The sequence below is a fragment of the Euprymna scolopes genome, chromosome 13, assembly GCF_053919585.1.
Source record: "Euprymna scolopes isolate OS-2025 chromosome 13, ASM5391958v1, whole genome shotgun sequence".
NCBI lineage: Eukaryota > Metazoa > Mollusca > Cephalopoda > Sepiida > Sepiolidae > Euprymna > Euprymna scolopes.
This window is the reverse complement of record NC_136494.1, coordinates 18,116,491-18,260,669: the sequence shown is the minus strand read 5'-3', so window position 1 is coordinate 18,260,669 and position 144,179 is coordinate 18,116,491. Positions and strand designations below refer to the sequence as shown.

Genomic DNA, 144,179 nt, shown 5'->3' with positions numbered 1-144,179 from the left:
AGATAAAGAGTGTGGAAATTATTGATAGTGGTTGCAAATAGACGAATGTTTTTCATGAAAGTCAGGTCAGGAGGGGACCATAGATTGGAGCTCAGACGAGCTTTTACTTATGTTGGGGAGGGGAATATGCTCTGATGAACTCAGCAGAGCATTTTTTATTATTATAGCAGTAATGAGATCAGGTCCACATTCTTTGGACTACTCATATCTAGTTTTTTTTTTTTTTTTATGATATACTGGACTTAGGAAAGGGTTACGATAAGGTGTGGCTTCTGTCCATAGTAGAATATGAGTTAGGGAGTAGTTTGTGGAGTCCAAAGCAGAATTTAAGATGAATCACTGGATAAGCAGTTCAGTCTTATCGATTGACGTGCAAGCAGAATCATGGTTGTTGGATAGGGGAATAATTTGGATTGCCCATTATTCCAAATACTATTAAAAATTTTCTATTCACAATACCAATATAGATTTTTTCAGAAGTCGCAAGTTTTTTTGTTTTTTTTTTACTTGGAAGGTCACTACTTATCAAGGCCTAGAGACCACTCAAGGATAAGGTTGAAGTGTTAGGCAGATGGTGAGACAAGATCAGTCACGGTGGAATATGAGTAGGGCTAGATTATATAAATGGACGACTCAATAGGAATTTATTCACATTAGACTTGAACACGACCATGTTATAGCAGAGAAACAGTATTGCATTCTATAGACGGGCAGCTCTAGGAAAGAAACTCTGCTCATGGAATTTTCATTTAGTTTTGGGCAGGAGTGAGGAAAGTTGTTACTAGTTGTTTTAGCTAGTTGAGGGTTTCTAATTTCTATGCCTCAGTGCATTTTGTGATCATTTCAGGTTGAAGTGAATCATTGGGGAAATTGACCATCCCAGGGAGCGATTGGGCTCACCATGGGGGGGGGGTCAAGATTCCAGAAATGCTGGAGAACCCAGACAGATATGATTTCCTTATTCTTTAATTATCGTTGGTGTGCCCAGGCAATGGCAACAGACTTTGATTGGATCGTGATTTTCATTGTTCTGAAAATTGTTGACAATATCATTTTTTTTTTGTAAATTGTACTCCAAAAATGGAATGACTCGATATTGAGACTAAGGATGTTTATAGTTTGAGTACAATGCCCATGACCCAGAGATTGCCAGTGACCTTTTCAGGGCATAAGAGCGCTTGCTGATGCAGGTGCAACTAGAGAAGATGGAGTCTCCCCTACAAGTGACATAACTAGTTGCAATTGGTCCAGGAATCGACCCGCTCCCACCCTTCACCTGACTATATTAACAGGTCCCAGCATCGAAACTGTGAGAATCGAGCTGAGTCTTGGAGCAGAGTTAAGCATAGTCGAAGAGTCGCTACAACCACCCTCTCTTCTCGCATCATTCCATCACTATACCGAGAGAGAAATTAATCTATTTGGGACTCAGCAGATTCTGTCAAGATCAACATTGAACTACGAACAATTGTATATAACTATATATATTGTATATCTTATTGTGAATTTAATCCGTAGAATAGAGAATTGAGTTTTTCTTTCTTTTGTGTGAATGAGATTGATTCTCTTCCAGCACAACAGATCGACGAAGCAGCAACATATCAACCAGATTGTGAAATTAAAACCAACCAAATCGATTGATGGGTGCTGCCACACTGAGATACCTTGCTAAGGACGAAGCACGGGTCACATTTGGTCCATGGCTGAGGATTGACTCTTATGTGACAAAGGGATCCCCTAGAAAGGGATCACTTCATGGCGTCAGACACTATAGAATTTCCACAGAAGGACATATCCGTCTATGACTCTTTTTGTTACTCTATTAAAACAGTGTTCAGCAAAGAGAGAAAAGGTGTCTTTAATTTGATTTCTGATGGATTCCATGTCAGCCTATTAGTAGAGTAAATCCATATGAGTAATCTCCCTTGAAAATTCTCCAAGCTGGTGAGGCAGCTTATGTCTAGAAGTTGCACAGCCACCATTACTATATATATATATGTACTAGCAAAAGTACCCGTCTTTGACTGGGTTCAAAAACAGCCTACAGAAAATGGACTCTGATTTATTAAAGTATGATAGGTTATGAAAAGGAAGGGTTGTAAAGAGATAGCTTCGAATTTGGGGGTATCAAAACCAAAGCAAAATATGATGAATGTAAAAATAAAATAGATAAACCCCATAATTTATTATTCCATACCTGTTCACACTGAAACATTTATCACAATATTCTGTGGATCTATGTTAAAAAACCTTGTGAAACTTTGTGACATATTTCCATTATATGGAGGTCAAGCGCAAACGAACACCCCAGACTTTTATTATACCATATTTCTTCAAACTGAAACATAATTATCAAAGTATACTTACGCAGATAGATATGAAAAGTCTTTATTAAAGTTTGTGCCTATTTCCATTCTATGTAGGCCAGGCACGAACACAGACCCCACAATTTTATTATACCATCCTTATTTAAGTTAAAACATATTTATCAAAGTATTCTTATGTACATCTATATCAAAAACACTTGTGAACGTTTTTTTTTTAATTCTTAAATTTTTTATTTCCATACTTTGTGGACCAGGCGCAAATGCAAACCCCACAATTTTAATGAACCACCGTTCTGCTAGATCAAACATACACATTCCTGTGTCTCGATATATCTTCTATCATTATATGTAATCAGTTTTTTAAAATAGTCAACCATATAGGAGCCTATTCGTGACCACACACACACACACACACACACACACACACACACACACACACACACATTCAGCTTTATATTATACTAGCGGGGGTACCCAGCGTGTTTGTAGGTGTGTCTGGTGTTATATATATATGTAATTTTAATGAACCACCATTCTGCCAGATCAAACATACCCATTCCTGTGTTTCGATACATCTTCTATCATTATATGTAATCAGTTTTTTAAAATAGTCAACCATATAAGAGCCTATTTGTGACCAGACACACACACACACACACACACACACAGACATTCAGCTTTATATTATACTAGCGGGGGTACTCGGCGTTGCCTGGGTGTTTGTAGGTGCGTGTGGTGTTATATATATATGTAACTAGTGGGAGCCCAAATAAAATATATTCTCTCTGTATCTGTTATTAAAGTCCATAATTTACACGTTTATATTCTTCTTTATATTTAACAGTCCTTTATTTTTCATTTAACAAGATTAACGCATTGTTTTGAGTAACAGTGCTTTGGTTTGGGGTTGGAAGTTTAGGGTGATATCAACCACTATCAGAAGGTGATCAGCATTTCCGAGTTGGCTATACATATCCATCGGCACAAGCTTTGGGCAAAAAGTAAGTCTTGTTGGTTTTCACAATTTCGAGACATCTCAGTAAGTTACAGTTTTTCAATTAATAAATTTAAGACTTTATTTCATAGACTAACATCAGTATGCACATAATTTTCTATTTTAATTGTCATAATATACTCTGTTTGAAAGGATATTGAGTCCTTTGTGTGTCCTTACATCTTGAATCAGATTTGTTGTGATTTCAAGAAGTTGCTTTTTCATTATATTGATATGTAGTAGTAATATCAAGTATGAGGTTTCTGTTTATAGCTGACTTGCTATAAGTATTTTTTTAGTATTATTATTAGTTTTGGGTCAATCAGTCGAAATCAAAAAAATGGGTGTATTTTTTTTCGATGCCAAAAAAGATTCTTTTAATTGCTTTCTTTTTTTTTATTCAAAACTTTTCTATAGCTGATACTAATGATAAATATTTATTGATTGCAAACTAAAAATCAGATCATTTCCCACACAGATAAATATTTGTTGATTTATTTTTAACATCTACTAAAAATAAAATCTATAGACCAACACAGATCATAAGTGCATAAAAGAAGGAAAGATGGCCCTTCATAATGGTGTTTCTGTCTTTCCTATTTCTCCCAAATGGTTGGAAATCATTGTATATGTTATGTCTAATTGAGAAGCAAGTTCTCAACCAGTTGTGTATCGATTGGCTTCAAGGAGGGTCCTTAATTGATTGTTGTCAACATCCAATGACCGACCACTAAACTCATCATCTTGAAGACTCTTGTCGCCGTCACAAAATTTTGTAAACCACCATTATGCTGTACATTCAGTAGCGGTTCTGGGCCAAACGCTTCATTGATATCACGAGCTGTTTCATCAGCTTTTCGGCCTAGCTTGAATTGAAATAAGAAAATTGTGCAAATTTGCTTTTTGTCCATTTTGTAGTCAACGTTTTGAAAAGAAGAAATTGTTTTAAAACGATTGTAATTTAAACGATTAGATAGAGCGAAAAATGCCCTTTAAAATAATATATAAAGTAAAGGTATTATTATAAAAACTTATTTGAAAATTTGAAAGCAAAATCAAAAATTCTGCAAGAACTTTCCTTGCAACCTAATATATGGGAGGGATGTCAAAGTCTATGTGAGAGTGGAAGGTATTTTGATTCGTAAAAAATCATTAGAGGAAATTGAGGGGTGTAGATTAGTTTTGCTTAGTGCTAGGATATGTGAGTAGTTTACAAGGAGGAAAGATTCTACATCATTTAGGTTACAACTAGGCCCTTGGATATTTGTGAAAGAGAGCCTTAAGATTGAATTAGTAGAGGCATTTGGTTTAGTCAGTTTTACTTTTGTTGTCATATTTATATTGTTAATGTATAGAGTGGATTAGACAAGTAGACTATTAGTCAAATTTTTATGTATGGGTTTGTGGCCTGGCAAAAAGCCCACTGGAAATGATGCAGGGTCCCTTTTCAAATGTGACATGGTATTACAGTTATCCCTAGTACGATATGGCACTGCAGTTATTCTGATATTATATAACTGTTGATAGAGCAATCGGTTTTAGTGCTGCCTAAGAGTTAGGGCCCCTGTACTACCAGTCGGAAACAGCAGCCAGATAAGTTTTCAAACCTGTACCTTCAACCTGTCAGAGTAGTTGTATCAAACTGTGACAAGCAACAAGTGTCCCCAGGTTGTTCAGGTAGAGAGAAAGAGTTTTTGGATGATTTCATCCAAACATTTTTTTGATAATAACATCCAGATAAATTTGTCTTTTGTCAGAAGAGAATAAATCATGCTTAATTGAAGGAAGTTTTATTCTGGAGTGTCCCTTTTTTTGAAGAGTTCGATATCCTCTCCCTGCACACACACACACACACACACACACACACACACACACACACACACACACACACACACACACACACACTAAACCCAAAATGTGTCATTTTCAACTCTTGTAAGATGGCAGTAAAGAAAAAGGGAAAGAGAGAGAGAGAGAGAGAGAGTAACAGATAGACAGATTTAAGATATACAACAAATACTGACTCAACAGGTCACAAGTGGCCCAATTTATTTTAAAATTCACAGAAGTTGTCACTTTATTTACTTAAGTTAAAATAGTATTAACAAAGACAAAAAGGAAACACTGGCGGTTTTACGATTTAGGCAACTACTCCTACAACTTCTCTAACCATAACCCTAACTCCTACAACTTCTCTAACCCTAACCCTAACTCCTACAACTTCTCTAACCCTAACCCTAACTCCTACAACTTCTCTAACTCTAACCCTAACTCCTACAACTTCTCTAACCCTAACCCTAACTCCTACAACTTCTCTAACCATAACCCTAACTCCTACAACTTCTCTAACCCTAACCATAACTCCTACAACTTCTCTAACCCTAACCCTAACTCCTACAACTTCTCTAACCCTAACCCTAACTCCTAAACCTTCTCTAGGCATGGCTTTCAATCAACCTATGATGACGGACAATCGCTGATGTGTTTTATTTTCATCAAAAATCCAAGTATATTTTAACAGAAAAATAAATAACATCACGCCAGTCTGTCTAAATTAAAATCGATTTTATTTGATGCAGATTGCATTAAAAAAATTATTTGATGTAAATTGCATTAAAAAAATTTATTTGATGTAGATTGCGTTAAAAAAATTATTTGATGTAGATTGCATTAAAAACATTATTCGATGTAGATTGCGTTAAAAAAATTATTTGATGTAGATTGCATTAAAAAATTATTCGATGTAGATTGCATTAAATAAATTATTTGATGTAGATTGCATTAAAAAATTTATTTGATGTAGATTGCGTTAAAAAAATTATTTGATGTAGATTGCATTAAAAAAATTATTTGATGTAGATTGCATTAAATAAATTATTTGATGTAGATTGCATTAAAAAAATTATTTGATGTAGATTGCATTAAAAAAATTATTTGATGTCGATTGCATTAAAAAATTATTCGATGTAGATTGCATTAAATAAATTATTTGATGTAGATTGCATTAAAAAAATTATTTGATGCAGATTGCGTTTAAAAAATTATTTGATGTAGATTGCATTAAATAAATTATTTGATGTAGATTGCATTAAATAAATTATTTGATGTAGATTGCATTAAAAAATTTATTTGATGTAGATTGCATAAAAAAATTATTTGATGCAGATTGCGTTAAAAAAATTATTTGATGTAGATTGTGTTTAAAAAATTATTTGATGTAGATTGTGTTTAAAAAATTATTTGATGTAGATATCGTTTAAAAAATTATTTGATGTAGATTGCATGTAAAAAATTATTTAATGCAGATTGCGTTTAAAAAAATTAATTTTATCCTAGGCTTTTTTTTAAAAAAACAAAAAAACGAGAGTTTATTTTCTGGCAAATATCTTTTAAGGTTTTAATATTCTCTTTTATATCTGAAAAAAATTCTTTAATATTTCCTCTAAGCTTGAAAAGAAAAAGCGAAAAAAAAATTGCTTATTTTTTCGCAAAGAGTTTAAAAAAAAAAAAAATATGAAAAGAAGAAGAACATTATGCCGTCCGTCTAAATTAAAATCGATTATTTAATTTTATTTTCAGACTTAAAAATAATTTAGAGTTTATTTTTGACAAATATTTTTGGGGGTTTTTAGAATCAATTATTGTTCATCCTCACAGAGATATGTAACAGAGCGTGTGAAAATATCAGCAGCAGCCAAAGAATAGATGGCTAGCAAATGTATTAGCAGCAGTTCAATCCTCTGCATTCACATCCTTATTTGCATCGACACCAGTGATAATGTTGCGAAGAGACACTTCATCAGAGAAAGATGAAAAAGTCTTGAGTTTATTTGCAATTTTCTCCACAATCTTTTCTTGTCCTTAATGCTCCTGCTTCTTTGTCCACTGGTGGCAAAGCTCTGGCAAGTGAAATCCTGCATTGCATCACTGTAGGAAGAGGACAATAACACAGGCAGAGTCCACAAGGCTCTCTGATATTCGGACATTCCACTTCCTCTGGTGAGTCCTCTTGCAGTGTTTAAGGAGTGCATCAGAGCTTGCTTGAGGACTTTGTTGGAATCCAGGCCTGCCCAGTGCTGATCTGTATGTCTTACAACATGCAAGATATGTGAATGTCGATGACCTGTTTATGATTGGCAAAGAAATAGTGACAAGAATGGAGGGTCAATCACTGTTTTCCGTTTCGTAGAAGCGGTCTATGAAAGCCAAGACCCTGGAATCTAGTGTGGCAGTTGAATAGACCCCAACCTTTTGTTCCAAAGATTTCTTGTGATATCTCAACTCTTGATAAGGTTATGGCCTATGAACTTTTACCATACCCTACATCTCTCTTTGAGGCAAAACTGTTACACAAACCAAACAAAGCACAACTGATGGTTGCTATAAAAAGAACAGAGTTCAGATGATGCAGTACTCAAGAATGTATCAAAAGTAGAACATAATGTAACAGAAGGAAAGGCATATTGTTCAATCACTGACGACTATGCATCTTTCACAGCAGAATGCTATGGTAATGCTACAATAGTATTTGATGGTTACATTGGAGGATCAAACACTAAGGACATTACTCACCAGAGATGCTGCGAAAATCAAACAAGTAATAAAGTAAACATTGTTGAAGGAATGAAATTTATCTGAAAAAATGTGGAAAACAAACAGCTTCTATCAATTTTATTTCACAACACATGAAGGACAGAGGTTGCCATGTAATTCAATCAAAAGGGGATGCAGATGTGGAGATTGTTAAGGCAGCAGTGTTAATATTAGCCAACAAAAGTCGTATTAGTGTCATTAGCGAAGATTCAGATCTAGTGGTGTTGTTGCTTTATCACGCATTAATCAACAATAACAACAAGCTTAATTTCTACTCGGATAAAAGGAGTCCTGCAACAATATGCAGCATTAAGGTTATGAAGAAGTTGTTCGGATACGACGTCTGCAGCAGTCTTCTGTTTCTGCATGCATTCACGGGATGTGATACTACTTCCGCGTTTTTTTGGAATTGAAAATATCCACTCTACACAAGGTTTTGGTACTTGTGCATTTAACGAACCAGACGTAACTCAGCATTTGCTCGGCTTTGTCCGACGCATGATGTCAACAGCTCGGGTTTTGCTGCTGTCTGACGAAAAATGGTCATCAGCCAATCAAAACGCTGCGCACTTAGTTTCAACTCGATGCACGTGCACGCGCGTCGAGCAGCAGACGAGAATTCCGATATGGGCGTTCGAGATGGCAGTGATTAGGAATCTCCAGTGCGAATGTGGGTTGCGGTCACGCAACACAATTGTGGACTGAAAGAATTTCCTGCGAGATATAATATGCCGGGATTACTTTCTCAGGAATCTCCGGCAGATAAGAGGCCCAGCAGGCCATACGGTCGAAATCGACGAGTCTGTCTTATTCAACTGCCGAAAACACAACATCGGCAGACGTCTAACACCGGTCTGAGTCCTCGGTGGATATGCCAACCCCGCCGAAAAGGAGATTTTTTTTTGGTTAATGTAGCAAATAGGAAGGCCGAAACCCTCCTTCCACTAATAAGAAAATACATTCTGCCGGGGACCATGCACGGTCGTATCAGACTGTTGGAGCAAAGTGGGAGGAGAGGGGTATCACTATTTAACGGTGAACCACCACAACCTTAATTTTGTAGATCCCGTAAAAAAAACAAACGTTTTGTTCCTTTCCTTTTTCTTACGATTTTTCTTTTTTTGTATGCAAATAGTTGAAAAAAACAAAACAAAAAACGTTTCATAAAAAACAATTACTCACTATTATTTGTTAAAAAAAAAATTGATCCTACAAATATCATTTTTGTTGGTCCTTTTACGTAAATAGTTGAAAAAAAAAACAAAAAAAAACGTTTCATTAACAAAAAATAATTACTATCATTTGTTTACAAAAAATGTTTTATATGTATTTATTTTGCAAATAGAAAACAATTTTAAACAATAATACTAATAATAAAAAAAAACATAAATGAACTGTAGGTTTTTGCTTTTTACTTATTTTTTTTTGGATGTTTCTGCATTTTACAATTTTATTTTATTGGCAATGTTCGGTTTTATCCGGCTGTTGACGTCATGCGTTGGACAAAGCCGAGCAAATGCTGAGTTACATCTGGTTCGTTAAATGCACAAGTACCAAGGTTTTAAAGGGAGACTCTGTCTTAAAGAGCTGTGCTAAGGTGTTTTTGACACCTAAGAAAAACAGTTGAAATTGAAAACATTGGGTGGGTGTAAAGCGATGGTGGCATTGTTTTGGAGAAAATTTGTCTAGTCTCTGCCAAAAAGTTGGTTTAGCCAAAACCTTTGTTACACCTGAACAACTGCCACCGACCTCCTTTGCAATGAAGTATCATGCCCTTTGGAGTTACTGCCAAGCGATGTCTTGGTGGATGGATAATAGTGAAGCCATGGACACTACTGAATGGGGATAGAAATTGTAGGACAATAAGTGATGATGAATACTTCACCTGCACCAGAAACACTTCTGAAAATAATTCACTGCAACTATTCTGGTCGTTGTAGTACACCTCTATGCACTTGCAAAAGACTTATCTGTTCATGGGTATGCGGATCATGTCAAGAAAGGCATTATGTGACAATATGAGTGAGGAAGCAGTGTGTGATGATGAAAATAGTAACTATTGAACTGACACGGTTATTCAGTGATGATATGTCTTAGAATGCAATGCGTATTCTAAAATCTTTAGAAATGTACATGTATGTTATGATACCATTGATGACGTCATGACCGTGCCCGTCCATGCAGTTAGTATAAAATTTTGTATAAAAATTGCTATATCAAAATATATAGTATAAAAAAATGCAAACTCTTCGGTAAGCAACAGATTGGACATATGGAAATATTGGTTATTTTTATTGTGATGTCATAGTTTTATGATGTCATAGTTAGGATCTTTATGGTGATCAGATTTTGGTAAACTTTTAGGATGTTATTCCCCACATATGTTAGTAATACAAAAAAAATCATAAAACGCTTTTTTGGAATTGTTTTTTTTTTTTTTTTTTTTTTTTTTACACAGTGATCACCACTTATCAAGGCCTGGAAGCCACTCAAGGATAAGGGTTATTGCAAGTACATTACGTTAGTGTGGAGATTTGATGAAGTGTTTACTTAAGGGGGCGGTTCATTAGGAATTTGTTAACATTGGTCTTGAAGACATCCAAGTTGTAGTCCAGTGGGAAGCAGGCAGACGGAACAGAGTTCCACATGCGTGCAGTTCTAAGAAAGAAGCTTTGTTCATGGAATCCGCGTTTTGATTTAGGCACAGATATAGAGTGGGGGAAATTTTTCACAGTGGATTCAGCTAGACGGGTGTTTTTTGTGAAAGATTGGCGAGGGGGGACCAGAGATTGGAGTTCAGACGAGCACCTGCCATGGAAATAACGATAAAACAAGGATAGGCTTGCAACGTCTCTTCTGTGGGAGAGAGGTTGCAGGGTAGAGAAAAGGGCATCCCCCACTAAGCCACGAAGTCTATTTTGTACTCTGTCAAGGCAGGATAGGCTGTTTTTAGCAGCTCCTGCCCAGATATGGCAACAGTATTCCATCCTTGGACGTACCTGGCTTTTATATAGATAGAGAATTGCATCAGTAGTGAGATATCTTCTGGAGCGGTAAAAGGATCCCACCATCTTTCCAGCGACCTTGGCAACAGACTTGATGTACGTGTTCCATTTCAGATCAGGAGTAAAGGTCAAACCCAGAAGCTTGTCAAAACATGGGACCTCACCCAGACAAGAGCCATCCATCACAATTGATGGCAGATGGGGATTAGAGCGTTGATGATGTAAGGATAGGAGTTTGGTTTTGGATGCATTAAAGGTAACCAGCAACATCTTCCCCCACTGAACGACGCGCTCGAGATCAGAGGAGAGAGAATCAGAGAGAACTTTGTCATTTACAGCCTTTGATGTGTTGCCGTAGATGGTCGTGTCATCAGCATAGATGTCAACGAATGATTTAAGTATGTGTTTAGGGAGGCCATTGATGTAGATCAGTTGTTTCAGGGTCAAACCGTATTTTGACTAGGCTATTCCATTTAAACATTAATTTCTGATGGCAGAGTGGAAGAATGCTATGGTTGACTTTGTTGACTGGGTTGGAGTCCCGCACCTAACCGTAATTATCATTTCCTACACTGATGATTACATAAGCATGAAAACGAAACGCTTGTGTCTGTATAAGAATTTATTAATATTTATTTGGAAAAATATTATATTTATATATATATTTGTAGTCACCGATATACAGTACTGTTTTGTTGTATCACAACTCATCAGTGCTGCTAGACTAGCACCTCTCCCAAACCGAGGATTGAACCTAGGACCATCGCGTTGACAGTCGGCAGTTGTACCCATCGACCCACGTGAGCGGCGTGCACAAATAACCTCCACAAATGTCTATTTTAAACAAACATTCGTCCACTACTTTTACAGTGCTCAAACCGCTTGTTTATAAACAAACAGCGAGCCTCGCATTTTTCAGCCAATTAAGTAACGGGTGAGATTATTTACGACAGTGCTCTACCCAATAAATAAATAATCGTAAGCTCTACTATCATCAGTAAATGTATTGAGCTTTTTCGTTTGGTTGGGATTACTATATGAATAACAATATTTTTTTTTTTTTACAAAGGAATCACTATTTATTAAGGCTCAGAGGCCACTCGAAGATAAGGGTTAAAAAGTGTGTAGTACTCAAAGGGTTAATATAGTAACTGTGAGAAGTGTAAATTGGGTAAATTGTATCACTTAAGGGAATGACTCATCAAGAACTTGTTTACATTGGACTTGAATTTATATTTGTTTTTTGAGTTTGCTTTTGCCTTGATTAGTAAACTCTTTCTGAAAGCTTTCTGCTGTGTGTTGCAATATTTTGGACCTATTAATGGGGTATGATCCCACACAGTCGGACGATTCTATTTATAAACGATGCTGCTAAGAACTGACGAATCAAATTAATTCACGTTCTGCTACCAACCAATCAGAAACCAGAGTTGCTTCATAAATATTAAACCTTTTCTGGAGCAATTTCACATGTTCTTTTCCCGGGTTTCGACACGGTAAGAATATTTTGTTCTGTGGAACTGTCTACTACAAACAAGTCACCTCCCAGGACTTGTGTGTAACAGCGAACCATCTGAAACTGTTCTGAAACTCAAAATGGCTTACACTTCTAGAGGTTATGCGCCCAGCATGCGTCTTTATTTCGATGGATCCGAATCAAAATTCGAATTGTGGCAAGTTAAATTTCTGGGATATCTACGAATCCAAAAGCTACACAAAGTACTACAAACACAACCTGAAAACAGAAACGACCCCGACTTTATTGAAAAGAACGCAACTGTCTTTGCGGAATTAATACAGTGTTCAGATGACTGAAGTCTATCACTGGTAGTGAGAGAAACCCTGGACGATGGCTGCAAAGCATTAAACATATTGAGAGAGCATTATTTATCGAAAGGAAAACCCAAAATTATTTCTTTATACACTGAACTGACCTAATCACAAGAGTTTCCAATGTAGATACAGGACTCAAAATGGCGACTACATTAAAAATGTAGAGAGCTCTGTTAGCGAACATACATTTTTATTTTCGTGTACATTTGATGCGTCAACAAGCAATAATAATTTTCTTGTCGATTGTGGGGCCACGGCACATGTGATTACAAAGGAATCTGATTTTATCAATTTTGATCCCAACTTTAAGCCACAAAATCATTTTGTAGAACTAGCTGACGGGAGTCGAGTCAATGATATCGTTTTGAAAAGAGGCAATGCGAAAATCTCGCTAAAGAACAATAAAGGTGAATTGTTTCTGTATTCTAAACGCTCTTCTAATCCCAAAATTTAAGCAAAATATATTTTCTGTACAAGCTGCCACAAAACAAGGTGCAAATATAAACTTTAGCCCCAATAAATCAAAACTGGTATACCCGAATGGAACTGTATTCGACATTAAAGAAAATGGAAGACTATATTATTTAAATAGCGTAGTCCCATCAAAAACCGCCTGCCATGATCTACAGACATGGCATAAAATTCTTGGACACTGCAATATTCCTGATATCAAAAAGTTGCCGACTGTAGTTGATGGAATGCGAATACAAACATCAAAAACCTTCAACTGCGACATCTGTACGCAAGGGAAAATGACAAACTATCAAAACAAGATACCAGACAAAAAGGCCAAAAAAAATCCTATTAATGGTGCATTGTGACTTGAATGGTCCCGTAGAACCGATGGCCAGAGAACATTATAGATATGTGTTGAATTTCATAGATGGCCATTCAGGTTTAATAATGGTTTACTTTTTAAAGAACAAATCTGATACCCTGCTAGCAACTAAGAAATATCTAGCCGACATGGCCCCCTACGGTGAAATCAAGTGTATTCGCTCTGACAACAGTACGGAATTTACCAATAAAGACTTTGAACTTTTACTAATTAACCATCATATCAGGCATGAAACATCAGCACCTAGATCGCCACACCAAAACGGGACTGCTGAACGTGCGTGGCGGACAGTTTTTGAAATGGCAAGATGCCTACTCATTAAATCAAAACTCCCTAAAAACTTCTGGACGTATGCACTTATGGCGGCAGCCTATATACGCAACAGGTGTTTTAACAAAACACTATCTAAAACTCCATATGAATCTTTCTGCTGTAAAAAAAAAAAAAAAAAAAAAATTTAAGCAGAATGCATATATTTGGTTCAACTTGCTTCGCATATATAGAGAAAAAGAGTAAATTGAATATTAAAGCTGACAGAGGTATATTTCTTGGATACGATAAAAACAGTCCAGCCAATTTAATATTTTTTCCCGAAAAAAATGAAATAAAAAGAATCCGGTGTGTAAAATTCACAGACACGTTTAATTGTAAAGACAAAAACCCGTCATATGAAGAGGATGGAATTATATTACCTCAAATAATTAGAACAAACGAAAAAATAAAAATGACAGAGACGAGAGTGTCCATGATAATGATGATGATGATAAAGTCGAAAGATATCCCAAAAGAAATAGAAGACGACCCTATTTTTTTGTGGTCGACAATATAAAGGATTATCAAATCGACTATTGCTGTTCAATGGAAACTGCACCAAAAAGCTTCAACGAAGCAATTAATTCAGAACATTGTGATGAATGGAAAATTGCCATGAAAAAAGAAATAGATGTCTTAACCGAAAATGATACCTATACGGTAGTGCCTCTCCCAAGAGATAAACATGTTATTTCTACTAGATGGGTTTTTACAAAACAAAAAGAGTACAGCATCGGGCGTAGAACAGTGCAAAGCAAGATTTGTTGCTAAGGGGTGCTCTCAGATTTACGGTAAAGAATACTTTTCTACATTTTTGCCGACCACAAACCTAATGACAATCAGAATTTTAATGCAAGTCGCATCACAATATGACCTAAACATCCATCAAATGGACGTAAAAAATGCTTATTTGAATGCCCCAATAGACTGTGAAATTTATATTACCCCTCCAGAGGGATTTATAATGAAAAATAAAAATAGCATGTGGCGACTTAACAAGTCATTATATGGTCTAAAGCAGAGTGCTCAGTGTTGGAACACAGTATTCCATGATTATATTATTAAACAACAATTTAGACAATGCGCTGTAGACCTCTGTTTTATATACCCAATACAAAGACGATAAACTACTGATTTTGGTTTTGTGGGTCGATGATATTTTAATCGCATCAAATTGTGACATAATGTTAACTGATGTTAAGAACAAATTAAGTAAAAGATTCAAAATGACCGATCTTGGCAAAATATCCTGGTTTTTGGGGATAGAATTTACTCAAAGCAAAGGACTTGTTACAATGACTAGCTGATAGTGCGGGACCTATTAGGTTAGCAACTCTCTTTTGAACCCTATCTAAGAGGGAAAGACTAGTAGCAGATGCACCAGCCCAAATGTGGCAACAATACTCCATACATGAGCGAATGGTGGCCTTGTAGAGGTACAGGATACTCTCAGGCATAAATAACTTTCTAGCATGGTAGAGAGAGCCCACTTTCTTATCAGCAGCTTTAGCAATGCCCTCAATTCATCTGTTCCAACTCATGTTCCCTGTGAACGTTAAGCTGAAGAGTTTGAACGAAGTACTTTCAAATAATGTATCATTAGCCATGGCTATTAGTGATTGAGCAGGTTGTTTTCTGAATGGGTGCAAAATTTGGTCCTTGGCTCCCCCTATATTAACAAGGCCGATACCCATTAGTCGCGTGCTCTCGTGTAATGAATGAATGTGTGAATGTAGGATTGACATGAAGTTCTTAAAGATAAACTAAAATGACCGAAAAATGGGCTGAAATGACTTAAATAAATAAAAAGTAAATGACTTAGAATGACTTTAATGAACTTAAGGATGAATTGAATGACCTTAAGAATGACTTGAATGCTTAAAAAATAACTGGAATCCTTCAAAAACAACTTGAATGATCTGGAGAATGACTTGAATGGCTTTGAGACTGACTGGTTGTAAAGTAGGTGATCATTTTACATTAAATTAATACAGAAAAGTGATCCCCCACTTTATATCACAATAAGTACAGCATGTAGTAAGAACAGATACTACACTTTGAGATATTAAATCTTTTATTCAGGTAAAAAATGAACATGAACAAAAACCTTAGGCACAAGGCCAACTCAAAAGGGGGGGAAGATGGGGGTCGTTGGTCATCCTTGTCACTCTAGAACTAAACAAAAGTTTCTCTTAGCTAGAATCTTCTTTAACCATAATACCGCATTCGCCCTTTCGTACTTGGGGACGTCCTACTTGGCACCCAATTGTTTAAAACATTTTTTATTTCCGTGTAAAAACAAAAAAGATAACAACAATGATGATACAATAATTCATATGTCGAGGGTGGGGGAAGAAAAAATAAAAAAGTGGTTAGTAGAACCCTTCCAACCCTGTCTAGTTGATAGACCGTCTGTTCCACTTTGGTTTGTAAAGGAACCTGAGCTCTTGCAGGCCGGTCTCTAAGTGGGGATGTTCTATAGATGGGACGAAATGGAGAAAAGAAAATTTTGTGGGTGAGGGATGAGTTAGTGATTGATTTCTTTCTCTCCAAGACGGGTGAAATTTATAGTGAGAAAGAAAAATTGCAGATAGGAGGGGATGGGGATCTTGGCGGCTTCCTAGTTGGGGAGTGATGAAGCATTCACTTGGCTAGCTAATAGGCTGAAAATGGATTATGCTTGACGGAACTGCGCGTTCCACACCTAGGCGGGGAACACGTATTCAAACTTGGCTCCTTTTCGTACACACAGACTTGCTACATGTATCCATCTTCTGTCAAATGCCACACGATGCAGCCTTCTTCTATCACATCTGATCTTCACCCGTAGTTGGTGTTTAAAGAAAGTGATCAGATGCTGATCAGAAAAAGACACCCCCCCGGGCCACCCTGCAGATGCGACGTCCAAATCACCATTCTCGCCACGGCCAGGATCGTAATGTAGACCATTTGTCTTTCCCGGTCCCACGGCGGTCTCACGTTGTCAACGACATTGGATACAGTAATCGGGTGACGATGCTCGGGATTGATGCGATCCGTCACCTCGCTGACATACGACCAGTACTGGTGGAGTTCGTGTCAATCAAAGAAAGCACGATCAGTCGTTTCTACGGCCATTGTCCTGCAATGGGGACAAGCAGGCGACTCCAAAAACCCAGAACTGAATTGTATGTTGTTAAGTGAAGTGCATTTCGGGCCAATCGCAAGGTCAGAGAGAACTCCAAATTGTTCAGATGACTCAAACATGGCGCCCAACTCCACGTGGAGCAGATCTCACTCTGCTGCCAACCCAAACGCGCGCACGGGTCGTCAGCAACCACCCTCACTAGATCCCTGTGGAGTCCCCTACGGGTAGCAGTCACAAGGTCGCTGGACCTTGGTAGTCATTTTAGCACAGCTCGGCACTCTTTCAGGAAGGCTGAGTCTCCCCGCAGCCTGCGACGACTCTTGATAGCAGGATCGAGAATGAGGTCGGGAAAGGCGGCAGTAATCACGGGGTGCCACGGTTGATCTTCTTGAAGGTGGTGGCTCAGGAAGGCCAGCCTCTCAGCGTCTCAATGAGACTTCAAGTCCGACATTCCCAAACCTCCCTCACACGGATGTTGGAAGCAGACCTGTCTGCTCACCCAGTGTCTTCCTCTGTCCCAAAGGAGCGTGGACAAGAGTTTGACAAGAGCTTTTAGATGTTGTGCAGTCGGGGAAGTACTGCCAGTCGGTAAAGGATGAGAAGGAAGACGTATTTAAGGAAATTTTCCTAGGAAGCCATGTGTTGACTGCAGACTCCACCTTTGACCGTACCTCTGACCAATTCTTATCAAGCTGGAGACCCGGTCCGAGCCACATGCCAAGGATCCAAACCAGGCCATCCATCCAGCTGAAGAGCGCCGGGAGGTTTGCGTTGCCACTCCAGGTGCCCAACCACAGTCCAACAGACTTACTGTCGTTTATCTTGGCCCCCATGATTCTTTCATGCTGTGCAAGTGCCTCCGACACGATCTCAATGTCTCTGAAGCTCAACACGAAGACCGTGACATCATCAGCGAATGCAGATACCTTGGCAGCTGAGCCACCAGGCAGAGCCATTCTGCGCAGGGTCGAATTTGCCTTCCCATGTCTCAGCTTGTGGAGCAGAGGCTTCAAGGCCAGGATGTAAAGCAGGGGCGACAGCGGACAACCCTGACGAACCAACCTAGAGATAACAAAGGGTTTTGAGCACTTTCCATTGACTTACACGACAGCTGTGGGCTGTCGATACATCATGGAGATCCACTTGAAGAAGTCCAGTTTAAAACCAGCTGCCTCTAAGACAGATGCCAGGAAACAATGATCGACCTTATTGAATACTTTGGACTGATCTAAGTTGATCAGCGCAGCTTCTGTATCGTCATCTATTCCCCCCTCTAGGATCGTGTGGATCAGGTGCAAGTTATTCTAAATCGATCTCCCCTTCACAGCATAATTCTGCTCTGGTTCAACCAACTCGTCGATAACAACCTGCAGCCAATTCGACAGGATCTTGGCCAAAATTTTCAACTCTGTGTTTATCAGAGTTATTGGCCTGTAGTTGTTTAACTCTTCCCCTCCATGCCCGTCACCTTTCTTCAGCAATGTGATCACTCTCTTGGTTACCTGCCCTGGGATGGATCCCTGAGCAAACCAATGGTTGAACACATCCGTCAGAAGAGACAGAAACAAGTACAGTTCGTATGGCAGACCATCGAGTCCCGGCGATCTGTCACAGCTGACCTGCTTCAGCGCAGTAAAGACCTCCCGCTCCGTCACCCGGCCCTCACAACTAGCCGTTCTAGCCGCCTCAAGGTGGGGAGGGTCGGCCAAAAAGTTGCTAAACTCAAGGACTGGAAGATCAGGCTGCTGCGTAAAACGTTTCTCGAAATGTTCTCGAAACCCCTCGCAGATCTCCTGAGTTGATTCCAGGGTGCGTCCATCTGGATGTCTGACTTTTGCAATGTATTTGTCCGAGCCATGCGTAGAAACCTCACGGCGCACGTCTGCATCAGAATTGACTGCTTTGTTGCCTATCTTTTTAAGCCTAGCTCTAACTACTTGGCCTTTGTAATGCTCGCTAGTCTCGCGTAGAAAGTCCTGCTTAGCTAGTTCCTGACTAACCCTATCACCCTTCCCCATAGCTCGGGCTAGTTTCTGCTCTAGCTGCTTCTTCGTCTTGGCCTTATCTAGTGCGAGGCGTTGGGCATACTTGATGGAGAAGCTTCTGATCTTGGCTTTGAGACCTAACCACCACTTACTCCCAGTAACCGCCCCCACTAGTGCCTTTTTAATCAATTCTCTTAACTGATCTCGGAAGTCTTGTATCTCCAGAAGGGAGGTGTTTAACTTCCAGTACCCCGCTAACTTAGGCCTATTTCCTAGCTTCAGCTGGGCCATAACTAGTTTATGGTTTGTCTGGCCTAGTCAAGTGAACGTGGGACAGGATAGGAAGTCTACTTCGCCTCTCCCAACTAACATCCTGTCCAAATAGGTATTTGGATAGGAGGAAACGCTATTGGTCCATGTCCACATCTCCCACCCCAGATGCTCGACCCGAAACCTGTCGACCAGACCGCATCTAGCCCTCAGATCAGCCAGGCTGGACTCGCACCTCTCCGACCCTCTAGCTTCGCCCCCTATCTTATCTATCTCGGGGTCTAAGATGGCATTCCAATCCCCCATTAGCACTATCCGCTTCCGACAATCTACAAATGCATTGAGCTGACTGAAGAATGAGATCCTCTCACGAGCAGTTCTGGGCGCATGAACCGCAATCACCCGAAACACAGAATCTTTTTCGGCAACATCTGCCATGACTAGCCTGTCCTCCACATCCCTATGGACAACGTCGCCCATCGCAGACAGGGTACGTTTAACTAGCAAGGAGACTTCCTTCCCACGCGGGCTGCTATATGCTGAGAAAACCTCAAAATCTCAGGCCAGCACCTGACAGTCCACAGGTTGTGCCAGAGGCGAGCCGCCCGGCCCGACGATCTCAAGCCCCTCGCATTCAGACGAGCCAAATTTAAAGCCATTGTACCTACCTTAAGGTGTGTTACACTCAGCTCCGAAGTCAGCTGGGGAAAGGACACCGATTTTGTATGCAATGCTCAAGGTGCTCAGGTTTTTCATGTCCTAACCTTCTCTCTCAGTGCTGCTGACGTCCAAAGGATAAGTCAATTTAAGGCCCCTATAGAGTGACGGATGAACTAACACTGGGACCCTTCCCTTGCATTGTTTAGCGATTTCCTAAAGAGGCAGGTCATTTTTCTTAATCAGTTCAATTCCCGGAACAGTTCCTTCAGCGGCCTCCAGCATTGTCCACACGTTGGTCTTGCAAGCCTCTGGAAGCCTGACGAAAGTTGTTAGCCGTGGGGCGTCTGGGAAATTAGAGAGGACATTAACATCTTTTCTCCCTATCTGTTGGCAGTCCAGCAGAGATTTTAAATTTTTTCTCTGCCGGTGTGGTAAGTCCATTGCCACAGACAGGTGGTCTACAAAACAAAGTTCCTTCCTCATTTCAAGGGTGAGGATCCCTGTTGGAGTAAGTCTGTGAGTGGGGGAATCTGAAGGGTCTCTTCCCCTCCCGGGTTCATTCTTTTCTTTCTGGGGTGGCAGCTCAATTTGCATTGGTGTGGGAACGAGTGTCTGTGTGGTGTCTGGTGTTGGTGAAAAGCATCTATTAACAACAGACCCTTGATCTTAACCAAAAAGGCCAAGCACAAAAGTGTTATGGACAGATCGACCGACCGACGGAGTGACTTATAGATTTGCTTGCATGTGACTAAAAACTGAAAACAAAGAAAAATCTGGATGATGTACGGGTGCTTGGTGAGATAGAGTCAACAGGTCGATTTTGTTTTTAATTTTAAGCAAAAACAATATTATATACTTGATTGGCAAACAGGAATAAACAAATCATTTTCTGCCTAAAAAAAAAAACATGTTTGGAATGAAGTAGTACTGATTTAATATATATTAGTGGCCGGGCAAAGGCCACAGGGGAGACAACCGAAGCAGAAAAACCGAAACTGCCTGCCAGGACACTATATATACAAATATAGACAAATTTGGGCATATTTTATAACCAATAAAATATAGGTTCTTTTTTACCAATTGTCATAAAATTTTAATCAGAGAATAGTATTATAATATTCACAAAGCCTGCAAATTCTCATGTAGTTTCGTCTCATAGAACCAAAGATATGACCATTTCAATATTCAATTTGGCTATGAGTTACTAACTGTGTACATTTGCATATTAATGGCATACGTTCATCAATGAGCGACCTACAAAATTATGCTTGTCTTTTCTTGCCCACGTTTTCTGTTGTCATTTTACACGCTAAGCAAACACAAGATCGTTTGCGAGAGTGATGATTTCTATTACACCCCCTCCTGATATCACTATCACGTAAATAGCAGGGAGATGGTGATCGCCTTCGACGTGTATTTCTATGTAGAATTGGAGGTGTCGCTTCCTTGTTCCCATATCTTCCTCAACACCACCATCATCGCCACTGGCACGTTCCACAATTTCCTCTTCTGGTTCCGTAGGCAACGTTTCTGAGCTCATCCGAAGGGGTAGTAAAGAATCAGAATCATCCTCGAATTGTATGCTTTCTTTCTTATCCTCCTCCAAGGTAGAAGAGGCACAGCAGGGGTGGACATCTTTCACATGACGTGGGATACCATTGATTAACATAGTCTGACAATTTTTTATTTTTTCTATTCGTCCACTGCCAAACTTTGTAGTGCAACGAGCATTTGGTGGTTTTACCCAAACACGATCTCCCACTTTATACGGTGTGTCGACAACTCTAACCACTAATGGTGTGACATCTATCCCTTTTATACGCTGTTCGTAGTGGTAAATCCCATTGACTGGCGCAATTAATGGTGTTGCAGCATCCTTGGGTGTTACATTATACCAGTACATAGCTTCTGAAATTGAACACTGCATCCTGGCTGCAATTTTTTTGCTGGTGCAGTGACACCACTCTGCTATGTCGTTACCTTGAGGAAAATATGCACATCGGTAATGCATTCTAACCCCTCACTGTGTTGTGAATTTCTAAAATTCATGACATCAAAATGTAGAGGCATTATCAGTAAAGATTTTAAGCGGGGACCACATTCAAAATAGATGGATCTTAATTGTCGCACAATGCTTGATGTATCCTGTCATATCAACAGATGCCATATTGTGAAACACGTTAGGTCACAGTCTGTTAAGAAGTCCTACCTAACTAATATTCCTGGTGAACCAAGTGCAAAAGAGCTCCAGACAATTGCACTTAAGGGAACAGCGAGGATACTAAAAAGAGCTCTCGGTTTGTTTCAATAAAAAAGCGGGGCAATGTTGGCAGCTGGTTTGGCTGCCTCATACCCAGCATTACAATCTTCAAAGGAAGAAAAAAAAAAAAAATAAGATCAAGAATTGTTTGCCATCATAATGAGTTATATCTATACCTATTCGATACCAGTTTTCCTACACCTCAAGCTTCCCTTTTTACCATCGGGATGGTGCTGGATAATTTCGCTGACATTCTTCGCACTACTGTATTGCTGCCTTGATCGATGCCTTCGTAGTTGCAGGGCACATTCTTTGGACAAAATATATGGTTCGACGAATTCCAGAATGTCCACTCTTCTGATGTATTTTACAGATTTGATCCGGTGTTAATTGATCCGTTAAGACGAGTGTCCTGGATATGACCTTAAACTATATCCGATGGTGAGGGCCCCAGCTTGCAGGCCTTAGGGAGTGTGGAGCCACCCTTTAATTGCCATTGCTCCCAGGTCCACTCTGACCCGGAGTGGTAGCACCTGTTAGGGTCCCAACTATGGGTTAAATAGAATACAACTTAAAAAACAAATATACTATATTAAAAAATCGTTCTTCAAAATCACCAGATTCGGCATTAAATAACCTGAAAAGGGTTGATATGCCATAAAACAAAACAACCAACCAACCGTTAAGTCGATGCATGTCAGTGGCAGAGGATTAGATCCCTGCCTCATTATATTCATACATCTCTTTGGCATGTGAGTCAGCTTATCAGCCAAATTCTGCTCCGATGGAACTAAGGTAATGTCAACCTTCAAACTGTATTCATCAACTAGATGCTTTATTTTCGCTAGTCTCCTTTGCATTAACATTTCACTTGCGGCTTTAATCCTAACTCGTGCCTTCCCAGTTAAGGTGTCAGTCAACCAGTAGTAAACATACAATGAGTCAGTGTGGAGATGTACAACCTGAGCCTGCCACTGCAGTGCAAGATTAAGATGTTTCATCATGGTATCAAGTTCCGCCAAATTGATATGCTGGCCATCAATTTTCGGATGAAGCCAGTACGTGTCTTTTACAACATTACCCAATTGTTCCAACACTGCACCTGTAGCCAAAGAACTTGTGTCAACCCATGCATTCAGTTCATGTCCAGTATAAAACGAATGTCGAATCTGTCTATTTTTTTTTTTAAATCACTGCTTATTAAAGTCACTTGAAAATGAAATAAAATAAAAACGCCTAGATAGCTTACAAAATAGAAAGGGAACAAAACAAAAAAAAAACAATGGCAGTGTCAAACCGTCCTCTTGTCAATACAACACACTTTCTTTCCTTAACTTGCAATAAATGTATTTGATATAATCTTTCACCGTTCATTCTCGTTCTAAGTTATCCAAGAAAAAACTCAACTCAACCCTCATGCTTTAGAATCTGTCCCTTTTAACAGTCACCAATTGTGTACATATACAAATTAATGACATACGTTAACCAATGAGCGACCTACAAAATTATGCTGGTCTTTTCTTTTCCACATTTTCTGCTGACATTTTACAGGCTAAGCAAACACTCATCCAAAACCAAGCTTCTATCTTAACATCATCAACGCTCTGATCCCCATCTGGCATCAATTGAAATGGATGGCTTTCGTCTTGGGGAGGCTCCATGTTTTGAGAAGCTTCTGGGTTTGACCTTTACTCCTGATCTGAAATGGAACACGTACATCAAATCTGTTGCCAGGGACGCTGGGAAAATGGTGGGATCCTTCTACTGCTCCAGATGATACCTCACTACTGATGCAATTCTCTATCTGTATAAAAGCCAAGTACGTCAAAGGATGGAGTACTGCTGCCACATCTAGGCAGGAGCTTCAGAAAACAGCCTATCCTGCCTTGACAGAGTACAAAATAGACTTCGTGGTTTAGTGGGGGATGCCCTTTTCTCTTCCCTGCAACCTCTCTCCCACAGAAGAGACGTTGCGAGTGTGTCTTTGTTCTATCATTATTTCCATGGCAGGTGCTCGTCTGAGCTCCAATCCTTCGTCCCCCCTCGCCAATCTTTCACGAGAAACACCCGTCTGGCTGAAACTTACTGTCAATAATTTTCCCCACTCTTTATCTGTGCCTAAATCCAAACGTAGATTCCATAAGCAAAGCTTCTTTCTTAGAACTGTACGCCAGTGGAACGCTCTGTCGCTTGCCTGTTTCCCACCTGACTACAACTTGGACGTCTTCAAGTCCAACATAAACAAACTCCTGACACACCACCCCCTTAAGTAAGACACTCTATCAAAACACTCAATACTAATGATTACTACAATACTATCTCATTGATTACTGTACACGCAATAACCCTTATCCCTGAGTGGCCTTTGGGCCTTGATAAGTGGTGACCCCCATGTAAAAAAAAACAAAAACAAAAAAAAACACGAGGTCATTTACGAAAGTAATGATTTCTATTACACAAATATTTCTCATATGTTATATCTCCCCTCTATGGTTTTCACACATAAAGTAAATTTCAATATATAAGGATTATTTGATACTGGAGATATTCATAAAAGAGGGGAGATATAACATATGAGAAATATTTGGAATCAAGTCTCCCCTTGCTGTTTTTTTTCAGATTATCTGAAACCATAGCAGCAACTCCCCTCCATTAGGGCCAGAGGTTTTGAGGAAATGTATATATATATATCTTTGGTAAAACTGGTAATTAGTTAAAACCTGAAGAGAGTGCTGAATATTATTGCAGAGAAAATATGTTTTATTTTTTTTATTACCGTTTTATCTGTTTGGTTACATATGTTTTGGATGTTGGACCATGTTTACGATCCAACAACCTCGTCAGACCTTACAAAAATGGTTGTTAGTATATCAGATATTAAATGTTAGATATACTAACCATTAGATATTAGATGTTAGATATACTAACAACCATTTCTGTAAGGTCTGACGAGGCTGTTGGATCGTAAACATGGTCCAACATCCGAAACATATGTAACCAAACAGATAAAACGGTAATAAAAAAGTAAAACATATATATATATATATATATATATATATGTATATTTTTTTTTTAATAATTTTTATTTAGTTTTTTATTTTTATTTTTATTCTATTTTTATTTCTATTTTATTTTATTTCATTTTATATTTTATATTTTATTTTTTATTATTTATTCTTTATTTATTAATTTATTTTCCATTTAGTTTCGTCTAACAACTCTTGCTGACGTTTTTTAATTGACGACCTGTACATTTCAGTTGATCTATATTATTTTGCCCTATATATTTTTTTTTGCACCTTTAACATTTCCTGTCTGGGTCATTTTACTTTTGTTTCCCTTTATTTTATATTTTATATTTAACTTTATCATTTTTTTCCCCCTCTCTCTCTTCCCTGATCTTATTTATATTTATGTCTCGGCAGTAGAGTGAAAAGCATATCTTATTTTTCTTTTATTAATATTATTGGAATATTTTCTTTATTCCTTGTACACATTTTTGTGAATTATTCCATGAATTTCTGCCTTTGGATTATTATGGACCATCTTCTTCCAAATATGGGATTTCCTTGGATTTTACTTGTACAAATGGAAATTCTTTTAACTTTCTTGAAGATTTACATTTGGATTTTACCATCACTGGATTTTTTTATTTTCCACCAGTCTATCCATTCATATGTAATCACCTTTTTCTTCACTATATTCCCTCTACTTCACTTTTTTTGTTTTCAAGTAAGATCTTTGACTTACTTGTTGTTTCATCAAATACTTCTGCATGCAAAATCCGATCCCGCATTTTGCTAATTCCTACCCTCTGATGAGAAGGAAAGTATTTCTTCGAAACTCTGCGGATTAAGGACTATCCATTTATCTAGTGTTTCCTTTTCAGATTAAATATGTTTTTAACTCATTTCAAAGTGTTTTTTAACATATTTTATTAACTATTTGCTCATATATATATATATATATATATATATATATATATATATATATATATATATATATATAGGGTGTTCCAAAAAAATTTGACGTCATTTCGCAGGCCAATAATTTTGACATTGAAATTACCTCAAATTTTCACCGCTTGTATAGAAACAGTTCAAGATTTTAAGTTTAATGTTTGACATTTATCTATTCTCAGGTTGAGAAATGCTGTTCACTTTAAAAGAAAAGTCATTTTGCATGTTAGAATATGCTCAAACACTGTTACCCAAGACAGTGCAGCGTGACTTCTTTGAAAAATCTATCAAATTTTTTAGGGCACCCTGTATATCTACATATACATTTCCCCAAAACCTCTGGCCTTGATGAAAGGGAGACTAAACTTGCTGCTATGGTTTCAAATAATCTGAAGTAACAGCAATGGGAGACTTGATTCCAAAACTAGGAAAACAAATGACCATGACTGAAACATTTTATGGCTGTAAAAAAGTGCCAAACATAGGTTCCGGATGATGGACGATCCCTTTAATGTGCAACCTTAATAGCCCACTACACAATTCCAACGAGCCTTCATTTATTAAATTCTGATCAATAGTCGCTGAGATTTGGAACTTATAAAATAAAATTTCCAAAAAAAGTTGATATATATATATACTGGTAGCCAAATTGAATATTGAAATGCTCATATCCTTGATTCTATTAGATGATACTATATGAAAAATTGCAGGCTTTTTGAAGATTATAATACTATTCTATGGTTAAAATTTTATGACAATTGGTAAAAAAAATCCCTATATTTTCAAACCAATAAAATGTGCTGAAATTTACCTACATTTGAATATATAATGTCCTGCAGGCCAGCTTCAGTTTTGCTGCTTCGGTTATCTCCCCTGTGGCCTTAAATTAAAAATAAAAATAAACTAAACTAAACTAAAATAAAAGATAAGGGGAGATAATTCTATAAAACTCTTCAGTCAAAAGAATCCAAAAAGATAGATTTCCCTCCTACTCTTTCCTATTTACTATTCTAATCTTTCTTTCTTTGAGGTTTTTCTTTAGTCCCAAAATCTATGTTAGTTAAATCTTTAAAGTGAAGATGGTTAGTGAAAGTTGTCCACAAACCTATATTTAATGGCTCTGTACCTAATTGTACGTATTTACAATAAATAGTTCCCTCCCGGCTCGTCTTTCCTTATCCTCTCACTTCCCCCCACTCACCAAGTCTTGTCAGTTTAACTACACACAGCCGCCAGGAGAGTTCGAAGTGTTTCGAGCTCCCAAGTCCGAAAACGTTTTTATAACTACTCCTTTGTTTAGCCCCCCCCCCCTTTTTTTCTCCACGTATATAATAGGTGTATATCACCTGTGTATTTCCTTCTCCTACCGTAAGATTCACTTTACTTCTTCCCGATGATGGACGACGAGGAGGATATTTTACTAGACGACGAGGAAGAGCCCGATGGAGGTGGTTCAACCGACAATGACGATGACGAATTGGTCGACCTGGCCATGGAGCCGGAGCCGTCCACCACGCAAGAGAAACAGGACGCGGAGGAGTTCCCTTTCGAAGTCTTCAAGACCACAGAGATCGTCCAACTCATGGTCGACTGCATCAAAGATGTGAATTCCGTTGTACAGGTGTGCACTCTTAATCCCCCTTCCCTTCTAAAAAAAAAAAAATGGTGCTTGTAAACCTATTTTCAGAACAGAAATACAGAAAAATGTTTAAAAACCTTCATTATATACGTATCTGTAACAAAACGAAGATGTCATATTCCAAAAACCACATAAGTTGATAAAGTAGTTTTGTTTTTAGCTAAGAAAATCAAATGTTATGACTAAGTCAATTGTTTTAAACCGCCAAGTTTTATAAATGAGGGGAACAACTCAATTCGAACTATCGAAATGAAAACCAACATTGGGTACTTATTCACTTATTATATTGTGCTGAAATAATGTTATAATTCAGAAATCCATTTTTAACATTGGGATGGTTTTCTGTACTTTCACCTAACAATTTACTTGAAAAAAAAAAAAAAAAGATATTGTAAAACTTGAAATTACCTTGAAAATACTATAAAAAATATACCTGTACAATAAGTGCATAAGCACCCAGCCTTGTAATTGCTACCATTTCCTATTAAAATCTCCAAAAAATCAAAAAGATTATAAAATAAAACTACTTGATCAATTTAAGTGACTTTTGGAATATGAGATCAATATTTCGGACAGGTACGTACATCATAAAGATTAAAAAAAATTTTTTTGTATTTTTCTTTTGAAAGCCGCAAAAGTACCCTACAATTAACTAACTTTTCTTACGGTGTTTGGAAATTAGTCAAAAACAATTTGCTTTACCTACCTATTTGTGACATATTTTGGAATTTAAAATATAAATTATAACGGTTTAACGTTCACGTATAATTCAAATACCCGGTGAACCAAGTGCAAGAGAAATCCAAACAATTGCGTAGATAAAAATGGTTAGAATCTTACAAAGATCTCCCGGCTGGAATGACTGAAATTGTGTGCGAATGTCTGGCATCCGGTAAGATTCCCCATCCCCAGCAAAAATAGAATAAGAAGAAAAGCAGCCAGTTTACTGACCAAACAAAGATGGTTACTTTGCTCGAAATCGGTATTGTAAATGCTAAGAACTTTTTTTTTTTTTTTAAGTATATTTTTAAAACCCAAACAGGTTATATAAAAAAAAATGTGTAGGTAAAAGCAAGATAAATTGTTTTTGATTGAACTTCCCAGCCCAGCTGTTATTTCAAATAAAAAAAAAATGGGTAAAACTATACAAACACCGTGACAGCGAATTAACCCTAACCCCTAACCCTAACCCTAACCCTAACCCTAACCAAAAAATGTCTAATAGAAATAGTGCTTATGCATTTATTGTGCCGCGCTTTTTTTAATATATTCTATTATTAAATTGTTAGGTGAAAGTACAGAACAGTTACAAAATACCCGGTACTTCTGCGTTTAATCCGCGAATTCCACGAAGTTAATCGGGCGTACCCTGCGGATGACGGGAAGAACTGGAAACGGTTGACAAGTAATTTTTCTGGATATTAAGACATTATTTTCCAATGTGTTTATGAATTTCAGTGGTTGTCGCCATTCTTAATATGGGGATGGGGGAGCTACAATTTGTTGACACACGTATGGAAGCGATACCCCCCCCCTGCTGTAATTGTTTTATTTTCATGGTTTTTTTTTTGTATTTTTTTTTTAAATATTTTCAGCATAGTCTACCAGATTATAAAAAAAAAAAAAAAAGTAGAAAAAAAAAATTCAATATTTAACATTTTTAAAAATGGTACTCCGTTTCCAATACAACGTTCTAGTAAATCCCCCATTTTGGAATCAACGACTTTTTTCGGCCAAATTTCGTGAATTTAGCCATTTATTTTTATTTTTTTAAAGTTTGGTTTTGTCAAAATAGCTAAATTCGCGAAATTTGGCCGAAAAAAGTCGTTGATTCCAAAATGGGGGATTGATTTACTAGAACGTTGTATTGGAAACGGAGCACCCCTTTAAAAATGTTAAATATTGAATTTTTTGGCTTTTTTTTTTATAATCCTGTAGATTAGTGACCATTCAATAATAATTTGCTGAAAAAAAATGGGTAAAACTATACAAACACCGTGACAGCGAATTAACCCTAACCCTAATCCTAACCCTAACCCTGTCACGGTGTTTGTATAATAATACCAAAAAATGTAAGACAAAAATAGAAAAATTACAGATGGAGGGGAGTCGCTTCCATACGTGTGCCAATTTGTTTATTGGCCGTTTCCGGTTATTCCCGTCATCTGCCGGCCATACCCGAGTAACTTCGTAGAAATCGAAGGTTCATAAATGCAGAAGTACCACATACCCTTCTCTCGTGTTAAGAATGGCTTTCTAAATAACGTTATTTCCACACTGTACAATAAGCGCATAAGTACCGACGAGTTCAAAAGTTGCTAAAAAGGTAATGCTTGGGAGAATGGTACCTCGACCTCAGAAGGGTTTTCAATTTTTTTGTACTTAATTTTATTTATTAACTAACTTTAATTTTAGATTGTATTTTGTGTGTGTGTATATATATATATATATATATATATATATATATATATATATATATATATATGAAACCTTTCAATTTCGAGAGAACGAATATTTTCACGTTGACGTTCTAGAATGATGTAAGGGATGCGCAATCTCTAACCTCGCCTCTCTAATCAATATGATTTCCAATGGAAGGTTAAAATCCCTGATGATTGGAAACAATGCTGGAATGAGCAGAGAAAGACTAATGTCCGTTTTCAGAGTCCTAAATTCTCTTTGCTTTTTGCATTCATTCTTGAGATTATTCGAGCTGTGATTTTTATATGGAACAAAATAAAAAAACAAATATATTACCGTATTTTTTACGACCTGCCCCAGGCGTATTATAAACACCCCAACCTCCCCATATTAAGAACGGCTTTCGAAGTTGGGGTGGGGGTATTCCGAAAGCCGTTCTTAACATGGGGGAGGTTGGGGTGTTTATAATACGCTAGTAAAAATTTACCAAATATATTTATAGATTTGTTCGTATTTCATCTTGCATCACACGCACACACACATATATATATATGTGTGTGTGTATGACTGAAGTTTTAGATTTAGATCGTTCTTCCGCCCATATATCTGGTCTTTTGCTTTCTCACGATTTTTTGTCCGATATAAGTTTTCAAAACAAAGTACTAAAAGAAAAAAAAAAAAAAAAGCTCTATTTTAAATCTTTATTAATAGTCTTACTTCGTCACGACGTCTTATATTCTAAGTTTAAAATTAGGAATCCAATAATCTTGCAAAAAAGAATTCAAGCTATTAAAAACGTACCCAACATATATATTTCAATCGTCGCTAAAGGGACTAAAACCGCCGGTACGAATGGTTAATCAGCACCTTATTGTATAATATAAAGATGTTTTGCTTTTACTAAGGTAATTAAGCACGCTGTAATTGCTTCTCATGCGTATATTAAAGCATATATTGAACTTTTCAGCTTTAAGAAGGTTGCTACTGAAACATTAACCAAATTACTTCTAGTTTTCTAACAATTTGGTTCAATTAATTTAATGACCAAACCATACCGTAATAATGACTTGATTATTACCAAATTATATGGTCATAAAATTAATTAAATCAAATTATTATTATACTATAACTTATAAGCTGTTTAATTGTTAGCTGTCTTAAAGCTGAAAACTTCAAGATAACCCAGACACCTATTGTCACAGAAACCGGTAGCATGGATAGCTAATCAGTACATAATTGTATATTATACATTGTATAATATGGATATTTTGGTCTTAATAACGTAATTAATCATTTATTTCTTCATACAGATTAAATATCGATGTATAGTCAAGATCGCATTAAAATGTGTGTGCGCATATATATATATATATATATAAAATCATGCTTATGCACTAATGTTACCGTGATATTTTTTAAATAGTATTTTCCAGTTCTTCGATATCTTTTTTAATTAAATTGTTAGGTGAAAGAAGTATATAATAGTTACAAAAAATCCTCTCCTCCCCAGGTTAAGAATGGCTTTCTAAATTACGTTTCAGCACGGTAACATAAGTGTATAAGTCCCATATATATATATATATATATATATATATGGGACTTGTGTATGTGTGAGAGGTGCTTATGCAGAATACGGACCGTGCTGAAAGAAGCACATTCTTCGTATGGGGAGGAGAGATTGTCTTGTAACTGTTCTATACTTTTTCACCAAACTATTTAATAAACAAAAGATGCTGTAAAATTTGGATTTAACTTGAAAGATCCTATCTAAAACAAATAGCACAGTCCGTATTCTGCACAAGTATCATGTATTATATATATATATATATATATGAGGGAATGTAAGTTTGCTAGTTTTTCTACCTGTTTGATATTTTTAGAGAGGGGCCAGGGGGACTAAAAATAAATAGTTTTTCTTTAATAAAATTAATTGCTAAATTTGTATTTTTATCCTAATTGTTTACTATTAAAAAAAACCGTAAAACGATGCGAATGAGTAAGACATCTGTTCTATTTTCGTGTAAAAATGCGATTAATAAGTCCAACTACTATTTTTACTTATGTGTGGTGGACGCAAAATGGGGGATCAGCGCCTTTCCTCGATCCGACCATCTTTTCTCTCCTCGTCGAAACACCGGCTTCGAAGAAGAAACCTTGATTAATATTAAAGACATAATTCCGATTCTTTTTGTCGCCCGATTTAACATGTCCGGACCTAATATTTCCTTCTGGTCGAGTGTCATGTCTGCACGCTTAAAACTCCCCCATTTTCTGTCCACCCTTCGTCTTTTTTTTTTTCTTCAGTTTTATTATTATTATTATTCCAAAATCTAACATGGCGAGCGCCATCATCAAAATTTTTTTTTTCACCTCTCGCATTCCCGTTTTATCTTTTTTTTTTTTTTTTTTTAAATCGTTTTCTAAATTTTTCGATCGTTTTGTTGTGATTATTTTCTTGAAATTACTTTAGCTACATTTCTTTTTTATTCGTGATGCTTTTATTTCTTTCTGCTAAAAATATTTATCGGAAATAAACATTTAGAGGATCGTTTCCATGTATAAATGAGAGTCGCGAAGTCGAGTCTTCTTCCATAATGTCGTTTTTCTTTTAATTTTAAAATATATTTAATAACAGTTTTCGTAAAGATCTTTTTATTAAAATTTAATTTATTTCAAGCGATGTGCCTGGTTTTATTTCTAAAGCAAACAAATAATTTATCGTTCATGGTATGCTTTCTTTTTTTTTTTATTATTATTTATTAATACCGGCTTTTTCAAATCATTGAATTTACCTGATATGGAAATGTGCTACTCGGTAATATATCTTTTGAATAAAATGTAAAATTATAATGGAAAAAAATTTATAATATCCTAATCATGGGTACCTAGTTAATGTAAATTTTATTTGTTAAATAAAATTTATTCTAGTCATGTCGTAAATCCCTAGTTAATGAAACTTAAAATCCTAGTCAGATTGTAAATTCTTAGTTAATAAAATTTAATACCCTAGTTAGATCGTAATTTCCTAGTTAATGAAATTTAAAATCTTTGGTCATAAATTTTTAGTTAATAAAATGTAATACCCTAGTCAAATCGTGAAGTAGTTAACAAAATTTATTCTAGTCATGTCGTAAAATCTTAGTTAATAAAATTTGAAATACTAGTAATGTCGTAAATTTATTAAATTTAATATCCTGGTCAGATCGTAAATTCCTAGTTAATAACATTTATTCTAGTCAGATCGTAAATTCCTAGTTAATGAAATTTAATACCGTGTAAATTCTTAATTGATAAAATTAAAAATCCTAGTCGAATATAAAAAAATTTGATACGTTAGTCGTAAATTAAATTGTTAGGTCGTAAATTCCTAGTTAATAAAATTTAATATCCTAGGTTTTAATTAACAAAGCGAATATAACATTCTGTATCCTAGTCATTTGCACCTAGTTATGATAAAGTTAAAGCCATTTAACAATCAATAGTCTTTTTTTTTTTGGTCTTTTCTTATCGCCATAAAAAAGAAAAAGATATAAATCAAAACTAACTAGTAATCACTAATTTTTTTTCATAATTATTTTTTCTTCAATTCGTTTATTTATTGTTTGGAACATGTCTTTTCTTACGATATGTGTCAAATTTATTTTTTCTTCCCAAGAAAAGTACGAACGACATTACTTTTTCTTTCTCTCCCACTCTCTTAGTACCAACTAAAAACTTTATTCATATTTTTTTTTTTTTTTTTTTTTTTTTTTTTTTTAGTAATTGTGAAGTTTACGCACCGTGCTGAAATAATCTTATTTAGAAAACCATTTTTAATATCCACGTGGGAGAGAAGGCTTTAACTAATCTATACTTTCACCTAACAATTTAATTAAACAAAAGATACTGTAAATATTGAATTTAACTTGAAAATGATATCTATAAAAAAATAAAATAACAGTAAACTGCGCAAATACCATTTTTTTAATTTTTTATTTAAAATTAAGGTTGATTGAAAGTTTAACTTTTTGATTTTATTTTCAAATAGTTTCTCTTAAAATTGCGTTCGGTTGTTCAACCATGTTTTCCTGTCCACATGAATTTTATACATTTTTTTTTTTATACATATTTTTCGAATATATATCTATATTATATATTTAAAATCTACAGAGATTAGTTGGCTGAAACAGCAAATAGTGTTTTAATTTTTGTTTTTTTTTAAATAAAATTTTTTGTTCAATTTTATGACGCACCTATCATTAGTTACTGACACATTGGCTGGATTACTGCCAGCATTTTGTTAAATATTTTTATTTTTGAGCGATTATACAGACTTCAAATATGTTATCCTGTAATGTCGACCATTTTTTTTCTTGTTTTCGCGTAACTACTTATTTTTCGAACTGAATAAACAATTTAAAATAAGTTAAACACTAAAAACTTATACAGCTAGCTAGATTATAACTTATCTTGCCTTTAATAAGATTTGTATGTCTTTTTTCGTTTTGTTGTATACAGTAAAACATACTCCATTTTTTTTCTTTGTAGTTAAACAATTGTTTGTTAGATTTATTTTTAAATTATACTTTTATTTCTTAAATTGTCTTGCAACAATTTAAACTTTTATTAAATAATTTATTATAGTTTTATTTTGACAAAAATTTGCCACAAAACTTTTTTATTTGAATTTGTCAATCTCTAAATTCTATTTACACTATAACGTTCTAAACGCACTTTAGTGATTTTTTAATATTTCTTGGTTCTACCTACTTAATAAAAAATGCAGAAAAGTATTTGATGTATGCACCACCCGTCATGAAACGGAAATGTCATACTCCAAAAGTCACTTAAGTTGATCAAGTAGTTTTATTTTTATAAAGAAAATCTTTTTTTTTTTTTTTTTTTAATTTTTAACGATTTAACGTGACTAATGTGAAATCGGTAGCATTACAAGGCTGATCTAGCAAGTTTGAATTATTATGAACTTATCTGCCCTGCTTTTTTTTTCTTCTTCAAGATGGTGACGCAAGACAGTAAGCTTTTTGCTTACTCATGAAATTTGATTTTCTTAGTTTAAAATAAAACTATTTGGTCAATTTACGTGTTTTGGAATCTAACCCCTTCGTTCCGTGACGGGTACGTAGATCATAGAGAGATGCATGTTTACATTGATCTTTTAAACCGACGGATTTCAGGTGAAAACAATATTACGTACTTGCGTGTTAGGGCGAAATTAGTATATATTCCAAAACTTCCGAAAAATGACGTAATATTTTCACATGAAGTTCGATCAACAAGCATCCATGCAGATTTTTCTGTGTTTTTATTTTTTAAGTTGAATTCTAAATAAGAACGTATTTATGAGGTGCTTCAGCTTATTCTTCAGGTTGACAATGACAATTAAAATGAAAAACTTTTATATTGTACCCACCGGAATGAAGATTGTATTTCAAAATTCACAAAAATGAATCAACTAGTGTTTTTTTTTTTTTTTTTTTTTTTTTTTTTTTTACGAAAAATGTCACATACGAGACCATGTTTCTGTACAGTGATAAAGGGAAGTAATCAGTGATTATTTTGACAGTTTCCACGTGCATTAGGGTTGTCTTCTCTTGTTTTCAGATTCGTTGATTTCCTTTTTGGAAATAGTAAAATTTAGTAAAATCCGTAGATAAAAATGTCTTACGTCACTTCCGTCAAATGGCTTTGTAAACGAAGGAAGGCCAATCTACACCATTACCAAAATTTAATTTTTTTTGAATTAAAAAATATACTAGGGTTTGTATTACTGTACACATAGATTCTAAAAAGTGGTAAAAAAAAAACCCAAATATATAACAAATAAATGTTATCAAAGGCAAGATAAGTTACTTTTCTACCTAACTGGATATATTTTTCGTGTTTTTATTCAATGTAACATGTTTATTCAGTTCGAAAAGCATACAGTGTTTACCGATGTATTGGAAAATTCAAAATGGCGCCTGAGTCTCTCTTTAACACGGTAAGTTCAGGAAAAGATGTTATAAATAATAAACGAGACAAAATACTGTTAGAAATTCACTCAATATGTTACCGTGACATAGTATTTTGTCTAGTTTATTATTTATAACGCCTTTTCCCAAACTTACCATGTTAAAGAGCGGGCGCCATTTTGAATTTTCCAATACATCGGTAAACACTGCATGTTTTTCGAGCTGAATAAACATGTTACATTGAATAAAAACACAAAATGTATCCAGTTTGGTAGAAAAGTAACTTATCTTGCCTTTGATAATATTTATTTGTTATATATTTGTTTTTTGACAACTTTTTCGAATCTGTGTACAGTAATACAAACCCAAATACTATTTGATGAAATTACTTGATTTTTTTGGAATTTTTTTATCTTCGTCCCGTGACTGGTACTTTCTGTATTTTAATTTTAAATGCCGCCATAAGTGCCAATCTGAACAGTAGAACATCGATTTTTTGTATTTTTATTTTGGTGCTTGTGCACTTATGCTACCGTACTTTTTAAATATATATATATATATTTTTATTTTTTTTTTTTTTTGCTTTTAAATAATTTTAAAATTGAAGTTTCACGATATTTTTTTTGGTGCTTGCTAAAATGTTGACAGATCGATTTAAAAAAAATATTTTTAAAATGTGGTTTTAAGCAAAAACAGCACTTATTAAATTGTCATGTGGAAAATATTAATATATCCAAAAATTACGAAAATTAATCTAGTAGAATAATTGCTATTGTGTTTCGAGTTAAAAAAAAAAAAGTATATCTCTATAAGTTACAAATGTTGGCAGCCATTAATGTGGCGAAAGGAGGGATAAATATAATCCCTGTCTTCACAATCTTCAAGATACTCACATCTAAGGAAAATGCAATTTTCTCCAAAAATTACTTTTAACAATGAATAATTTTTCTACTGTATTTTCGTCATTTTTGGATATATTACTATTTTCGCTATAACAAGTAATATTGTTTTTGTTTAAAACCACATATTAAAAAACAAATCGATCTGTGGAAGCACCCATTTTATTAAATTGTTAGGTGAAAGCACAGAATAGTTACAAAACACCCCCTCCTAATGTTAACAGTGGCTTTCAAAATATCATTATTTCAGCACAGTTACATACGTGCATAAGTACCCCCCCCCCCCTTAAAAAATTTTTTTTTTTTTTTTTTGATTAGGTTGAATTTTAAATAAGAACCTATCTTTAAAAGAAAAATGACTTAAGTTTGATTTCAATGCAGAGTTGCACTAACTTCAGGTGCCACAATAGTTTGTTTTTTTTCTTGCATAACTTCAGTTCAAATGAAATATATAAAAGAAATGTGACCATCCCAGATTGTGGCTTTTCAATAGTCTATAATAGTTTTCCTATATATTTCTATCTAATGTATCCAAGTGATCTGTTACTACCATCGCTTTGGTATCTCTATGTGCCGGTTTTTTGTCCAGAGTTAACTCTATATTAAAAACAGGTACTTATGCAAAATACAAACTTGAATTTTTTTTTTTTTTATTTGGGAATCACCACTTATCAAAGCCTAAAGGCCACTCGAGGATAAGGGTTGATGAATGTATGGTGGTAGTGTAGTAATCGTTAAGGGTGCAAATTAGCTACAATTAGATTATTTATGAGGACGGCTCAACAAGAACTTGTTTACATTGGACTTGAAGGCTAGCATGTTGTATTCAATCAGGAAGCAGGCCAGCGGAACAGTTTCACAGGCGGACAGTTCTGGAAAAGAAGCTTTGTTCATGGAATCTACGTTTAGATTTAGGCACAGTTAGAAAGTGGGGCAAATTGTATATAGTGGTTGTAGCTAGTCAATTGTTTTGTGAAAGTTTAGCAGGGAGGGAACCATAAAATTGGAGTTCAGTCTAGCACTTGCCATGAAAATAACAGCAGAGACAGGCTCGCAATGTCTCTTCTGTGAGAAAGAGGCTGCAGTGAAGAAAAAGGGGCATCACCTACTAGGTTTCAAAGGCTGGATGGGGCGTGTTGAGCAACTTCTGCCTAGATGTGGCAAAATTAAACTTTTTACAGTATTCTTGTTTATTAAATTATGTGAAAGTATGGAATAGTTTCAAAATGCCGCCTCTCCCCCATGTTAAGAATGGCTTTCTGCCAAACCTTCACAAAAAGTACTCGTCTCACTACAACCGTTAACAATTTCTCTTGCTCTCTATCTGTGCTGAAATGCAAATTCTGTGAACAATTCTTTCCTTGAACTGCCCGCCTATGAAACTGTTCTGCCAGCTGACATGGTCGTTTCAAGTCTAATGCAAACAAGTTCTTGTTGAGCCATTCTCTTAAATAACAAATTCTATCCAATTTCCACCATTAACTATTAGTACTGCACTGTAGTCTCGGTGCCCACCATATACTCACTAACCCTTATCCCTGAGTGACCTTCGGGTCTTGATAAGTGACGACTCTCTTATTAAAAAAATAAATAAATAACAAGAAAAAAAAAACCCAAATTGATCAAGTAGGTTTATTTTTCTACAGAAATTCATTTTTAATCTATTAATGTGAATCTGTATGCATTACAACTATAAATCCAGTATAAATTGTTTGGGTTATCTCCCTTGTATTTTGAGATTTTTATTTTTTTCAAAATGACAGGCGATACAATTACTCCTTGGATATTCATAAAATTTTATTTTTTATTTAAAAATAAGACTATTTAATCAATTTGCATGATTTTTGGAATATATTTTTGTTTTATCATAGGTACATCATGCAGATTTCTTATTTCTGTTTTACTATAGGGACAATTCTGGACAAGAACTTAAGACTCCTAAAGAATTTTCTTTTTTCTCCGTGTACTTATAACTATACAGAATTTCCTTGAACAATTCATAAATTCAAATTTTATGAGTAGCAGAAGAGCGGCTGTTTTGCCTGCCATTTTGAAAACAATCTTAACAAAAGAGATAACTCTACATGATTCAAACTTGTGATATTTAGGTTGTAATGTCTACAAATTCCCATTAATCACTTAAAAATAATTTCCTTTATAAAAATAAAACTACTTGATCAATGTACATAATTGTCGGAATAATACAAAAAATTTTTAATATAGAGGGAATTCTGGACAAGAACCAAAACTGCTTTTATAAATATACATACACAATAGCTAGTGTTAAATCATGACTGACTTTGACTTGGCAAATCTTTCAAATTCTTCTGTTGCATATTTAAATTTGTGTAGAACTTAGTGCACATTCGTTTATGCATGTGTCGGTTTTAACTTAGTGCTATTGTTGTCTGTTTAGATTTTTATGTAATGTATATGAAATTAGTTGTATAAATTATGTATACTAATTTTTCTACTCTTTTAAAGAATTAAATTGACAAATGTAAGGAATGTATGATTCTGTGTTTCCCATTCGTAGTTCTTATTTTGGGTGTAACTGCGAAATAAAATTCGATTAGGTCTTAAGGGATGTTCGGTTGTTAGAGGTAAAACGGTGCTTGTTAGGATGTAATCGACAGATGGATTTAAAAAAATGATTTTTTCTTTTAAGCAAAAACGATATTACTACTTAATTTATGGCGAAACGTAACATATCCAAAAATTATGAAAAATAGAAAGTTATTTCTAGTTAAAAGTAATTTTTACGGAAAATTTGGTAAAATCGCATTTTTCTTAGACGTTATAAAGTAGGCAGTAGGATAGACGCAGGGGACATAACTCTGAAAGGAATATTGTGTCATGGTTGCAATATTTTGTGTCTATAACGATACTTTTTTTTTTTTTTTACTAAAAACACAAAAACAGTTCTACTCGAATTTTCATAATTTTTTGATATACTATTTTTAGCATGACAATTATGTAATATTGTTTTTTGCTTGAAACAATATATTTAAAAAAAAAATCGATTTGTTGAATATATCTTGATAAGTACCGGTGAAGCTTATACTTTTTATAGAAGAAAAGAATAGTGAATTTTATTGACAGTCGTCGCAACAAGATGACAGGAGACCACAATACCTTTGAGTAGTAGTGGTGGTAGTAGTCTCTTTCTGCATCCTTGGAGACATGCTGATGGTGGCTGCAAACTCGATACGGCTGCAAGAGTGACGACAGCCTGGATGAAATTTCATGAGGTGTTGTTTTGGTTATAATCAGCTAATGTACTTCCTAACTTTTTGGTGTGGCTGCTACCGTAAGCAATGACAAGGCAAATTAGTTCCTTTACTTTAATTGTTCTTCAGTATTTTTTTAATTTTTTTTTTTTTTTTTTTTTTTTTTTTTGTGAAGCGATTTATGGAAATAAAATAGGAAAAGGACATTATTGAAAAGTACACAATAAAAATTAACAAAATTATACAGTTGAAAATAAGATTTTATTCACACTTTTTATAACAAAATATAAAAATGAGTTTTTAGTTTATTTGAAACTAGTGGGGGTGGCCGGCGTTGCTCGAGTGTTTGGAGGGGGTGTTAGTAGGTAGGCAGGCAGGCTTGAATCCGTGACGTGAAGGCAGAAAAGAAAGTAAAAAAAAAAAAGGCTGAAACCTTACCGCGGCGCTAAGTTACGGCAGGAAGTGAAAAGCGTTCAAATTTATCAATGTCAATCAAAAAGTTGACTTGAAGTAAATAAGTTAAGAATCACGCAGACGCAGAAATGAAGGTTGGCTGCAGGCCAGTTTCTGCCGTATTTTGCATCCTCACGATGTTGGGGAAAACCAGCTCCCCTCAAAAAGGGGAGCTCTCCAAATGCACAGCAATTGCTTTGCTCCGATTAGTTTTGCTTTTATACGAAAGGACGGAATAGAGGGAATTTTATAAAAGTCGATCAAAATAAATGTAGACATCCGTTCGCAAATCGTAGATATTATAATCTAGGAAGTATAAGGAAATTTAAAAAAAAAATAACGTGGTTGAGAGCACCCTCACCCCACCCAAAAAAAAGCCTTTTATAAACATACAAAAACGTGCACGCCACTTTTACCTATATATATATATATATATATATATATATATATATATACTATATATCTTTATGAAATTTAAAAAATAAGTTTTTTTTGTTTTTGTTTTTTTTGTTTTTTCCATTTTAAAAATAAAAATAAATTTATTTGAATTTATGTGATAAAAATGTTTATGAAAGTATAAAATTGAAATTAAAATAACAAAATTTCAAACATAAAAAGAACGTACCCGATACATAATATTCCCAAAATAGTTCAAAGAGATTTTAAAAAGTATTTTCAATAATTCTTTAAAAAAATAAAACAAATAATTTCAATAATTCTTAGTTAAAATAAGACTGGAAAAACTTTTCAATTACACTGTGCAACAAATTTGAATTGAAAAAAAAGTACAAGACATATAAGACCTGTTTCGGTGTAAGAAAAGTATGCTGATTCCAAATCTGGCATTTATTTCTCTGGATTAGGTACCATTTTCCTGTACTTTATTATTAATTATTTTGAAAAAAAAAACGCCGAATTCACCAGTTTAAACAACATTTGTCCTCTTAACTCTCTTGTGTAGAGTGTCATCATCCTTTTTTTAAATTCCAGCAGTAGTCTGCCAACATACCAGTGTTCCATTTTCCTTTAAAACGTTTTTCTATTAATGAAATATCTTGATGGAACCTTTCGCCATGTTTATCACTCACATGGCCAAGATTCTCAGCAAAAAAATCCAAATGAGAGTGGAGCACATGAACTTTTAGAGACATGTTACATCCCATATCATGAAAATGATGCAATAGATCATTCACAACTTGCACCTGAACGATGTTTTCCCAGGAAGTTATCACAAACTTTCTTGAATGACTCAAAGGCACATTTTTCTTTTCTCGAGAGATGTGTGTTAAAAGTTTCCTCAAGAACAATTTTTCGAATTTGGGGACCTATGAAGATACCTTCTTTTATTTTAGATTCTTTCGTACATAAAGTAAGGGGTTAAAATTTCATTTCTATTTTTTGCATTTAATTTAGTAAATTTTCAGAAAAGAATGTATAAAATGCCCCTTTATGTTTAAAACATTAACATACACAATAACCCGGTCTTTATTGTAGTTTTTAGTTAAAAAATACTTTATTAAATGGATATCTATTTTTAACCCTCAGATTTTTTCCCGGGCCCTACAAATAAGGTTCTGAGGCAGGTTTTAGCTTCTTTTCCTTGATTTTTTTAGCTTACATTAAAAAATGCCTTTCTTGACGAATACCATGGCTTTTCGGAAGGTGGTGAACACCAAACCATGTGCTACAGCATTATGTTTTTACTTTTGAAAAAATTAGCCCTTGGTCTAGAAAATATTATGCTAACCAAGCTAGTTCTGTCATCTAGCTCTCTTAAATCTGGAAAAATAGCTAATTTCGGCTGACTTTAGCAAATAAATGATTCAAATAAATGATTTAACAAATAATGTACATATGTGTATATTAAACTGTGTTTTTCTCTTAAGATTTATAATTTAATACATATAATATGTGACTGCAAAGTCGTCAGTAACCCATTTTGACGTTTTTACTGAAATTTACGACTGTGGCAATTTTGCACAAATTATACCTAATTCAACAAAAAGAAAGCCAGAAATAAAATTTCCACGTTACTAGGTATACAAAAATTGCTGCAGATATCCTGTACTTTTTTTAGTGTTGCACAGTGTTATTAAATAAAAAAGAACGATCAGAAACGTGTAATTAAGAGTACATACACAGGGGAGAGATATAGGCGTGAGAGAAAATCGAAGGAACTGATTTGTCTTGTCACTGCTTCCAATAGCAGCTATGCTTGAAGTTAAGAAGTACATTAGCTGATTATAACTATAGTTTGTAATAGCATCACGAGCTATTCATCTCTACATCCAGATTAAGTTGTATAGTGACTTACATAGTGCATTCCCTCTTACCTGAAAAAAAAACAATTACAGAGTTATGATCAAATGGATTTACAATGTGAAATCTGACCAAACTCAACACATCAGGTTAAAGGATTAAAAAAGAAAATAATTTTTTATTTTTTTTATGGAAATCACTCCAGACAAGGCATAAAGCCACTTGATATAAGGAGCTAAAAAAAAAAAAAAAGGTCAAGTTAGCTAACAATAAGTATTAGATGGATAAATCCTGATTCGGAAAATAGCAATTCTCTCCCCTTTGTCTAAAACCTCACTGATAGAATGTGAGGACTAAAGGACAAAATAAGGGAAGTGAGTTACAAAGCTGTCGCAAGCATGACATTTGCTCAGCATAGAGGATCTAGGATCGATTAAGTCGGCTCCTCTCATTGAACACAGCGTACCTGATGAATGTAACCATGCATGACGGTTCACAGAGACAAGATAATTATGGGCAGCCCGTCTCGGGGACCAGTGGTAAATTCCGTAGACCTATGGTCTGGCGGTAGGTTCAATTTCAGCTTTGATAGTGTGTAGCCATGTTTTCAGTTGGCCTCTTGAGCGTCTATGCTAATCTTGGAGTGGTTCTTGAGTTATTGCTTCGATGATCCTATGTTGCAGCACACCGCATGGCTAAACCAACAAAGTATCCTCTTTAAAAGCGTTTGCTAAAGGGGGATGTTTCTGTGTCATGTCCAGATTTGTGTATTAGAGACAAAATGGTCCCGGCAAACCTGCAGAATTCACCAGAGGCAGTATAGGTCAAACACTACCAACCTTTTGGGAGTTGCAGCTCTCATGTATCAGGGGTCTCAGCTATAGAAAAGGATAATTCAAATAAGCGCCTGATAAATCCTGAATCTCGTGCCTGTTGTGATCTCTGGACGAGACCACAGAAGGGGTTGTGAGCAACTGAAAGCATGCCAACCATTATTAATTCGTACATTGATGTCATATTGCTGACCCAGGACGACAAATATTGAACCCCGATATTTGAAGTGATCGACTTCCTCTAAGGTTTCTGCATAGAAAAGAAAATTTCTTGGAGGATTTTTGTATTCGTGGCATTTATGTTCATACCAATCTTAGATGCAAAGTGTAGCATTTTGTCTATGGCTGATTGGATGTCGGCAAACTTTTCTCGGTGAATTGTAATATCAGCAGCATAATCAAGGTCAGTCAAGATCACCAGAAAACTCGACAAGTGCGTTGCAGGTGATCCAGCCAATGGCATAGTTAAACAATGTAGGCGAAAGAACATGGTCCTAACTCCCAAGTGGATGTCAAAGAACTCTGATTCTCAGCCAACGCAGCAAATTCTTTGTGCGTTTAAAAAAAAAAGTAATGTTTTGATGAGGTTAAGCAGCTTGAGTGAAAATTTTTCTACGTGCATTATTTCCCATAGCGTACGTTGGTTCACAGTCAAATGCTGCAGTAAAATCCACAAAGCAAATAACCGTGCACTGTTGATAGCATCTGCATTGTTCAAAGGTTCTGCATAGTGTAAAAATTAGATATGTGCAGCCACTTCCAGACTAAACGTCGCATTGGTTTGGGTGAGCCCTGCAGTCATGTTAGTTGGAATTTTCTCAGCAGTATGGACATAAAGACCTTTGATGCTATATCGATGAGACTGATGCCCCTGTAATTGCTGCATAGGCGTCAATCATTTTGAAAAAGAGGAGGAAAACTGCATCACCAGTTTTGTGGGAGAGATTCAGTACTCCATACATGTGCAATGACCTGATGCAACCAGGGGTCGATGGTGTCTCGACATCGCTTGAAGATTTTCACAGGAAGACTGTTTTCTCCAGGCTTTTTGCCATTCTTCAATTTGGCGATCATGCTAGTTATTTCATTGGCGGTAGGAGTATCCATGTAACAATCATATATAGACAAATAGTCATAAGATTGGACACGAACCAGCGTTCGAAGGTGATCATAGATGAGTGAAGTTGTGAACCTTTCCAACGATCCATACGATCCTCAAGCACAGTGATAAATAACATCACTGATTGGGGCAGGCATCATTTTATTGGTGACCAAATTGTTCCTTGTGCATGAATTTAGAAGTTTGTAAATCTTGTAGGAGTCACGAACTGATGTTTCTTATTATCAGCAAGTAGCAGTAGGTGTTTCGACTCACCCAAGCAGAATAGGTGGTTTCTCGGCGTAGGCGTTTGTATTCCTCTGACTTGCCACCACAAACTTTCTTTGTTTTATCCGCCAGTTCAATAGTTTTATTGAAAATACAGTCTTTTGAACATTGCTTGGTCTTGCCTACTATTTCCGTTGCAGCCTCGCGTGCATTCTGTTTGAGAGATTGTCAAACATTTCTACCACCTTAAAAAGTATCTAATCACCTACTTGCTTCCTGACTTAAAAAAAAAAAAAAATGCACCAAACATTGATATTGCTTTTCTTCCCTTTCTCTTTGCAAGACTCAATCATGCTCTGCAAAGTCAAAAACAAGGATGGGGCAGAAGCAATGTCTTTTACAAAACAACCAAACCAAACACCATGAATAAATATAAAGAACTTACAGCAAAATGACTGGATTTTGCATTAAATAACCCCTAAAATGTTTGATATGCTGTAAAATGAAAACAACTAAGCAATCAACTGAAAATACTTTCGTTTCAACGCAATCCTCTGTCTTTATAAGAGTCTAATACGTTCTAAAATAATGCTCTGTGTAACATCTCCGCCTCACGTGCATTGTTTGAGAGATTGTCAAACCTCCTCATTTCTACCATCCTAAAAAGTACCTAATCACCTACTTGCTTCTTGACTAAAAAAAATGCACCAAACAGCGGAGATGTTACACAGCATTATTTTCTGTTGGGAATGATCTCTTCTCTAAACCTACAATCTTTTTCACAGAAGAGACGTTGCTAATGTTTCTCTATTATTTTCATGGTAGGTGCTTGACTGAACTCCACTCCCTAGTCCCACTCCTCTTATAAAACATTCACTGCAAAAACTCATCTAGCTACAACCCCTAATTAAATTTTCCTGTCTTCCTCTGTGTACAGAAACTTCTGTGAATAAAGTTTCCTTCCAAGAACTTGTTCATGGAATACAATACCTCAGGTCTGCTTCTCAGCTGACTGCAATAGTCATTCTTGTTAAGCCGTTCGTCTAAATGATTTTTTGTCTTTTTTTACTCGCGGTTATTCCTAACAAGGTATAGTGCCACTTGGCCATACCATGGTTAGGAAAGATTTTTTTTTTTTTTTTTTTTTTTTTTACATAGGCATCACCACTTATCAAGGCCCAGGGACCACTCAAGGATAAGAGTACAGTAGTCAATTGGACAATATAGTAATTGTCAGAATCGAAATTCAGTAAATTTGTTAACTTAAGGGGAATGGCTTATCAGGAACTTGTTTACGTTGAACTTGAAGACAGCCATATTGTAGTCAGCTGGAAAGCAGGAAAACGTAAGAAAGTTTCACAGGCATGCAGTTTTAAGAAAGAAGCTTTGTTCATGAAATCTACGTTTAGGTTTAGGCACAAATAAAGAGTGTGGGGAATTATTAATAGTGTTTTCAGCTAAACGAGTGTTTCTTCTGAAAGTTTGGCAAGGGGAGGGGACTATAGATTGAAGCTCAGTCAAGCACTTGCCATGAAAATAAAGATAAAGCAAAAACAAACTCGCTACATCTCTTCTGTAAGAAAGAGGTTGCAGGGAAGAAAAAAGGACCTCTCCTATGAGGCTACGAAGTCTATTTTGAACTCTATCAAGGCAGGATAAGTCCTTTCTAGCAGCTCTTGCCTAGATTTACAAGTTGTTGGTTTATATTACATTCTGCATGTCAGGGAAGCAGGCAGCTGGAAGAGAATTCCCAAGTTTAGCTGTGCAAGGGAAGAAACTATTAGAATAGAAAGCTTCTGGCATTTAGGGACCTCAATAGTGAAGGGTGTGATTTTGTTGCTAAGCGGGTTTATCAAGGACATGTACTTGAGGGGAAACAAGAGCAACGAGTTCCTAACAACATGGTCCATTAAAATATTTGTAAAATAGACACAGGGATGCAATATTCTGACGATTGGACAGGAGTTGGAGCTTAGGCGTATGTCTGTTTTTTTTTTTTTTTAACCCATTGTTTCCAAGCTTGTTAATGTGTTTTTCTTGCTATTTAATTTATTAAGGTAATTCTATGTCAAATTTAAGATTTTTGCAACTTTCACCACATGCACATCATGAAAACTAAGAAATCCTCAAAATTTGAGTATGTGATTCTAAACAGTTTCCGATTTAGCGAATTTTTAACCTTTCTGAATTTTTTTTCGAGCGGAACCCTTTATTTACTTCACCGGGATAGCATGCTCTTGTTCCATCAGCCATGACTGGATAGTGATCCAAAGTAATTCGCAATTGTATTTTTCAGTCGCCCACAATGAGGATTGAATCTTCAACCTTCAGAATATCACATTTTGCAATTGATTTTTCCAAGTACTGTAATCACTACATCACGGGTTCTTGCAGACACTTCTCGTACAAATTTTAGGAGCCTTAAACCTATTTTTTTTTTTTCTAGTTGTAAATATCACTATTTATTATTAACTAGTGGGGGGTACCCGGCATTGCCCGGGTGTTTAGAGGTGTGTGTGCTCGGGCGGGGTGTTAATAAGAATAAGTGAAGTAAATATTTAAAAAAAACACAAAAAACTAACATAAGGCAAACGAACGATGTTAAATGTAAAAATGGGAAAAACAAAAAGAAAATGTGAAACAGAAAAACGAACGTTAAAACTTTGTTAAAAAATCTGAAAAATACCCCCCCCCCCCCCCAAAAAAAAAAAATGGCTTAAATAACCCTGTTTCAATATTGAAATTAAAAAAATCGAAAAAAAAGACATCTCACACCACGATTTGAACCCAAAACTTTTAGATAATGAGGCCGCGCTCTAAGCAACTGAGCTAAGACGACGTCGACGAAATTGTTGCTTTTTCAAATATTTAAAGTAAATCATGTTCCGACATCGTATGACGCATGCGTAGAAGGGAACTCATCATGAGAGGACGGTTTTTGCTGCCCCACCCCCTTGTAGAAAACTGCTGATTTCAGGGTGAAAAAATTAACGTTTTTGGCCAATTTTTTGGATGAAGGATGGGGCTTCAATATGATACCAAGTGTGTGAATTTTTGTTCTGTCAAGTTTTTAGCGGACACACATACAAACATACATACACTTTCGCTTATATATATATATATATATATAGATTAATTATTAGTATATATTAATATGTGTATATATATATATTGCAAATTATAGTGATCCAATGAAATTAAAAAAAACCTTCATTTAAATTAAGGATTTTTTATTATTCTAAGACAATACTTTCGAAATTTTATCTCCTTATCCTATAGGGTTTCGATGTCTACCATCTCTTCAGAGGAGAAAATATTAGCAAATAGATATAACGGTATTCACCCTATTTGCTAAAATATTTTCTCCTTTGAAGAGATGGTAGGCATTCTTTGTCTTACTTGGAATAATAAAAAATCCTTGATTTGAATAAAGGTTTTTTTTAAATTTCATTGAATCACTATAATTTGCTTTATTTGCTCTATCCTGTATATTGAGCAATTCCTATTTAGATGGGATAATACGTAGAATATTACGACCAGTAATATTTTGTAAATCTTATAATCACAGGTTTCCATACCAGCATATAAATCTATTTGCAAGTGTGTGTGCATATATATATATATATATATATATATATATATTAATTATTAGTATATATTAACGTGTGTGTATATATATATATATATAACCAATGACGGCTGTGTTTTAAAATCTTCCTATTTCTTCTTTTTATGAACAATTTATTTTTCTTTAAATAATATTTGAATTAATTCCTTTTTTCCTTGTATATCGTTTGTTAATTATTCCATGGGATTCTGCCTTTTGGATTACTTTGAACCATCTTCCATTAACGCGATTCCTTTGGATTTTACTTGTGGAAATGGAAATTTAATCAACTCTTTTGGATTTTAGCGTTATTGGATATTTTACCCTTCACCAGACCATCAATTCACATGAAATCACCTTTTTCTTCCCCCTTATTCTCTCTGCTTCACTATTTTTTACCAAGTAAGATCTATGACGTACTTGTAGTTTCATTAAATACTTTTGCGAGCAAAATCCGATTCCGCATTTTGCTAATCTCTACCCTCTGATGAGAAGGAAAGTATTTCTTTGAAACTCCGCGGATTAAGGACTATCCACTTACTTTGTGCTTCCTTTTTAAAATTAAACGTTTTTAACTCTTTTTCGAAGTGTTTTTTAACATGTTTTATTAACTACTTGTCCTACATGTTTTTTTTACTTCTTGTATATGTTATCTGTTGTTAATAATTAATGGTTCCCATATCGTATTAAGTTCTATACTATGTCTATTAAGTTATTGGTTGTCTCCCAGCATATGTGCTGCTTCTTTGAGTCGTCTTACTCCACCGGTCTTCTTTCTATAATTTTTACTTCGTCTCATAATGGTAGATGGTTTCCTTTTTCCTTCCAGATGTGGTCAGCTGTATCTGATTTTTCAGTTTCTCCACATACTATGGCATTTCAATGTTCTAACTATACTTTTAGTGGACGACACATCTCACCTTTGTATAATTTTCCACATTTACATGGGATTTCAGATACACAGTTCTTAGTCGTGATTTGTTTTGTTTCTATAAGGGGCTTGACTCACAAGCTGTTTCCGAAGAGTTGAATCACTTCTGAATACTGTCCTTTCTTTTTTCTTTTTCTTGTTCTAGCGTAACGCTTAACACTACTTGTGCTTATTTACTTGCCACCCCATCATGGGAGTTGAACACAAAGTCGGTTTTTAATGTGGGGAAAACATTGCATTTAAAACTCAAAGTCCAACGTTAATTCCTACTGAACCGCCCACTTCATCAAATCTCCACACTAACGTAATGTACTTGCAATAACCCTTATCCCTGAGTGGCTTCCGGGCCTTGATAAGTGGTGATCACTGTAAAAAAAAAAAAAAAAAAAAAAAAAAAAGCTTTATTTATTTAAACTATGAGAGTTATTTCTCCTAAGCTATGAATGGTTCTCGATATGACAAACTATATCCAGTGGTGAGGCCCCAGCTTTCAGGCTTTGGGGAGTGTGGAGCCACCCTTTAATTGCCATTGCTCCCAGGTCCACTTTGACCTGGAGTGGTAGTACCTGTTAGGGTCCCAACTATGGGTTAAATAGAAACCGACTTAAAAACAACAAATATATTCTATTAAAAAAATTTTTCTTCAAAATCTTTGGATTCGGCATTACATAACCTGAAAATGGTTGATATGCCGTAAAACTAAAACAACCAACCTAAGCTATGAAAGCTATTATGCATCAGATTTTCATAAACCAAGGTAGATGTGTTTATGCTTTCCTAAACCCAACATGTGGTCACTTTTCGTAACCAGTTAAGATATTTGGTGTATGTGACGAATCCCTTCGCCTGGAAATATGTTTGATTGGGCAATGCTGAATATATGCAGCTAGAGTGTGTGTGTGTGTATATATATTTCTGTGGAAATAGTCTTTATTCACTTATATTATTTCCTTTTTATATATACCAATCCTTATTTAAGAAGCTCAATGTAATTACAGAGCATATAATGAATAAATGACAAAAGTCTATATTTCAAATTTCATGTTAACCATCTCAATTTATTCCTTTAATTCAGTTGACATTTACAATTCTTAACAGTATCTGTTTCGTAGCACAAAATCAATCACTTAATTATTATATCAATCAGTGAATCTATTTTTCCCTTAACTCATCACAAGAAATAGCAACAGTCAACCCACCAAAAAGAAATAAAATGCGCTGATGATGATTAAAAATGATTAAAATCATGATTAAAAAATCCAAAAATTAGAACAGAAGCTGCAAATATCTTATAGTTTGCTTACATTACGCCATTTTCAATATAGAAATAAAGTCAATAAAATCCACATATACGTGTTAACAAATTCCATTAATTTAGGTATATTCTGCCAGAAATGTTCTATTTATTAATTGGTAAATTATTTATCATTTATATATCTATATACCTAAATAACATCAATGATTATAATCTATTACACATCTTTACACATGCGAAACTAAAAAATAAAATTATTTTAAATTTTCTGTACTATTAAATTATTAATCTGAATTTAAAACTATACATAATTAAGTTCTTATTACTGTTATAATTAAATTTATTATTACATAAATTATAATTCTTTGTATTCCTTAACTCTAAAACTTTAATTTTATTTAGTTGAAATTTGTAAATTCGCTATATAATCCGTTAACATAATTACTTACCTCGAGCGAAAAATATATTTCTGTAGAAATATATTTTCTTATATATATATATCAATCCTTATTTAAGAAGCTCAATGTAATTACAGAGCAATATAGAAAATAAATGACATATATATATATATATATATATATATATATATATATATATATAATCATTTAAAAACTTTATGCAGCATTCATGAAGCTACTTTGTTTTTGTAGATATATTATATTTGCAACAAAGCCTTCTATCATCAACCTAAGTGAAGTTGTCTCTAGCTGTTGGACAATGATGATTGCTGGACATGTTAAAGGACTTGTTTGCTTATAAGATTCTCATTTTAATGACAAGTTTGTTTTTTGTTTTGTTTTTCTCGTTTGACCTATTTTTTTTCTTCTCATCTTTTCTCTTGGGACTTTTATGTAACCCATTTTCATTAATGTTTCTGCAGTCTCCACCTTTTTTTTTTTTTCTCTAGCACTTTGAATACTGTCTCTGAAATGGCGGCCACTAATAAGTCTAAACAACAACAAACTGAGATATTAATCAATGGCGTCAGGTGAGACGTGTTAGAACCCAAATCTTTAAACTTCTTACATTCTTGACATTTCTTTACCTAGCTAAACTAGTATTTTTTTTTTTTGTTAAATCATTTATAAAAATTTACCCTATATTACAAAATAAAATCTAAAATCTGTATGATGTACGTATCTGTGACGAAAGAAAAATATATTCCAAAAATTATGGGAATTGATTAAGAATTTTTTGAAACAAGAAAATTAAATTTTATGAGTATCTGACGAGTGACTGATGCTTGCCATTTAAAAATAAAAATCTTAAACGATGGGAGATAACTCTATAATAATTCATATTTGTTAGTTTGTGTTGTAACACATGAATTCCTGTTAATCACTTATGATTTTCTTTGTAAAACTAAAACTACTTGATCAATTTGTGATTTTTGGAATATGACATTTTCCTTCCATTACAGGTACATCATAAAGATTTTTCTTTTATTTCTATTATAGCTGGAATTCTGGAAAAGAACCATTTTTTTCTTCTAATGTATTTACCAAATTAATATTTGATTCAGACTAGCTAGTTAGGTAATTTATTAGTTTCCATTTTCTTTTTCTTACTATTGAAATTTACATTATAAATTCATTACATTTGCCGACAAAATTTGAAATTTAATCCATTCCATCAATTCAATATCCACCCTGAACCAGTTTTTAGCAGTCTCACTTCAAGTCTTAATGTGAAAGTCAGAGATGCCATTTTTACAATGTCGAGGATTTGTTCTCAACATTGGGTTAAACCATTACGACTGATAGTGGCCTTTATTCTGAGGTATGATTCTGGGTAGTTCTAGGATGTCCACCTCCTAGGCTTTTCCTCCTCTTTTTGGGGTGGAGTAAGTTTATTGCTTATTGTCTGAAGCACCTTAACTGCAGAATGCCAACTAAGCTGCTCGGGGCTTTTTTGCAGGATAAGAGTGCTCCTCTTTTAGGAGCTCTCGCTTGACTCTTCCTACTTTCTGACTTTGTTGTGACATTTTCCTGCTATGGGAAGGAAGTAAATAATCAATTTGGTGGGGGGGGGGGGTACTATTTATGAGCCAATAAAAACCAGGGGATTTTTTTCCTCAAGAGGCCCCAAAGCCCTGTCATTTCTGAAATATCCTTTTCCATGTTGACTGCTGGTCTTGTGTGGTTCTAGGAAGTCCACTTTCCTTGCTTTCTCTCTTTTAAGAAGTGATGTATTACTTGTTAATCACCTGGTGCATTCCTACCTGGAATGCTGAGAGGGCTGTCCAGACTTTTTTTGCAGGCCACTGTGCTTTCCTCTTCAATCTTGTCTCATCTTCCCATTGTGGGAGGCAAATAATTTCAATGAAATTCTTCTTTGTTATCAATAAAAAATTTTTTAATGACATCAAAATTCTGTCAGATACTCTTTAAGTGCTACTCCGGTTTAAGGGGATTTCAATATTCACAGATAACAAATAACTCTTACTCGAAATAACCAAAAATACATAATCAAAAATCCCGTTTTGAATTACGCCTTCCATTTGGACTTCAATTTTTATTTCAAAGCAAACAAATGTTTTGAAATGAAACATTTTTTTTTGCCTTTGTTTACATATGTAACGGTTTGTTTTTTTACGTTTGTTTGAAATGACATAGGTTCTCATTTTTTATTCCCGTTCAAATTTAAAACCAAAACCCGAATTTTTTTTTTTTTTTTTTTTTTTTTTTTTTTTTTTTTAAGATAAAAAAAAGTGTTTGCACTTCTGTATGACAGTTACATATTAGCAACAGAGACCAAGTTATCGATCCCTGTTCTTAGAAAGCTAACTAACATCTTGCGGCCATTATGTGAACCTCAAATATAAACAAATGTTTACGATAACGCAAAAGCATATAACAAAATAAATAACACAAAAATATATGAAAACCTAAACATTTATTGTATAAAAAATATATCAAGATATAATTTTAATGTATTAATATTTGTTTTCAATGAGTGATTTATAACTGAAAATAAAATAATAAATATAAAAATATGAAACATTTATAGAGTTTTAGAATAATGTTTTTTTTTTATGGTAAGGTTGTATAAAAAAGTAGCAAAATATAATTAAAAAAACGCAAAACCTTTATAATAGAGGTTCAAGAATTTTAAAAAAATTTTTGTACAGAAAGATTGTATAAAATTATATCAAAATATAATTTTAGTTTGAAAATTTTAAAAACTTACATTTCTTGAAAAAAGTTTTGTGACGTCAATGTGCAACGCACATCTGATGCGTAGAAGACATGTTGAATGAAAAAGAAACGTTTGGATATTTTAATAAGTTAATTGATCTTTATTTAAGGACTCAATTTAGTTTATCTTAAAAATTTTTGGATTGAGTCAGCTCCTTTCATAAAATACAACATTCTGGGTCTATTGGCAAACCCCCCGTAGACCTGTTGATTGGCGATAGGTTTTAATCAGTCTTTAATAGTGTGTAACCACATTTTCAGCTAGCCTCCTAAGCGTCTTCACCAATCTTGTTGGGTGGTTCTGAAGCTATTGTTTCGTGGATGAACTTTGTTGCAGTGTGGCCAAACCAACAAAGTCTCTTCTTTTAAAAGCATTTAGTTATAGTGGATCATTCTGCATCACATCCAAATTTGTGCATCGGAGACAAACTGATGCCAGCGGACCTGCAGAATTTGACGGAGTCAGTTTATAAGTCAAACACTACCAACCTTTTGAGATCTGTAGATCTCATCATAAAGAACGATCGTACAAACAAGTTCTTTATAAATCTTAACTATCGTGTCTAGTGTGATCTCAACCACAAATGGGATGGTAGGTGACTGAAAAAGACAACAATGCCAGGCATTCTTTCAGTTGGTTTATCTTAAAACAAAATATTTAACTAAAACTTTCCATTCGATATAATTGTTGCAGAAATATTAGATGCGATCTGCTTTGATCAACGTTTGCATATGAGCTAAGGGTTTTGACTTGATATCACTTTAAATGACCCAGAAGTTCTCTTGGACTATCAGTCTCCTCTTTGTCGGAATGAAGTATGGTCTACCTACTTAGTATGTACACCCTCCCAGGCATTTCCATTTCCTCCAAGAGTCGGGGTGAGTTTATTGCTGATCATCTGAGGTGCTCTTAATGGAGAATGCCAATGGGTTCGCTTTTGCATTATTGGTCCCCCGATTTATCGGGGAGGGACATATGTTTTCAGTGGCATCCGTCTGTCCGTGCGTCTGTTATTCTGGACGATTGCCAGATAACCGTCCATTAGTTTTTCCTGAAATTTTGCCACAAATTGTATTTCATTAAATAGATGTGCACAATAAAAAAAATTTTTGTGTGAAAATTCCTGTTGCATCCCAGGGGCTCGAAAGAAGTAAAAAAAAAAAAAAAAAAAAAAAAAAAAAAAAATGCTCCAAAATGGCCAAAAAATAACTCGTTTTTAAAGTGATCCTTTTGGATGAGCTAAATGTTAGTCCAGTGTTAAAACTGCTTTCATATATAATTTTAATGCAATGGTAAATCAGTAAATTTCTTTATCAATAAGTAAGATAATTAGTGTGAAAAACTAAGATTAATAACTAGAATATTTGATCTAACATCAAGCTCGTTTATTAGATTATATATATATATATATTATCTTTATAATTGTTAGTTTTTTTTTATTAGCGATAGTAGCAGCATAGTAACCCTGCTGCTATATTCAAATTCATCTACCAAATTGATAGAACGTTTTTGTTCCCTTGCGCACAATTGTATGCATTAGGTCACCCCTTTTAATGGAACACATTATGTATGTATGTATGTATATGTGTATATATATATATATATATATATATATATATATATATATATATATATATATATACACACACAGGGTGTCCGTAAAGTTACTATACAGTCTTATTGTTTTATTGTATTATATTTGTATTAATAGTTAATATTTATTTTTAACGGTGTTATTTCTTTTTATTTCTTTTGTTACAAATAAATATTTTAATACAATATCTTACTGTACTGTTTATATATTACAGAGTGTCTGTATAGTAACTTGTAAGACTGTATAGTAACTTTATGGACACCCTGTATATATAGTAAGTTATAAAATATATATGGCGATTAAGCTACACTGAATATTCCGCGTTTCATCCACTCTAGGACTCTTCAGGCTTATGCGCGAATTTTGTGGTTGTCCGTCGTTTTTATATATGCACCTTCTGTTAAGATTTTAGTTATATATATATATATATTATTACTATTTGTTGTGTATATAAAAGTTATCCATGGGTGTGTGTTTCTTGCTAACTCTTGGCCTTCAGGCCAAGGTCAAAGTGTAGTATCTGTTCTGATGCTACACTTTAATTTTTTTGTTTTTGGTTAGTGGAGGAGTAATTCTTCATTGCTGAGACAATTTTTAGTTTTGTTCCTTTCTTAACATTAAAAAACGACCCTGGTGTCTGACTCTGCCCTCGTAGGGAGGCAAAGTAAATAGAAACTAGCAGTCATTAGCATGCCTTGACTAAGGATCGAACACACTAGTAATAAAATGCAAGACTACAGACAATGTAGTTGTGGGTCAAAATCAAACCATGCTGATGGATAGTAATAATTATATATATGGATCAATTAGGATTTAAGGACCCCAGCAGATGGGAGAAACAAGAGGAACAGTTTATATTAGACATCGGTATGGCCTTTATATTTGCCTACAACATTCTGTAAACAAACATAAAAACGAGTTCAGTTTTTTTTGCCAGCAAGATTTTTTTTTTTTTTTTTTTTTAATTTTTTTTATGTAGGGTGTTTTGTTTTTATTCAAAACTTTTTAATAAACAAATAAAAGATAATTATATTACATTTTTATGATTGTATTTTTTCCTTTAAATCTCACATTTCATGAGCAATGTTTCTGACAAAAGGGTAGAATTGCTGTTTTCGGATCCAAATCTATCCATCTAAAACCCTGTTGGTTAGTTTTTTTTTTTTTTTTTTTTTTTTTTAATTTATTTTTTAATTTTTTTTTTTTTTTTTTTTACCTCTAAGTAGTAATTTTATAATTGTCTGTTTATTTACATTGTGGCTTCATGCCTTATCTAGAACAGGTATTAGTTGATTGCTAATCACCTGAGGTGACCCTATCGGGTGATGGGGCTATTAAGACATTTTTGAAGAGTACTCCTACTCTCAGGCACTGACTCTTCAATCCCACTTTTCCAACCCTTGTCACATCTTTCAGTCGTGGGAGCGAGATAAATAATTCAATACAACTTGTAACACCTGTATGTATGTGCGCGCGCGAGAGAGAGAGAGATAGTGTGTATATATTAATATATACAGTAGAACCCTGGGATACAGTGGTCCTGGGATGTTTCTTTCGAATTTCAATGTGGAATACTGTTTTTCTGGATCCCTGGTTATGACATTTGCCCCGCTTTACGGTGTTATTTATACTGTTATTTGATTATATGCATGTGTATTATATACTGTACTGTATTTTGTTACTAATTTTTAATATGTACTATATAAAATTTTGCTTAGACCCCACCATACGGTGATTTCGCTTTACGATCTCAACCCTGGAACGAATTAATGCCATATATATATATATATATATATATATATATATAAACTCCATATATTAACAAATAACTATTTTGTTTCTAGTCATTGAACATTTAATGATACAATAAATAGTTAAAATTTTTATACTTCGTCATCTAAATTTTCTTTTTATAATTATGGAGTTATGTATAGTTTATAAAATATATATGGCAATTAAGCTACACCAAATTTTCCGCATTTCATCCTCGCAAGGACCTGTCAAGCTAATACATGGAATGAAACATAAATTCTATGAAGCTTAATTGCCATAGTTATTTTCATAACTTACTACCCAGCTCTGTTCATGTATACAGCACTCTTGAAGTAAATTCTGAAAATTGATACATGAAATATATCTCCTTATGAAGTTTTGTATGGATACATGAAATTGTGTGTATGTATGTGTGTATATATATATATATATATGACTACTTCATTTAATCACATAAACTAATATACGAAAGTATAATCTTATGCGAAAACTAAGTATTTATTTCATCAGTTTTTTTTTTTTGTTTTTTTGTTTTTTTGTTTTAAATGCTCAATACATATGTAGAGCTAGATAGCAAGTTAAAAAATATATATGGCAATTAAGCTTAATTGCCATATATATTTTTCTAACTTACTATATATATATATATATGTGTATATATATTAAAAATCTTTAGAACTATGTGACAATTTATTATTCTGTCCATGTAGGCGTGTGTATATTTTTCTTGGATGTTTTCAGAAAATATATTTTGATTCGTAAACTTTATTTTTATTTTTCAATTATTGCAAGGAAGATAAAAACAATATTTTAAAATGTTCTATTATAAATTCTGGGTTTCAATTAAAATAATTTCGAAACTATTGTAAACTGTTTATTTGCTATGAACTTTTTCTTTTCAAATCATCTTAAACACTTCATCGTAATCCTTTTATATGATGTAATATTTTGATCCAGTTTCTATTCATGTACTTTAATTTGATATGCTCTGATGAACTCGTAGCTCTAAAAAGCCGGAAAGCCTTCTACTCTAATAGTTTCTTCCCTTAGAATGCTAGATTGTGGAATTCCTTCTCTGCTTCTTGCTTCTCTGACTAATGATATCCAGAAGTTTAAATGAAATGTGAACGGACAACTCTTTTCTCTCCTTAGTCTCCTATAGACATAGTCCTAAATAGTAGTTCCTTGTGTTCAAGTGGCAATATACCTTGTTTGAGGTGAACAAGTGCAAAAAACAAAATTTTTAAAAAATTCTTGTTTGTTGATGTGTAGGAAGATAAATTATTTTTTAAAATAACAAAATTTTCGACCGATCCTTCCTATTTTTCTTTGTATACTGAAAAAGACGGAAGGATTGGTCAGAAATACATGTCAACAGATAAGAAATAGAGAAATGATATAAACATTTATAGAGTTCTCATTGTTTTTTTTATTTTTATTTTTTTTCATAAATACAGGGTGACCCAAAAAAACGGGCTCCAACTCTAATTAGGCCCCGTTTCTTAGTGTTTTGTCCGAATGAAACTTTGGTCATAACTAGTTTATTATATTCAAAACATCACATCAAAACACTAGGGTCTTTGGCCTTTATTCTCCATTGACTGTAAAATGCTCAGAAAAACAATTGAATGTTCTGTGTTTTTTTTTTTGGGGGGGGAGGGTCATCCTGTATATTTGCATACTTCTTTCTCCATATTTTCTCCTCAACCCCCCCCCCCCCGGTGTTCAAATTAAATATTACCTCCATAATTATGTAAGACTAGCAATCGGTGCCCGGCGTTGCCCAGGTGTTTTGAAGTGTATGCTGAGGAAAAAAAAACAGTCAATTTTTTTTAAATTTCGACCCCTATTATGACCTCTTAACATTTATTGTTTAGGGATCAAGTAAAGTTAATAAGTTAGATCCATGTCCAAGGAATCTATATATAAAATATCATGTGTTCAGACCTTAAATTGTAGGAGGAGTTTGGTAGAGTTCTCAAAGGTCTAATTGTTGAATATTGACCACTTAATCGCCAAATTTCTGTCGAAAACCTATCACATCGATTTTCCCAAATCTCAGTACCCTGTATATCAAATTTTGAATCTGTAGGCTTAAAATTGACAGTTTTAGCGTAGGGAAATGCACACAGACACACACAGACACTATCACCTATGCATATATATAAACATAAACATCATATATATAAGGATAATAGTACGCCATATATATATAACAAAAGACCATTATTTACTGAAGTGAAAGGAAAACCCGGGGGAACTTTACCCAAAAATAAATCTATTTTTTTGCGTGTATTGATAGTCTGGTACTTATACAGTTTAGTGACGACATTAAAAAATGGAAATATTGAAAAAAAATTTTTATTGTACGTAACTGTTATAGACTGAAGTTCTCCGAAAAAAAATTTCACTTCATTTGATCAAGTAGTTTTTTTTTTTTACAGTGAAAAACAATTATTTATCACGGCTACGTCAACGTGGCCATTTTGGAAATGTTATTGCAGGCCCAAGAATTCCCAAGGGCAGGTAACTGCCGTACATAGCAGAATACCTCCATTTTAGGCCAATCTAGCCCTTTTTTTACCTCCACCAGAATGAGATTTTTTTTTTTTTTTTTTTTTTTTTTTTTGCGAAGACAGATGCCATTTTTGGGGTGTTTTTTTTTTTTTTTTTTTTTTTTTTAATTTGTAACAGAAGTAAATAAACGAAGTTTCGAAGTTATCCATGCGACCCAATCCCATGCGTGTCCAACTGAGCATGTTTCGAAAATAATCTCGTATAAAAATTCTTCAATTCTTTGCATTCTTCAATTTCTTTGCATATTCAATAGTATTCTTATTTAAAAAAAAAAAAAACGCAAAAAAATTGCAGATTTAAAAAAAGAAAAGAAAAAAAACGTAAAAAAATTGCAGATGTGTTGTGCGCATCTCAATATGGCGAGAAAAAAAAAGGCTAGATTGCGAAATTTGGCCTAAAATGGAGGTATTCTGCTAGGTACATTTCCAAAATGGCCACGTTGACGTCGTCGTGATAAATAATTGTTTTTCGCTGTAAGAATTTTTTTTCGGAGAACTTCAGTCTATAACAGTTACGGACAATAAAAATTTTTTTCAATATTTCCATTTTTTAATGTCGTCACTAAACTGTATAAGTATCGATAGTCTTATCAACACCCCTTTTTTCTATTTATTTATAAAGAAAATACAACTTTATACAAATTCCCTATTAGTTTTTTTTTTTTCGGTTCTCTTATACGATGATCATCTTTATTTAACTATTACGTGTAATTATATTCATACAGATATTCTATATGATTTATATTTGCGTAATATTTGCGTAGAAATGAAGAAAATCAAATTTACTGTGTATTTATCGTGTTGCCATAACAACGTGACGTAGCCAAGGACGGTAGTGGACGTGAGTGTGTGTGCGTGTGTGCGCGTGTTTTCGTGCTGTATTGTTTGTAGTAGTAGTAGTACTAATAATCTGTCCAGCGTTTGCTTTCTTGTGTTAATGGCGGACGTTGAGTCAGAGGTTGGATTGTGATGTCTGTAACTTTCGTATTTTTCTAATTTGTAAATGGCAAGTTAGAAAAAAATTAAACCCTTCCAAGATGGACAATAAATAAGACCAAAATATTTTATGGTAAAGTTAAGAGCGTAAGAACTATACTTTTTTAGGAGATGTGATTATTGGATTAACCAATCAGAAATCGTCTGTGGCACACACATCTCTGTTTTTATAGATATATAGATAATTTCATAGCATTCATTCAAGATTAACAGGTGGCCTTTTAAAATTAATTTGCAAGTAAAATTGATTGATTCTTTTCCAGATTTTCAACCTAACCTCAATCAGAACATGAGAACAAGTCATGGCATCATTAATATAAATCTCGCCTGTCTGTTTAAATGTATGTATGTATTAGAGATGGGACGATTCCAATATTTTTCCCGATTCTGATACAATTCCTGATTCCGATTCTTTATCGATCTCTAAGTATTTAACTATATTATTATTTTCCCAATTTCTGTAATAAACCTGTGTTAAATATGCAGATATTTTTCTAAACGTAAAATTACACTTGTGGAGGATGAGCTGTAGATTTTAGCTTTAAAACCAATATTTATTTTATCATTATTGCCAGCAATGGAAGGTTTTGCTTTAAACAAAATAATAAAAAAAAAACAAAAACAAAATTGTTTTGGCATCGGAAAATAGGCACCAATTTTTCCGATACCCCCCCCCCCTATTTTTTTTTTTTTCCCCGATTCCGATTAATCGTTACAACACTAGTATGTTTGCCGAAAACTTTTGACAGAGGCGACTGATTTTCACAAGATCAGTATCGTTTTGAAGCTTGACCCTTCGGACGACAAATATAAAAAAATTGGCTAAAAACATTAATTCCTTCATCCTCAACTGGGCACTTTTCTACAAGGAGGGGTTGCTTTTTTTGCCGATATTTTTTGAAAGTCGTCTCTTTTTGATTGATCAGCCTTGATTTAAATATTTGTCATTTCCGGTTTGGTGATGGGCACAACAGCAAAGACGTCACATTTTTTTTTTTTTTTCTTTTTTTCACGTTCTTTTCCTCCTTCGGGGTACAGGTTCGGGCCAGCCTGCCTGCCTGCCTGCCTGCGTAATACCACTTTTTTGCTCAACACACACCTCCGAACACTCGGGTAACATTGGGCACCCAGGCTAGTCTAAGATTAAGCACGAGTGTTTGTGTATGTTTGCGAAAGGCCTTTTTCATCGGGGTTCTCGCGTCGGTTAGGTTCTGCTAGAACTCCCCAGATCATATCTCTCATTCTTAAATGGACATCCTTTTTCTTTTTTCTTCTGATCGAGTTAAACAAAATTCCCACTGTAGCATTATCTTTAGCTTTTTTCATATAAAGCGAAACTGTTCGAAAAAGCAACAAACATTCTTGGCCTTTGGGCTGGGATTAATTGGTCCTTGGTCAATCATACTAAGATAATTACTATTTATTTGGATACTGCCAGAGTGCCCCTTTTTTGGGGGAGCTGGTTTTCCTCCACATTAAAAACGACCTTGTGTCTAATTTGCTTTCCTGGCAAAGCAAATAAATACCAAGCATTTAAATCATTGTACGTTCGATTGACTATGCTTAAATTCAATGCACGCAACTTCTGCTTGCGCGATGGCGACATCGGCTAACGCGTTACGTTTTTTCACCATTTCCTTCTTCGCGTTACGGGGTTCCAGTCTACTATTACTTTTTTTTTTTTAACACCTCTCTCCACCCTGTTGTTTCCTTCCCCTCCCCCCACAGGACTGCTTTTTATTCCCACCATTACTACACCACCGCAACATGCCCGAGCAACGCCAGTGACCCCCACTAGTTGTTAATAAAATAGTTTTTTATTGAACATATCGTAAACAAAATTGCCGGTTATTGCTTTAAAATCGCAATAAATTTAATTTACATTTCACATTAAAATATGATTAACAATTGTTATCTTTTACTAAATCGATTGGTTCTTGTTCAGAATTGAACCTAATTTAAAAAAAGCAAAAATAGAAAACAGTTATGATCTTCATACCTGTCACGGACCAATAATGTCATATTCCAAAAATCACATTAATTGATCAATTTTTAAAAAAAATTTTATTTTTATTATATAGAAAATAATTTAAGTGCCTTTTTTTTTTCTTTCTAGTGATTAGTAGTAATTTGTAGACATTACAAGGCTGATTTTGATCTATTTTCTCAGTAGTTTGAATTGAATTGTCTCCTTTCATTTATTAAATATGGTGAACCGTGGCACACCATCTGCGCTTCCTCAAAGTTTTATTTTCTTAGTAAAAAAAAAACAAAAAAGAAAACTACTTAATCAATTTAAATGATTTCTGAAATATGACATTTTCATTTAGGTACATACATCAAAAGGACTTATTTCTATTTTTGTTTTTTTCATTAGGTTGTCTTTTGGACAAGAACTGATCGATTTATTAAATTAAGATAACATTAAAAAAAAATTGTTAATTTATTTAACTTTTGTTTACTCTATAGCATGTTTGATACAAACATGATACCCTTTTTATTAACATCATGGCATCTTTTGTTTATTCTAGTGTTCTGATTAAGGTTTCTTATATAAACTAATTTACGCATTAGTGATTACAGCTGTTACCAAAAAAATCAATTTGTTTCGACTAGCTTTTTGGTTTTCTATTATACTAGCATGGCTACCCGGTGTTGCCTTGGTGCAGAGAACTTGTATACTAAAGATATTGAACAACCCTCAGCCCCCCCCCCCAAAAAAGGAAATGAACATTTGTTTTAATCAAAATAGTGCCGAATACCTGTGCAAACGTAAAAAAAAAAAAAAAAAAATTAGCTGCGGTAGGCAGGCTCAAACCTGTAAAGCAAAAGAGGAAAAAGAGGTGAAAAAAGCTAACGCGTTAGCTGTCACAGCCACGACGACTTATGATGTTACCATGGGTCGGAATAACTTTTTCGTTTTACGTGTATTTAGATTGCTAGGCGTGCAACTTGAAAAAATCACAACGCAAAAAGTGACCCCTCTATGCAAGAAACGGCCCTGTTCACCTAGACAGAATGAATCTTTTCGGCCAATTTTTACATATTTTCGTCTCAGAGATTGATCTTTCTTACAATATCAATTTTATCACAGTCCGATGCATCTGTCAAAAGTTTTTGACACACACACACACACACACACACACACACAAACCAACACACATTTTTCCTTTTCTATATCTATAAATATAAAAGCAAAAATGTATGTATGTTCGCTTTTTCTGTATGTCTACAAAAGGCTTTTTTCAGAGAAGCGGTCGGTCGGTTCACAACTTTTTAAAACTTTTTATATCACATATAACTCGTAATATCTCACAGTTAACAACGAAGCTCGCCTGTCTATTTAATTTGCTCGATTTTGGGAAGATAAATATTCAACATTTGTCGCTCGTCGCATGTGGGTTAGTCTTTTTCCTATAACATCTTGGGAAAATAAAAATAAAAAAAAGCGTTCCGCAGTAAATGAAATACTATCCTGCAGTCAAACTTGACCTCATTAACTCCTTAAAACGGGCACCTGCCAAATCCAAGTAATTAAATAAATTCAAACGTGTTTCGATTAGCATCTCGTGGTGGGGCAATGGTTAACGTTGCACGTTTTTTTTTTTTTTTTTTTTTTTTTTTTTTTTTTTTTTCTTCACACTTTAATTTACAACTTTGCCTCAACTGTTCGGGTTCGATCCTCATACTTACTTTTTTTTTTTTTTTTTTTTTTTTTTTTTTTTTTTTATCTCCGGAGTTTCCACACACACCTCCAAACACCCGGGCAACGCCGGGTACCCCTCGCTAGCCTATATATATATAAAAGGCAAAATGTGTATTAGTGTTTGTATTTTTTTTTTTGTATGTCTGGCAAAGGCTTTTTTTGCCAGAGTTCTCCGGGTGGTTACTTTGTCTTGAAACTTTTTATATACTCCTTAGATTATAATATCTACGATTTACGAAACGACATCATAAATATCTTATTTCAGTGACTTTTATCTTAGAAAATTCACGCTGTGAATTCATTTTCTCTGCTACTGCTATGCCGTGATATTTGACTTAGAAAACCATACGTTGACATTTAGCCACCTGCCCTTTTAAACGCTTATTTTCGACTGTTCTCAAGTCCTTGCCTTCGTGACGTCATGCTAAGTCATCAGACTATTAACCTCAAGGCTTCGGGTTTGAGCCTACCTCCCTCCCAAAACTTTTTTTGCTGTTTTTTTTTCTTTTAACAGGGTTATTACTTCGCTAATTATTTTTGTTTGATCTAATCCCCACCCCCCAACACGCACACACCTACAAACACCTGGGCAACGCCGGCTAGTTAGACGATAAAAGGCAAATACCCGAGTGTATGTTTTGTAGGTCCATCTAAAAATCAAAAAATACAAAACAGACCTACACAAAGTTCCTATTGTCTTGACCGGAGTTGCACCGGATGTATAATATCTAAAATTTAATATATTCGCTCTGTATTTTAGGATTTCAACACAGATGTTATCTCCGTCTGCAACTTAGTTATATTTGAGACTTTTGATAACAGCAACAGCTTCTTCGAGTGTAACCGAAGTTGTAGAGGCATTTGATAGTAGCTCCTTAGTCGTGGTTTAGTAGATTGGTGAATTGATCTTGCCAGCACATGAGGTGTGCAATGAGATTGGCGATTAGCTCACCATTCTGGTTCAAAAGTTTGGTTACCACCTCAGCCTGAAGAAAGTTTACACTAGTTGTCAACAGCTGAGGCGCGTTCCATGTCTTCTACCACTTTCTTCCAGAATTTATTTCGGCCAGTGCAAGTAGAATAAGTGGCTTCATGTCATAGTTATCTAAAGCTGTCAGATTTGTTGCACCGGGCTTAATTTAAAAAACAAAGTTTTTTACAGCCATTTCCATTGTGTGATCCACTATTTTAATATATGTGTGTGTGTTTCATACAAACATATGAGTGACATTGTATATGAAACAAAAACCTATTTGGTTGTTATTGAAATGCACAAACATTCCAAGGGTCAGACACTAAGATTAGTCATGCCAAAAATTGGCCTATTTAAAAAAAACAATAAAAAAACAATTTTGTGTAATTCTAAGGAAGCAGAAGAATGTCATGATGGTAAATATAGCAGACATCTGACATTTTCTTAACAAATATGCAGAGATGAAAAGAAACAAAAAAAGCAAACTAAGTAATGATTTTTAAGCAAGAAACCCTTGTATAAAATGTGTCAAAAAAGAAAAGAAAATGCCAGAGAACTCTTGGAACGATTACTGACACAGAGACTTGACCAGTAACACTCTGGCCTTCGGGACAAGATCAAAGTGTAACATCTGTTCTTCAGATGCTGCACTTCAATTTCTTGTTCTGTCAGTAGAGGAGAAATCCTTCACGACTGAGACAATTTTTATTTTTGTTCCTTTTCTCCATGTTAGCAAACGACCCTGGTGTCCAACTCTGTCCCGTAGGAGAGGCATTGTAAATAGGAACACTAATGCAAACTCTAGCGATAATGTTGACATGGAGTCGGAGCGACCTACGAAGTCACTCTCAAACGACGCTAGTGTTGTCCTTATATTGCGAGTGCAATTTCGTACCTTGAGGTGTCCAGTGAGAGTGCACACACACACACACACACACACACACACACACACACACACACACACACAACCGTTCTCTGGTGCTTTCAAGCATGCCTGTTACATAATATCAGGCTTCTGCTTTTTTTTTTTTTTTTTTTACTAATGCAAAGTTTCTTTATTTTGCGAATTTGCCAAATTTTCTAACAAAACAGAAATTGCTTTTCTTATTTAAATACCAACAAATAGATTTTTCATTACAAAAAAAAAAAAAAAAAAAAAAAATTTTCTCATTGTAAAGTAAATAAAAATAAAGAATAAAAAAATCAACAGTGAATTTCTCAACCGCTTAAGTTACTTAACGGTTGAAAAACTCTACACTGAACGTTTTGTGATCATCATCAATTTAATGTACGTTTTACAGGCAGGCATGTGTTGGACAGTTTTTTAAAAATTGACCTCCAAACTAACCGATCCCTAGCTAGGTCTTCATTTATTCCTTTTTCTCTCAACTCCATCCTTATCATTTCTCCCAATGTTTTCCGTAACCTTCCCCTGCTACTAGCTTTGCTATCTCAACTGTTTTCTATCTACTGATCCGACAATTCTCGTGCGTTCTTTCAATGTGACCAAACCGTGGCGATACTTAGGGATCGGCTTGGACAACCAATATGTCATGGTTTAGTACAAACATAGTAACACTAGTCATGTGATCATGTAATAAGTTATATTACGTATGTAGGTGGCAGATGAGGGGAGATACAGTTGTTGTCCAGAACTCGCCCGTATATTTAAATCCAAAAATAAAGAAAAATCAGTATGTGTTAATGACAAAACAAAAAAAAATATTTTTAAAAATATCATGTGAATTGATCAAGTAGTTTTATTTTTATGAGAAAAATCATTTTTAAGTCATTGAAAAGAATTTGTGGGCATTACAACATAAATATTACAAGAGATTTCTTGGCCTTCGGGTCAAGATTAAAGTGTAGTATTTGATACATACTACACTCCATTTTTTTTTTCTTTTTTTTCTCTCTGTTAGTGGAGGAGAAATCTTTCACAACTGAGAAAATTTTTATCTTTATTCCTTCCCCTACATTAAAAACCGAGTTTGGTGTCTAACTCTGCCCTCGGGGGGGGGGGGCAAGTAAATAGGAACAAATTATCACAAGTTTGACTTATCTCCCTTTGGTTCTATAAAATTTTTATCTCAAAATGGCAATCAATTCTCGGATACTCATAAAATTTGATTTTTATTATCTGATTATCTATAAAAGTGAAACCTTGTGTGAGGACACTTCTCAACCTATATACTCAACAGATTTTTTATCTACAGACTTGAGATTTGGTATAAAGATATTCAAACGTGGAAAAAATTTTAATCGGTTTTCATCCGGAAAAATGGACTGCTAAGGGGTCAAAATTGAAAAATTGGTTTGTGGAGGCCGTCAGATTTTTATCTGTTTCATGAATGTGCATGTTGACAGATTATGTTAAAATAAGTAGGTTTGGAAACACTTTTTTAAAGATCGTGTAAAGCTGGCCTAATATTACAAGAGATTTCTTGCCTTTAGGTTTTGATTTTGCCCTCAGCCTGAGTATATTTTTTTTCTCTTTCCTTTCTTTTTTCTTTCCTTTCTTTTTTCTTTCCTTTCTTTTTTCTTTCCTTTCTTTTTTCTTTCCTTTCTTTTTTCTCTTTCCTTTCTTTTTTCTCTTTCCTTTCTTTTTTCTCTTTCCTTTCTTTTTTCTTTTTTTCTTTTTTCTTTTTTTCTCTTTTCTTTTTTTCTCTTTTCTTTTTTTCTCTTTTCTTTTTTTCTCTTTTCTTTTTTTCTCTTTTCTTTTTTTCTCTTTTCTTTTTTTCTCTTTTCTTTTTTTCTCTTTTTTTCTCTTTTTTTCTCTTTTTTTCTCTTTTTTCTCTCTTTTTTCTCTTTTTTCTCTCTTTTTTCTCTCTTTTTTCTCTTTTTTTCTCTTCTTTCTCTTCTTTCTCTTTTTTCTCTTTTCTCTCTTTTTTCTCTTTTCTCTCTTTTTTCTCTTTTCTCTCTTTTTTCTCTTTTCTCTCTTTTTTCTCTTTCTCTCTTCTTCTCTTTCTCTCTTCTTCTCTTTCTCTCTTCTTCTCTTTCTCTCTTCTTCTCTTTCTCTCTTCTTCTCTTTCTCTCTTCTTCTCTTTCTCTCTTCTTCTCTTTCTCTCTTCTTCTCTTTCTCTCTTCTTCTCTTTCTCTCTTCTTCTCTCTTCTTCTCTCTTCTTTCTCTCTTCTTTCTCTCTTCTTTCTCTCTTCTCTTTCTCTCTTCTTTCTCTCTTCTTTCTCTCTTCTCTCTTCTCTCTTCTTTCTTCTCTCTTCTCTCTTCTCTCTTCTTTCTTCTCTCTTTCTTCTCTCTTCTTTCTTCTCTCTTTCTTCTCTCTTCTTTCTCTCTTCTCTCTTCTCTCTTCTTTCTTCTCTCTTCTTTCTTCTCTCTTCTTTCTTCTCTCTTCTTTCTTCTCTCTTTCTTCTCTCTTCTTTCTTCTCTCTTCTTTCTTCTTTCTCTTTCTCTCTTCTTTCTTCTTTCTCTCTTCTTTCTCTTTCTCTCTTTCTCTCTTTCTTTCTTTCTCTCTTCTTTCTCTCTTCTTTCTCTTTCTCTCTTCTTTCTCTTTCTCTCTTCTTTCTCTTTCTCTCTTCTTTCTCTTTCTCTCTTCTTTCTCTTTCTCTCTTCTTTCTCTTTCTCTCTTCTTTCTCTTTCTCTCTTCTTTCTCTTTCTCTCTTTCTCTTTCTCACCTTCTCTTTTTTACCTTCTCTTTTTTACCTTCTCTTTTTTACCTTCTCTTTTTTACCTTCTCTTTTTTACCTTCTCTTTTTTTCCTTTTTCCTTCTCTTTTTTTTCCTTTTTCCTTCTCTTTTTTTCCTTTTTCCTTCTCTTTTTTTCCTTTTTCCTTCTCTTTTTTTCCTTTTTCCTTCTCTTTTTTCCTTTTTCCTTCTCTTTTTTTCCTTTTTCCTTCTCTTTTTTTCCTTTTTCCTTCTCTTTTTTTCCTTTTTCCTTCTCTTTTTTTCCTTTTTCCTTCTCTTTTTTTCCTTTTTCCTTCTCTTTTTTTCCTTCTCTTTTTTTCCTTTTTCCTTCTCTTTTTTTCCTTTTTCCTTCTCTACTTTTCCTTTTTCCTTCTCTACTTTTCCTTTTTCCTTCTCTTTTTTTCCTTTTTCCTTCTCTTTTTTTCCTTTTTCCTTCTCTTTTTTCTCTTTCTTTTTTCTCTTTCTTTTTTCTCTTTCTTTTTTCTTTTTTCTCTTTCTTTTTTCTTTTTTCTCTTTTCTCTTTTCTCTTTTTTCTCTTTTTCTCTTTTCTCTTTTTTCTCTTTTTTCTCTTTTCTCTCTTTTCTCTTTTTTCTTTTTTCTCTTTTTTCTTTTTTCTCTTTTTTCTTTTTTCTCTTTTTTCTTTTTTCTCTTTTCTCTTTTTTCTCTTTTTTCTCTTTTCTCTTTTTTTTCTTCTCTTTTTTTTCTTCTCTTTTTTTTCTTCTCTTTTTTTTCTTCTCTTTTTTTTCTTCTCTTTTTTTTCTTCTCTTTTTTTTCTCCTTTTTTCTTGTTTTTCTGATCAATAAATAATATATTCAAATTTAAAACAAAAAAAAGTAATGTTTTTGGAGAAATTTACCTGTAAAGTCTGAAGTTTAAAACCTTTTTTAAAAAAAAAACATGTTATTTTCTTTTTTTCTTCTTTTTTTTTAAATGAAACCTTGGTCCTTGCTCCTTAATTGAAAAAAAAAAAAAAGAGTTGAATTACATTTTTCGAGTAGTTATAAGCTTGGAAAGACAGGGGGGCTAATTAATTCACACCTCCCATTTTGAAATGTCTATTAAAAAGTAAATAATTAATTTACTCACCAAAGCGTTATATATCACAAATTGAAGATAAAAGGTCAATAAATAATATATTCAAATTTAAAACAAAAAAAAGTAGTGTTTTTTAGAACTTTACCTGTAAAGTTCGAAGTTTAAAACCTTTTTTAAAAAAACCCACGTTTGTTTTTTTTTTTTTTTTTTTTTTTTTTTTTTTAATGAAACCTTGGTCCTTGCTTCTTAATTGAAAAAATAAATTAGGGCTTGAATTACATTTTTCGAGGAGTTATAAGCTTGGAAAGACGGGGTGGAATTATTCAATATTTTTCATGAAATTACTGACACACCCATTTCTACGATGAATGAAATCCTTTTCGATATTGCTCAGATGCAACTCATTAAAAGTGCATGTGTATGGCGGACATTGGGTATAATTTTTGACAAATTTTGAGAAGTTTGGGTTTAAAAAGATTATACTGTCTTTGCAACCAACAACTGATTATACTTATTTGTGGATAATTTTGTATTTTTGTATGACCTAACCTAGCGTAGTTTACCCCCTAAAAAGAAATATTAAGACCTTTATTATCCATATTGTTTTCACTGGACGCCATGTTTGTTTTCGCACGTGCGCATTCAATTTTTAATGTTCCTAAAATGTTTAGAACTTATACCACCGCCCTCCTCCCACCTATTCCCTCCTTCTCCCCCTTTGCAATAACGCCGCACACATAATAATCCAAAGAATTATGGTCTGGTGAGTTGTCTTTCAACAAGATTCGGCACCATCCCATAAAGCCCTCAAACACAGAATTGGACTGCTGAGAATTTTCATGATCATGTCGCACTAAAATTATCGCCTCCTAACTCACCAGCCATTAATCCTTTGGATTTTTACGTGGGGGGGGGGCGTTTAAAAGGAAGTTAATAAACATCCTCATAACACCAAATCCTCTGATAGAAACAATAATGAGAATAATGGAGGGCATAAAGACCACCTGATCAAAGCTTTCAGTCACTTTCGAGCTCTAATTCGGTCGGTGATAGAAGCCGAAGGAGGATATATGCAGAATAAAATGTAGATTAATATTATATTTGTTTGTTTTTGTTACAAGAAATTGTAAATTTCAACAATTGTTTTGTTTTCTGATTTTATAAAAATATTTAAAGTGTCCTCAGATACCTTACGCACTCTGCATATATATATACACACACACACACATTTCTGTTGAAATATGATTGTTGGTTCCCCGACAAAGCTGTAAGTTCACCCTTGTCCGTTTGTCTATCTACATTAACTACGCCTTGGAATCTTTTGAAATTTTGCGCAAACATTTAACATAATACGAGTAAAAAAAGTAACCGAACAGATTTTCCAGAAAAACTCTGGTTGCTCCCCGTGTTAAAATGGCTAAAATTAACGCTTTCGTGCTTATCGAAAAAAAAAATTGATGCCTTCAATTTTTATAAAACTTTCTGAAAAGTTGTAACTGATTTCTATATAATTTTGTTTGTCTATACTTTGCAATAACTCTTTTAGGGCTAATAAAAGCACTCCAGGTTTGGGACTTATTTTACCATATTTGCTCAAAATTTTAGCAGTTTTGCACGGTGCTGAACTCAAATTTAAATATGTTAAGGCTTTGGGAACTTTTGGGACTAAATGAGGGAGGGGGCAAATGATAGACTCAGTCATTTCTTTTTTTTGCATGGTGTAGAACTCAAATTTACATATGTTAAAGCCTAAAACTGCGCCATTTATTCATTTGCACCAGGATTTGACGTCCTCTTGAGACTTTTGGGGCTAAATGCTGAACTTAGTCATTTTTTTTTTTATGCCTTGTTCACTGTGCACTCACGGGGAGGGGGATGCAAGCTTCACTTGTTAAAATTATATTTCACTTTTTTTATATACTAATCCTTAATGAAGCTCAATATAATTACAGAGCATGTAACAGATGACAAAAGATTATATTCTAAATTTCATGATGATGACCATCTTACAATTTATTCCTTAAATTACGTTGGTATAGGGCTTTGTTTTTTATTAACATTCTCAAACTGAAGGATAGACATCACTAATATAGATATAGATTCGTTTTATTTGGATTCTTCGGACTACTGTTCTCATCTGAAATGTCATTTTCACAATGTTTAAGTTGATGTAACCTCCGACCTTCTTATGGTGTATCTTGTCAAACTCTGGAATATTTCTGTCAAATTTAATTTAAAAAATTAAATTTAATTAAAAATGGCATAATAAAGATAAAATAAAAAGTAATTGCAACTTCTCTTCCAATTTTCAGATTTAGTAGCCATGCTCAACTGCATTTTAGTTTCTTTTGGTGGAGTGATAGTTGCTATTTCTTCTGAGTTCAAGAAAAAATAGATTCATTGGTTGATATAATAATTAAATGAATGATTTTGCGCTATGAAATATTATCAAGAATTGTAAATGTCAACGTAATTAAAGGAATAAATTGTAAGATGGTCAACATCATAAAACTTGGATTATAGACTTTTGGGCAGTCTTGCACATACGCCCGGCAAACTCAAAAGAAAGTTCGACAACTCTAGAAATGTCACATCAGTGTTTTACACTATATCACAATATTACAAATTATTAAAGTTTTAAAATATTTTTTAAATATTTTATTTTTAAATATTTTTAAAAATATTTTACTTTAAGTTTTACGCTTTCTTTTAGCAAAAGTCTCACATTTTTTCTTTTTAAGTATTTTTTATTTAATTTGATTTATAAATCTGAAATATGAAAACTGGTATTGTTGACTACGTGTTAACAATCGCAGAAATTAAGGAAAAGAGGTGGAATTTTATATTTTGTTACGTGGTTCATTATTTCAGATTTTATTTTTTGTTCGTTTTTCTCTTAAGAATAATAATACACTTTCCAAAATTGTTTCGTTTTTCTGTTAAATAGTTTTAAGTATATAAAAATGTATATTTTGTTTGTTTACTTTATTTAATCAAGTGTTTACGTCAAATTCATTTAATATAATTTCCTTAAAATAACATGATTTGACGTAAAATACTGATGTGACCCTTCTGGAGTTGTCGAACTTACTTTCGAGTTTGCCAGGTATAAATGCAAGACTGACGACTTTTATTTCTTTGTGTGTGTATATATATATATATATATATATATATATAAAAGTGAACCTGTCTGTCTGTGTACATTTCCCTACGCAATAACTCTGTCAATTTTTAGTCTATAGACTCGAAATTTGAAATACCGGGTACTGAGATTTGGGAAAATCGATGTGACGGGTGTCAGCCAGAAATTTGGCTGTTAAGGGGTCAAATTTCAACGATTTGACCTTTAAGAACTCTACCAAACTCCTCCGACAATTTTGGGTCTAGACACTTGAAATTTTAGATATAGGTTCTTTGAACCTGGATCTAACTTAATAAAGTGATTTGAGCCCGAAACTATAAATTTTAAGGGGTCATAATAGGGGTCAAAGTTTTAAAAAATTAACCATTTTTTTTTGTTTTTTTTTTTTTTTGCTTTTTTTGCACAGCATACACCTCCAAACACCCGAGCAACGCCGGGCACCCCTGCTAGTATGTTATAAAGAAGTGAACCATCGCATAAATTCAATCAACTAAAAAAATGGAAACCGGGGTGAGGAAAAGAAAAAATATATATATATATATATATATATATATATAATGGGGCAAGTTATATGTACAATTCAATAAAATAAATAAGTCGATTAAAAACGATCGTTAAAATACACCCAAAGCGCTTTTCGTTCAGACTAACATTTTCAAGGGTCATAAGTCTGAAAATTATTTTTTTAGAATATTTGGTAGTGATATGGAATAAGAGCGGAGAGGAGGTTAAGAGAAAAAAAAAAAAAACCCTGACTACCCAAATAATTCTAATTGAAGCCGGAGGTTTCTCTGCTTGCACAAAGTAGGGGGGCTAGCAATGATGGCAAGTGCTTCGAGGACAGACAGGTGGAACTTTGTGCGTCCTCGGTACAAAACAGAAAAACACTTCGGAGAGAAAACAAGACCGCACTCCTTTTTATCGACCAAGTGTTGGCCGATGGACGATTCTATCAGTTGAGATTTTCTGGTAGTAGGTTGATGATCTCGGCTGAAACGGGGAACATGTTCGGCGATTCTGACCTGAAGACGCTGGGTCGTCTTGCCTATATAGATGGCACCACACCGACATTGAAATTTATAAATAATATTACTTGTTTGGGAGATAGGCAAGACATCCTTACGAAATGAGGGAAAGGCGGTTTTTGTGGAAAAGGCAATACGGAGCGATAGAGCACCAAAATTAGAAGACACCAGAGAGGAAATCTTATCGCAAATAAGTTGGCCTTCAAGTCTAATCCAGGGTAACTTAAGGTATACCGGAAATCTACATGGACCGTATTTGGGTGTATTTTAACGATTGTTTTTAACCGACTTATTTATTTTATTGAATTGTACATATAACTTGCCCCATTATATATATATATTTTTTTTTTCTTTTCCTCACCCCGGTTTCCATTTTTTTAGTTGATTGAATTTACGCGATGGTTCACTTCTTTATAATTATTCTAAAATTTTGCCAATCGAATAAAGATATATATATATACCAAATAAAGCTCATGTGTAGATTTTCATATAATGACTAGATCACTCTGACTGACGTTAAAAGCATTTAAAGAATAAATCGTTAATTTCAACTGTATCTCTCACGGTTGTCGGTAGCCTAATGGTTCAGGTCCTTGCTAATGAAGCCAGACATGACTTCTGTTGCCAGGGTTCAAATCTCTCGACTGGCGTTAATCGTGACACCCTGCACTGATGATTCCTGAAAGGATGAAACACTAGTGTCTGTAGGTATTTAATTATTATAGTAAATTATTTCTCTCTCTCTCATATATATATTGTAACTTTGTTTATGGATCCTATGTTGTAATAAATTTTATACTAGGTCTGTTTATTAGGTGATCGTTGCTTCTTTGATTCGTCTTATTCTCAACAGTTCTTTTTATAATTTTTAGTTTGACCAGATGCACTCTGAAGAAGGTCAGAGGTTACATCAGCAAAAACAGTCGTCTGAAGAATACAAATTATAAAGAAACATAATTTTCAATTTATTTTAATAACAAAAATTACGCCCCCCCCTTAAAATTTCAAAACATTTTAGTCTTGATTTTTTGTCGATTGTTGCTACAAGTTATTAAACTGATTTGCACACCAACATTCAATTTAGTTACGTCTGTGTGAGAGTTCAACTATGATCTTTAAAAGGTGGTACTCCTTTTTATAAAGTGCGAAAGGTCTCCATCTTGTACAAAAATGTCTAATTTAAAGTCGACAGAATTCTAGCAATTTACTATTGTTATATTGATTCCTCAAACTTTTTATGGAAATGGCAGCAACCCATTTCCAAAATAACTAATAATAAATTGATTACAAGTTTAAGCCAAAAGAATCTAAGAATATGAGTGAATATGTCAGACTCTTGATGCGATCAATATTGTACTTAAATGGAAATGATGTTACGACATTCAAGAGACGGGGGGGGGTATTTAGTTCTCTTTCACTGCAAGATCAGAAAGTGGGATTGATAAGTCAGTGCCCTGAGGTGGAGCACTCTGGCCTGCAAAAAGTGCCTGCGCAGTCCTGTCTGCATTCCCTGATAAGGGCGCCTCAGGCGATTAGCAATTAACCAATCTTTTCTCAAAGAGAAGGATCTTCCAGAACTGCACAGAATTAGCATTACACCGCAATCAACAGGGACCACGCTATTACAGGAATGGTCTAATTTCTGTTGATTTTGAGGGTTGAAGATCCAAATCTCTAGTCGTTTGGATCAGTGTGTACTGATAATAATCTCACCTAATGAAGTGTATTTTCTATATAATTGCTGGTATTCAAGAATTCATTATATTATTATTGAAGGGGAGGGAACTGAAAAGAGTCTTACACTGACATCCAATTTGGAACATCTTTTTTTTTTTTTTTTTTTTTAGCCAATGCCTCCCCCCCCCCTCCCAAGCTTGTATGGATTTGTATTAGTGGTGGGATGATTAATCGGAATCGTTAATCGTAAGAATTGTGTATTTTGGGGGAAATCGGAATTGCATCGTTAAAAAATACCTTAGATTTATGATTCTTTCATTACGATTCTCTTATATTTTTAAGTTGAACTGTTTGTTTGAAGTTAGATTAATGCTGTCAAAAATTTATGATAAAAACGTCATAGAACTATTTTATAACATATGATGATGATATACAAGAATTTTATTAACTACTTTAAAGGTAATCTTTATTTTTACAAGTTTTCTTATTCCGTCACATACATAGGCGCTGTCTATCTGTTTTGAAACTTTGAGGCCCATGATTAGTTATCCATTTGCATTGTTGCAAAACTTTAAGGGTCATCGTTTTCATTTGTGAGCGACGTTTATTTATGTATAAAACATCCTAACTACCTCAAGTCCATGAAAAAGTTGATGAATACTTAACCCTTAGAGAAAAAAGATTTTACAGTGCTCTCTTTACGAGTAAATCATGTTAAAAATCAGTGGTTTTTTTCAACTGGGGACTTAAACAGGGGGGGAATACTTCTACACTTTATCACTGAAACTGGAGATGCCATTTTATTTTGTGCACGTTGTTGAAATCCAATGGAGAAATCAGTATTTTAAACTATGACCGAAGCATAAAATGAATAAAAAAATTAAACTAGATAATGATTTTTCAGTTTCATTTAAATTTGTTGTTGGCCCTTCAAAGTTGCTTTAATTCAAAAAAATGTTTCATTAAAATTATTTATTTGTTCGATAAAAAACAAAAAAAAAAAAACAAACTATTTTATAAAAATTCAATGTTGCTTTCATTACAAAATTGTTTTATTAAAATTATATTTTCTTGCGCAAACTTTTCAATAAATGTTTTTACAATTATAGTTTGATAAATTTTTATTTTTTTGGTTTTCAAATGGTGCTCGCCCAGTTTAGACAATTATGAATGTTATTTTCATTTTCAATAAAAAAAAATATACATTTCATGAAAAACTTTCCTGTTTTCATTAATTAAATGGAAACATTTCCAATTAAACAATCACAGATATGTTCTCTTTCACTTTCTTTACTTTTTTTCATAGTTCTTTCCGGAAGTAATTAATATATAGTTTTTTTTTTTTTTTTTTACCAACACTTTCATTAGTAAATGAAAAATGTCTTGTCAACCTTTTATATTTTTTAAAAATATAACAAGCAAAGTCAAATTATTTAAACAAAAGTTTTAATAGAACAATTTTTTTTTTTCTTTTTTTTTTTTTCTTTTTACATGTCCTTTACCACTTATCAAGGCCTGGAGGCCACTTGGGGATAAGGGTTATTGCGTGTACAGTAATCAATGGGACAATATTGTAGTAATAGTTAGTATTAGAGATGTGATAAAGTGACTTAAGGGGGCAGTTTATGTTTCACTTGAAGATATCTAAGTTGTAGTCAGGTGGGAAACAGGCAAGCGGAAGAGTTCCATAGGCCTGCAGTTCTAAGAAAGAAGCTTTGTTCATGGAATCTACGTTTTGATTTAGGCACAGATAGTGGGGAAAATTACTGACAGTGGTTTCAGCTAGAAGGGTGTTTTTCGTGAAAGATTGGCGAAAGGGAGACCAGATATTGGAGCTCAGACGAGCACTTCCCATGGAAATATCGATAAAACGACAGGCTTGCAACATCCCTTCTGTGGGAGAGAGGTTGCAGGGAAGAGAAAAGGGCATCCCCCACTAGGTCATGAAGTCTATTTTGTACTCTGTCAAGGTAGGATAGGCTATTTTTAGCAGCTCCTGCCCAGATATGGCAGCAGTACTCCATCCGTGGACGTACTTGGCTTTTATATATATATGTAATTTCCATTTTCTGAACGAAGGCTGTTTCAGGAAATATTTCTAAAACTAAAGTGAAACTGATCACGTGGTATCAGTTCGCAAAACTTTGACGGTCGGTCAGCTTTTTTGAAGTATTCAAAAACAAAAACGTTAGAACTACATATTATGCTGACTGACGGTTCCGCTTAAGGTCTTTCAAAAGCTACAAAAGAAAACAATCATTTTGCTATCTCTTAAATAAATGCAGTAAGTGAATTTAATTTTTTTTTCTTTTAGAAATTTATATTTCATTAAAATATTCTGCGAATGAAGCAATTAAACTTCTTTTTTTGAACTTCTTTCCACAACAAAAACAAAAAAAAATGAAAAATTTTTAAAAAAGGAAAAAAAGTTTTTAATCCTTTGAACCCTACCTTTGCAAACTAACTAGTCACTCCGTTCAACTAAAGGACTGTAGGGGGTTGGTCAACATTCACCGATGCCTGGTATCACAGTCGTGATGTGAGGATAGGTAAATGTTTCCCAACCTCTAACAAAAAAAAAAAAAAAAAAAGGTTGTCAGAAACAGCATGATGGCGGAGGGGATTTCGAAAGTTCAATAAATGACTTTTATTTAACAATAGAAATAAACAATTACCAAAAATTTACTTTTTTATATAGAAATAAAGAATTAAATTAAGACACTAAATAAGAATAAACATTAAAGGACGATAAGTATATAATTATATAATAAAAAAATATAGAAATAAGCCAATTTATTTAGATTTAAAAAATAACATTATATAATAAAAATAAATATAGAAATAAGCCAATTTATTTAGATTAAAAAAATAACATTATATAATAAAAAAAAATATAGAAATAAGCCAATTTATTTAGATTTAAAAAATAAAAATTTTATAAATATTTTTAAACTCAAATAAATGGGTATAATTTAAGACGAGTGAAATATAAAAGGCTAAAAATTTAATCAAAGATTTAGTTATTTTTAAATTTAATTTAGAAATAAGAATATTCTAGAAAGTGGAATAAAAATTAGTTAGCGATTGAAGCTGCAAGAAAAAATTTAAATTTTAAAGAGTTATTGAAGATAAAGAAAATAAAACAAAAACATGAATATCAAAAATAAACAAATAATGAAATTTGATGTTATTGTATTTTTGTTGAATTAATCATTACTTACTTTTTCTTTATATTTTTTTAATATATAAAATAACCTGAAATTGATCGTTATTAATTTCATGGTACATGTTTAATTCATGGTTAAAATATTTGTTTTGACTTATCTTCAATGAAAGAAATTTTATGAAAAAAAATCGAATCGTTTTCAAAATTCTCTTAATTGTATTTCCACTTTTTCGCTGTACCAAATTTTTTTACTACACAAAAACTTTCAATTATATAATAGTATATTTCAAAACCACAATTCCACCAGAATCGTACTTGGAATTGGAATAAATTTAGGAATCATTCCAACACTAATTTGTCTAAATGACATTGTATGTACTAGCACGGCCATCTGTGTCTTAACTTTCGATCATTTTTGAATTATGAAGTAAATGTCTTTGCTGTCTATTTTGTTGATATTTTTTTTGATGTCAGCTAAAAATTCCAATCTCACGATATTAATACAACCGTCGGTTTCCTTAAAATTTGTTCAATCTTGGTATAGGGCTTTGTTCTTTATTAACATTCTCAAACTGATGGATATACATCACTAATATATAGATTCGTTTTATTTGGATTCTTCGGATTACTGTTCTCATCTTAAATGTAATTTTCACAATGTTTAAGTTGATGTAACCGCCAACCTTAAGGTGTATCTTGTCAAACTCAAATGTTTCTGTTGAATTCTGGAATTTGGACAGAATTTTTAACGGAACCCTTTTACTTCACGGTGCTCGTTCTGTCATAATAGATACATAGATGATCTGTGTGCGTGTGTATCTATGTATATATCTTATGTGTATATATATATATATATATATATATATATATATACACACGCACTTCAGATGTCACCATTTGTTGCGGCAAACGTGCTTGACATGCAGGTTTAGGAAGGCATTTTGCAGGTACACCATTACATGGAGTACCGTCTTGTCGCCCGTGTGTGTGTGTGATGTGGAGTACCATCTTGTTGCCTACCCATGTGTGTATGTATGTGTACACACACACACACACACATACATACACACGGGTGACAAGACAGTACTCCATGTAATGGTGTACCTGCAAAATGCCTTCCTAAATCTGCATGTTTGCCGCAGCGAATGGTGACATCTGAAGTGTGTGTGACACGAAGTTGCTTCTCATGGATCACCTAGAACACTTTGTAGCTGGCGCTGGCTCAATTGTAATGAGCAAAAATGTATACTTGTATCCAAGTTCTGAAGGCGACGGCACACGCACTGATATATTTTGAAATAGATATAATATATTTTTAAACCTATAGACACACGTTTTGAATTTGTCTTCTGATCCATGTATGAGATGATAATTACTGTCAGTCGGGAGATCTGAACCCAGTCACAAAACCTACTTTGACTTTGTAGGCAGGTATATTATTTTCTTTATAAAAATAATCTCAGCAGAGTGCTTGATTATTAAGAAAAATAAGAGCATAATATTTTACATACTACAGAAAATCAGAACAACATTGGTACCGTTGGTTTCAAATTCAACAAAGAGGAACAGCATGTGACTGTCCTTTGTGGACTATCTTAGCCTCTGTGGTTGTCGGCTGCTTTAAAAAATGGCAACAGGCACTGTATGAGGTCGTAATGACATTTTAACCCTCTATCCTATTTTTGGAGGGAGTTTATATTAGTATGTTTTATGGGTATTTATATCATAGATAAGTTTTTAAAAAAAATTTTTTATCTATAAATTTAAGTCGAGGTTACGATGACCTCCAACCACCAATGGCTTTGATTCACATTAAAGAAGCAACTAAACTTGACTTAAAAACGAATATGTAAACAGCTTGGAGATTGTGGTATCGTATTCCACGAGTGGAAAGTTCTTGGAAAGAAACTTTGTTCATGCAAGTTCTATTAAATTTTAGGTACATAAGGTAAGAAAAGAAAATTCCTTATGACTCGTTAAGATTTTTGTCCAGGCACCTATTATATTATATTAAAAAACAAAAATAAAGAAAAATCTGGATAATGAACATACACTTGATGAAACAAAAACGTCACATTCCAAAATTTAGGTAAATTGATCAAATAGTTTTTTTTTTTTTATCTTATGAGTATTTGAGGAGTGACTAATATACCTGCCATTTTTAAAAAAAGTAAATAACCCAACATTAATTCATACTATATTTATGTTGTAATGCTTATGAATTCCCATAAATCGCTTAAAAATGATTTTCTTTATAATAATAAAACTGTTTGATCAATTTACGTGATATTTGTAACATGTTTTCGTTACGTCACCGGTACGTACATCATACAGATTTTTTTGGTAGTAGTCAGCTATTGTACTTCCAGCATAGCACTACAAGAAGTAGTGACAAGGCAAATCAGTTTCGTCACTTTTTACTCTCCGTTGTGCATGTACTATTTTTTCCCCCCAATCTTTTTTTATTTAATAATCATTGAAAAGTTTTTTCTGTCTTATTTTAATTAAGAATTATTGAAATTAGTTTTTTTTTTTATTATGATTATTGAAAACATTTGCACTTCTTTTTTTCTTTAGATTTATTGAAAACACTTCAAAATATTTTAAAACTATTTTGGAAATTTATGTATTGGATACATTTTTATGATGTTTAAAATTTTGTTATTTTAATTTCAATGATTTCATTTATTTTGATTTCAATTGATTATACTTTTATAAATATTTATTACATAAGTCAAAGAAAACTTAAAATTATAAAAAAAAATTTTTGATAATTACATAAACATATTTCCTATAAAATTTCAAATAAAGTAAAAACTTTTTAAAAAAATTTTATTAAAAGTGCAAATAAAGACTGTTACTTTAATCTGTATAATTTTAATTTATATATATATATATATATATATATACTCAATAATGACCTTTATTTATATTTTATTTCAATAAATCGCTTCACAGAAGAAGAAATACTACGGAACAATAAAAATGAAGGATCTGATTTGCCTTATTAGGCCAGAAATTAGGAAGTACGTTAGCTGATTATAACCCAGATTCATTTTGTAATTTTTTTTTAATAGGAGAAATTCTAGAGTTTAACCCTCTTTTGCTGTAAATGTTTTATAGGGAGGGAACCAGAGATGGAAGCTCAGTCAAACATCTATCATGAAGAGAATGATAGTAATATTTTTTTTTTCTCCTGGAAAATCAACTTTTTCTAAAAATTGATTTTCTCTTTACATATTATTAAAGCATTCCAGTTTGCCTGTTTCTTTTCTAACTTAAATTGCTATCATACGTTTGTCATTATAGGTTTGTGTGGTTCAGTTCCTGTATCGGTTTATTTATACAAAGTAATGTCCTTTTATTTTTTTCTTATCTGGTGTGATTCATTTTGGTAGGCGAGAGTTGATTTGCCAACCCCATCAAGTAATTTCATTCATTTGTCACCTGTCTCAATTTCTTAGCCATTAAAACTATTTTGATATTCACTGACTGGAATTTAAAGACTTGTAAGCTTGGATGACAGCAGTTATTTGACTAATTTTGGATATCCAATCTGATCCTTGCTTCATTTAATCTGCTTACAGCCTGACTTCCATGCCCGCCTCTTTATTGTGTGTGTCATAAAAAATATTTTCAACCTTCATTGACTAAAACTTTCTCGTTGAAAAGTTTATGCGCCTAGATAAACTCCGTTTTATTTTTGGTCCCTTGACAAAAGGAGGGTGGGCCTGTAAATTCACTCTTATCCGTTTGTCCGTCCACACTTTTCTCAATAACTACGTTGGAATTTAAAAAAATTTTGCACAAACATTAAACATGATGTGAGTAAAAAAGTAACAAGAACAGATTTTCCGGGAAAACTCCGGTTGTCCCCCTTAGGGATGCTTTTCGGGTTAAAATTGCTAAAGTGACAGTTTTGTACTTATTAAAAAGTTGATGCCTTGGATTTTTATAAAACTTTCTGAAAAGTTGTAACTGATTTCTATATAATTTCCTTTGTCTATACTATGCAATAACTGTTTGGTGGACCCCAGGGGCTCTTTCAGGGCTAATAAAAACAATCCATTTTTGGGAGTATTTTATTATATTGTCCAAAATTTTCTGTGTATGTCTATTTAGCAGTTTTGCATGGTGCTGAACTCAAATATGTTAAGGCCTTGAGAACTTTTGGAACTAAATGGAGGTGGGGGAGGAACGATGGACTTAGTCATTTCTTTTTTTGCATGATGCAGAACTCAAATGTACATATGTTAAAGCCTAAAACTGCACTATTTATTCATTTTCACCAGGATTTAGCGTATCCTGGAGACATTTTGGGGACGAATGGAGGTGGGGGCAAATGGTGAACTTAGTCATTTTTTTTCATGCCGCCTTCACTATGCATTCACGGGGGATCATGCATGCTTCACTTGTTTTCTTTGTTATTAGTGATCTGGTACCACCCGGAAAAATTGAGTAGACCCAGAATTTCAACCCACAGGCATAAATTGGTCAAAATGAATCTTTTTGCCTGAAATTGTTTATTTTGCAATAAATGTTAATGTGCATACATAGTAGTGATAAGACGAGTCCAAGATTTGTCTCGATTCCGATACAATTATAGATTCTGATTCTTTTAAAACCTGTAAATATTTAGTCATGGAGTAGTTTTTATTTATTTATTAAGTTTTATTATCGCACAACTATGTAACATGTGCAAACGTAAAAATACGCTTGTGGGGCTGGGGATGATTTATAGATTTTAGTTTTACTAGTAATTTAAAATCAATAAATATTATCATTAGTACCAGTAATAGAAAATGAAATTGAGAAGAAGAAAAAAAAAAAACAATTAAAAGAATAGTGTTTAGCATTGGATAATAGGCACACTTAATCGTCCCAACACTAGTAAATATAATTGTTTTAGTAAAATAAAACAAAAGCAATTAATTAATAAGATGTTCTTTTGTAAAGCGATATGCAAATTAACATTTTAACGTTGATAGTATATACATAGATTAGTATAATAAAATTAAAAAGCTATTGGTATGGTACTGATTTCAAGATTAAAAAAAAATTACTTGGGTGCCATCGGCTAGAATCAGAACTAAAATATTTAGCACTCCAGCCGCATTCCTTACTGTTTGAGCTATCGACAGGTAGATGAGAAAGATTTAAAATTAAACAGCTTCTAGCTATGAGTGAATTTACGCGTGCGCAAATGTAAGAAAGATGTAAGCAAGTTGAAATGAACATTTTTGCATTTCAAATTGTCAACATATTTCTGTACGCATTATTTATCCATCCAAACAAAGATTTGTTATGAATCATCCTTAGTGTATGATTACTATTTCTTAATTTCAGTGTTATGTGACCAGTAGTTTCAAAGTTTATGGGTTAAATATTTACACGCACACAGATACAGCTACTGTTTTATTTATATAGCTGCCAACAGGGAGACCTGGCGTTGGCCAAGATTGAATGATTAACAACGAATGTTTCACACTGCAATATTTTTATTGTCATCGAAATTTGTGAAATTGCCCATTTTTCTATCAAATCGATTGCTCTATTTGGGGACCCCTCGTAGTGCACCAGGAGGAAGCTTTGCATGCAGTCTACATTGCACTGTAGAGAACCTGCTGTTGATTTTATAAAGTACTAGCAGGCTGCCTGGCATTGCCCGGTCGTAAAATATGCTTCAATTTTGATTATTGCATATTTCATATTTATTATATTATATTGGACCCAATATATAGTAATGATTTAAAAAGTTAAAAAAAAAAAAAAAAAAAAGTAACTTGTGTTCACCAGTGAGAATCGAAACCAAAATGTTTAGCTTACTATTTACTTTTTCCTTTGACATTAATGACTGAGCTATGAAGACATGTTTGCTGCAAGGTTAAACATTAAAACATGAACCAATAGTTATTGTGTTACACTTGCATATTTGTAATGCCGTCATTTGACCATCACCTTGCAAATTCCATTTTTTTTAATTTACACACTTTTGCACTGATTTTCCCTAGCTAAAACCCAAATAAAGTTTAGCATGATGTCACATACCCTATATATTAAGTTTGGTGTCTGTAGACCAAAAACTGACAGGAGTTTGGTAGGCAAAATTTTTTAAACATATATATATATGTTAATTTTATTTTTTTATTTTGGACTATTAGTCTCATCTTTATTAGTTTTTTTTTTTTTTTTTTTTTTTTTTTTTGTGAGCCAATAAAAAAAGATCAAAAAAGATAAAAAAAAAAAAAGCAACTAATAAAGATGAGACTAATAGTCCGAAATAAAATTAACATATAATGCTCATCTAAAAAATGAATTCCAATTAAGGAATAATATATATATATATATATATATATATATATATATATAAATGTTTGTTTTCTATTACCTTTTATGCAAGTATGAATCATGTAGAATATCTGCATGAATATAATTACACGTGATAGTTAACTAAAGATGATCATCCCATAAGAAAATCGAAAAAAACTAATAGGGAATTAATAAAAATGAATGTTTAAAAGAATATGCAAATTAGCTAGATCTTTTGCAAATACATGCAGTTTCACGACCTATATATAACAAAGTTGTATTTTCTTTATAAATAAATAGAAAAGTTTTAATATGACTATCATTCCATAAAAAAAACGAATTTGTAAGAGTATAGATTTTTTTTATATATAATGGCTTGCATTAAAGTTTCAAATCCAAAAGTCAAGTATCATGTTTCAATTGTGCTCTTAACAGAAACATTCATTTCAAATGCTTCCCTATCATATCAAATAGCCTTTATGTCAGGGCTTTCTGCTTGTGTGGTAATAAAACTTCTCAAATGTATTTGCGATGTTAGGCTGTGTAAGATGTTAACTTGGGTCAAAATCAGCTGTTCTTTCTTTCATCGAATTATTTTGATTATCGATACGTGTCGAAGGCATTATGATACAAAACCTATCTAAGAACACTGCCAGGCCTATAAAATAACTTGATGTGAAATTTAATAAAAATCGGCCCAGGTTTCAGAATCCATAGGGAACGAACTTACACACAGTTCCTGTTATATGATAGATATGAAATTATCATTTTAATTTATTAGTGCAATAAATGTTCTAACATTATTATAAATTTTAGTTTTTGAACTTTTCTTCAAGTCATTCATCAAAATTAAAATTACATAAAAACAAAATTAGAAACAAATCTTCCAACATTTTTTTTTTTTTTTTTTTGCTGACTCATTGTATGTATTTGAAGTATTTAATTTTAAAGAGAAAACATTTTTTTTCATTAAAAAGTGGATAAAAAATATTTTATGTCAACATATCTTTTACTTCAAGATTTTTGTATTTATTTAGGTTTCTTTATTTACTTCAGACAATCAAACTAGTTTAGCTCCATGATACTTGGTACTAAAATCCACACCTATCAAGGTTTCAACTGCACTTTTTTATTGTACAACTATGAAATCTGCTCAATGATGGCAAGTGAGCTACGAAAGCTCAGTGTTCGATAACCACTTTTTGTGATGTATGTATTCTTTGTGTCCATTGGCAGTAGTTCAACTCGAATGCCATTGTTTGTTCTTGCTGCAACATATCCTTTCTTCAGCAAGCTCTTCTCAAGATGTCTTTGTTGGCTCAGTCACGTTCTTCATCGAAACCCAGATCAGTTCATCCACAAAGTCACTGAACCAGCCCCTCCTCAGGAGGATGCAGAGGTCAGTTGAAAACCTGGCTCAGAACCTTGAAACATGATGGCATGCTGATCCTGAGTCCTCGCCTCGATGGTGTTTGCCGCTTGAACTGTGATTGGCTAATACTTGTATCTGCTACTTCAGTGGACACTCATGTCTGGTCAGCATTTTTCTGGCACGCGGAAAATTTTTCAGGGTTAATGCCGAAACAACTATAGGTCGGAGTCTTGGCTGTGGCATAATTCATGTTGACACACCAGTTTCCGTTAGATCAATGAAGTTAAGCAATGTTGAGCTTGGTCAGTACTAAAATGGGTGACCATTTGGGAATTCCATGTGTTCATTTTAGCGTTTATTTTTTTCAGCATGTTAAAATGTTATATTCTTGATAAAATGATTGGTATAAAAGGTGAAATAAAGTTGAATACGCACCCTATACAAACCAACCAATGATGAGTGGTCCGTTTTTTTGTATGCATAGGCACAATATAGAGCACATTAAATTGAAAAAAAACACCAATATGAAAAATAATTGCCTCTCATGAAAATAGTAATTTAAGTAATCTGGGAAAAAAAAAAAAAAAAAATTATTAATGACATAAGAGAAAGAATATGAAAAACATTAAATTTTGTTTGCATTTAAATTTTATCAAAATACAAGCCCCTAAAAATTGAGTCGACATAAGTTGAAGTAGAATGGAATTTCACAATACTTACGTTTCTGAATTTTGCACCATGACCTCTAGACTGGTTTGTGATAGCTACTTGAATATTTAAATCATCAGTAAGAAGCAACTAGATATTCTGTAAATTTTAGAAAATTTTGAGCATTGTGAAAAAAAAAAAAAAATTAAATCTATAATGATGGCTTAGATCTACAAAAATAATTTTTCTATTTCTTATAACGAGTGCTGTGTACTGTTTCTTTTAAAATTTATCGTTTTAGTAAATTTTTTTTTTAATACCTATTTTGGGATTTGATCTATTACTTGCTTAGGAACTTCTGCGATGCATGAAGCAGTTAAAATATACCATTGATTTTGATCTGAAGTCAGATCCTACGCATCCTTCCAGTTTCTTTTTGTTGCAATCAAATCTCTTTCGATTGTCCGCTTCCAGTTCATTTTTTGGTCTTCCTCTTTTTCCATCAGGAGTCCACTTGGTTGGCAATTCTCTCTGGGACCAATCTTAGGATAGGTCTGAGCCAGCCTAGATGTCCTTTGCAGATTGTGATCTGATTTCTTGGTAGTTGGATTCCTCCATTTCATCCCTGGAATCGTTCTAAAATACTTAAAATCAAATGCGTCTAATTTCTTCTCTTGGTCAATTTTGAGATACCAAGTTTCATTTCCATATCACAGTGTGGACAAAGATGTTGCTGTTATAAAATCTTCATTTAGATTTGATTCGATCTTTTACTGTTTTGTGTGTCTCCTTGTGTGCTTGTTCTTGGATGAATAATCTGAGTTCAACATATAAATATTTGAATTCTAGCAAAAATTAATTTTTTTTTTTTTTTTTTTAAATAAAATCTGAACTTATTATTTGGATGCTTTGAACTACTTTTTTCATCTGGAATGTTATTTTCACAACGTTTCGGTCGATGTAACCTCTGATCTATTCAGCTAATATCTTGACAACTTCTGAAAGATTTCTGTCTACCTGGAATCTGCATAGAATTTCAAACAAAAGCATGCTCTTGGGACAAGATCAAAGTGTAGTATCTGTTCTTCAGATGCTGCACTTCAATTTCTTTTCTGTCATTGGAGGAGAAATCCTACACGACTGAGACAATTTTTATTTTTGTTCCTTTTCTCCACATTAAAGAAAAACCCTGGTGTCTAATTCTGTCCCGTGGGGAGGCATTGTAAATAGGAACATGCTCTTGGTCTGCCAGCCATTACTGAGTAGAAGTCTTAAGTAATTTACAATTGTCCTTTGGGTCAGCCGAATCAATATAATACGAATAATGAATCTTAATCTCCAAAATTCAGAAACCTAAAACGTGAAATATTCAGATAAAACTTAACGCAATTATTGAACCATTTTTATGAAATTTAATTCCATAAATTTTATTTTCATTTTTTTCTTTCGTTTGATTTTTTAGATACCTGCTACCATAACAAGAATACTTTTAAATCATTTTAACTGGGACAAGGAAAGATTAATGGAAAGGTAAGTAGCTTTATGATATTTTGTAATTGGCAGTGAACGTCCTGAATGTTGTTTTTTTTGTTTTTTTTTATGAGAAATTATATTTAGCAAAAGTTGTTCTAATAATGGAGCTTTTCTTAGCACAACTTTGTATTATTTAAAAGAAACCTTGTGTTAAACCGTACTGGTCGAGCGTATTGTTTGGATTAGGTAACCTTTGCACCTCAGTAGTACAATTCTGACGACCAACCCCAGACGATTCATCTTTGATATTGTAAGGAGAGCGGTAATTTGATGAACCTAGACCCTTCGACATGAACAGCAACCTTTTTGCAAGCAGGTACCAAGTGACCAACTGGAACCGAGGAACGGCCAGCTTTGGTGACGTCAGGAGGAGTAAATGTAAACAGACAAAATAGGATGATAAAATTACAAATGAATAACACTAAACATTAATTTATTATGAATTTAAAAAAAAAAAAAAATTATTCAAATAATGACTATACAATATAAGTATATTTGAAAATACTATATTGTATTATTAGATCTTTTTTTTTTTTTTTTTTTTTAGCGATATTAAGTTTTGAAAAACTGTTTTGTATTTGATTTCGTATCTTAGCAATGAGGGAATTATCTGCCCTTGATTTTGCATATGAATGTCATTCCTTTTATTAATACAATGTTTTTTTTTTTTTTTTTTTCTGTTTTTCATATTTAAATATTTTAACGTACATAAGTTATCCATGAACATGCATATTTCTAGCTATCAGCCGTCGTCAGCATGACTACCCTTTTTGACAGGGTTCGAACCCATGACTACACAATCTGTAGTCTGGCCTTTTAGAACTAAACTACAAAGCCTTGTTAAATTAAATAGATTTTTTTTTTCATTTATTTATTTATTTTTTTTTTTGTGGTATTAAAAATTTAAATATGTACTTATGTAAAAAAAAAAAAAAAAAAAAAAAAAAAGTCTCAGCAATAAAAGCGCTGACACATTTAAAAAAAAAGGGCAGGTAATCCCTTCATTAAGGTAGCAAAATTAAATGCAAAACAGTGTTTCAAAACTTAATATCGCTAAAAAAAAAAAAACTTTAAATAACAGATTTTTTTATTTAAAAGCGATAAAATCGTGCATAAAATTTGACAAGGCTTTTTGGCTCAGTGGTAAAACACCAGACTGCGCATTATGTAGTGATGTGTTCGAACCATGCCAAAAATGTTTAGCTATGCTGATGACATATAATAGCTAGAAACCTGCATGTCCCGGGATAAATTTATGCATTTGAAAATATTTAAATATGTAAATATTAAAAAAAAAAAAAAAAATACTATGTTGCATTAATGGTGATATAGGGTGATTAAAGATTTTCGCATCTGTTCATTTTGATGAAAATAGTTTAATAGCTCAAACTAAAAAATTTGGAATATTCATATTTTCATTTTTTTTTTTTTTAAGTTAAAAAAAAAAAAGTTTGTATTATTCAGACTATTGTTCTCATCTTGAGTGTTATCACAATGTTTTGGTTGATGTAACCTCCAACCTTCTTCTGGTGTATGTTGTTGAACTCTGGGAACTGCATGGAATTTCCATCAATTTAATCCACAGAGGTAGCATACTCTTTTTTTTTTTTTTTTAGTCATCAGCCCTGACTGGGTAGAAGTCCTAAGTAATTTGCAACTGTATTTTCAGTGTCGCCTGCACTGAGGATGGAAGATTTGAGGATTTTACACCTGAAGAAGGTCTGAGGTTGTATCGGCCGAAACATAAAAATTATATACCCAACAAGAGAACAGTAGTTCGAATAATCCAAATTGTATGAATTATCAATCATCTCAAAAATGCAGGAATATTGGTCGTTATATTAACTACATTTCTACATGTCTAGTGTTATTTTTAACACATTAAACACAAAGAGAAAAGACTGATAGCATGCACATGAAATAGTCGTTATCGTATAAAATAAGGTTTTTAAATTTGTTTAATGGGATCAAGTTTTTATCGACCTACACTCGTCAAGCAATTTAATAATCATTAGGTACCTGCAACGCGCGCGACAGGTTCAACCCTCATATGTAACACGATGTAACTGTAATTTGATTTAATATTATCATCCTAACTTTTTTACCGTTTAAAAGCAGCTTCAATTTAACTGCTAGAATTAAAAAAAAATTTTTTTACAGCATACAAAAAAAAAAAATAATGAAAATGCGAGATTAAAAACGTGTTTACATTATTGACGCTTTAAAACAACGTTCTTATGTAGTGATGATTTTACAGCCATAAACATACACATTTTAAAAATCTAACAAAAATCAAATAGTCATATTTTTGTGAAATTTTCAATACTTATTCATTTTTAAAATAACTTACATATTTAAAGTTAGGTTTCATTACATATATCAGGAATTTTTTTTTTTTTTTTTTTAAAGATGTTCTAACCCCCCCCCCTATATTTCATGTTACAAAAAACTAAATAAATTTAGGCCCATAAAAATTGTTACATTTTTTAAAGCTGAAGAGGTTAAATGATTAAAAATAGTTATATAAACACCCATTATTTATTTCACTTACCTTAAAGTTGTAAATAAAATTAGACATATAATCAATATTATTTTAAAAAAAAATCAACGCTTTTTCTCTAATTTTTTTTCTCAATAATATAATGATTTAAATTACAACAAAAAACAATTCTAAAAATTTTTTTTAAGATTTAAATGATATTAAATTCCAATATTCCTCAATATGAAGTTTAAACAGGTTTCCAATATTAAAAAAATATATTCATATAAGCGAATATGACTTTTGGCAAAGTTAAAATCAGAAATCTTGCATTGTCTGACAAAAAAATTCGTTTTGATTTGATTATTTGAATTGATACAGTGTCAACTTTATTTTTGCGCCTTTTACCTAAAATGTACGGAGGCCTCTAACAGTATCGTTATAATAACTAGTAAAACTATAAAAAAAATTTAGTTTCATATTGCAGATGATAGAATATATTTATTATATAGCGAAAAAAAAAAAAACTAAATGGATTAATAAATACATATATATTAAATTATTTTTCTAAATTGATATAATGTAAATATGAAAATCCGATAGCAAAAAAAAAATTACTTCCATTAACCATTATAATGCCGATGACCATCCGTAGAAATTGACACAAAATAATATACACACGAAATGATGACATTGCCGTTATTGTGTAAAACGTTGATGCTTTACACGTATCTTTGGAGATGCCTAGCAATCATTGTTATAGGAGGTCACCAAGAGGATTTATGTATAAAGTATATCATGTAGACAAACATTTATTGTATGAGCAGAGGATTTTCACTCGTAAGTTAAAGCATGAATTACTCGGACATTTTTAAAATGGTGTGTTGCCAGAAATTATTCAAGGAATGATTTGTTTTCAAAAGGAGCTATTATTGTACATGTTGTTTGGAAAATTGATAGCATATCTTAAAGATTAGATTTTATATTTATGTAAAAAAAATAAATAAATAGATCTTATGTCAGAAACACTTTTTTGTTGACATTCTATCAGTCTTCATTATAGAGGTCCCCAGATGCCAGAAAACTTACCTTGAACTACTTGCTTTTGGAATTCCATTTCAGTTTCTCCGACTGTATATCATGCGGATATTAAAATGTTATCTACATATTAATACGATACCGTGTGTCACGCTTACATCCGAGTTGTTTAATCGTTACGTAGTTCCATTTGTAATAAATAATTTTATCAAGAATTCTTTATAAGTTTTGGTTTCGGTTTCAATTATAAGCTGATGGCACTTTCTTTTTTTATTTATAATTTTATCAAGAATTCCTCATAATTTTCGGTTTCAGTTTCGATTATAGCTAATGGCACTCCAATCTATTTTTAAAAAATAATTTTATCAAGAATTCTTAAGTTTTGGTGTCGGTTTCGATTTCGATTATAGCTGAAGTAACTAAAGTTATAGTCGTAAGTTTGGGATTCGGTTTCTATTTAAGCTGATGAACCAGAGTCATACGAGATATATTTTTTATTTTTGAAATCTCAACTTTATAATATATAAAAATGGATAGAACATTAACTATATAATATATACAAAATCTGCAAGAATTAAAATATATTTAAGCATATTTTACGACCTGGCTACGCCTAGTGTCCCTGCTAGCTTGGATAAATACTTTTGCAATTTTAACAAAAGAGCTACAATAATATCAGTGTCTCAATTTATGCTGAATATCTACAGAATGCCAACATCAATATATACTACATATGAATGAGTCCCATCTGGAATTTCCACAGGTTCCGCTTGTATCAATAGCAATCTTATTGCACAACTCCTCATTTGAGGTTTTGTACCATCAAATTATGTGTGTGTGTGGGGGGGGTAAGTTTATAGCATAGGCTGTCAGTCTGTTTATGGAAGGTCAGTAAGTATGTTGAGAGATATCCATCACTGATCTTGTATACGCCAGTTATACGTGCTCGTAAGACTCCGGATAAAAAGGAACAATAGCATTAAGGGAAGTACATTTAAAAGATAGACATCAAAAGGAAGGACATTAAAGCTGAATTACAATGTATATAAAGGATGTATTTTATGAAACGAACAAGGTAAAAACGAGTGTGAGTGGGTGTACACACATAAGCTTTTTAACTTGTAATGTTTGTATGTTCGTTTTGTAGGTGAAACAGGAAAAGTTTTGAGAAGTTCATTATGAAAGCGTGTCTAGTGTTCACACAAGTTCGTTAATGTATATGTGGTTCTTGCCTTAAAACGGAGGTTACACCTGTTGAGGTACATGGAATGTACGTCTGTCTACATTGACGATTCAAGAGAAAGATAGAGAATGCAAAACAGGAAGTAGACGCCACCTGTCGGATAAATCAGAAACCACGACAAGGGCAAATAATCGATGCATATTGAGTAATGTTTGTGTGTGTGTGCACAACATGCCTATTTGCATATCAGTCTGAAAAGCATATGTCTGTTAACTTTTGAACCAGTTTATAAATTTGCATAATTTGTATGATTTTGAACTCTATTGTTGGAAATCCTTTTATGTAATGTGACTTAATATTCTGAAATTTAAAAAAACAAAACAAAAACAATTGAAGCCCAGGTAAGTAGGGCTACTGAAGGTCAGAATAGGTTGGGGGAGGAAACAATAACTATGCGGTCAGTCCACTCTTTTACCTTCGTCAAATTTACATGAGTTTAAAAAAAAAATTACGTTTCAGTATTTTTGAGATGAGGATTTATAATTAATATAATTATTTGGAATATTCAGATTACTGTTTTCAACCTAAGTGTTATTTTCACGTTTCTTCGGGTTATCTTGACGAACTCTGGAAGTTTTCTCTAGAATTTGGAAATCGTTGTCGACTTTGAAAATCTGCACTGATTTTGGACAAAAACAAGTTTCAATCCTCAGTGCGGGATGACATTTAAAACTGCAATTACGATTTACTTAGGATTTCTATCCGGTCATGGCTGACGGAATGAAAGCATGCTACCCACATGTATTTGATAAAGGGTTCTGTTTGAAATTCCGTGCAGATTCCTGAATTTGGTAGAAAAATTACTGAGTTCAAGAAGATACACCTGAAGAAGATCGCAGGTCACATCGACTGCAACGTGATGAGAACAGTAATTTAAATAATCCAAATATGAAAAAAAATTTAAGCCAAATGTTTTTTTTATTACATTTTTGTTTTTGTTGTTGAATAATAACATCTCTATAATTTAAGGAATTCTTTGTATATGAATAAGTATTGAATGTTTGTATATGAATAAGTATTGAATGTTTGTATATGAATAAGTATTGAAGCTATGATGAGATTTTGGAATTTGATTATGCATACCTTCCTTTTCATGCATAGTTTTAAAATTATCTCTGTTGGCATGTTTACAGGAATTTTGAACAACAAAAATGTTATTGATTTGGCTTCCTGACACTTTGAGTATTACCTCCACCCTCCCTTATTAGCTACAAAATCCCACCCCTTCACCGTAGTAGTCCATAGATGCCAGAAGTTTTTATTTTTTTATTTTGATAGCTTCCTCTCATCAGATTGCATATCTTTGGAATTATCTTTTTACTATTCCAACACTACTAAACATGTTGGTGACCAACTCCCCACTCAGCTAACCTCCCTATTAATCTGATCCTTACCACAGTAGCCCGTTTGGCTTCAGTGACAATAAGCTTTGCTTGCGATGAATAAAACCACCCCTTCACTGTTGAGGTTGCTAGATACAGAAAAGCCTTCTACTCTAATAGCGTCTTCCCTCTGCTGAACTTTGGAATTCCCTCCCTGTTTCCTACTTCCCTTACTGTACTGACATGCAGTAGTTTAACTGTTAAGCAAATGCACATCTTGCTGCTCAACTCCCTAGGTTGCCTCCTTGTTAGAAATGATTCCAATTAGTAGCCTCTCGCATCCAAGTGACAATATGCCTTGTTTGGGGTGAAAGAGTTTTAAAAAATTTTTTATTAAAATATTTTTTTTAATTACATTTTCCTATTTTGGTACATTAGTTGTTTCAAGTCCTCACCATTCATTCAACATTTCTACGTCGTGTTGGTGCATTGTAAACCAGTCTCTTCGTTTATATTGATTTTTCTTTGGCACTAACACACGAGAAGACAAGACACAAGTGGAAGTTACTAATTACTAAACATAGATTTGGCAATGTTCTTCATTCGCGTCCAAACAAACAAAAAGAAAATAAGGTTATTTCCTCTAAGGGAGACAACTATTGGTTACTTGGCAAATGAAACTGCGTTGGTGCAAATTTGCTAGTTTCATACACATATTTGACTTTTAGAAAGCTAATATTTTGATGCATTGCAGGGGAAATGGATGGTAAAAGAGAAACGGTCTACTTTCTGACAGATTCCAATTTTGAAATCTGATAGAGAGAAGCAGGGTTTATCAAAATAAAATTTTTTTATATATTTTAGGTCAGATTTTTTTTTTTTTTTAACACATAAGAAAATCAATTTTTATTAATTGATTAAAGTTATTTTTTTTTTCTTACAAATGATCAAATTCAACTTTTTGAAAAGCAAATTAAAAAAAAAAAATAATAGTTTTTAAAATACTTTGTTTTAATTATAAAATTAAATGGTTAAAAATGGTTATTAAACACTGTCTATTTCTAATTAAAAAAAACTGGAAGCCAAGTAGACTGTTTCTCTTTTATTACTAAGTATCTTTAGTCCTTTATTATCTTTGTGGACATCATAGAAGTAAAAATATTTGATTTGGTGTATAATTTATATTAATGGCTGACTTGTTCAGTTAATTGCAAATTATGGTTAATTAGAATGTTTTTTTTTGTTTTGTTTTTTCAAACAAAAGCCAATCTTAGAAATAAGTCATTTTACAAATCATGACAAAAAAATTTCATATTCCAAAAATTATGTAAATTGATAAAGTAGTTTTACTTGATATATATAAATAACTTAAATTTTAGCAATTAGTAGCAAATTGTAGCCATTATAAGGCTGTTTTTAATCTCTTTCTAGAAAGATTATTATAGGAGGATGAACTTCAAATATAGTGGAATGAGACCCTGTTCAGGCTTTTTCATAACATTTGATTTTCTTAGTTTTAAAAAAAAAAATCAATTTACGTAATTTTTGGAATATGACATTTTTGTTTCATGACATCTACATATATCACAAATTATTTTCTGTATTTTTTATTTAAATTTAAATGATTAGCTTTTTTATCAGTATTATGTTTAAAAGTTAAACTATATATTTAAACAAAATATCAAACTTAAATTGCAAAAAATCGTTTTGAAGTCGATAAATTTAATGAATTAATATCCATTCAAACTTGAAATTTGCGATTAAAACAAATTTAAAAAATAACTTTTGCATTAGAAAATGGAAAAAAAAAAAAAACTTTGTATTTTAAATAGCAGTAAGCAAGAATTATTTTTGAAAAAAAATGAAAATCATTTCTATTTAATTTTCTCTGTGATTTTCAGTGGAATCCATCTTGATCATAGACTTTGTAAAAAAGAAAGTTTTTGAATTTTTTTTTTCCTTATTTTTGTGGTGATGCCAAATCCATTGATGATTGTTCTAGAAGAGAAAGATGAAAAAGTCATTTTCTTGACAGTTATAGTAAAGTCAAATCTGGATGATACATCACGTGGTTGGCTTGGAACAAATATATTGAAAGCATTTTGTGGGTTAATATCACCATCAAAATGTTACAAAAAAAAAAAAATGTTTTTTTTTTTTTTTTTTTCTTCTTTCAAGTTTATGATTTAGGTGGATTCCATCAAAAGTCCTAGAGAAAATGAAAAAAAAGATTCTTATTTTAATTAATTGGAATTCATTATTGAGATAATTTGTATTATTTATCCATTTATTTATTGCGGACTATTATCCTCATCTTATAGTTGGGTTAGGGTTCCAAGTGAGCATTGTCTGAAGAAAGCGGTTTCAAACCTACCCAAAGCAGGTTAGAGCCTTAATTGGTCAAAATGTGGTGAAACGACAACAACTATGGAAGGCAGTAATTACTGATGATGCAGTTAGGAGATTCGGCGTTCCTATCCTGTCGCGGTTTACCACCTGACAAAGGCCAGAAGAATAGTTGGGCGAAACGTGATGAGTCTGCAATAAATAAATGGATAAAAAATTTTTTTTTTTTTTTTTTTCATTTAATAAAAAACAGAATTACAGCATTATTTAGGTTTCCAATGGTTTTTGTATTTTAATTTGGATGAGTTATCTTGAGAATCAGAATTTCATCTTTTCAGTCAAATTTTAATTTTTGTTGAAATAAAAGTTGTAAATTTTTTAATTAAAAAAAAAATTTTGTTTGTGTCGATCCATGTTCAAAGCTAATATTGGATGTTATTTTTTTTTCTCATTTTCAATTTTAGGTATTATGATGGTGACCAAGACCGCCTGTTTTCTGAAGCCCATGTCATTAATCCTCACAGAAGGGAAGTGAGGCCAAGGGTAAGTGTCTCTTTTAAAATTAAATCATTTTATTCCCAGACATTAACTTTCCATAATCTTAAATTAATTTCTTAAATGACTAGCTATCCATTCCGGCATTGGCCAGAGTATTTTTGATTGACTATAAACAAATAAGTAAAAAAAACAATGTAAGCATTTATCTAAAACAATAAGTAAATTAACAAAAAAAGTTAATTAATGAAATGTCCTTTTGCAAATTAGTTCATCTTGGCCTTTACAGACAGAAGACAACAAGTACATATGTGAGTATTTGTATTGGTAGTAAATCTACAAGAAACAATGCAGTTTCTACTCCTAAACTATGCCTAAAAATGGCGGGAGGGGCTAAAAAAAAAAAAGGTAAAGGGAATCTAGAATTCCTCTATATCAAAAAACAAAAATAAAGAAAAATCTGATGAAATAAAAACATATTCCAAACATCACGTAAATTGATCAAATAGTTTTATTTTTATAAAGAAAATAATTTTTTAGTCATTAGGAATTCATAGGCATTGCAGCATAAATTTTGCATGAGTTAATTATCTCCCTTGTTTTTTTTTTTTGGGGGGGGGGGGTCTCAAAATAACTGCCGAGACAGTCACTGCTCGGTTATTCATAAAATTTGATTTCCTGATGTAAAAATGAAACTACTTGAAAAAATAAAACTATTTGATCAATTTATCTGACTTGGAATATATTTTCGTTTTCTCATGGGTATGTACATAATATAGATTTTTCTTTGTTTTTAATATCTGGAGAATTCTTGAAGAATGGAAAAAATTGTAATGTATTTATTGTACAAGCAACTGAAATCTAATACAAGGAATGTTTAAAAATGAATGCATTACAAGATTTGTCAACTAGTTTGATCTTTATATGAGACACACAGACATTCGAACATTCTATTAAAATTCTTTATCTCGCAAATATAGAGTTAGTAAAGAAGTTGAGAACATGATTTTCCTTTCTACAATTGACCATTTATAGAGCAGTTGAACCCCGGGATACGGCATTAAAAATTAGTAACAAAATAGAGTACAGTATATAATACACATGTATAATAAACTTATAAATAACACCGTAAGGTGGAGCAAATATCGTAACCAGGGCCCCCAAAAACATTGTATTCCACATCATAACCTGAAAAAACCGTATCCTAGGGCCACTGTATCCCGGGGTTCTACCGTATACCTTTCTAGTAGTCTCTTGGTATTACTGAATCCCAGGACAAGAATTCTTCTAGTCTGGTGGCGTAACAAGCTTTATGAGGTAACATCACTTGAAGAAAGTGCACTATTACTCCTAAAAGTCAGTATGCCTTAGCCATACTGAGATCTTATTTAGGCGATACTGTTATTTTGAATATTTGGTCAGGGTTTACTTCTCGGGGGAAAAATATCTTCATACGAGGTCCTTACTCAAGGAAAGTGTCTAGTAGGCGTTCAACTTCTCTTCCCTCTCTGTATATGAGCCAAATATATCCTGAGATGGATTACTCTTGCCACATCTGGGGAGGAGCTGCTAATAGTACACTTTCCTGTCTGAACAGGGTACAAAACCGACTTTGAAATCTAGTGGGCAGTGTCCATTTTATTCTCTGCTAATACTTTCTCACAGAAGAAATGCTGCAAGCCTACCTCTGCCCTATCACTATTTTCATATCAGGTGCTCGACTGAGTCACTCAATGATCCTCCCATATTCACAGCAAACACTCACCTAGATACAACCACTGTGGGCAATTTCCGTTATTGTGCCTAAAACTCGAAAATTTCATTAACAAAGCTTGTTTTCCCAGAACTGCTTGTTTGTTGAACACAATACTGCAGAGCTGCTTCCCACTTGACTATAACATGGTTGTTTTCAAGTCCAATGTAAACAAGTTCTTGTTGAGTTGTCCTCTTAAATAATTTCTACCGAATTTCTAGCATCACCGATCATCAGTGTTGTCTCGCATGACACTTACTAACCCTTACCCTTGAGTGGCTTCCAAGCCTAGATAAGTGGTAACTCTCTAGTTAAAAAGAAAATTAATATGCAAATATAGGTTAATTGGTCAAACATTACGAAGATTGTAAACTATCTGTATTAAATTAAATCCTTGGTTCTTGTCCATAATTCTCCCTTTATTACAAAACAAAATAACGAAAAATCAATGTACATACCTGTGACAAAATGAAAATATCATATTCCAAAAGTCACATAAATTGATTCAAGTATTTTTATAAGGAGCTAAAGAAGCGATGGCTGGGCAACATCAAGATTGACCTTCATGCTGTAAACAACACAGAGCATCTGGTCAGCGATCGTAATACCTGGAGAGCAGCTGTTAACAGCGACACAAAGAAGTGTCCAAATCCAGAAGACGTCAAACTATGCAGTAGTAGTAGTAGTAGTAGTAGTAAAGAAAATCATTTTTAAGCAATTAATGGAAATTTGTGGGCATTACAACATAAAAATCTTACAAGTTTTCAATTGAGTTATTATTTATTTTTGTAAGATTTTCAAAATGGCAAGTGAGACGGTCACTCCTGATACTCATAAAATTTTGTGGCACTTGTACAGTTTAATCAAGACATTCAAAAATGAAAATATCTAGAAAAAAGGTTATATTGTATGCATCCATTTTGGACTGAAGATCTCTGAAAAAAACATTTTCTTTAATTTGATCAAGTAGGGTGTTTTGTTTTTTTTTTATTTACAAGCAGAAAAACATGTTATGAGAGCGCCATCAGCCGTTATGAAATTTGTTAAACACACCATGGGGAGATAACTCAATGTAAAGCACCGACACTCCCTCCCCATCTTTATTACTAGCTTTTCTTCCTAAAAATCAAACCTTTTGCTCAGTGTTTTGACGGTGAGGCTCAGTGTTTTGACAAGCTTCTGGGTTTGACCTTTACTCCTGATCTGAAATGGAACACGTACATCAAGTCTGTTGCCAAGGTCGCTGGAAAGATGGTGGGATCCTTCTACCGCTCCAGAAGATATCTCACTACTGATGCAATTCTCTATCTATATAAAAGCCAAGTACATCCAAGGATGGAATACTGTTGCCATATCTGGGCAGGAGCTGCTAAAAATAGCCTATCCTGCCTTGACAGAGTACAAAATAGACTTCGTGGCTTAGTGGGGGATGCCCTTTTCTCTACCCTGCAACCTCTCTCCCACAGAAGAGACGTTGCGAGCCTGTCCTTGTTTTATCGTTATTTCCATGGCAGATGCTCGTCTGAACTCCAATCTCTGGTCCCCCCTCGCCAATCTTTCACGAAAAACACCCGTCTAGCTGAATCCACTGTGAAAAATTTCCCCCACTCTATATCTGTGCCTAAATCAAAACACGGATTCCATGAACAAAGCTTCTTTCTTAGAACTGCACGCCTGTGGAACTCTGTTCCGTCTGCCTGCTTCCCTCCGGACTACAACTTGGATGTCTTCAAGTCCAATGTTAACAAATTCCTAATGAACCACCCCCTTAAGTAAACACTTCATCAAATCTCCACACTAACGTAATGTACTTGCAATAACCCTTATCCCTGAGTGGCTTCTGGGCCTTGATAAGTGGTGATCACTGTAAAAAAAAAAAAAAAAAAAAAAAATCATAGCAAATTGTTTTTTCGCTGTAAAAATAAAACAAAAAAACTACTTGATGAAATTAAGTGAAATTTTTTATTTTGGAGAACTTCGTTCCATAACGGATACGTGCAATATAACCTTTTTTTCGATATTTTTATTTTTTAATGTCTTGATTAAACTGTACAAGTACCAATTCAGTTTTCATATCTATATAGATAAAACAGATGTATGCATGTGTGACCGATAAACTTTTAAACTACTCGTCACATAACCCTGACAGTAATCATCGTTTATAATAAGTAAAATCTTTAGATGAATGAATGTGTACAGAAATGTTGACAAGTTGAAATGCAAATTGTTCATTTCAACTTACCAACATTGGCTAAGAGGACAAAAATATTAATTCCTTCACCCTCAACTAGGCAGTTTTCTACAAGGAGGGGTCGATTTTTTTATTTTTTTTTTATTTTGCGAGCCATTTTTGCTAGTCATGATGCAAAAGATGCAAAATTTTTATTTTGCGATGTTGTTACAGATTTTAGTTTCTTTAATAGTAAAGGTGTATTAGCTTAATATTTTTTAATCATATTCTTTCAGAAAATTCCGAGGCCGACTTCAACACAGACACAACAAGGTGAAATTCTGTGTGAAATTTGCTTGATAGCTCGACCACAGAATGTAAGTAATTGCATTGTTCTGATATTGTATGAGTGTTTTATACTTGTGTCATGCAGTAATAATACTTTGATAAAAAATGTATATAGCTGACTTTTTCATTTTTTTAAATTGTAAATAAATTTAAATAAAATTATTGAATTATGTCATAAACCCTTTGTCAACCTGGTTAAACTAATTCGTTCAGTTGTAAATAAATGAATATAACAGCATAAATAACGTGGAAATTGATTCAAGCGTATTAGTTCAGTATCTGGGTAGATGTCAGATACCTCCAGATTGCAACTGTCCATTGCTTACATATAGTATGCGGTCCTGGATATGACCTTAAAACTATATCTGATGGTGAGGCCCCACCTTGCGGGCCTTGGCGAGTGTGGAGCCACCCTTTAATTGCCATTGCTCCCAGGTCCACTCTGACCCTGAGTGGTAGTACCTGTTAGGGTCCCAACTATGGGTTAAATAGAATCTGACTTTAAAAAAAATATACTCCATTAAAAATCGTTCCTCAAAATAACTAGATTCGGCATTAAATAACCTGAAAAAGGTTGATATGCCATAAAACGAAAACAACCAACCAACCAACATATCGTATGCTGCCATCTGTCTCTAGAGAGTCGAGGATTTCATTTGTTATTAATACTTTTTTCAAGCACTATGGATAATAATCAATGTAAGTCTATGAGTCCTCAGTGGTTTAACTATGGAACTTCATAATGAAAGATTGTTATAGAGAAAACGCCTTAAAATCATAATATCACTCTTTAAACTAACTAGAATTAACTATAAATATTTTTTAATCATCTAAATCATAATTCAGCTCATAAAGGTTTAATTTAATTTTTCATGTATATATATATAATATAAAGTTGTGTGTGTCTGGTCACGAATAGGCTCCTATATGGTTGACTATTTTAAACAACTGATTACATATAATGATAGAAGATGTATCAAGACACAGGAATGGGTGTTTGATCTGGCAGAACGGTGGTTCATTAAAATTGTGGGGTCAGCGTTCGAGCCTGGTCCACAAAGTATGGAAATAAAAAATTAAAACGTTTACAAGTGTTTTTGAGATAGATGTACATAAGAATAATTTGATAAGTATGTTTTAACTTACATAAGGATGGTATAATAAAATTGTGGGGTCTCCGTTCGTGGCTGACCTCCATAGAATGGAAATAGGCACAAACTTTAATAAAGACTTTTCATATCTATCTGCGTAAGTATACTTTTGATAAGTATTTTTCAATTTGAAGAAATATAATAAAATTATAGGGTGTTCGTTCGCGCCTGACCTCCATAGAATGGAAATATGTCAAAGTTTAACAAGGTTTTTTAATATAGATTCACAGAATATTGTGATAAGTGTTTCAGTGTGAACAGGTATGGTATAATAAATTATTGGGTTTATCTATTTTATTTTTACTTTCATCATATTTTGCTTTGTTTTTGATACCCCCAAATTCGAAGCTATCTCTTTACAACCCTTCCTTTTCATAACCTATCATACTTTCATAAATCAGAGTCCATTTTCTGTAGGCTGTTTTTGAACCCAGTCAACGACAAGTACTTTTGCTAGCATATATATTATTTCTAATGACCTAAAGAAAGGGGAGGGGAACAGCTATTTACTTTTTATTTTAGAGTGGAAGTATTTTTTCTAATTCATTTCAGGTTGCAGGGATTGTCTGACTTGCTATTTGCTTTCTTGCTTCCACTCTCAACACCTGAAATTAGTTTTGTTTAAGAGTTAGAAAAAGGTGCATTTCTACTCTAACTTTTCTGTGAGAAGACGGATTTATATTTATATACACATTGATATTATTTTAGAGGGGAGGATATAGTAATTTGGTAAATATATTGAATTTGTTTAAAAAGAAAAAAAAACGTTTTGATTAAAAAAAAAAAAAAAAAAAAAAATTGGTTCTGCACATTTTAAAAACATGCTTTTCTTTTGATAACAAGATTGTGGATGTGAAACCTATTTTTTTAAACGAAAGTGATACATTCAAGGACATTGTTTTTCTCTTATACTTTGTGTGGAGTAATAAAAAATATATGGATACTTGTGGGGAGTTGAGCAGCAAGATGTCTGTTCATGTTACATTTAAACTTCTGCATGTCAATACAGTAAAGAAAGCAGGCAACAGGGAGGAAATTTTGAAGTCTAGCAGTCCGAGGAAAGAAACTATTAGAATGGAAATCTTTCAGGCATTTAGGGTCCTACGCAGTGAAGATTTTTCTGCTTGGCAAATTAGTCAGAAGCATGTACATAAAGAGGGCACAAGGGTTATGAGTTCATCAGAACACATTCCATTAAAATATTTGTAAAACAGGCACAGGAATGCAACATTGCGGCGATGGGACAGAGGTTGGAGCTTGGCTGATAGTGCGGGACTTATTAGGTTTGAGATTTTTTTTTTTCTTTCTAAGAGGGAGGGACTAGTGATAGATGCATCAGTCCAGATGTGCCAACAATATTCCATGCAAAGATGAAAGAGTAGCTTTGAAGAGGTATAAGATATTCTCGGGTGTGAGTAATTTTCTAGCATGGTAGAGGGAGCCCGCCTATGTTCTAAGTTGAAAATGTTTTCAATAATTTATTTTTTAATATCTCATATTCGATCGAACAACTGTTTTACATGTTGGCATACATTGGACGGCTTGCTCTGGCCAAGTCTTTATCTCTCTTTCTATCAAATGCATTTTTATAACTTCCGTGTTTTCATTGGCCTTCACTTGTAAACTGACCTATTACATCAACTAAAATAAAAACTTTCATCCATTCTTTTAACATGGTCATACCATCAAAGTTTACTGGTTTTTACACATCTTCCTGTACTGTTCAGTTTTGATCCCCCTTCCCCCGTACTGTTCAGTTTTGATCCCCCTTCCCCCCGTACTGTTCAGTTTTGATCCCCCTTCCCCCCCGTACTGTTCAGTTTTGATCCCCCGTACTGTTCAGTTTTGATCCCCCGTACTGTTCAGTTTTGATCCCCCGTACTGTTCAGTTTTGATCCCCCGTACTGTTCAGTTTTGATCCCCCGTACTGTTCAGTTTTGATCCCCCGTACTGTTCAGTTTTGATCCCCCGTACTGTTCAGTTTTGATCCCCCGTACTGTTCAGTTTTGATCCCCCGTACTGTTCAGTTTTGATCCCCCGTACTGTTCAGTTTTGATCCCCCGTACTGTTCAGTTTTGATCCCCCGTACTGTTCAGTTTTGATCCCCCGTACTGGGCAGTTTTGATCCCCCGTACTGGGCAGTTTTGATCCCCCGTACTGGGCAGTTTTGATCCCCCGTACTGGGCAGTTTTGATCCCCCGTACTGGGCAGTTTTGATCCCCCGTACTGGGCAGTTTTGATCCCCACCCCCGTACTGTGCAGTTTTGATCTCCATCTGAAGTCAACAGACCTTGGCCTGTCTTTAAGAGTCTCATTACACCTCCATTGTATCATTCTTATTCTTATTTTATTTCTCTTCATGCAACACCTGTCCTTAACTCTCACTGGCCATGTTTTACTTAGATGCGTAATCGCAAGCAGTTGATTCAATGTTAATGCATGGTTTTTTTATATTTGAAAACAGTTTTTCCACATAAGAATTTGCATTTATTGTTTCTTTTTTCTTTTTTTTTTTTTTTTTTTTTTTTTTTTTCTGAAGGATATGACCGGTTTGGAATGTGGCCATCGTTTCTGTAGTCAATGTTGGATGGAATATCTAACAACGAAAGTAATGGATGAGGGAATGGGACAAACTATCTCCTGTGCCGCTCATGGTTGTGATATTCTTGTGGACGATGCAACTGTCATGTAAGAATTCAAAACATTTTCTTTTTTTTTTTGTTTTTTGTTTTTTTGTTTTTTGTCTTACACACAATTGTTACATTTTCATTAATGAGTTAATTGTATGTGTGATGTTCTGTCCCACATGAGTGATCAAAAAACCAAAGCAAATGTTTTTTTGTTTTTTTTGTTTATACATGTAAGAATTCAGAACTTTATTTTTATCTTGCATAAAATGTGAGTAGAAAAATTAAGCAGCATTGAATTGCTTATGCAAGAGTATAATAATAAATTTGGCACTTGTACAATTTAATCAAGAAATTAAAAAATGAAAATATCGAAAAAAAAAAAAAAGGTTATATTGCACGTATCCGTTATGGAACAAAGTTCTCCGAAAAAAAAAATTTCACTTAATTTCATTAAGTAGTTCTTATTTTATTTATTTATTTTTTTACAGCACAAAAACAATTCGAGCAAAAGGTTCGATTTTTAGTAAGAAAAGCTAGTATTAAAGATGGGGAGGGAGTATCGGCACTTTACATTGAGTTATCTCCCCGTGGCGTTTAATAAATTCCATAATGGCTGACTTCAACGCGCTCTCATAAGAACATGTTTTTCCGCTGTAAAAAAAAAAAACAAAAAAACTACTCGATCAAATTAAATGATTTTTTTTTTTTTTTTTGAGATCTTCAATCCAAAACGGATACGTACAATATAACTATTTTTTTTTCGATATTTTCATTTTTTAATGTCTTGATTAAACTGTACTAGTACCAAACATTTTTGTTTATAGTCTTGTATGTCTTTTGTAACTTCTGCTGTGTGTGCTACTGGAAGCGACGACAAGGCAAATCAGTTCCTTGACTTTTATTGTTCTTCAGTATTTTTATTGTGACGTGATGTAATAAAATAGAACATTATTTAAAAATATACAATAAAAATTAACACAATTATACAGATAAAAATAACATTAGTCTTTATTTGAATTTTTAATAACAAAATTGTTTTTTTTTTTAAATTTTATTTGAAATTTTATAAGAAATATATGTTCATAAGATATAAAAACATATATTTTTTAATTTTAAAATTAAGTTTTTTATTTGAATTTATATATTTGTTTATGAAAGCATAAAATTGAAATCAAACTAATAAGTGGAATTATTTAAAACAAAATTCCAAACATCATAAAAAATATAGCCAAAAAAAAAAAAAAATAATAATAATAATTTCAATAATTCTTAATTAAAATAAGAGCAAAAAAAAACTTTTCAATGATTATTAAATAAAAAAAAATAAAAAAATGATTTGGAAAATGTCATAAAAAAAAAAAAAAATACATGCACAGGGAAGATATAAATGTTAATTAAAAAAATAAAAGAAAAAAAGCGTAGGAACTGATATGCCTTGTCATTGCTTCCAGTAGTAGCCACGCCAAAATTTAGGAAGTATGTTAGCTAAAATAACCTTTTTTTTTTTTTTTTTTTTTTTTTAAATTAAGAAACCACATAACACGATGTAGAATTTTTTCAAGTAAATATATTTATTCTATTTTTTTTAATCTAAATTTTTTGGCTCTATGAGCCTTCCTCAGGGTGATAGACATTCTTTTTTCATTGTCAAAATTTTACAATGGAGATGCAGATGGCCAATTTCCTGCAATCTTGTTAAAATATTTTTCTTAATGTTCGGTAGTCATATGATGTGTTCATGTGTGTACAAATATTGAAATCAATTTTACTACAGTAAGAGTATCGGTATAATGAGAAATCTTAAAATCCCTTAAGAAACTAGATAACACGATGTTGGATGTTTTTCGAATACATTAAATATTTTTTTAATACATATTTTCGACTCAATGAGCCTTCCTCAGGCTGATACAATTATTTTCTCATTTAATTGAAAAAAAATTTCTACATAATTATACAGATGCTTCTACTTCAGTAAAATTGATCTCAAAATATTTTTTTTATATATAAATAAGCTAAAGTTATGATTCAATCCAAAAATGTCATGTTCCAAAGTTTACTTAAATTGATCAGGTAGTTTTTTTTGTTTTTTTTTTTACTTAAGAAAATCACATATTATGAATAAGAAAAAAAGAAACCGTCTCACATCGCCATCTTGAAGAAACAAGGGTAGATAATAACTCCACAATGATTTAAACTTGCGCGATGAGTCTTATAATGCCTACAATTTACTATTAATCGTTTAAAAATGATTTTCTTTATAAAATGCTTTCCTGTCAATATGCTAAATAAAATTCTAATTTCAAGAAAAATATATACTTGTTAAGGTGATTAAAAATAGGTAACCAGATTGTATGGAAAACTATCCAGTAGTTTTTTTTTTTTTTTTTTTTTTTTTTTTTTTTTAGCATATTCAATTTAACCGAGTTTTCTCACCACATCCATTCCGCTAAAAAAGAATTTGCCATTTGCACTAAAAGCAATTATTCTTCTTAATATTAAAAAAAAAATTGATGTGCTGAAATCATCTTATCCGAAGGAAAAAATTTAATTTCTTGAATAATAAAAAAATATACTGATTTATTTTCCACTAGCAGAGAGACCTGACGTTACTCGAGATTGAATGATGATCAACGAATATTTCACACTCCCATATTTTCATTGTCATCGAAATTGGTGGGATCACCCATTTTTCAATCAAATTGATTGATTGGCTGCTCTAGTTGGGGATCCATCACGGTGTGCTGGGAGGAAGTTTCACATGCCTCGCCACAGTAACTTAGTCCACAATACATTGCAGTTTACATTGCACTGTAAAGAACCTACTGTTGATTTTGTAAAATTATTTTTATATATAATGGCTAGAATTAAAGTTTAAAATGCAAAAGTCAAGTACCATGTTTAAATTGTGCTATAAATAAAGCCATTTATTTCGAACATGCCGAAACCTCATAAGAGCGAAGTTGGAAGGCTCTTATTCTTAGCTGGGAAATTGATTAGTGGAACTTAAGTATGCAACCTGCATCATGATGCTTGAATCAAAAAAAAAAAAAACTCAACTAAACAAGTGTAAACGATTTATGAATAATTATTTTGTTCGTTATGTCCCAGAGTTTTTCTTTCTTTCTCGATTGCCGGCCTGAAATGAAGATGTAGTTTATTTCAGGTATGCTCTGACGCCAGATAATGAGAGAGATAGACTGGATCCAGCACTAAGCCAGAGTGACGGCCGAAATCGACAATGTTGCCACACGGACTTAGGGTCATGCACATTTTGCGTGCCCTGAGCAGCAGAAGATATTTTCCAGTGACCAGTGAGAGTCTGGTCACCCTTGAGGGGGTCCACCACTAGACAAGTAAGAATGTAGCCCTGCTGGGTTGCATCTATGGTCCTGTGAACTGGGAGCGATGAACACGGCCAGAAGTACATCACAAGTATGCTCCCGGGAACCAGGATAGCGACGGATGCGGCCCGGCCCTCGGACGAGGAGGGATATATATTATACTCTGATTTTTTTTTTTCTTTCTTTTTTTTTTTTTTTTTTTTTCTTTTTTTTTTTGTTTAATAGATCAAGCACATCTGCTGGATCATTTTTCATAAGTTTTGGAATTTATACTAATTTCAACATGACCTGAAAGTACATAATGTTTTTACCTAAAATGTGGTTGTTTGAAATCCGATTACACTGCAGACGCATCTAGAATTTTATTTTATTAGGGAGTGTCAAGGAGTACCAACATTTTTATCAATGCAAGTTTTTTTTAGAAAGGCAGTTTTTTTTTTTTTTTTTAACAGGAATATTTTTTTATTTTTAGGTTACTAGTAACTGATGCTAAAGTGAAGTTAAAATATCAGCAAATAATCACAAATAGCTTTGTTGAGGTACGTATGTTTGTATTTATAGATTTGCTTCTCTGGTTTCCTTTTGGTTTTTTCTTGCATTTCATTTTATGATATATTGTGTATTCCTCATATGTTTGTGCATATGAATGCAAACTATACCTATCTGACATTGTCTGGGAGACTTTACTTTCATTTTTTTTATCTTTAATGTCATTTTGAAATTTCAATTTGTTTTATGGTATATGTTAATACTCAGACTAAATTTGGAGCTTACACAAGTGAAATAAAGTAGTTAAAAAAATAATGAACTTTTGGAAATAATTATGTAAAATTATTAGCATGCACTGAAATTTACAGAATTTTAATAAAAAAAAATAAAATTATGTAGAAGACTAGTGATTTAACACCAAGGGGGAGACAATCAGTGAGTCGGTTACATTAAGAGGAAAACCTCCGATAATTGTTAAAAATGGAAGAAGTTTTTGGACTCCAAATACTAGTTCAATTTCTTAAATAAAATTATTCAATTATTTTTCCCTTAGTTTGCCTGTCTGTTCCACTTTTTCTTGGAATTTCCTGAGCCGATCTGGCTGAAATTTTTGTATAGATCTTATAGGCTGCAGCAAACTAAGTATTATGGTATCCATTTAATGGACAGATATATTAATATGGATTATTTAATGCAAAAATAAGCACAAATTTAATCCTATTCAATCAACAATTTGGCATCAAGCACTCATTCCAAGTTTTACCTGTTTGGGACAGGTAAAAAGTGTAGTTTTCCATAAATTTCAGTTTTGGACTAGTAAAAAGTGTAGTTTTCCATAAATTTCAGTATATGCTAATATTTTCCAATAAGGACTTCATAAAGTTTTCCGGTTTTTAACTCCTATTAATTTCACTTGTGTGTTTAAGCACACCAAATTGTTTTCGAAATCTAATTTCATAACGTAATGTTATTTTAAGTTCTGGTACTTATGCAAAAAAAAGGACTTTGCTATCATTAGAATTTTCTGGGTAGTTTACGTAAAAAACCTAAAGGTACTTGAAACACTGAATCAATGAAATCACAACAGTCAACTTCAATTAAGAAAACATTTATTTACTATCATTGGTTTAGTATTTAAAAAAAAACAAATATTTATCTTGATTTGGAAAAAAAAAAATGAATGAAAAAACCTGAAAATTTTTTGGTTATTTCAAAAATAAGTATTTAATCATGAAATATCATACATATTTTTGTTTTTAAATTTTAATTATTTTAAGTTTTGTAAAAAATTGTCCAATAATTATTCATTATATTTTCTTTGTAACAAGAAAAAATTCTCTTTATATTTTCAATTATTTTTATTAAATTATCTTCATAAGAGAAATATATTTTTCATTGAAAAAATTGGTGAGTGATTGTGCAAAAAAGAAAAGAAAAAAATCACAAACTTTCATTTGGCATCTTCTGGTGTTGTACGTTAACTGCCCAGAAAATTCAAACGATAGCAATGTCCGTATTCTATTTAATATCTATTTGTAAAATCTTTAGATGTAAAATGCCACTAATTTTTTTTTAATTTGCTAAGAGTATTAAATACAGTTTGAATGACTTTGTATATTTTCAAATTTCTTTCAAATTTGAAAATATTACACTTTTGTTTTTCTTCATTTGATAAATGTTATTTTTTTTCTTCATTTGATAAATGTTATTTTTTTTCTTCATTTGATAAATGTTATTTTTTTTCTTCATTTGATAAATGTTAATATTTTTTTTCTTCATTTGATAAATGTCAGTATTTTTTTTCTTCATTTGATAAATGTTAATATTTTTTTCTTCCAATCAGTGCAATCGGCTTCTTCGATGGTGTCCTGCCCCAGATTGTGGTCACGCTGTAAAAGTAGCACATTATGATACTAAACCAGTGACATGTCTTTGTGGACATACATTCTGGTAAGTTTAATGCTTGTGCAGTATATTTGATTGTGAAAAAAAAAAATGCATCTTAAGTAAAAACATTACATACTTGTTTGTCATTTGTAGAGGATAAATATGTGTTTTCAACTCTAACATTAAAATGGTACAACAAAGTACCGAGTTACATATATATATAAACAATACATTTATTTACAAGCAATAAAAAATAACATGAGAGCATGTGAGTATGTATATGTGTGAACAGGCATAGTTCTAAGTTCATTAATGTTGGAGACATTTCACTCAATTATTCATGAGATTAATGTTTATGATGAAATTAAGTTATCTTACCTTGAGTGTGTACATCGGCGCAAGATGGTCTTCATATGCAGCTTTTGGAGTGATGCGCTATCACCATCGTGTTGAGGTGGAAAGAGGAAGAGAGAGAAAAGTAAAGGGGGGAGATTAGTGTTGCCCTCTGTTTGCCAAAGACTAGTCAAAAGGGTTGGTATTGTTTCCCTTTTACAATTTGTGTCTGGGTTTGCGCCACACACAAACCTGATATAGCAGTCGTAATAGTTCCTATATATTTCAAAATTAATAAACTTTCCAAAAGTTACAAAAAATGATCAAGTAGAAAATTTACTATAATTTTTTTTTCACCAAAAACAGATATTAGCCATCTGCGATTTTCTATTTTGAAATTCCAGATTTTAATATTTTCTCAAAATCATAGACTGTAGTTACCTCCCCTGGATTCTAAGAACTCTTCAACATTAATCAGATCGATAAAACTGTATAATTCGATAAATTTTATTTGAAATTATTTTTGTATTCAATTTTTTGGGGGCAGGGGGGGGGGGATTATTTTTCAATATTTCAGTTAAGTGCAACAACCTGATTGATCAATTTCTGACGTGCACTTGGCTCAGTTGCCATATTTCATAAAAATATTTCTACCAAAGTATTCGTCCAACTTTACTGAAATTTTCATAAGTATATTTCACTGTTATGTACTTGTTGAGCAAATTGCAACACTTGGATTATTTCGATTATTTGAACAATTTTCATCTTGAGTGTTATTTGCCAATATTTTGGTAGATGTAACCTTTAACCTACTTCAGGTGTATCTTGTCGAACTCAAGAATCTGCACAAAATTTCAAATGGAGCTCTCTATTCTTAGTCCACAGAGGTAGCATGCTGACTCGATAGAAGTCCTAATAATTTAGAATCATATTTTTAGTGTCGCTCCTTCAACCTCTAGAAGAGTGTAACTTACAATTGAATTTTACCAAATACTTTGTTTACTACGACATGGATCCTTGCAGACAATTCTATGATGAACTTTTATAGTTTTAAACCTATGTTGTGTTTAGATGTACATTTTTTACTAGTTAACACTATAAAATACTATAGATTACTAATATATATATATACTAGCATTTCAGCCCGGCGTTGCCCGGGTGTTTGGATGTGTATGTTGAGCAAAAAAAAAAAAAAATGGTAGTAGGAAGGCAGGCTCGAACCTGTACGGCAAAGGAGAAAAAGAACGGGGTAAAACCTAACGTTTACGCTGTTACGACCACCGCAAAACCGGAAGCAACATTTTTTAAAATTAAGGCTAGATAATCTAAAGGAGAGGATAACTTTCAAAAATATCGGCGAAAAAAGTGCCCCTCCCCCCCTGTAGAAAAGTGGCTAGTTGAAGGGGAAGATATTAATGTTTTCAGCCAATTTTTCGATATTTGTCGTATGAAAAGTCGAACTTTAAAACGATACCGATCTTGGTAAAATCTGTTGCCTCTATTGAAAGTTTAAGGCAGACATGCAAACATACATACATACATACATTTATATATTGGCGTACTTGTACAGTTTAGTCAAGACATTAAAAAATGAAAATATCGAAAAAAAGTTTAAATTATATGTATCCGTTATGGAACGAAGTTCTCTGAAAAAGAAATTTCACTTAATTTTATCAAGTATTTTTTACAGCGAAAAAACAATTTATGATACCGAGCAAAATGTTCGATTTAGCTAGTATTAAAGATGAGAAGGGGTGTCAGCGCTTTAACTGGAGTTATCTCCCTCTGTTATTTCTAAAATTCAAACAAAATATTTTTATAAATCCAAAATGGCCGCCTTCAACACGCTCTCATAAAAACATGTTTTTCCGCTGTAAAAAAAAAACTACTTGATGAAATTAAGTGAAATTTTTTTCCGGAGAACTTTTTTCGATATTTTCATTTTTTAATGTCTTAACTAAACTGTACAAGTACCTATATTGGTAACTAAAGATTTTCGACCCAAACTGATGAAAAAGCTTGCTCTATCTCTGAATAACCTTTATGTAAAATTTCAAATATTTAGACCAGAAATTGTCTGAGTAATTTGGAAGAGACCGCAGAGGTAAATTTTTTTTAACTTTGACCCCTATTATGACCCCTTAAAATTCATTGTTTTGGGCTCAAATCAAGTTAAGTTAGATCCATGTCCAAGGAACCTATATCTAAAATTTCAAGTGCATAAACCCAAAATTGTTGGAGTTTGATAGAGTTCTCAAAGGTCAAATCGTGGTAGTACCTGTTAGGGTCCCAACTATGGGTTGAATAGAAACCGACTTGAAAAAAAATAGATATATTCTATTAAAAAATTTTTCTTCAAAATAACTGGATTCAGCATTAAATAACCTGAAAAAGGGTTGATATGCCGTAAAATAATCAAACGACCTTTAACCTCCCCTCCAAAGTCAGATTTTGGGGAAATGTATAAACTTGCAATCCCTGTGTATTCAATAAAGGATTCCATTTGAAATTCTGTGCAGATTCTAAAGTTCAACAGAAAGATTCCCCCCGAGTTCAAGAAGATACTCCTGAAGAAACTTGACTGAAACCTTGTGCTAAATTATAACACTTAATATAAGAACAGAAGTTCTAATACACTAAATACACATAATTAGTCCTCATCTAAAACAAATGCAGAAGCCTAATTACAACACTGGCAGCTTATGGATTATCCTTGGATGAGAATTTTTAGTTTTAAATAATTCTTAAGAAATTAGAATGTTTGCAAGGTTTAAAATGGTACGAAGCTAATAATAAATTTATTCTCAACAAATCGTATTTTTTGAAAAAAATTTATATCTATAAAAGTGAGAATGTGTGCGTGTGAAGACCTATATACTCAACAAATTTTTGATCCACGAACTTGAAATTTGGTATATAGGGTATTCAGACATGTGGAAAATTACTTAATCAGTTTTCATCCGGAAAAGGGGCTGTTAAGGGGTCAAAATTGAAAAATTGGTACTTGGTGGTCATTGGACTTTTATCTGTTCGGCAGGTTTCATGACTGCAAATGCGTGAATTGTTCACATGACAGCTTCCTTATGTTATTGTGTCAAGCTAATGATTACCATACTTGACTCACTATCTTAAGATTTTGGTTTTCATCTTAGCTCGAATTTTTTGTTACTTACAGGAAGTAAACTTCAGAAAAAAAAAAAACAATACTTGTGTGCACATTTCTCAGTTTCCTTCCATTTTCTCTACTTCATTTTTTTTTTTTTTTAATGGAATTTAACATTACATTTAATACCTATGGTATTTCTATTTATAATAAGAATTCTGCTTTAATTAAAATATAATATTTATGCTCATTTTACGACCAGCAATGCCGTGCGGCTTGCTAGTAATTTGATAAAATTGGATATTTAAAAACCTTTTTACTATTTACATTGAATTGTTTTGCATAATTGACTGAAATTTTGAAAATAGTTTTATATTTTATTTATTTTTAAATTAAATCTCTTCAGCTTCAATTGCGGAGAAAATTGGCATGATCCTGTTAAATGCAAATGGTTGAGGAAGTGGATAAAAAAATGTGATGACGATAGTGAAACTTCTAACTGGATTGCTGCTAATACGAAGGTGAGTTAGCTCCCTTGTTTTTTAAAAGCAACTTGCAATTAAAGTGAGACAGAAAAGAAGGCAAACACTTATGTTTTATTTTTTAATTTTGTGGATCTTTCAGTTATTGAATTTCAATCGACTTATGTGTCTAGAAAATCAAGCATTAACTGGAATTCTGAAATCTTCTGTCCCATCGACGAAATGTTGCATCCCTCTGGCTGTTTTACAACTATTTAAAATATACAATATCTAGATGGATGAAAGAAATGGGATTTTCCTCTAAAAGGTGTGCAAAGAATCCATTTTTATCTAAGAACATCAATGATAGAAAGAGATTTTTCTCATGTTATGGCAAAAAAAAGATACTGCTTCAGGAATGTTTTCTGGTTAGATAAATGAAGATTTTGACTTATTAGTGATGCTCCCAAATGGTGCAATCGAAGAACTGGAGAAAGATTTTCGCTAAGTTGCATAAAAATGACAGTTAAATACAGAAATGGTAGGATTATGGTATGGGGAACTTTTTACTGCAGCAAAAGTTGGGGAACTTATTAGATGTGAAATCAATCAATGCGAAGGAATATATTCGAATATTAGAAACAGAACTGTTAACAAGTATTCAGAAGCTGGGAATATCCCAGAACATTATTTTTTAACATGATAATGCCCTTGCATACACTGCTAAAGTCACAGAAAAATGGTTTTCTGATAACTCAATTGATGTGATATTTTGGCCAGGTCAAAGCCCTGATTTAACCCAATTGAGAATATTTGGTTCATAATATCTCGTGCATTGGCTGGAAGAACTTTTTTGAACAATGACAAACTGTGGGAAGCTGTGCAAAGCGACTGGAATAGCATATCCTCTTCACAGTGCTCAACTTTGGTTGAGAGCATGTCTAAAAGGATTGATTTTTTAAAGGGAGTGCGATTCCATCCTAAGCATTTATGAAAGTAAATGTCTTGTTCTGTGTCATTAGTCTCGTTGAAGTTTCCTTGTTCAATTGTTCTTTGTTCAAGATAGCTTTTAGTGTAATATGTATATAATTTGTTTGGTCCATTCTTTTTGGCTCACGAGTGTATATATGCTCTGAAGGTAACAATCATACATCTTTCTTGAGTTTATTATTTGTAACAATTCTGACTATTTTATGAGGAATATATACTTCAAAAAGTATACGTTTTTAAATTCATTCAAGTGATGGTTTTGTTGAGACAACAAGATATTGGCATTGTTTTCTTATCTATTACTGTAAGTGAAGTAATATTAGGTGCCACATTAGGGATACCTTGTTCTCATTCTATTTTCTCTCTAAATCAAAAATGCATGATGGGAAAGTTGATTCTTTGATTTGTATAACATTAATTGTATGACTTTTCCATTTCAGGAATGTCCCAAATGCCATGTGACTATAGAAAAAGATGGGGGCTGTAATCACATGGTATGCAAAAATCAGAATTGCAAAGCAGATTTCTGCTGGGTTTGTCTAGGGCCGTGGGAACCTCATGGTTCTTCCTGGTAAGTTGCAATCCGTTTTTCTTCCTATAATATGCAATATTATTCTGCAGACACAAAACGGCAGCTTGATTTGATTGCAGTCACAAAGAGAAATGTGCTTGGTGCATCTGCAGTATATTGGGATTTTAAAAGCATAAGTGAAAACAAAGGGTTTGTACAGGCTTAAAAAGTCCTTGAATTTTGACTTTTGCCATATTTCATTATATTATGTTGACCATATTTCTATTATTACCTTGAAAAAATGGAAAATGTCTTGAACATGTTCTGAAAAGGCCTTGAAAATTGTATTATATATCCAGTAAAAATTTGTTGAAATATTAAAAATAAAATTTATAAAATTATTTTTTTTAAGTATTAACAAAAATACCATTCAGATAATTTTTAAATATCTATACTATAATTTCTTCCTTTTTTATTTAACTTTTTTTTTATTTATTTTTTTTTTTGTGTGTGTGTGTCGATATTCATATTAAAAACCCTTTCTCTATTTTATTTAAAAAGAAAATACAACTTTCTAATACATGGGTCGTGGAATTGCATTCACTAGCAAAAAATCTAGCTGATTTGCATATTCTTTTAAACATTCATATTAATTAATTCCTGATTAGTTTCTTCGGCTTTCTAATGGAATAATCCTCTTTTGTTAACTATTACGTATAATATTAATTCAGATATTCTACATGATTTATACTTGCATAATATTGCGTAAAAAGTTTATAGTAAACACAAAACTGTTTCCATATTTATGTATACGTATCTATTTTTGTTTAAAATATTTTGCCTACCAAACTTCTAGAATCTTTGGTCTACAGACGTGAAACTTCATATATAAGGTATTTGAATCCATGCAAAACTTTATAGTTGGGTTTTAGCCCGGAAAAATTGGTGCAAAAGTGAAAATTTAAGGAAAAAAAGAAATGAAATTTGCTAGGTGAAAATCGAACGCCGGCATTATAAACACATAACGTAGTAGCTATTTGTTCATGTTTTAATTTTTAGTCTTGCAGTAAACATGTCTTCATAGCCTAGTCATTGACTGCAGAGGCAAAAATAAATTGTGAGCTAAACATTTTGGTTTTGATTCTTGGTGGTGGCACGCAAGATTTTTAACTTTTTAAATCATTACTATATATTGCGTCCAATATAATCTATAATATAAATCTCACCTGTCTGTATGTGTGTATGTTTGCCTAAAACTTTAGACAGATTTTCAGGAGATCGATACGGTTTTGAAGCTTGACCCTTCGGACGACAAATACCGAGAAATTGGCTAAAAGCATCAGTTCCTTCACCCTTAACTGGGCACTTATCTACAGGGAAGGGTCGCTTTTTTCACCAATATTTTCGAAAGCCATCCTCTGTTTTCGATTGACTAGCCTTAATTTAAACCTACAGCACTTCTGGTTTGGCAATGGACACAACAGTAAAGACGACTCGTTCTTTTCCTCCTTTGTGGCACAGGTTCGAGCCTGTCTGCCTACTACCACTTTTTTTTTTTTTTTTTTTTTTGCTCAACACATCTCCAAACATTCGAGCAACGCCAGGCACCCAGGCTAGTTCAAAATAAAATAGAAATACGAAGTTCTAAAATTGCAGTGTATTGTAGATACAAGAGTTGTGTCCCTTTATCAGATAACTACCTGATGTTTTCTGTATAATAACGTCAGATAGTTTTGTGCTAAAGAGACATACTGGAAATTGAAAATTTAAAAGAACACAACGAATGTAAATATGATTGTCGACAGGCATATTGTATGTATTTAGAAGGGCATTAGTTTTGATCAAAATGAGTGAATGTGCCTTGAAATTGTATATGGCTGGCACTAAACACAAAACTAAAGAAAGTTGTAAATAGTTTACGAGTTTTGTTGCATGTTAGAGAACTTTATGTAAATAACTGTGTGACCTTTAAAACTGCTTCATGAAATAGAGATAAATGAAAATGCCTTTTCCTGTTGTCAGTTAAGTTTGTTTCTTTTTTAGTTTATTATATCATTGTTTATATATTAAATTTTGTTTTGAAAACTTGAATTGTACCTGGAAAAGGCCTTAGATAATTTTGAAAAGCCTTGAAAATGGGCATTGAAAATCTGTATGAACCCTAAAACACTATTACATACTTCCATGTAACATTGAAATTAGTAAACTTCCCAAAATTACAAAAACTGCTAGAAGTATTTTTGGTCCTTATACTATTTAGCAAAGATATTAAAAAACAAACAAAGACAAATCATTGATGTACATGCCCGTTATGGAATGAATTTCTCATAAAAACAAAAATTTTTAAAATCGCTCCATTCCATTGAGTATTTTTCTTTTTTTTTGAGGAAAATCAAATTTCAGTAAGACCAATAGCGATGAAGCCACCTTGGCAATTTCCAACTGCGATGAGGGGGATGCCAATGGAGATAATTCCATGTAATTCCTGAAGTTTGCTAAAATTTGATTAGATTACTTTTTATAGTTTTGAATAATTTTAGGTATTTAGTTTTCTTTCGTTTATCAAATTTGAAATGCATGCAGTGGTGAGTGCTTAAGTTAAAGCAAGAACAAAAATGGCGACATGATGCTATCATCTTTGAAGTCCCAAGAATCGCTCAAAACTAAAAAAATTAAACAATACTGAAATCCACCTAATAAATGTTGGTAATATCTATTAGATGGAATTATCTCCCTTGCCACCCAGTCTTCATAACTGGAAATTGCCAAGATTGCTGCGTTGCGATTGGTCTTATTAAAAATTTGATTTCTTCTGCAAAACAAACCAAAAAACTATTTGATTAAATAACTGATTTTTATTTTATTTTTGTGACTGTGGGGAAAACCGTAACTTACCTGAATGGCACAAGTTTCATGCTTTTTTTTTTTTTTTTTTTTTTTTTTTTTTTGCCTTAAAGAAAAAAGTTAAAATGCCAACGTCGCATTTGTGACAGTCATGCAAATTTAAATGTGAGATATGCAAACTAGAGGTGAGGGAGTTTGTTGAACGGGTATAAAAGAAGAAGGGAAAGGAACCATCAGTGAGTGCGAAGACAGCGTGTTGGGAGAACGAGTGTTGAAACAAAATCAGAAAAGACAAAACAACAAATTTGACTGTTCAAATACTGTAGAGAGAGATATCATCAAAATTTTTCTTTATCTTCATTTTTTAATGTCTTTGTTAAACTGCACAAGCACCATATTTTTTTACAAAAAAAAAAAAATTAGATATTAGCGGACTGTCATTTTTTATTTTGAATTGGCAGAAAATATTTTTTCAAAATCATAAACTGCAGTTACCTCCCCTGTATTTTAAGAACTCTGCGACAGTATCAAATACGATAAAACTATATAATTCAATAAATTTTACTTTTACTTGTAATTATTTTACGCTCAATCATTTTTACTAATTTCAACATTTTTACTAGTAATAATAATCTGTTTACCTAAAATACATTTATTTGAAATCCCTTTATACAGCACAAATACTGTGTTTTTATTTTTAATCATAATCTAAATATTTCTATTTTACAGTAGAGGCACCTAAAAAAAAAAAAAATAAAAATAAAAAATAAAAAAATAAAATTAAAAAAAAAGATTGTAACAATGAAAAATTAATGTTGGCTTGAAATTATAAAACACTAGACCATCAGGTTTGTTTAGTGTTAGTATGATAACTATACAAAAATCACTTTGCTTAATAGTTTAATCCAAAATTCTTTAAGAATTCTAATTTCTTGCAAACCTGGAGAAAATGACATGAGAATTTTTTTGTACTTCTGGACTTTTGATTTCATTTTTGAAGATTTCAAGTCTGGGCAAGGGGAGACAATTGAGAAATTTAATTGATTAACACACTATTTTCTTTTCCCCTTTTTTTCACCTTGTTAGTTCATTGGGTTTTTTATTTTTTAATATTTTAAACCTGGAATATATATATATATATATATATTTTTGTCTTTAATTTGACAACTACAGGATCGATCTGACTGAAATATTTTGTGGACCTTTATGATAAGGTGTAACAAAGTATTATTCATTCGATACACAGTTAGGGATTAATCACCACAATACCATGGTTACTGTAGAAGTATTTTTTTGGAAACTACTGGATCGATTTACATGAAATCTTGTATGGACCTTTGTTATAAGGTGTAGCAAACTAAGTATTATGGTATCCTTTCTATGCAGAGTTAAGAATTACTAGGAATTAGTATTTAATGTAAAAATGAGCACAAATTTAACCAAATTCAACCACCAATTTGTTATAAAACAGTCATAGACTATGTTTGCTTGTTTTTAATGGGTAAAAATAGCTAATGTGTACGTGTGTGTGTGTTGAATTTGTCATACAGTAATGTCTACTTGATTTGGGTAAAAAAAAATTTTTTTCAATAAATACATTTCATGCAAAAATCTGGTTGTTTTTCAGGTACAATTGCAATCGATTTGATGAAGAAGAAGCCAAGAAAGCGAGGGATGCTCAGGAGGTGAAATCAGTACCTATATTTTTCGTTATTTCAACTAAACCATTGACTAACATGCACGTTGTGTTATGATGAAAAAGTTCGTTTTCTTGAAAGATCAGCTTTCGAAAATGTTATTCACTTGGTTTCAATCACTTCCCAGATTTTTTTTAAGACGTATGACGTATATGTGCATCTGCGCTGCGTTTATGTCTGCTGTTTATTTTATTGTTCGGACGTGTCTCATATGAACTTTTGCTTCTTTCCCAGAATTCACCCTATATTAAAAAAACAAAGTAAAGGAAAAATCTGTATGATGTATGTACTCATGACAAAACGAAAATATCATATTCCACAAATTATGTAGATTAAGTAGTCTATTAGTTTAGTTTATAAAATCATTTTTAAGTACCTATTTACAATGCCTCCCCACGGGACAGAGTTAGACACCAGGGTCGTTTTTTAACGTGGAGAAAAGGTACAAAAATAAAAAATTGTCTCAGTCGTGAAGGACTGTTCCTCCACCGAAAGAGAACAAGAAATGGAAGTGGAGCATCTGAAGAACAGATACTACACTTTGATCTTGGCCAAAACAAGTAATTATTGGGAATTTATAGACACTACAACATAAACCATGTACGTTTGAATTCTTGAGTAATATCTCCTTTGTTTTCAAAATGGTTGGCAAGATGGTCTCCCCTGGATTACTCATAAAATTTTAGGTTTTTAAAAATAAGACTACTTGATCAATTTACGTGATTTTTAGAATATATTTTCTTTTTTATTTTTATACAGATTTTCCTTTATTTTTGTTTTTTAATATAAGAGGTATTCTGGACAAGAAACAAACTTTTTATTGCTTTAAACAGTACAGCCATTTTGTTGGCGAGGATAGAATTATTTACAAAAAACAAAAAAAAACTTGAATTTAAAATTTTAGTGACAATGAATGTTTCGTCCGAAATATTTTCAGTGTTTTAATTACCTGTAGAATAATTTCAGTATTAGGAGATATTACTTAATAATTAAAACGTATATGGTTTATGTTGTAGTGTCTACAAATTCCCAGTAATTGCTTAAAAATGATTTTCTAAACTAATAAACTACTTAATCTACATAATTTTTGGAATATGATTCCCTCTCCTATGATCTTGAGCGTGTGGTTTGGTTCAGTGGGGGAAGAGATGGCTTGTTACTCCTAACTTTACATCATCAACGCTCTGTTCCTCATCTAACATCAATTGAAATGGATGGTTCTCGTCTTGGGGAAAATAGTGTGTTAATCAATCTCGTCTTCATGTTTTGACAAGCTCCTGGGTTTGATCTTTACTCCTGATCTGAAATGGAACATGTATATAAAGTCTGTTGCCCGGGCCGCTGGGAAAATGGTAGGATCCTTCTACCGCTCCAGAAGATATCTCACTACTGATGCAATTCTCTCTATAAAAGCCAAGTACGTCCAAAGATGGAGTACTGCTGCCACATCTGGGCTGGAGCTTCAAAAAACGGCCTATCCTGCCTTGACAAAGTACAAAATAGACTTCGTGGCTTAGTGGGAGATGCTCTCTTCTCTTCCCTGCAACCTCTCTCCCACAGAAGAGAAGTTGCAAGCCTGTCTTTGTTTTATCGTTATTTCCATGGCAAGTGCTCGTCTAAGCTCCAATCTCTGGTCCCCCCTCGCCAATCCTTCATGATAAACACCCGTCTAGCTAAAACCACTGTCAGTAATTTCCCCACTCTTTATCTGTGCCTAAATCAAAACGTAGATTCCATGAACATAGCTTTTTTCTGAGAAGTGCATGCCTGTGGAATTCTCTTCCGTTTGCCTGTTTCCCACCTGACTACAACTTGGACGTCTTCAAGTCCAACATAAACAAAATCCTGATTAATCGCCCCCTTAAGTAAGACACTTTATCAAATCTCCAATACCAACTATTACTACGATATTATCCCATTGATTATTGTACACAAAATAACCCTTATCCCCGAGTGGCTTACGGGCCTTGATAAGTGGTAATCCCCATATAATAAAAAAAAAAAAAAAAAAATCCCTTAGTCAGGTGTCTGACACTTTCTGACAATCGGCATTCTAAATTTCCAAGCTTGACAGTCTTGAGGGTTGATTCCAGTCAAATTCCGCTAAGATCCTTGTTTATGGTCTGCATCCAAGTTTTCTTGGGTCATCCAACTTTCCTTGGACTTTCACTTCAAGGCCTCTGTATTTTCTTATAAAAGGATTGCTCGTCTCAACATAGTTAACCTAGCTGTATAAATAATTGGTTTTTGTTCAGAATTTTCCTTATATTAAAAAAAATGAAGAAAAATCATGATGTGCATACCCATGATGGAATGAAAATATATTTCAAAATTCAAGTAAATTGATCAAAATAAAGAAAATCAAATTTTTTTAGTAAGAGAGGAGCGACTGTCTCGCGTCAGCATCTTAAAAATAATTTCATGAAACAAGGGAGATAACTTAATTCAAACTTGCAAGATTTTTTTATGTCTATGAATTCTCATTAACACTTAAAAATAATTTTCTTCATAAAAATAAAACTAGTTGATCAATGTGATTTTCGGAATATGATATTTTTGTTTCATCACAGGTATCTGCATTATACAGATTTTACCTTGTTTTGTTTTTTAATATCTAGAATTGTGGACAGGAACCAGAATTTATATTCACCGATGCTGAAAGTAAATAAAATTTCCAAAATAACATTCAGTACTTGTGTGGCATAACAGATTTAAAGTCGATGCAGTTTAGAGTAAAAAAAAAAAAAAAAGTTACGTACTTGCATGTTATGTGGAAATTAAGTTGCAAAAATTAAAAAAAATGATAGATTTTCTTATGAAACACTTTATATTAACTGTTTGCCAATTTCTATTTTGTAATGGTGGTTTACAATTATTTTGTCAAAATTATAGACTGCAGTTACCTCCCCCAGATCTTAAGAACTCTTTAACATTAACAAATACAATAAAACTTTATGGTTCGATCATTTTTATTTTTAATTAGAACTATTTTTTTACTGTATCAATTTTCGTAATTAAAAAATTTTTTTTGCTAATTTCAACATGACATGTAAGTACAATTGTGTTTGTTTACCCAAGTTCATTTTGATGAAATTGACTAATACTGTACAAGCACCGAACATTCTAAAATGTTACCAAACTAATAAAATATTTGACTGGATGTTATTCTCTGTACAAGCTATGGATTCCTTTTTTTTTTTTTTCTTGGATAATCTGTATATTGTATATGGTTGAATGTTTATATCAAATTACGGATTTGTAAAAAGTACTTAGACACAAACACACAAACATGCACCTCTGTCATGTGGGTTTTTGCAATAATATTTACCGTGCTTTTCGTGATTGGGAAGAAAGAAGTTAAGATTAACCTCAGTAGAATTATTTTTTGTTTCCTTTTTCTTTTTATCCTATAAAAATGAGGATAATGATGTTGGAAAAGGATTTGGTTCTTGTCCAGAATTTTCCTATATTAAAAAACAAAAATAAAAAATCTGATACTGGGTGGCCCACTTAAAAGTAGCCCAAAAAATGTAATAGAGAGGAGGAACATTCTTTTATTGTTTAAATTACTTGTAGTGTTATAAAAGATGCTGGAAGTTCTCCCCCGTTGACATCTATTCATTTTTGGGCACGTTTAACAACGTTTGCAGATACTGCCTGTAGATCTTCTCTCATGATTCTCCTGATAGCGTTGGTAATATTCTCCTTTAGTTAGTCTAGATTGTGAGGATTATTTGCACAAACTTTGTGTCCCCCAAAGATAAAAATCACATGACAAGTTCGGGGAACGTGGTGGCCATAACCCTTTGTTTATTGTTCTCTCTTCCATAAACATGTCATAAACTCGTATCAGTTATCCGTGTGGCATGTAGCACCATCTTATTGGAAAAAGAATTGCATTTTGTCTTGTGGTGTCAGTTGATTAAGAGAAAGATTAGAGAGATCGGGTTACTTTTAAATTGGCCACCCTGCATATGTACCTGTGACAACAAAAATATCGTATTCCAAAAATTATGTAGATTGAGCAAGTAATTTCATTTTTAAAGACTTTGCCCGGACGTAAAATACGCTTAAATGATATTTTTAATTTGTCCAGATTGTGTATATATTATTATATTCTTGATTTCAAAAATAAATTTTAAAAAATAAGTATTTGGATGCCATCAGCTAGAACCGAAACTGTAGCATTCAAAGCTGGTAACGTTACCAGTGTACCAACGTGACACGCTTATAAACTGATTGAAAATTAAAAATCAACCAAAATGTATAAAGTGATTTAAAAAAATTTAAATAAATGTTTAATGATTTTGTTTTCAATTTTAACCCATTTTTGAGCTCTTTAAAAACAATTTTAACCGGCTGAAGACCTATAAAAGAATGGCCGTAAAATATCCGATCATTTGAGGCCCCTAGCGCCATTCTGCGATTTTTAGTTTCGGGGGAGATAGTTTAAAAATATGGAGACAGACATATAACCGTTTATATAGTAGATTTTAAGTTTGAAAAGTGCAAAGGAAACCTTTACTTTTTACAAGTATTTTTGAAATAATTCTAGCACGAAAAAATGGTTTATCCCCCACCCCGCCATTATTTAAAAAAAAAAAAAAAAAAAAAAAAGACTAAAGAAAGACTAAACCTTAATGTGCAATATGAAAAGAAACTGGAATTTTAAGATGTGCATCATTCCAATAATTATAGGAGCAACTGGACCATTGAAAAAGCACTCAAAAGAACTGTTAGAATCTTAAAAAGATGTCTGGGTTGGAGTGACTGAAATTGTGGGTGATTGTCCGACATCTGGTAGGATGCCCATTCCCATGAAAGGCAAAATAAAAAGAAATCTAATGTACGTATCCATGACAAAAAAATATTGTATTCCAAAAATCACTTAAGTTAATCGTATAGTTTTATTTTAAAATAAGAAAATAAAATTTAATGACTATCCAAGAGTTACCGTCCCACCTGCTATTTTGAAAAAGATTTCAAGAAACAAATGGAGATAACTCCACAATAATTTATACTTGTCAGATTTATGTTTTGTAATGTCTACAGATTCCTATTAATCGCTTAAATGATTTATTTTATTTTTTTTTTTAAATAAAACTACTTCATCAATTTGTGAACTTTGGAATATGGTATTTTTTATTTTGTTACAGTTATGTACATCTACAGTTATTATTTTTGATATAATGGCAATTTCGGACAAGAACCAAATATTTAATTGAATCGGCCAGAGATATGAGTTCCGTTTGTTTTTTAATCAAGAAAAAGTTAATTTCTGCTTAAAATGCTTAAGCTTCCCATAGATATGTGTTGGCTTTTTTGTTTGCTAAATAAATCGCTAGATTATTATTTTAATATATTACTTATTTTACCTTTTTGATCTATTTACCTAAATTTTATTTTCCGTTCTTCCTCCTTTTTGCTTTATTTTTCTTTTTTCTTGCTTCCTCCCCACTTCCTTTTCCTGTCTTGTTTTCCTTGCCTTCCTTTTCCCTCGGATGACAGTTTTCTCTGAAAATGTTCATTTTATTATTAAGACTTCAAATGATTCGTAAAGGGATAGGGGGAATTGGATAAGTCTTGTTTTATCAAGAATGACTTCCTGTCTCTTCCTCCACTCCACATGCTTCCCTCTCCACCCATGCACGCACATATACATTCACCTCAAATTTCAGCTTGCCTACTCCCCATCCTTCATTGTGATGCTGAAATGTTCTTCACCAAAGCAAAAGACTTGACAACTTGATTATAACAAAAAGTCGGTTCTTGTCCAGAATTCTTCTGATTTAAAAATAAATAAAAAAAATAGATGCATGTACAAGGTGCCTTCACTAAGTTTCCAGACTTTTCGAAAAGGCACTTTTATTAATAGTACCCACATGAAATTGTAGTCTCCGACTGCAATGCACGTGTTGTACCATTCCAACAACTTCTGGAAGTCCCCAAAGAAGTCCTCCTGTGTGAGTGTGTCAATGACCCTCGTCATGTCCTCTTTCATCTCCTCAATTGTCTAATAACAATAGCCTCTAAGGGTTTCCTTAAACTTAGGGAATAACAAAAAGTCATAGAGAGCAAGGTCTGGACTATATGAAGGCTAAGGAACCGTCCTGATGTCTATTTTTGATCAAATAGTCTGCGATAAGGATAGAATTGTGAACTGATCTTCTTTGAGCAACCTTGAGACAAAGTTTGTGCAAATCTTTCGCATCCTCAATTATGCGTAAATTATTGTGTGTACAGTTCCCACACTGACATCAAACTGCGCACTTATTGTCTCTATAGACACATGATGTTCCTTATCCATGAAATTCTTTATTTAGCCAATCAACTCTGGTGTTCTGACTACCTTCTCCCACACCTCTTATCATCCCTCACAGATTCCCTGCCTTCATTGAATCTCTTATGCCACTCAAAAACTGATGCTCGATTGATGCAAGAGGGTCCAAAAGCAGTTTGAAGCATTCCATACATTTCTGTGGCATTGTTTTCCAAGTTTAAAACAATTTTATTGCGTATCGTTCTTCTAAAGTGCCCTCACGTCCAGATTGCATTTTTGAAATTCACTAGCTGCGACAATCAGGCTTTAGTCATAAGCAACGCAAGTATAACATGAAGGGTGTGTTCCATATGGGAACTTTGATTTAATTTGAATAAAATAAGATCCACATCAAGTACGCTTGAAAGCCAAATCACAACGGTTGACGTTATTTTTGCGTTGCTTATGCACTGTTCCAAGATTTCAAAATACAACCGCTGAGATATAATGCGCGGCTTTTTACTTTTCTTTCTCCAACTTTACAATATGGAGAGAAAGAAGAAAAGAAAATATACTGACGATGTGTTTAGCTCTGAAATCTATTTATAAATTTCAAACAAAATATTTGTTTATTTTCCTAATATGTTGTGATTTGGCTTTCAAGCACATTCTATGCACATTTTATTTTGATTAAGTAGTTTTATTTTTCATAAAGACAATCATTTTTAAGTGATTAATTGTAGTTTGTCAGCATTACAAGATAAATCTAGTAATAATTATTGAATTATCTCCCTTTCTTGATTATTTTCCAGATAGTGATGCGAAACATCGTAAACTTTGATTTTCTTATTTAAAAATAAAATTACTTGATAATTTGATTTTTGGAATATATTTTTCATTTTGTCATCATAAAGATTTTTTTTAAGTTTTTTTTTTTTTTTTTTTTTTATATATTAGGGTAATTCTGGACGAGCACTGCGAAGTGTACTATCTGTTCTGATACATTTGATTTTTTTTTTTTTTTTTTTTGTTAATAAATATTAAATCTAGACTGAGATAATTTTAATTTTTATTCCAATCCAGCGTACTCTCTTTTTGAGAGTTGAATACCCCTATCCTCATAAAACTGACCTTGTGTCTAACCCTGATCTTGTGAAGAAACAGGTAGATAAATCTTTCAGATTTGGAAATTTAACAAATAACTACTTTGCTTAGCATAAAATAACAAAATAGTTGATATTGTTGTAAAACAATCCAAATTAATAGAAGAGTAGGTTTTGTATTGCGTCTTATTTTATTATATGTGCTAACTCCAGATATAAAAATGTTAGCAAAAAGTTTTGAAAGACACGTATATAAAAAAAAAAAAAAAAATGTTTGGTGAAATTGTAGGACTTAACCCCTCAAATTCTACTGTTGGTGATTTTAGTATTAAAAATCCCTGCAACTTCTTTTTTTTTTTCTTTTTTTTTATCGACATGAAGCGGGAGAGTTGCCTACCTATTTAAATTTTACTTAGTGGTAAATAGATCAACAATGCTTTCGGGATTATTTCAGTTGAATTTGAGGAAGCTAATTGTTATAATTTTACCAAAAATAAAATCAATTTTCAAACCAGTGATGGCTTTTTCTCATATTTGTTTTTTTTAATTGTTTCTTTTTTGTTTATTTTTCATTCTTGTTTTTCTTAATTTACATTTTTTTTTCATGTTGAAAATTTCAAATATTTAAAAAAAAAAAAAATAATTTTTTAAAAAATGACAGATGATGTAAAGGTGATAAAATAGTATTTTACTATTTATGCTCTTTGAATCGTCAGCATGTTGTGTAGTTTTTTGTTTTTTTTCTCTCATTGTGTCTCACCAGAATCAGTGCTCATTAAATGTTTTTCGGCCTTAACTTTTTTTTTTTTTTTTTTTCAAACTTTCACATTTAAAAAAAAAAAAAATTAAAAAATAAAAGGAGTCCAGACCGTTTTCTTTGCTGCTAATATGGTTTCTGAAAACGTAAATGGTAAACGATTAGCATACCAAAATTCAAACAAACATTTTTTTTTTTTTTTTTTACTTCAGATTTAAGGGGATATTTTCTTTTTAATAGTTTGACCTTTGGTATTCCTCCGTAATTTTGAAAGGGGGGAAAAAAAAAAAAAAAATTATTTTTTACAAAGATTTTTCCAAAATGGTGGACCTGAAGAAGCTTGTCCCCTTTCTATTTTTTTATTTTTTTCCCCCAGATTATCAAATGGACACTAATCTACCAGATTATCAAAAAAAAAAAAAACAAACAAAAATATGAAAACAAAAGTCAATATTTAAATATTTATAGGCGAGTGATCAGTTCAATGTTCTAGTAAAATGATAACCCAATTTAGAACCACTTAATTTTCAAAAAAGGGAAATTAAAGAAAAAAAAAAGCTAAACTGATAAAAAAAAAAAAAAAGCCTAAATACGCAAAATTTGTCCTAAAATCATTGGATGATCGCTTTACTAGAATGTTGCATTAGAAACTAAATACTCTCTATTTAAATATTTACTTTTTTTTTTATTGATAATCTGGTAGACTAGTATCCGTCCATTCAATAATAATCTGTTGAAAAAAAGACCAAAAAAAAAAAAAATAGAGGGTGGGGCAAGTTTCTTCAGGTCCACTGCCGAAACAATACAAGAAAAGAAAACAAAAGTTTACACTGATTTTATTTTACGTTTAATGTGAAAACCTGAAGAATATTAAATCCGTTTTGATCATATATGAGCGTATGTACAGTGTGACATATTAGGGAATTTTTTTATACTCATTTTCATCCCAAACCAGTCACATTGCCACTTTAAACATAAAGTGCTACTATTTGGCATTGTCGAACAGGGGCCTCTGGGGAGTTGTGCAATGAAATATCTATTCACATTACAGATAAACTTCTACAGTTTAGTACAGTTAGAGAAACAAGAAACAGGAAGGGAATTCCAAAGTTTAGCAGTCTGGGGGAATAAACTATCCAAGTAGGCTTTCTGGCATTTAGAAATCTTAACAGTGAAGGGGTGGGGTTTTGCTGCTTATGTTATCAAACAAAGACATCCAAATGACACAAACTGTACAATTTAACTAATAAATAATTGAGATATTTACATAAATTCAAATTATAGGCCAAGTTGAGCGTATTTCAAATAATAATCTAAGATGTTTTAAGATACTTGAATAAAACTGGGCATTTAAATAAAAAAAATAAAAAAAATTTGGGTGCTTGTGCAGTATAGTGAAATTTTGTACAAACGCATTTTAGGGAAAACACTATTACGTACATGTTATGTCGAAATGTAATATAAATTAGTAGAACCTGTAGAAATTTCACGGTAGTTGAAAATTCTTTAAACATATGTATAATGGATAAAAAATATAAAACAAATGACGAATTTCAAACAAATTTTTTTAGTAAATTTATTATTTAATCTTTTAAAGATAAAAAGGATTAATTTAAAAAATTTGCGTTCTTTTCAATAAAAATCCAGCACACAACACATTGTTTTTTCTTAATAAATTTTTATATTTTATATATATATATATATATATATATATAAAAAGCGAAAATGTATGTATGTGTGTATGTATGTTCGCTTTTCCTCAATGTCCACGAAAGGCTTCTTTCAAAGAAGCGCTTGCTCGCTTCACAACTTAAAACTTTTTATATCATCTATAAATTGTAATATCTCAGAATTACCCACGGAGCTCGCCTGTCTATTTAATTTTATTGACTTTCAAACGTTAATTATTCCACATTTCCTGCATCGGCATGCGTTACATTCGGTTTTCGGTATAAGAAAAGAACAAAACTAGACTCTAATCACAGGCCGAAAGCCAGTGTTCAATGTCGACTTCGTCATATCAGACTGTAGCCTTCATTTCACTCCTCCTAATAAACAGGGAGCGGGTTTTTAAAAATAAACAAACCGATTTATTCACCTCATTCAAAACTGTCCCGCACAAAATCGTAACTGCTGAATACCTATCGCCGTCACGTCAATCAAAAACGCGCACCTGTTTTTTTTTACACTTTACTATTTTCCAACTGCGCGTCGTGAAGGCTTTGTTTTTTTTCACGGGCACCTGTTTTTTTTTTTTGTTTTTTTTTTTCTCACATTTCCGGGTTATTTTTCACATACCCCGAAAAACACCCAGGCAACGGTGGGTACCTCTCGCTAGTATATATATAAAAGGCAAATGCGTACGTGCATTTTTTGTATGTCTCGAAAAGGCTTTTTTCGCAGACGGTCGGGGGGGGGGGGTTACTATCACTTTAGAACTGTTTATATAGCCCCTAGATCATAATATCGAAGATTTGCGAATGCGCGTTGCGTCTAGATTTATTTACGTCGATTTTTAAAAAATTATTGCTATTTCAGCCCGTCTTGTGTTCGTTCAGCATTTTTGTATAAAACCAAAACTAATTCAAAGCCCAATGTTCCCGGCAACTGCACCGGGGAACGTCCAGAAGCAATCAGCTTTGATCAATGTGAGGCCAAACTCCTTATATCAGACAATTGCTATTCAATCTGGACAATGGGGAGCTGGTTTCCTCCTCCTCAACATCTTGGGGAAACATGGGTAAACAAACCCAAAAGCTGTCCCACAGGATATGTTAACTCCGCTACTTCTATTTGACCTCAATAATAAAGCAGCAGTGTTAACTTTTATTGCGGACACATGTTAATTCTGTTTTTAATACTTTTAAATAAATTCAAACATGTTTAAGCTACTCTGTATTGCTGGCTGAGCGGGTAACTTGTCTGGTTTTTTGTACACTTTATCTAAAGATTGTGAGTTTGAATCGTGGTGTGAGATGTCTTTTTTTTTTTTTTTTTTTTTTTTTTTTTTTTTTAAGGTTTATTATTGAAACAGGATTATTTAAGCTATGTTCTATTTTATTTTTTTATTTCATTGTTTTTCAAATTTTTTAAAGAAGTTTTAACATTCGTTTTTCTGGGGTTTTTTTTCCATCACATTCGTGTTTTCTTTTTTTGTTTTTCCGATTTTATTAAATTTTAACATCGTTCGTTTGCCTTATGTTAGTTTTTTTTTAAATTTTTTTTTTTAATATTTTTTTCGATTTTTTTTTTATATTTTTTTTTCGATTTTTTTTTTTTTTTTTTTTTTTTTATAATATTTAAACAGGGTGATTAGTTAGCTTATTCTTTTGTTTTGATTTACCAAAATAATTTAACAGACAGCCACGATTTTTGAAAAATTTTTGGATAGGAAATTGTTTTAATGATTTTTAACTGATAAAGAGCGAATATAAAAAGGGGGGGTAATTCGTTTCTCAATAATTAATGTTTGCAATGATGATTTTTGACACCAGATGTCGGACAAGTAAATTTATATTTAGATTACAAAAATTACCCAAAATTATCCACTAGAAGATATGCTAGATTTATTTTTTACAAGAAAAAAATTCACTAATGATTAGACATTTTCTGATCATTTGAATGGCGAATTTCAAGGAAATTGGTCACACAAGTCTTCTACATTAACACATAAATTCTAATTATATTTGTAATTATTTTTTGACTAGTTTAGTTTTTCGTAATTTTTATTATTTATACTAATTTCGACATTACACATAAATAAGGAATAGTTTAGCTGAAATGTATTTGTTTGAGCATGTGCATTATACTGCAAGCAAGCATTAAGATGACACAGGTTGACGAATATTAGATAATCAGCATAACCGTCTGATAAGATTTGTCCCACCTTGCATAATGTTGGGTCGTGGGGGTACATCACTCAATCGCAGTGTTTTTCCACCAACCTAGGACTTAGTTTGGCATCAGCAGGACCAACACCTACCGGAAAGAACTGCAACTGATGGGTCGACGAGCATAAAAAGTAAAACAGTTTTTATTACTTTACTCGAAATCATTTTTCTTAAAAAAAAAAAAAAATAGACTTATACAAATGTAAGTTTTCACTGAACATAAAAAAAAAATAGGTTCTTATTTAGAATCCCCCCCCCCCTATAATAAAAAATAAAACCAAAATATAGAAAAAAATCTATATTATGTAGATACCTGTGACTGAACCAAACATCATATTCCAAAAATTATGTAAATTAAGTTTAATTTTTAAATAAAAAAAATAGTTTTATGAGTATCTGAGGCGTCTTATCCACCATTTTGAAAATAAATCCGTAGAAACAAAGGGAGATAACTCCATAATTTGTAGATTTGTGTTGTAATGCCTAATTTCGCTTAAAAAATTATTTTCTTTATAAAAATAAAACCACTTGATCAATTTACGTGATTTTTTGGAATATATTTTCATTTCATCACCTACATTTTTTTAATTTAGGGAGAATTTTGGGCAAGAATCAAAAATGTATTGCATTAATGGTTGTTGTCCAGAATTAAAAAAAAAAAAAAAAAAAAAAAAAATCTGTGCATGCTCATTGAAAATGTGATACTCCAAAGATCATGTGAATTGATCAAGTAGTTTGTATAAAAAATATTTTTTTATAATTTTTAGTAATTCATAGGCATTACAAGGCTGATTTTAATCTTTGTTTCTATAGTTCAGTTTAAGTTGTCTCCCTTTAGTATGACACACATTATCCTCACTTCCTCATAAAATTGATTAGTAAAAAAAACAAAAAAAAACTTAATTTGTGATTTTTGGAATATGACATCTTTGTTCTATAATGACTCTGTAAATCAAAGATTTTCTTATATATATATTTTTAATTAGGTTCAGTTCCAGACAAGAACTGCATTTTTCTGTTAAGTAATTTAAAAAAAAAAAAATCAATGACTTCAAAGTAATTTTAAGAGGAAAAAAAGACATCAAGTTCTCGATTGCTAACGTCAGGTGTATTTATGAATATTACTTTTTTTGCAGAAATCACGAGCAGCATTACAACGTTACTTGTTTTATTGTAACCGATATATGAATCATATGCAGAGTTTAAAATTTGAACATAAGGTAAGTTCCTTATTTTTCCTTTTTATTTCTCTTTTCCTTTCTATTTCTCTTTTCCTTTCTATTTCTCTTTTCCTTTCTATTTCTCTTTTCCTTTTTATTTCTCTTTTCCTTTTTATTTCTCTTTTCCTTTTTATTTCTCTTTTCCTTTCTATTTCTCTTTTCCTTTCTATTTCTCTTTTCCTTTCTATTTCTCTTTTCCTTTTTATTTCTCTTTTCCTTTTTATTTCTCTTTTCCTTTTTATTTCTCTTTTCCTTTCTATTTCTCTTTTCCTTTCTATTTCTCTTTTCCTTTCTATTTCTCTTTTCCTTTCTATTTCTCTTTTCCTTTCTATTTCTCTTTTCCTTTTTATTTCTCTTTTCCTTTTTATTTCTCTTTTCCTTTTTATTTCTCTTTTCCTTTTTATTTCTCTTTTCCTTTTTATTTCTCTTTTCCTTTTTATTTCTCTTTTTCCTTTCCTTTCTCTTTTCCTTTCTCCTTTCTCTTTTCCTTTCTCCTTTCTCTTTTCCTTTCTCCTTTCTCTTTTCCTTTCTCCTTTCTCTTTTCCTTTCTCCTTTCTCTTTTCCTTTCTCCTTTCTCTTTTCCTTTCTCTTTTCCTTTCTCCTTTCTCCTTTCCTTTCTCCTTTCCTTTCTCCTTTCTCTTTTCCTTTCTCCTTTCTCTTTTCCTTTCTCCTTTCTCTTTTCCTTTCTCCTTTCTCTTTTCCTTTCTCCTTTCTCTTTTCCTTTCTCCTTTCTCTTTTCCTTTCTCCTTTCCTTTCTCCTTTCCTTTCTCTTTTCCTTTCTCTTTTCCTTTCTCTTTCTTTTCATTTTTAACCCTGGCATTTTTCCTATCGACTGCTACCACCATCCTCTCTCTTTCTCTAGTAACATTTTGCTCTTTTTTTTTTTTTTTTTTTTTTTACCCATCCTCAAAGCTCTACGCATTGGTTAAGGTGAAGATGGAAGAGATGCAACAGCACAACATGTCATGGATTGAAGTCCAGTTTCTTAAGAAAGCAGTTGATGTACTTTGTCAATGCCGTCAGACACTTATGTACACATATGTATTTGCATTTTATTTGAAGAAGAATAACCAGTCCATTATATTTGAAGTAAGTTCAGCTTTTTTTTTCTTTTCTTTTTTTTTTTAATTGAAGCTTTTAACCTATGAAGATCATAAAAAACTCAGTATATGAGATAGTAATTGACGAAATACAAAAAAATATATGCTGAAAATAAAAATTTAATCAATTACAATATTTATTGATTCATGGATTTTCAGATATGCACTTTTCTTCAAAGGATAAACAAAGGATAAAATGTGTCAATGCTTAGCGTAAATAGATTTAAATTTATGCTAATCATTAACTTTTTTGTTTTGTGTATCCATTAAAGAAAAAGCAATCATTATAATTTTTAGTGAATAATATAGTAATTTTTAGCCATTACAAATTACAAGGCTGATTTTGATCTAAGTAGAATGAATTATCTCCCTTAATGCCAGAGACACAATATCCTCAATTTCTCGTAATGGATTACAGATTTTTCACCTAATTTTCTCGTTTGAATTTGATGGATTTTGTAATTTATTCAATTTTATTTTCATATTTTTTTTCTATCTCTCTCTTTATGAAATTAAAATTTGAAACATTAAATCTTTAATGTTCAAGCAAGGAAAATAAAAAAACAAAATAAAACAAGAAAATTAACCCTTAAATCTATCAAAAATAAGAAAACCAATAAAGCAAATTACTGGTAGGCATGAATTTGAAATTTTTCAAGCAAAATAATTTTTTTGGTTGTCCAGAATTCAACTTTATTTAAAAACCACAACAACAAGAAAAATCTTTGTCCTAATGACCTGTCAGAACGAAAATGTCACATCCCAAAAATCATGTAAATTGATCAAGTAGTTTTAACGATTTTTACTGGCTAATACTAAATCATAGCCATTACAGGGCTGATTTTGAGCTCAGTAGTTCGAATTATCTCCCTTTATTTATTAAAGATGTTGGATCCAGACATGCCATCCTCACTGCCTCATAAAGTTTAGTTTTCTTAGTAAAAAAAAAAAAAAAAAATACTTATGTGATTTTTGGAACATGATATTTCCATCCTATGAAATCATGAAGATTTTTCTGTATTTTTGTTTTTTAATTGGGTTGTTTCTTGAACGAAAAACAAGTTTATTTTTTTACCGCATGTTTAAAGAAAATTTTTAAGGAAAGTTTCAAATTTGGAAGTATATGTATGAGAAATTTTTAGATTACTGCATTTTTCAACTTTTTTTTCATTAAGCCTGCACTTCATTAGAATATCCTTTTTAACCTATACATTTCTGCATTGCTTTCAACTTTTATATAAATATGACTCTTCTCATGATTTGTAGTTTTCAATTCATGTGCTAATCAGCAAAATTATAGCTTGCCCATGAATATTAGTTTCCTAACTACTTTCGTCTAAGGATGAGTCATTCATTAAAACGCCATGGAATAAGGAAAATTTTTAAGTTTTCGACTTGTATTCCTTGTCGAATAAATTTTGTAAATTCTAATTCACAATTAAAATTGAATTTTTATATCAATGCTCTTTCTCGAATATTGAACTTTTTCATCTGGTTTGGATCGTCCTATTAATATTTATACTTGCTTTAAGTTTATAGGATTATTCAATTTGTAAACTTGTAAAATTTTTGGAATGTGTGTGTATATATATATATATATATATATATATATATATATAAAAAGCTAATATTTTAATAGTAAAACGATAAGCCAGGCTTCGTTTGAATTCAGTTTCGTTTAAAGAGTGATTCTTTCAGTTGAGAAATTATCTTGTTTTGATATAAACATTTTACATGTCAGAATGTTTGGAAATTTTGCTTTAAAAAAATTATTTTTTCTTGAAGGAAAACCAAAAGGATTTAGAGATTGCTACTGAACAGTTGTCTGAGTATCTCGAAAGAGATATCACTTCAGATATGCTAGCAGATATTAAACAAAAAGTGCAAGACAAATATAGGTAAGCACGTTTTGCTCTTGACGCATTCTGAAATTTAATTCTTTTGCAGATTTTTTTTATTTGTGCTTCTACAGAAATTGAATCAAACAAAGCTGACTTTTGCCAAACTAAACATTAGGGTTAAAAGAAAAAAACAGTTCAACTTTTGTAGAAGTATATTTTTTTATTTTTATCCCCCGATTTATCAGAAGAACCCATGTTTTCAGTCGCGTCTGTGTGTGTCCGTTAGTCCAGACTATTGCCAGATAACCGTCCATTAGTTTTTCCTGAAATTTTGCCACAAATTGTATTTCATTAGATGTGCTCAGTAAAAAAAAATTTTTTTTTTACAAAAATTCTGGTTGTGCCCTCAGGGGCTCAAAAGAGGTCAAAAATGCCTCAAACTGACCAAAATTAATACATTTTGTCCCATAACTTTTGATCCATCCATTAGATTTTTTTAAAATTTAGCCAAAATGTGCAGCCCATTGTTCTTAATATAAATTCAGTATGGATGACCCTGGCAAAATTCTGGTTCGCATCCCCAGGGACTTTTAGTGCTAAAAACACCCTTTTGTGGGTCTTTTTTAATATTTCTCAGGTCAACTCAAATATACACGTTAAGGCCTGAAACTACCGTTATTCATTTATTCTGTGATTCGGAGTCCTCAGGGGCTCAAGAGATTAAAAAAAAAAAAAAAAAAAAAAAAAAGAAAATGGACGAAAATGACACTTTTTGCCCCATAGCGTTTGATCCATCCATTAGATTTTCCTGAAACTTGGCCAAGATGTGGAGGCCATTGTTCTTAATATAAATTCAGTATGGGTGACCCTGGCAAAATTCTGGTTCACATCCCTTTGGGACTTTTAGGGATAAAAAAAAAAACATGCCTTTTTGGAGCTCTTTTTTCATATTACTCAAGAACTTGATATGTATGTCTATATAGTAGTTTTCCATGGTGCTGAATTACAATATACATGCCTTAAGGTGTGAAACTGCATTATTTGTCCATTTTTCACTGGGATTCAACTTTTCAGGAGCTCAAAAGGAGTCACAAATGCCCCCAAATTGCAAAAAATGACACTTTTTACCCCATAACTTTTGCCCCATCCATTAGAGTTTTCTGATAACTTGGTGAAAATGTGAAGGCAACATTGGCCCCTTCACACTTCTTGCATTCATCATTTCTTCACTATTTTTTGTGGTGTCATCTCACATGTAGCACAAGGGGGGGGGGCATGCACACGCGGCTTTTTTTTTTGTGTGTGTGGGGAAGGGGCATTTTTATTTTAGGTTTGCTAAACAAAGATGTCAGATCTTTATTTTGTGGAACCTATTTTTTGATTTTTTGGAAGTTTTATAAAAAAAAATTGGGGAGGGGGCCAAAAACATTTCATATCATATCCACACACACACACACACACAAAAGATATTAAAAAAGTTACGTTTCTTGTGCCTCAATCCACACAACTGAAAATGACAAACAACATCTATTATATAAAGGATAGATTTTTGTGCGTTTTTATGCCCAGCTAAAACTGCAAAAATACACAAAAACTCCAACAAAGTTGGTATTTTTTTTAATTAGCGTAACTCCAGAAAATATCTAAAACTTAGGCGAAAAGGTGGGGGTCTGTTGCAATATTAATTTAGTGAGGGTATGATTAAAGAAAGTTGGAAGGTTCTACTTATAGGCACTGGCGATAGGAACCGACCAATCAAATGGAGACACGTTCTGCTGACAACCAATCAGAAACCAGAATTGCTCCATAAAAATATTGGATCTTATCGAATTCCTTCACATAATTTTTCATGTCCACATGAGAAAGATCTTTGCTCTTTGCCTGCAAAATTTTGAAGTTCAAGGCTTATACAGATCAGCTACCCACCGAAAACTTTTTCATCTCCAGGACTTTTACAGATTAGCTACCCCTCGGAAACTCTTAAATTGAACATGTCTTTCGATTCAAGGAGGTCAAATCATCAATTGTATCAAGAATTAAACACAATTTTTAATGTTATTTTTTTATTAATACAACCCAGGAAATAAGTCAGCATTTTTTTTTTTTTTTTTCTTTTCAAATTGAAAAACATTAACTTTGGATTCATTGTTTCTTAACTTTTTTTTTTTTTTTTTTTTTTTTTACGAAGAAGTGGGGAGCTTAGTTTCAGTAACAAAATATATTCCAAAAATCACATAAATTGATCAAGTGGTTTTATTTTTAAAAACGAAAAATTTTATGTATAACGAGAGAGACTGTCTTGCTCACATTTAAAAAAAAAATAAATAAATAAACTCAACATTAATTCAAACTTGTGATATTTATGTTGTAATGCCTATGAATTCTCGCTAAGTATTTAAAAATGACTGTTCATATAAAAAAGGAATTTCTATAAAGGATGAGAAATTAACATTTTAACTTTAATGGTCCTGGGCAATGCTGGGTAGCTCTGCTATTTTATCAAGTGGCCAAAATTCAAACTGATTCCGTTTGTCATTTTCAAATTGTTTTCAGATGTTTATTTATTTTTTCAGGTACTGTGAGAGCCGACGTAAGGTACTTTTAGACCATGTCCATGAAGGTTACGAGAAAGATAGTTGGGAGTACCAGGAATGCTAAAGTGGGAAGAACTTCATCATTCTCGACATTTTTTTTTTTTTTTTTTTTTTTTTCTGTAAAATTTAATGTGAGATTTGTTTTTAATTTCAAAAAAAAAAAAAAAAAAAAAATATTTGAAAAAATTTTTTTGCTTCAACCTGAAAATTCTTGGCTGATGAATTACGGATCCATTCTAAGAACTGATCCCATTTGGCTTGAGATTTTCGTGTTGGTGAAAAGTCTGACTTTAATAACAATTTTGTTTCTTATTCCTTTTGTGAATAAGTTTTTGGATTGAGTTGTTTTTAAAGTTACCGTCTGATATGACAAAAAAAAAATATAACAAAATTGAAAACCCAAAAAAATAAAGACTTAAAAAATTGTTTAATAAAAAAAAAAACAAAAAAAAAAAAAACTTACAAATATGCAACAACAACAAAATACAAAAGACTGCTACTCTCTCTTTCTTTAGAGAGTCGGGTTATAGGAAATTTAAATGACTTAGGGAGAGATCCTTCCAAAACTTTACTTCTTCAGCATAGATAAAACAAAAAATTTTTAAGTCTTATTTTCTCTTGTTTGTGTGTTTATTTTTTAAAAAATCTTTTCTCTTTTTGTCCAAGATGTTTTATTTAATTTTGTGTTCTTGTCCAGAACTCCCCACCCCCTTATTAAAAAAATATAAAGAAAAATCTTTATGATGTATGTATCTGTGATAAAAAAAAAAAAAAAAAGTTGTCACATTCCAAAAATCACACAAATTGATCAAGTCATTTTATTTTTAATCTCACGACAAAGGAGGGATTGGACCTAGTAACTCATTCCCGTTCGTCCGTTCGCACTTTTCTCAATAACCATGCCTTGGATATTTTGGAAATTTTATGCAAACATTAGTCATGGTGAAAGTTAATTTTTGCCAGAACAGATTTTCCGGGGTAACTGGTTGCTCCCCTAGGGAGCATTATAGGGATAAAATTGTCCCAAAATTGTTTGGCCATTTGTTTGTTTGCAATTTTCTCAATAACCACATCTTGGATTTTTGGGAAATTTTTGCACAAACATTAGTCATGGTGAAAGTTACTGTTTCACTCAAGGAGGGGGACTATACATGCTTGGGTTGTTAAATAAGAAAATCAAATTTTATGAGTGTCTGAAGGGTAGTCACTCATACCTGCTATTTTGAAAAAAAATAAATAAAAAAAGAAATTCTCAAAAACAAAGGTAGATAACTCAATAATTTATACTTACTAGATTTATACTGTAATGCCTATGAATTTCCGTTAATCATTTAAAAATCATTTTCTTTATAAAAATAAAACTATTTAATCAATTTATGTGATTTTTTTAAATGTATTTTCCTTTTGTCATGGGTATCAAAGATTTTTCTTATTTTTGTTTTTTGGTATATTGGGAATTCTGGACAAGAACTAAATTTCTTAAAAAGAAAATAGCATTCAAAAGCTATCACTCTTTTGAAGTCTAATTTCATTTCCTAAATTTAAAGTTTGTTTTTATTTCATTCAAAATATCCAATGAAAATTCATGATTTTCATATAAGAGTGAATTTCAAAAAAAAAAAAAAATCCGGAGATTAGACCATTCCTTTAATGACCTGGTTTCTGTTGATTGGGGTGTAATGCTGTTCCTGTGCAGTTCTAGGAGGTTCACTCTCCCAGGCTTTCCCTCTCTCTGTGAGAAACGGTTAGTTTATTGCTAATCGCCTGAGGCGTCTTTACTGAGAAATGCTGATAGGGCTGCCCAGGTACTTTTTGTAGGTGAGAGTGCCCTTTCTCTGGGGTGCCAACTTAGTCCCACTTTTGCAGTGGGAGAGAACTAAAAACCTTTCTTTCTTAGAAGGCAAGTAAAAAAAACTCCATGAGCAAAGATTTTTTTTTTTTCTTTCCAGAACTGCTCCGCCTGTGTAACACAGTACCATGGTGCTGCTTCTCAGCTGACTGTAACATGGTCGTTTTTTGAGTTCAAACCTAAACGATCCTGTTGAGTTGTCCTCTTGAATTTCTACCTAATTTCCACTGTCACCGATCCTCACAGTGTTGTCTCATTAAACCCTTATCTCTGAGTGGCCTCCGGGCCTTGATAAATGATGACTATAGTTGAAATACAAACAAAACTAAAACTTAAGATGAATGTATATTCTAAGGGTTTCTTTGCCACCATTTTGCTCCAGAAATTAGAAAAATAAACAGATTTAAAAAAAAAAAAAAAAATTGTAGTTTAAAAATTTTACTGGTCTCTATGGACAAATTCGTCTTTAGTTGACCTTTCTAGCTGACTACAATATGGTCGTCTTCAAGTCCAATGTAAACAAGTTCTTGATGGGGCATTCCCCTTAAGTAACCTAATCTATCAAATCTCCAATACTAACGACTACTACGACATTGTCCCATTGATTACTGTACACTCTTTAACCCTTATCCTCAAGTGGTCTCTGGGTCTTGATAAGTGGTGACTCCTATGTAAAAAAACGAAAAAAAAAACAAACAAAAAAAAATCTTGGACAACTAGCTATTTTCATTTACTAGCTAAACAGAAAAGTTACTGGCCAAACTCGTGATTTTTAGAATATGCATACATACATCATGAATATTTTTCTTCATTATTTTTTAAATAAATGTAATTCTTAATATGCCGCGAATTTTATGTTGAGACTTGAAAGTATAAATATTTAAATTTCTTCAGATGTTCTTTTGTTAAAAAAGAGTATTAAGTTCTATTAAACTTTGATTATTGCTCCAGAAATTAGAAAAATAAAACAAAAAAAACCCCAAAAAACAATGTAGTCTAAAAAATTTTCATTTTAATGATAGAAATTTTTTTTTTTTTACTACTTAGATAAATATTTTCTATTAGATTTGGCTTTTGTTGGTAATTCCAAACAGAAATATCTCTTTCTCCCATGAAACATAAAATAAATTTCGGAAACTTCTTGTTTCAATCTATTTATTTTCCTCCCATTTCCTTTTGATCAAGTTTCTATCTTAACGTAGTTTTCATGAAAAATGGGTTAGGTGGAAGAAGGCAGAGAGAAAAAATTTTTTTTTTCCAAATTTGTTGCCTTAATTTATTTTTTGTTCTTGTCCAAATTTCCCTCTAAAGCAAAAACAAAGAAAATTCTGTATGACTCTTGATGAAAGAAAATACCATATTCCAAAACTCAGGTAAATTAATAAAGTAGTTTTATTTTTAATTTAAAAAGAATCAAATTTTATGAGTAAAAGAGAAGTGATTATCTCGCGTCATCTTGAAAATAACTGAAAGAAAAAAAGGGAGATAACTCAATAATTCAAACTAGTGACAAGTTTATGGGTCCTGATTTGACCTTCAGACCAAGATCAGTGTCGTATCTGTTCTGATGCTACACTTCGTCGTCAGTGGAGGAAAAATCCTTCA

General features: G+C 32.7%; 1 protein-coding gene across 2 annotated transcripts; it reads left to right on the top strand.

Moving 5' to 3' along the window:
• The first annotated feature begins 27,118 nt into the window (after positions 1-27,118).
• LOC145291947 (E3 ubiquitin-protein ligase arih1l-like) lies at positions 27,119-141,336 on the top strand. 2 transcript variants are annotated; one of them, XM_080137874.1, is made up of 14 exons: positions 27,119-27,784; positions 89,260-89,327; positions 98,223-98,301; positions 102,473-102,553; positions 106,215-106,363; positions 110,119-110,185; positions 111,979-112,085; positions 115,865-115,979; positions 117,350-117,480; positions 121,892-121,958; positions 135,107-135,190; positions 136,103-136,279; positions 138,076-138,188; positions 140,705-141,336. In XM_080137874.1, exons 1-14 carry the CDS (start codon positions 27,557-27,559, stop codon positions 140,787-140,789), a joined length of 1,551 nt encoding a protein of 516 aa, XP_079994000.1. In that variant the 5' UTR covers positions 27,119-27,556; the 3' UTR covers positions 140,790-141,336. The 2 variants fall into 2 exon arrangements, with proteins under 2 accessions (XP_079994000.1, XP_079994001.1); XM_080137875.1 differs by having other exon boundaries at positions 27,133-27,784; positions 121,892-121,949.
• The last annotated feature ends 2,843 nt before the right edge of the window (positions 141,337-144,179 follow it).

Excerpts from the sequence above, each read along its gene's own strand:
- LOC145291947 (XM_080137874.1), top strand. The coding sequence starts at position 27,557 with ATGATGGACGACGAGGAGGATATTTTACTAGACGACGAGGAAGAGCCC. Across the intron at positions 135,191-136,102 it reads GTTTAAAATTTGAACATAAG|CTCTACGCATTGGTTAAGGT; the intron begins GTAAGTTCCTTA and ends CCATCCTCAAAG. Across the intron at positions 136,280-138,075 it reads ACCAGTCCATTATATTTGAA|GAAAACCAAAAGGATTTAGA; the intron begins GTAAGTTCAGCT and ends TTTTTCTTGAAG.